At 35.2% G+C, this 144179-nt stretch overlaps 5 protein-coding genes and 1 long non-coding RNA gene across 6 annotated transcripts; 4 read left to right on the top strand and 2 right to left on the bottom strand.

Annotated features, from left to right (window-relative positions):
- The first annotated feature begins 32326 nt into the window (after positions 1-32326).
- Positions 32327-44304, top strand: LOC132306309 (mRNA-decapping enzyme-like protein). Its single transcript, XM_059803651.1, has 8 exons — positions 32327-32630; positions 32733-32773; positions 32984-33033; positions 35852-35996; positions 37121-37177; positions 39137-39263; positions 40358-40834; positions 43985-44304. The coding sequence occupies exons 1-8, from the start codon at positions 32472-32474 to the stop codon at positions 44039-44041; spliced, it is 1113 nt and encodes a 370-aa protein (XP_059659634.1). The 5' UTR covers positions 32327-32471; the 3' UTR covers positions 44042-44304.
- On the top strand, positions 39272-40231 carry LOC132306311 (uncharacterized). The gene is made up of 2 exons (XR_009481920.1): positions 39272-39853; positions 39967-40231. It is a non-coding gene; the product is annotated as an uncharacterized LOC132306311 (long non-coding RNA).
- A 1168-nt stretch (positions 44305-45472) lies between the features above and the next one.
- LOC132306310 (uncharacterized) lies at positions 45473-60451 on the bottom strand. The gene is made up of 3 exons (XM_059803652.1): positions 60153-60451; positions 59590-59773; positions 45473-45872 (listed from the first exon to the last, which is right to left on the bottom strand). Exons 2-3 carry the CDS (start codon positions 59749-59751, stop codon positions 45705-45707), a joined length of 330 nt encoding a protein of 109 aa, XP_059659635.1. The 5' UTR covers positions 59752-59773; positions 60153-60451; the 3' UTR covers positions 45473-45704.
- Positions 60452-69472: 9021 nt separating this feature from the next.
- LOC132309172 (uncharacterized) lies at positions 69473-70360 on the bottom strand. Its single transcript, XM_059807508.1, has 2 exons — positions 69883-70360; positions 69473-69834 (listed from the first exon to the last, which is right to left on the bottom strand). Exons 1-2 carry the CDS (start codon positions 70358-70360, stop codon positions 69473-69475), a joined length of 840 nt encoding a protein of 279 aa, XP_059663491.1.
- Positions 70361-94956: 24596 nt separating this feature from the next.
- On the top strand, positions 94957-96731 carry LOC132306308 (capsanthin/capsorubin synthase, chromoplastic-like). The gene has a single exon (XM_059803650.1). The coding sequence runs from the start codon at positions 95101-95103 to the stop codon at positions 96580-96582; it is 1482 nt and encodes a 493-aa protein (XP_059659633.1). The 5' UTR covers positions 94957-95100; the 3' UTR covers positions 96583-96731.
- Positions 96732-107553: 10822 nt separating this feature from the next.
- On the top strand, positions 107554-109032 carry LOC132310116 (casparian strip membrane protein 2-like). The gene is made up of 3 exons (XM_059808341.1): positions 107554-107852; positions 108558-108681; positions 108817-109032. The coding sequence occupies exons 1-3, from the start codon at positions 107554-107556 to the stop codon at positions 109030-109032; spliced, it is 639 nt and encodes a 212-aa protein (XP_059664324.1).
- The last annotated feature ends 35147 nt before the right edge of the window (positions 109033-144179 follow it).

The raw sequence follows: 144179 nt of genomic DNA, 5'->3' as shown, positions 1-144179 counted from the left end.
TGATGTAATAATTAAAGAAATACATCAAACATTCCAGAAATAACTATGATAATATGATATCAAGTTATCACATAATATGAATGACTTATTATTTATTTAAGCTTCCTATATCATATGTCCTACACAAATTGAATCTTATACATGATGATATTTTATTATATCGGCAAATAAGCATTCTCCATATCCAATTCATCCTACACATTTAATCTCAATTGCTAAAGCATTTTAAAAGATTAAATCCATTCGTTTGTTTAAACATTCAAATAGCAAGCATCGTTATGATTGAGTGTATTTAAATTTATTTAAACCCAAACCTAGTCCCTATTTAATGTTCAGGAATCCTAGGCATGTTTCTACGTTCCATCATTCCACAGATATGAAAAATACATAATTCAAACATGTAAAAATTCACACCAGAAATCAAATCAAAATCATGCATTTTTTAATTCGTAACACAAGAACATATATGAACCAATTTCATAAAAACCTATGCTTTAATCCAATTAAACATGCATAATTATTTAATTTTATGTTTTAATAAATCCTGGAATTTCCTAGGCATGTACAGAAACACGAATCAAAGGGAAAGAGATAGAAGAAGAACTTGCCTTAAACTTTCGGATCGAAAGTTAAACTTCTTCTTCCTTGATCTTTTCTCTACAGGGTTTTTTTTCTCCTTCTTTCATTTTCCTCCTTCCCTCTCTAACTCTCTCTCTCTCTAGAATATATCACGTGAATATTTCTAACTCCCTTTTACAACCTATAGTTATATATTTATAGGTTAAATAAAATAACCCTAACCATTTTCCCAATTCAAGTCATCTTAAAAAATATATATATTAAAATATTAAAAAGGTAAGTAAAATATGTTACGTATATAATTTATGTATATGTTTATTAAATAAATAAATTATACACATCCCATTATTTTTTAATGGATTATCCAATAATACTTAAGTTACCATAATATTATAAAGTAACTTAAAACATAACACGTATCAAATCTATGTATATTTTTATTATTTAAATATAAAACATATACATAAGATTAAATATTACTATCCAAATTACCATAAAAGTAATTAATAAATTACTTTCTCTTTTATATATATTAAAAAGGTAAGTAAAATATGTTACGTATATAATTTATGTATATGTTTGTTAAATAAATAAATTATACACATTCCATTATTTATTAATGGATTATCCAATAATACTTAAGTTACCATAATATTATAAAGTAACTTAAGACATAACACGTATCAAATCTATGTATATTTTTATTATTTAAATATAAAACATATAAATTAGATTAAATATTACTACCCAAGTTACCATAAAAGTAATTAATAAATTACTTTCCTTTTTATATATGTATATAATATATATCTATATATATACATACACAACTATCCATGGGTAATAATCCACACACATCCAACCTCCTATCCAAGTAGTCCATGGGACCCAATTGGTTAGCCCATTACTACTAACCATAACCATAAAAGAAAAATAAAATAAAATAATAAAATAAAAGAAAATATTTAATTTACAATTAATCAAAACACCATTTAAGCACATAATCTAATTAAACAATTAACACATAGACAAATACAAATAATACATAGACACGTAATCAAATAATCAAGAAATACCTAATTCAATTAAACACATAAGTAATTAGTTAAATAATCAATTAAATAATTAACAATACAATTAAAACAAATAAATAAATACCGAGACTATCCTTTTAAAATTAGGGGTATTACAGATACCAACTGTGATACCCCCGAATTTCCGAATGCGGGTTGGCCAGGCCCACGCACGAATACCCGAGGATATCAAAACAAATTGATAATAAACGAATACAGAGTACAAAAGAATAAAGAAGAATAAATAAAATGCTGACAAGAAACTAAAATGATAATCTAATAATAAACCTCATAATATATTTCCATTAATTAATAAACTCTTCTGATACAACTGATCCTCCAAAATACAACTCGGGAATCCAAACTGTGTGGACCCCTAGAAAATCCAAACTAAACAAATGACAATAATCTAAAAGAGGAAACTGAATCATAAAGGAACTCCTATGTAGCATTGGAAGAATGAAGTAGACTGATCCCCGCTCAGCACGAACAACCTCTACTCGTGACGAGCACTTGAAAAATAATGGTGGGTCAGGCCCACAAACAAGTTCTACTCTACTACAGTCCAAGCAGAGATCCAATACACGTATACATCCTAGTCAATCCAACAGTAACTAGTAGTCCGTATATATATATATACACACTAAAGGAACCTCACTAGACTATAGGGTTATCTCAACCTAAATAGTAGGCAACATGCAAAACACACATATAGTGGGCATGAGTACCTGGACCTACCAGGGTACACAACTACACTATATCTAGCTATACATCCCTAGCGATATACGCACCTGTAGAGGGAAAAATCTCTCTCCAGTGAGAACTGTACACGTCATCCCAATATAAATACCCATCAAAAATGTCAGAGGCCCATCCTGCTCAAAGCCCAGTCCAAGCTCGTTGACAGTCCAAAATCATAAGACACTAGCCCAAGGTCACAGCTAATTGATCTCTGTAGCATTGTTCAAGCCCGAAACAAGAGATCCAGCCCGTTAGCAATGTCACATGGATCAAGTTACTTATGGCCCAAATCCATTGAAAGGAAATTAGTCCTATTAGAAGAAGAATACAACAAAGAAAGAAATTACTACACAAGGAAAATTATATAAAGGAAGGGGCTCTATTTGTAAAGAATTTTTGTAGGGAAAGAATTGGAGGACAAGCAATGCGAGTCCTACCATAATTCAACCAATCTTTTGTGTATAAATAGAGGCCCAGACCTCCAATAAAAGGATCAAGCAATTCTACGCTTCTCTATACACTGTTCTTATTTATTCTTATTGTTTTTTGAGTGAGTTGTTTTATTTTTCTCAATCATTATTGGTTGAGCGAAATTTTACACTTACACTTTGGTGCCGTCTGTGGGAAACGTATAGAAATATATCCCCACCAAAGTTACAACACTTCAAATTAAAATCTCCAAATCCAGCAATATAACTTGAAATTAAAATCTTCAAGTCCAGGATTTGAACCCAAGTCCACTACAACAACAACTTTCATGGCCGAAGGTCTCCACGTAGCAAGCCGACCAAAGTCCAACATCCGAACCTCCCACAAGGTTCTTTCCATCAACATTCGGCTTTCGGACAATAATTCATAGCAAGACTGATGAATGGAAAACCCAAGAGGCATCACTCGTGTTTGCCCTGGTAATCCGAGGTCCATCTGAGCTCAAAAAGCCAAGCCATAAATTAATCGATAAGTGTTCTGATCTTGATTTCGTGTTAATATTTATATATATATATGTTCTTGATCAACAAATTCAACATACATAATTATTATATAAGCACTAGCTAGAAGTGATTAATTAGTCTTGCTTTGCTGATGGCGTATTATTATATGAGTATTACATCACATGAATAGAGAGTTTTGGGTGGACCAGTATATTAAGATCTCAGATATTGGGAAAGAATTACTGATGAAATCTACTGCAAAATCTAATTTATTTTTTATTCATGAATAATAATCAATAAGCATCCTTTTATTCACATGAATCACTGGTAAAATGAACTTACTGCAAGTCCAACCTATACAACCGTCAAAAGAAATAAGTCAGTATATATTCAATGCTACATTGAATTGTATTGATCAGTATAAGTGACTACTATCATTGATAATCCATCAATAACTATACACTTGGACAATCAACTGGTTCTAGTAACCTTGGGTGCTTCCCGACCAGTCGTAGCATCCCTTCACAGAATTTTAGACCGAAATTAAAGTTTTCTAATTCACTCTTCAAAGGCCTGCAAATCGGCACTCTGCAATCTGACTCTTCACAAAATTTTGAGTGGACCTTCAGTATCATCATGGTTAAATAGCATGGTTTGCGATGCTCAGCACCCCCAAAAAGACTGCATTAACTTGCATACATGAGGTATCTTTTGATTTTATGACACATTGTGCTCGGACTACGGACGTTGATTCGAATGTGAAGATTGAGTCGATCTGCGGTTAGTGATTGGAGATTAAAAGGGCTCTCTGATCGACTCTGACGATACGATCAAAAACATGATCACAGAGAATTCTCTCTCCGTTGAACAACATCTTCACTGTATATTCACAGCATTCAACCAATTCTTGATCTTCATCTCCAGCAAATTCCAATCCGTCTTGTGAACCTGCGACGAACTCAATTTTTCAACTCCAAGCCGATATATGCCTTCATCGATGATTGATTTTCGTATAATGTTTTATATCTTCACCCATCACCGGCTGCACATCAAGCCCACCGCGAGTTCAGTTGAAGTTCGCCGTCCTCATGACCGAAATAGAATCCATCCGAGCCAGTTACCATTAAGCCCAGCCACAGCCGCTGCACGTCGTCGTCCTTCTTACTGGCCGAGTTCAACCGAGTCGCCATCGCTGCACCACCATCAGGCCCGTGCTCGCCATCAATCTCATCTGATTTGCCATGAACTGCCCACATCTGAGCCGAGCGCAGTTTGATGCAACCACATTTGAACTTCTATATCACAAAGTATTAGTGTCTAACCAGTAGAGCAGATGACTGTCGCTGCCGGCCAAGTCCGTCGGTGTACCGTCGAAAGTTCACAGCCACTTCCTCATGACCGGACCGGAGCTCATCCCAGCCGTGCTACCCATCTGCACCGCCGCCTCCATCATCGCCGGTCGCAAATCCTCACCAAGCTCGCGGATCTGTCTCGCCGACGGTTTCCATCTCACTAACCGTCCATCTCTACCGCGAGCCTGGCCATCTTTATCTTCGTCCACCACATCCGAACTTCTCATTACTCACATCCTGTGTTGATGGATACTTATATATATATATGTATATGTATATATATATATATATATATATATAGCCTAATAGCCATTGTTTGGCTGTAAGAGTAAAGCTGTCCTTGTTTTGGATTAGTCCAGAACTAAACCTGCTTTGCAATCTCATTTAAAAACCAGTTCTATGGTAACCTAGTTCTATAAAAGAATAATTTTATTGCCAATTCGAATTGGGGACTTATTTTAGAGTATTCAAAACTTGAATATGCTTATTAGAACGCACGTGGAACAAACGAAAAATAATAACTTTGTCTTCCAAGAACCAGAAGGAGTCAGGCTCTTAGGTCGGCAAAGTTCTTCCCAACATTCATTTTTTCAAGGCTGACGGTGAAACAAAGGCTTTCAGAAAATTCTTAAAAATGGGTTACCGCTCAACGCCACAAAATTCAGCAGACTCATCAGCCGGGCATTTCAAACATCCCAGGCCTTATCAGACGCGAATCTCTTTAATCAGATAAGTTTCCCAACTTTAATTTTTACAGTTAAGGTTAAGCTTTTAAAAATCTTTATTAAAAATTAAATACATATTAAATATATCAGTATTATATATATATTTACACATGATGCAATCATATTTTGTTATTCATGTAGACGTTCATTATACATAAAGATTTATGACTTAGTTTGAACCCAATTGCTTATTCAGTATACTCTATTGAGTAAAAATATAAAAAAGAGGCCACCTGAACTTCTAACACTCAACAGATTCTTTAGTCTCTCTTTCTTCGATTATAATCCTCTACGGATTCATCCCTCTCTCCCTCATCGAGGATTTTCAAAATTGCAATTTTAGTTGACTTTGATCAGAATTTTAGATTATATCCATTAGTTGTTCACTGAAGGTTGATAATTGATCAGAGCCTTACGACCACAACACTTGATATTGTTGGTTCAGACTCTTTAAAGGGATGTACAACTTCATCACTACTCAACTAAAAGAAGAGTTTGACCCTCTACATTAACTTCTGAAATTTATACTTAAATAAAAAGATCTGAGGCCAAAGGCATTGTTGAATGCACGAGCTGTGTTATTTGGTTTATTATTTGAAGTCCTAAAATACTACATACATTGACAATATTACATACATTGAGTAATTTCAATGTAGTTAATAAACAAGAACGAGTAAATACTTGTTGCTAATTAGAATTTCTGATTACAAATTCCATTGTAAAACATTAGAAGTTCTTAAAAATCTTTCTTTCCTTCAATCAGTTGCTTGATGCTACGTGTAATCATTTTACATGCTTCTGATAACTTTGCTTACGAATAACTTTGCATTTGCTCCGTGTTCGTAGATTGATTAATGTTTGGGTTTGATTTATTCGCATTGCAATAAAGATCAATCCCCAAGTGAAGTGGCAAAAAATATTTAATATATGTTTAATAGACCGTGCCAGGTCTATATCATTCAAATGGTGTTGAAGAAGTGCAAATAAAGTTTAACACCAAAACCGCAAAGTCGCAAATTAGGGATTACCAAAGGAGTAGTTCCATACAATTTTGCAGCAAATAATCAAAGGACTTAAAAAGGTATTCCAATGGTTTAATCTTCGATCAAGGTACGATCGCCTCTTCAATTAATTCTTCCTGATTTCTATTATTGAATCAAAACCAGCGAGCCATGATTAGTTTTATGCAAAACCACTATCCTGTTGATCCACAAGGATATATATCAAAATCTTGGCTTACCTGGATTATTTTATTTGATTTTAATCATGATCTTTAAAGCAGTGGAGTACTCATCAAATTGTAGCTTGCTGAATTTATTGATTGTACCATTGCCGCTCCAAAATTTGAAAGTTACGAATTGAAAACTTCATTTTTTAAGCAATTATCTATATATATATATATATATATATATATATATATAATGAGATAGATATTTTCTTTCCTTAATAATACCTTCAGTAATGAGGGCAAGATGAGCAACCCTACCTAAAGAGATATTAAGAAAAGAAAACGAGACAGATATTTTCTTTCCTTAATGGAGGCAATACTTTTATCCTATTCGATGTGGGGTACAATTTTGCTTCATATATTTCTTTCTTTTCATAAAAAAGGGGGCTATACTTGTACCCTACGATTTTACAATTTTTATGCATTTTTATGCAAAGAAAAACAAAGGCATGTTTCAATAATTGCTTGTGTTCAGAATCTCTTCTTTCATAAGTAACTTATGTGCGGCAACATTTACCGTTACTATTGTCCTACATCGATTAGAAATAGAAAGAATATGCAATTAATATATGCATGATTTCATACATCAAAACACCACGAAGAGAGTCTCCGTGGAGGAAAGTCTTCCAAGCCAATGAATGGGAGACATCCCAGTCACGGTGACTCTTTTTTGTAGCCTCCTATCATTTTTGAGTCCTCGGCCTCGCCTACTGATACTCTTCTAGTGCATGGAATTCTTCCTAGTCCACGCTTAAGACCCTAAGTGTCCACCTTAATACACATCCTATCAAGCTCAGCGCCGAGGAATAAAATGCTCCGGACCCAAAGTGTCCGGCTCAACATACTTCCTCTCAGGCTCAGCGCTAAGGAAGAAAACGCTCCTGACCCAAATCCTCTCAGGCTCAGCGCCGAGGAAGAAAATGCTCCGGACCCAAAGTGTCCGGTTCAGCATACTTCCTCTCAGGCTCAGCGCCGAGGAAGAAAACGCTTCGGACCCTAAGTGTCCGGCTCAACATACTCCCTCTCAGGCTCAGCGCCGAGGAAGAAAATGCTTCGGACCCTAAGTGTCCGGCTCAGCATACTTCCTCTCAGGCTCAGCGCCGAGGAAGAAAATGCTTTGGACCCTAAGTGTCCTGCTCAGCATACTTCCCCTCAGGCTCAGCGCCGAGGAAGAAAACGCTTCTGACCCTAAGTGTCCAGCTCAGCATACTTCCTCTCAGGCTCAGCGCAGAGGAAAAAATGCTTCGGACCCTAAGTGTCCTGCTCAGCATACTTCCTCTCAGGCTCAGTGCCGAGGAAGAAGACGATTCAGACCTTAAGTGTCCGGCTCAGCATACTTCCTCTTAGGCTCATTACCGAGGAAGAAAATGCTTCGAACCCTAAGTGTCCGGATCAGCATATTTCCTCTCAAGCTTAGCGTCGAGGAATAAAACGCTTTGGACCCAAAGTGTCTGGCTCAGCATTCTTCCTCTTAGGCTCAGCGCCGAGGAATAAAACGCTTTAGACCCAAAGTGTCCTGCTCAGCAAAGTTTCCTCTCAGGCTCAGTGCCGAGAAACAATTCGCTTCGGACTCAAAGTGTCCAGCTGAGCAAAGTTTCCTCTCAGGCTCAACGCCAAGGAATGAAATCGCTTCGGACCCAAAGTGTTTGGTTCAGCAAAGCTTCCTCTCAGGTTCAGCACCGAGGAATAAGATGCTTCGGACCCTAAGTGTCCAGCTCAGCACATTCCCATACAGGCTCAATGCCGGGGAATAATTCGCTTCGGACCCCAGGTGTCCAGTTCAAAAAGCTTCGGACCCTAAGTATCCGGTTCAGAGTATCTCCTCTCTTATGATCAACGCTGAGGAAAATACTTCATGGGTATTTCCTTCACAAACCCTCACGCTAGTGTAAGGCCCGTTATACATCGGTCCTATAGCAAAAACACACAGGAAATAACAAGTATATACATATATACTCCATATAACTCCATGGCAAGAAAGGTTCACTTGACAATTAAAACACTAGAGGAAGAAGCAATCCTCAGATATCAGGTAAACTGTCAAAAAAGATCCCTTCCTCATATCCTGCCTACTTTTGCTTCAAATTAAATGAGGAGCTCTCAGACAAGATAATATACTTCAAACATTAACATCCTGCAAAGTGTGTGCAATATTAAGGGCATTCATGAACACTCAGTTAATGCAAAATTAATGCATCAAGGCCTGAAAAAAGTTACATTATCCCAAAAATATTGTTAATAAAAATAAATTACACGATTCTACTTCCTCTTCGGATCGAAGGGAGCAGAATTAAAAGCATCCACTACAGTAGAGCTTGAGGTTGGAGGAATTGAAGGACCAGGAGTTATAGGAGTTGATGAGCTTGGAGGATCTTCTAGGTGAGCCTTCACTATTTCAGCAAAAAGCACCTCAGCCTCCTGAGCCTTCGGACCCTCATCGTAAGGGATGGACACCCCTATGTTTGCATTAAAGGCATCAGGATCCATCGTTTTGGGGCCTGAGCCTTGATTGAAGTCGGACTGGTAAGCTTTTACACTAGACAAGCACACCAAAGTGGAGTAACGGCCTTGCATCTGTCTCCCAGCAATGACACAAGTTTAAATTGACTCGGTTAAGCGCTGGACTTCAGCCTCCAACATCTCCACCTTAGCTGCAGACTCAGCCAAACGCTTCTTGTAGGTATCCCTTGCTTTAGAAGCAATCTTCGCATTCAGGGATGCGTTCGAGGCTTTCTTCTCATCATTGCCAAGGTATTTCTCTAGCTTTTCTTGATTGAGAGATATTGCACCTCAGCAGTGGCACACAGGGCCATAGTATGATACAGACCCTACATCATCAAACAACAGAGATAACAATGTAAGTCTAGTGGAAGCAAGAACTAAAAGAACAGGGAAGGAAGAAGGAACAGACCTCTATGGCGCGAACGGGGGCAGATGGAAGTAACTGTTCCAGTCCCATTCTGCCGATAATCTTCTCGTCTTTAGGGAACCACATTCCCCAGGCAACCGCCAGTGCAGCTGATGGATCGGTGATCATAGAATCACCAGAGTACAGGACCGATTTATCAGCCTTAAGAAAAGGAAGGTGCCCAAGGAGTCCCAATTTTAGCCAGAACATATGCTCTGACTTCATCCTCTGGCTCAGTCTCTTCAGCCTTTTTCCCCTTACTCTTAGAGGGAGTCTTACTCCTGCCAGAAGAAGGTGGATTGGGCTTAGTCTTCTTCAGAGGAGGCTCATCGACCTCTGTCTTATGCTCATTCGACCTGATAACTACTAAGGGCGATCTTCAGCAGCTTTCTTCTTTAGGGCCTCAGCGCTCTGTTTTTCTTCCTCAGTCATTGGGAAGCTATCGAAGGTCGAAAGAGAGAAATCCATGAGGTCTGCAGCTTCAACTCTGGATGCGATTTCCTTAAGGTTTGCTGAGGTAAGCAAATCCTCAATAGAAGGGGGCTCGCACCAAACTTTCTTTTCAAGAAAGGAAAGTCTCTTCTTGGCAACAGAGGAAGGGAATGTCACTAAAACAAGACCAAGAAATTTATAAGTATACCGAAAGAGTAAAACTTGACATGGGAAACAACTAGAATAATTTTTATGTAAAGAGGGGGCATATTCTATACCTAATTTCCCAAATTTGTGTGGGATTGGGAGATTGCTCGATTGAGCCACAGCCCAGTTCCCTCTAACGATTATCATTCTCTCTTTCCACTTCTTTTCAGAGAAAGGGAGATTTGTGCATATCCTCAGGTGCAAGGGAAAGGTAAAGAAAAAGCGACCAGGTTCGGTCCCATGCTTAGAAATAGTATAAGTAATCAGCAAGCTAGCAAGAGTCAGATCAAGACTCTCCAGCCTTCGGCGAACTAAGAGTGCCGAGATTATTCGGAAGAAGTTGGGGTTCACTTGAAGGGGTGAAATACCTAACTTGTTGAAAACTAAGCGATAGAAAGGGTGAAGGGGGAACCGAAGAGCATTAAGATGCCCAATTGAAAGAAGCAACTCGTCATCTCCAACACCCTCACCAGCACAAAAATCGGCCCCTCGGGGTATTCTACAATCTCAACCCCCTCGGAAATCTCAAAATCTTCCATTGTAGCTTCAATGTAGAATTTAATCCGCCGAATAGACAAAATTACATCTCTATCTTCTTTAGTAAAGATATAATCAGACCCAGAAGTGGATGTTTCGGTTTGAGGTAGAGGGACGTTTGATTGATTGGTCAAATTCTTTGCAGAACCAGTAAGATTGGGAACCCTAGGAGGAGGAACCCTAATAAGTGTAGGGGACGACGAAGGTGTGGACTCAAAATCCATGATTTCTGTGTGTTCAGGAGTAGTCGAAGTACTCATGATGCAAAATCGAAGAGAAAAAGATGAAGAACTAACCTGATAAGACGACGGAATGAAGAACGCAAGAAACGCAGTGAGAGCAAAAGTAACCCTTATGGAATCTCTTAAGGCAGAATGGCAATGGGCAATCTTCGAATCGTCCTTTTACAAAATAGACAAACCGTGCAACTTCAATTCCCTTTTTAATAGGAGCCGCAATCCAATTAAAGAGGGAATTGGGGGCAAAGTGTAGAGGGAAAAATCTCCCTCCAGTGAGAACTGTACACGTCATCCCAATATAAATACCCATCATAAATGTCAGAGGCCCATCCTGCTCAAAGCCCAGTCTAAGCTCGTTGACAGCCCAAAATCATAAGACACTAGCCCAAGGTCACAGCTAATTGATCTCTGTAGTATTGTTCAAGCCCGAAACAAGAGATCCAGCCCGTTAGCAATGTCACATGGATCAAGTTACTTATGGCCCAAATCCATTGAAAGGAAATTAGTCCTATTAGAAGAATAATATAGCAAAGAAAGAAACTACTACACAAGGAAAATTATATAAAGGAAGGGGCTCTATTTGTAAAGAATTTCTGTAGGGAAAGAATTGGAGGACAAGCAATGCGAGTCCTACCATAATTCAACCAATCTTTTGTGTATAAATAGAGGCCCAGACCTCCAATAAAAGGATCAAGCAATTCTACGCTTCTCTATACACTGTTCTTATTTATTCTTATTGTTTTTTGAGTGAGTTGTTTTATTTTTCTTAATTATTATTGGTTGAGCGAAATTTTGCACCTACAGCGCCCTAACCATTGATTCTGAAACTCAAGCTCATATCATGGCACCATACTTATATATATAAAATCTAGTAACCATCCTATCCAGTATAAATTAATCCTCCATAAGTCATTCAACTTGTTCAGCTAACCTGACTTGAATATAAGTAGGACTTAACATTTTAGTTAATCCATTCCCTTATATAATAAATTAATCCTTCATAAGTCATTCAACTTGTTCAGCTGACCTGACTTAAATATAAGTAGGACTTAACATTTTAGTTAATCCATTCCCTTATATAAAATAGGTAGGACTTAACTGATAAGTTAATCTATCCCTAGAATGCCACCGTCCCATACCGGTGCATTAAACCACACAATCCAACAATTGATGTAACAATTAAGGAAATACATCAAACATTCCATAAATAACTATGATAAATATGATATCAAGTTATCACATAATAGGAATGACTTATTATTTCTTTAAACTTCCTATATCATATGTCCTACACAAACTGAATCTTATATATGATGATATTTTATTATACCGTTAAATAAGGATTCTCTATATCCAATTCATCCTACACATTTAATCTCAATTGCTAAAATATTTTAAAAGATTAAATCCATTCGTTTGTTTAAAACATTCAAATAGCAAGTATCAATATGATTGAATCTATTTAAATTTATTAAAACCCAAACCTAGTCCCTATTTAATGTTCAGGAATCCTAGGCATGTTTCTACGTTCCATCATTCCACAGATATGAAAAATACATAATTTAAACATGTAAAAATTCACATAAGAAATCAAATCAAAATCATGCATTTTATCAATTCATAACACAAGAACAGATATGAACCAATTTCATAAAACCTATGTTCTAACCCAATTAAACATGCATAATTATTTAACTTTATGTGTTTAATAAATCCTGAAATTTCCTAGGCATGTACAGAAACACGAATCAAAGGGAAAGAGATAGAAGAAGAACTTGCCTTAAACTTTCGGATTGAAAGTTAAACTTCTTCTTCCTTGATCTTCTCTCTACAGGGTTTTTCTCCTCATTCCTTCCTTTTCCTCCTTCTCTCTCTAACACTATCTCTCTAGTATATATCATGTGAATATTTCTAACCCCCTTTTACAACCTATAGCTATATATTTATAGGTTAAATAAAATAACCCTAACCCTTTTCCCAATCCAAGTCAACTAAAAAAAAAATGAAAATAAAAATATTAAAAAGGTAAGCAAAATATGTTACGTATATAATTTATGTATATGTTTATTAAATAAATAAATTATACACATTCCATTATTTATTAATGGATTATCTAATAATATTTAAGTTACCATAATATTATAAAGTAATTTAAAACATAACACGTATCAAATCTATGTATATTTTTATTATTTAAATAAACATATATATCAGATTAAATATTATTACCCAAATTACCATAAAAGTAATTAATAAATTACTTTATCTTTTATATATATATTAAAAAGGTAATTAAAATATGTTACGTATATAATTTATGTATATGTTTATTAAATATTTAAATTATACACATTTCATTATTTATTAATGGATTATCCAATAATACTTAAGTTACCATAATATTATAAAGTAACTTAAAACATAACACGTATCAAATCTATGTATATTTTTATTATTCAAATATAAAACATATACATCAGATTAAATATTACTACCCAAGTTACCATAAAAATAATTAATAAATTACTTTTATTTTTATATATGTATATAATAAATATCTATATATATACATACATTATCCATGGGTAATAATCCATATACATCCAACCTCCTATCCAAGTAGTCCATGGGACCCAATTGGTTGGCCCATTACTACTAACCATAACCATAAAAGAAAAATAAAATAAAATAAAATAATAAAAGAAAAGAAAACATTTAATTTATAATTAATCAAAATACCATTTAAGCACATAATCTAATTAAATAATTAATACATAGACAAATACAAATAATACATAGACACATAATCAAATAATCAAGTAATAACTAATTCAATTAAACACATAAGCAATTAGTCAAATAATTAATTAAATAATGAAAAAATACAATTAAAACAAATAAATAAATACCGAGACTATCCTTTTAAAAATAGGAGTATTACAAAATTACCCATAAAAGCTTGACACATCAGCATGAGAGTGGACCACCAAAATTATGAAGACTATTCAAATTTCAAACTTGGGCTTCAACATGGAGAGTGGGCCGGATTAATCATAAACTGGATTCATCATAAAAGACCCGAACAAATAAGATTTTAAGCCCAATTACGAATACATATTTTTAACCTATTTTTAGTAACAGTTTTATTAAAAGAATGATTATTATCCAAGGAAACCAAATGATGTAAATCCATATCGTAAGGAAAGTATAATGTAATTGAGATTCTTAAGGGACGAGCAGTGCGAGTCCTAAAAGGATTTAACCACTTTTGATTCATTATAAATAGAAGTCAAGACCCCGAATAAAGGATATACAAGCTTTGCTTTATCAAATTTAGCTTTGAGTTAATAGTTCTTTTTATTTGTTAATTTATTCTTTAGTGTTGTGTGATAATACGTTGACTTTTAAAAGTTGAACGAGTTTTTACACATACATCATTGAAAATAAAATTTTGGAGAGAGAATATGTTAGCTTTGTCTTTTCATCGAATGAAATTCTTTATACATGCTTTTGGTTGCAATATTGGAAGTGGCATGAGATAGAAGTGAAAACATGGAAAAACATCACATGCGCACACAAACACACATCACATCGGATAAAAAGTGATGGAGACACTTTCCTTTCTTAGGGTCCATTTGGTTAGATAGAAATTTATGATATAAAATGAAAGTGAAAGAAAAGAAAATCAAGTTTTTACCATGCATTTGGTTAGCATGAAAGTTTTTCAAGAAAGTCATGAGAAAATATGATTTTATTAATTTGAGTAGGATGAAAGTGAAAAGAAAGTGATTCTACTTACCAAAACTACCTTTATATCAGTTAAAATTTTAAAAATAAATATTGTGCAATAGATGATAAAAAAAAATTATAATAAAATAAGGCAACTAATTTTTAGAAGTTGGATTAGACATAATTAGAGGTACTCAACTAAATATTAATATTTTTTTCTTTTATTTTTGAACCTCCACATTAGATATTTTATTTTTTTCATTATTAATCACTATTTACGTCTATCCAGGGTTAAGGGTTGGTTGATTATATGGGAAAATAATCTTTTCACGTGTTTTTTGCGTGAAAATTTTGGGGACAGATGAAGTAAACTTCTCTTTCTTTTCTTTTTCCTTCTATCCAAACTTCAAAAAAGTTTAAAAAATTTATTTTTCCTTTCTTTCCTAGTTGATTCCACCTAACCAAACGAAGCCTTAGGGATGTCTTATTCACCATTCCCCTTCTTCATTTCATTCATTTTTCCATCATTCCAACCAAACGGATCTTTAATTACTATATATAGGTAATCATAAATGAGAATTTTAAAAACATTGAGAAGCTAACTTTTATTTTCTATACACAATCAGCATTAATAACTACAAATAATTACCATGGTGGAACTTTAATTTTCTTATATTAAATTATCATTAATAATTATAAATAATTACCACTCATAGAGTTCGGGAAAAAAAATGGGAGGCCCATGCCCTAACCCTCACGTAAGTCTATAGTACCTTGAGGGATACGGTACCCCAAGGGTCCATCACTCGTTCAATGATGCATGTGGTGGATTCCACTACCACATCCAACTAGGGCTACAAATGAGCTAAACTATTCATGAACAATTCGGGCTTGGCTCGGGCTCGTTCAATTAGTAAACGAGCTGAGCTCGAGCTCAATTTTTAGGCTCGTTTAGTAAACGAGCCGAGCTTGAGCAACATTAAGCTCGGCTCGTTAGGCTCGTGAACAAGCTCGTTAAGTTATTGTCCCATTTGTATTATCATTCTAAGTTTAAAAAAGTTTAGCCCATGTGTATAAACTTGGCCCAATTCACGTAATTTTATTAATAAAGGTCTAAACAGTTATAATTCATTGGCCCATTATGCAAATAAGATCTAATACATCTCAGCCATTGATTTATAAAGTTAGAGAGATAAAAGATCTATATGCAAATATGACCTAGAAGAAGTAAAAGTGTACGACGGGTGGTGCACATCTTCTTCTTCAGCTTCGCTCCCCATCTCACCGGCAGCCCTCCTCTTGCGACACAGATTGGTCTCTCTCTCGCTAACTGATCTTAAAGTAGCGCAGTTCAAAATATAGGTAGATTGAGTATGATAAAAGTTTTAATTTTTGATATAATCTTAAAAATATGTTCTATATTTTTTCTTTTTACTTTTCTGTTAGAGATAGAGATCAGAAGAATTTCTTTTCGGCCAAAGATAGAGGTGAAAATATAGAGAAGAAAATAGGTGATTTCTGCTTGTTGAAGGTGTAACGATCCCGAACCGAGCTGAGCCCGAGCTCGTTGAATCTCTACCAAGCCGAGCCCGAGCTCGTTGAATCAAGCTCGCTCGAGCCTGGCACTTCACTGGGTTGACGAGCCGAGCCTGAACAAGCCAAAGCTCGGCTTGGCTCGGTTTTTTTGCAGCCCTACATCCAATTACTGAGAACTCTAGGAATAAGGTGGTATGAGGTAGCCCACCCCTACTACCAATGAAAATCCACCATACTTCTATCATACCATAAAATGGGTTTCAACATTTAATTAAATAATAGTTAGATTTTTTTGGATGGACTTGGATAATTTTGTTACATGGTTTGGTTGAAAATTTAATAAAAACAATCAAATCCCAGCTCGGACTTAGTCGGGTTAATGGATCAATTCGAATTAATAAGAAATTGTTTAAATTGGGGTATTTTATCACTTTGAATAATTTTAGGGTCGTATTCTTCAAGTCTTCATTTAGATAAATGAAAATAAGGAGGGTAAAAAAATTAATACCAATTTTCTGAATGCTTTAGAAGTTTGGTTAAATTATTATTTTTATAAAGAAAAATGATTATTGTACTGATTTGTTTCACTGATTCACTGAATTACTAGACCTACTTATTTTAATTGGTCTATTTATACAACAAATAAGGGAGTGGACCCTCCACTTACTTGTATTGTGCATAAATAACCAATCAGAAACTCTCGATTAACAAATTGGTACAAGTATTGCTGTTCATTTATAAATATTGCTTTCCATAACCACTTAAGAAAATGAAAAATTTATGGCTAAAGAGCAAAAAAAAACCCCAAAACTATACCATTGTTGTAAAATGCCCCCCCCCCCCGAGCTATTTTAAGGAGCAAGTTGTCCCCGTCAACTATAGACACGTTGCATATTGCCCTATTGACAACACTTTCCGGCTACCGGAGGCTAATTTTCGACCAACAAAATATGAAATGCCAATAATGCCCTCATATTTTTATTTTATTTTTTTCTTCTTCAGTCTTCCGTGCCACTAAAAACTGTTATTTATATGGCTGCCATTGCCCACAGTGACATTGGTGATTTATGCCGGAACAGAGCTTTTTGTGATCAACGGTGGTGGTAATCGAATGTAAACCCAATGAATGGAACATGTATTGCCAATTACTGACGGCAGCCACCACTAGAAAAACAAACATTTATTACCTTTCTGTATTCTGTTTCAAATTGGCATAGCTCAGTTCTCTTCTTCAAAATCTGAGCCTCAGTCTCCTTAAGCTTTTGAGTTGTATTCTCAAATGACTTTGTACAAAGAGCCTCGATAATATAACTAACAGTTTAAAAGAAGTTATCTCCTGTAAAAAAATTAAAGTACAACTCACTTCTCTCCCTTTTATGCAAGCTTTTTTAACAAATCAAATTGCCCCAGAAATCTGAAGGAAAAAAATAATAAAACCCAGGCCTCAAAAGCATCCGAGTTTACAGCCCTGTGTCTGTGTGTTGCAAGAAGCAGGAGAGACTGGCCGTTCTTCAAATTCGATTCAATCGCCAGATCACCACCTTCAATTGTCCCTAATATATATATATATATATAACATTACATCAATGGGTATTGATTTGCTACAACACTCACCGACAATTGCAGAGCGAGTCGCCGAAAAATCCATCGCAATTCGTGTTATCTTCTCCGTCTCTGGCGACTCCATTCCGATTGCTCGAATTTCGATTGTATCAAAGGCGAAAAGTCGAATGAAAACAAGTTGTATCTTAAAGAAAGGAATCCGCAAGTGTCAACAATTTGCTTATTGTTTCCTTGTGCATGTCAAGTCTGAAAATCGTGGTGGTCGGCGGAAAAGGAACCCTTGTCTGAGCCGGGGTTAAAATTTCCAGTTGCATTTGTTTAAATGAGTGCATTTGCTATTGTATGTGTTGATGCCAAAAATCTACAAGCTCCGGAGTCTGTAACAATTCCTGCAAGACAAGAGAAGTGATGACCGGCGTGGTGCCGGCCGGGTGCACTCCGACGGTCAAGTTAGTACTCGACAAATAAATATCCGATAAGGATTCAATATGAAATTTATGGCGTACCTTTTTAGGTTGGACTGATCATTTCTTTTATAGAAGTATTAATAGTAATAGTTGTTGAAGCGAGATTCTCCCTGATCCAAGATGATATCGTTCCCTTCTTACAGGAATGGTAACTTTGGTTACATATGGTAACCAGATATTTTTTATGATTCCATAGAAATTTTGGGTAAGATAAATCCCTTACCTTTATCTTATTTCTCTTTTGACTTTGAGTTGCCTATTATTTTTATCCTTATCAGTTGCCCCCCATTCTCGTGCTTGCTTGTCAAGTATCGAGAATGTCAAAAGTGTTTTTTTGAGTGACGTCTCTTTGGCATAAATCAATCTCTTTTTTAGGTTAACCCTTGTTGGGCGACCTTTTTTGGTTGATCTCTTAAGATTTGTTCGAACTTCATGAGTTGAAGGAATAGACTTTCTTTAAGCTGAATGAGCTTACCTGTTAAAAAAAAGAAGTATATTTACGAGCTTTACTCAGCTCGTCCTTTAAAAAGGAAAATATATGTTACGAGCTTCACTCAGCTCGCCCTTTAAAAAGGGAAGTATATTTTACAAGTTGATTTCAACCCCTTTTAATACGGAGGACAACAATTACGAGCTTTATTCAGCTCATGCCCTTATAGTACGGGGCACTTTTATATCAATCCCTTATAATATTACGAGTTTCATTCAACTCGCCCTTTAAAAAGGAAAATATATTTTACGAGCTTCACTCAGCTCGCCCTTTAAAAAGGGAAGTAAATTTTACAAGTTGATTTCGACCCCTTTTAATACGGAGGACAACAATTATGAGCTTCATTCAGTTCGAGCCCTTATAGTACGGGGCGCTTTTATATGAATCCCTTATAATATGGGGAATGGCAATTACGAGCTTCATGAACTTATCCTTTTAATATGGGAGGTTCATCCTCGTGAGTAACTGATTTTTCAGAGTTTCGTGAGCTCGTATCTTTAATAAGAGAGGTTAACTTTCTGTCCCCATTCCCAAGCTTGCCTCTCGCGTACAAGGAACACTAATGTTCTCTTTCTATTTGCAAAGTTAGCAAAGCAAAAATAAAAGAACAGATGTCCAGTTTGAACGGATAATATATATATATATATATTTATATATATCAGAATAGGTACAATTAAGACAAAAACTTATCATTGAGCATCATAGGACCAAAATTATCAATGGAGCTAACGATTATTCTCTAGAATAAGAAACTTTTTTTTTTCTTTTTTTTTTTAAATCCTGTGAACAGTACCCGCGGGTACTATTCCCGCAGGTACTATTCATGTGAATAGTACTCACAAAATATTTTTTTTTTCTACACCCTGTGAACAGTACCCACAATTTTTTTTTTTTTTTTTTGAACAATACCCTCAAAGCGTAGGATTTTATCGGAGGGTCCCCAGGTGAACTACATCATTATGTAGGTGAACAATATTTTGCAGACAATTGGAAGCACATAAAAAATTGTTTCTCTTTAAATCATGTGAGGAAGTGTACACACATATTTTGATATACGCGTAATGCATGAAACTTACCTGGTTAACAGCGATGAAGAAACAACTGCTAGCGGTCGGGCGGGACGTTCTAGCAATTTTACCGGATTGAGCAACTGTACCCTTACTCTTGGCCATGCAATCCATGAACTGTTCTCTTTTTTTTAGAGAAAGCCAGATTGTAAAGGGACTGAATTGCTTTTAAGTTTTGTCGTAGATTTCCCTTGTACGAACCATAATTTGTTGGGACTAATATACGTTCCCACAGACGGCGCCAACTGTTGATGCCAAAAATCTACAAGCTCCGGAGTCTGTGACAATTCCTGCAAGACAAGAGAAGTGATGACCGGTGTGGTGCCGGCCGGGTGCACTCCGACGGTTAAGTTAGTACTCGACAAATAAATATCCGATAAGGATTCAATATGAAATTTATGGCGTACCTTTTTAGGTTGGACTGATCCTTTCTTTTATAGAAGTATTAATAGTAGTAGTTGTTGAAGCGAGATTCTTCTTGATCCAAGATGATATCGTTCCCTTCTTACAGGAATGGTAACTTTGGTTACATATGGTAACCAGATATTTTTTATGATTCCATAGAGATTTTGGGTAAGATAAATCCCTTACCCTTATCTTATTTCTCTTTTGACTTTGAGCTGCCTATTATTTTTATCCTTATCAGTATGTAAAGATTATTTCTGGTCATAAGCCTTGAGAACTGATATATATATATATATATATGTTATGTTTACCATCGCTCGCAAAACACTGTCCACCGCTGTTCCTCATTGCCTGCGCCGCTACATAACATATATATATATATGAGGGCATTATTGGTATTTCACATCCATGAATTTTATAATTTTTATAATAAATTAATAAGTAAGGGGTAAATTAGTAATTGTGTCACTTTGTTGGTCAAAAATTAGCCTCCAGTAGCGGAAAGTGTTGTCAAGGGGGCAATATGCAACATGTCTATAATTGAGGGGGACAACTTGCTCCTAAAAATAGTTCAGGGGGCATTTTGCAACAATAATATAGTTTAGGGGGATTTTTTGCTTTTTTGCCAAAATTTATAAACACTTTAGAAAGAGTCCCGCTGTTTACCCGACAAATAAAAACCTCCTGCTACTACACCGAGTGGTCTATTATAGCCTACTTATGTGTCAAAAATAATGGGCCCTTTTAAAAATATAAGGTAATTAATTATTTGGAAAGTTGTAATCCTTTTTTAGGTTTCATCTTAATCTACTATCTTTGTTAACGATTAAAGTTTCAATAACTATATATATCAAATTATATAGATTCACATTGCATTTATGTAACAACTCTTGAGATATTTCAAATTGTATGTCCTATATATAATTAGATTGTGTATCCTTCTCTATATATGAAAGATTGTGTATCCATCGTTATATATAAAAGATTGTGTCTTTGATTATTAATAACCATATATTACTTTGATAGGCATTTGTTAGTTGTTATAATGATCAAAACATCCATATAACTCCCATAAACAAAATCAATAAGAGGAGTTTAAAAAATAAAATAAAATTTTCAAAGCACTGAAAAATAATAAAAACATTGTAGTTTTTGTTTTAGATTTTGTACAAATCAAATTCTAAGTATATTTGAGTATCATGAAACTTGTGAAAACAAAAAATAAAAAATAAAAAAATTTGATACAGCTACACATGGGGTATGAAAAACTGAAAAGATAAAGAAGGGAAAAATGACCTATTTTATGGAAACAAATAAGAGTAGTAAATGATACTTATTTAAGTTTCAATTTTAGAAGAGAAGTGATAGATCTTCCGACTTCAATTGCCGATTACTTCTCCGAATATAACATGGTTGGGAATGAGTCGAAGAGAAAGAAATATTTACGGAAAATTGTTTAAGAGTTCCAATGGGATCCAACCACACTCGACAATTAACGTCGGAAGATCTATCATTTTTCATTTTAGAATAACGACGTCATATTTTTATCTTTGTCGATTTTAAGTCGGGTATTAAAGTCATCAATAATATCAATTTATGGTCCAGCGGTTTACTTGCTGGACTTTTGAATTTAGCAAGTCCAAGGTCTGGAGTTCGAATCTCGCCAGGTGTTATTTGTGGCTAGCCTATGCTGCCACTGCAGTGACTTATCTAATCGGGTGGGGAGGCGCCCTTCTGGGTCCTCGGGATTAGTCGGGTTGTTAAAGGACCCTAAGGGCCTATTCGGAGGCCCATATCTGTTATTGTTTTGGTGTTTTGATTTTGGTTTTGGGCCAATATCATGTTTGGAGCGGGCTGATATGGTATTTAACAGTGCCAAAACATTATCATTTTTGGGCCAAAACCCATATCAACATTTTGGTGATATTAGACTGATATGGCACTGTAGCGGTGAATTGATCTCAAACCAAAACCAAACCAACCCTCGTTTTTACTGTAGCGGTGATATCACGTATATAAGGTCGCATATCAGATTTTAGGGCATTTTCCAGCATCGTTTCTCTCTCTTCGCGTAGCTCCCTGGAAGGCGACTTCAGTGGCGATCCAACCTTTTCCACCACCAATCTGGCAGAGCTCCTCCACTAGGTACCTCATTTTGTGTCTCTGTTTGTATCTATAGATCACATATATCTTCGCTTTTGAGATTTACATTTGGGAGGTCCTCGTGTTCACTTTCTCTCTCTAACATTGTGACAATCAGAATCTATATTGCGTTTCCAAGTTCTGATCTTTATTCCAATCATGTTGTGAGTGTTGTAATTTAGGGCATTTGTGTCCAGATCTCAAGTTTCATGAGGCTGTGACGGAGATCTAGGGTTTGATTTTAGCCCTGTTTCTAGGTTGTTTATTCTATCAACCATGGTTCTGATATTAGGGTTTATATGTCATTCATCAATTGTGTGCGTTGCAATGTGGAAGCAATTAGAATGTTGACTGAGTTAATTATAGCTATCGATTTTAGCGATATTTTCAAGATCTGTTCTTGGTCCAAATTACAATTTTGCAAAGGATCTGTATTATGTATAAATCAACCTAACAGGCTCTTATATCATATTAGGCTTGATCCTGCATTAAAAAGCAAAATTAAGATTGATATTTGTAAATTATTAAATTGTTTGAATGATCAATTTGTTGTATTATATTATTTAAGGACAAATGGGAGGACAAAAGATTCGACAAAAGGATAAAATTTAAACATTCATCAACTTTTAAATTCTCAAACTTAGGATGATGAAATCTACGGCCAATATTTTTTTTTTTTTGAATTTGTGCATTATATTAGCTAGGCCCCGCCAATATTTTAATGTATGCTTCACAGTTCTGTAAACATTCAAACCAGTATAATTTAGACGACTTGAAAAAGAAGAATAAATACAAGTAAATCCTCGAATAAAATTTAAACTAGGGAATTCAAATATCAACAGAAAATGGAGTTTCACTATTATCTTTCCACAAGACCATAACCAACAAAAACAGACCCTAAATGTAAAAAACAGAACAAGACTTGAGAATATAAGAATTGGAGTACTAATCTTGATAACAGAACAACTTCCAGTTACAGCACCAAGAAATCCAAACGACAGCCCTGATATTATGAAGAATACACCTAAAAAAGAACACAACAGACCTGGTCAGAGCTAACAGGCCTGCTGCAGAGTAAGAGATGGCACAACATAAGCAAAAGCATTAAATCCTCAAAACAGATTCAGGCAAATCCAAATCCTGCACAATCCTTCTGTTAGAATGATTATCTTCAAGTCTGGCAGAAGAGAATAGCTTCAGTCTAACAGTCTATATCAATTCCTTTTATACTCATTGCAAAAATTCTGGAATTCCTTTCCCTCCAAAGAACATAGATTGAAGCAGCAAGAACCATTTTATTCAAAACTGTTACCAAAGACTTTCCTCCAAGAGTCAAAACAGCCCAGTTCAAAAGAGTACACCAATTACCATTAGGCCAGGGTAGTAAGCTTCTAGCAAGTAGCAACAGCATAATTCCATAGTCTCTTAGTAAAGAAGCATTGGAAGAGCAAGTGATCTATGTCCTAAATGCTTTGCCTGCAGAAAACACAACTAATTCTGGAAATCACCCCCTATCTCAGTAATCTGTTCTGAGTTAGCAATTTATTTAAACAGGCAAGCGAACAGATAAAAGAATGCTTGTGAATAGCTCATTTAAACCAGACAGTCTCATTCCAAGCAACAACATTTTTCTTAGGTCTAATATTTTCCCAAGCAGTTTTAATGGTAAACTGCCCCTTACTAGGTAACAAAATAACTTGATCATTATTTAGAAAGGCTGGAAATCTGAAGGTATGGCATTCCTTAGCTCAATAAGCTCAAGGGTGTTGGTTTGAGGCCACTGCCACTGGTTATTAACTATAATATCAGCCACAGTTGCTTGTTCATTGTAAACCTGAGTCAAAGATGACTCTATTACCTATTCTCATCACAATAGGGCTCATAGGGAGCCAATAGTTATTCCATAACCAAGTGTGTGTCCTATTACCCACTTTATGCATAATAAACATTCTAAAGTCAGTTCTAATTTGTAAGATTTTCTTCCAGCTCCAAGAACTACTTTGAGGAATTTTAATAGACCAAAAGTCTCTATTTCTAATGAGATGAACTTTAACCCATTCAGTCCATAGAGATTGAGGCTTCACTTGAACAACTTCCCATAAGTTCTTAGCCATAGCGGCCCTGTTCCAAGCATTCAACTCCAAAGACTCAAACCACCTTCCTTTTTAGGGTAACAAACATCCTCCCAAGCTACTTTAGAACCAGCATTCATTAAAGAACTACCCTTCCACAAGAAATGCATTAAAACTGAATTTATATCTTTAAGAACAGCCTTATTATTTTATTTTTTTTATAAGTAATAATATTAAAAAAGGCGTTCAATAGGGGAACTCGTCCCGTAGACACAAAAGAAACCGGGGTCTAAGGTCCCAAAGAATCCAAAAAAGAAATTAAATTAACAGAAGAGGAACACGAACTTTTGTTCACATAACTAAATAGAGAACGAATCGCTTGTTGAATGTTTTAATATTCATTGGTAATATAAGAAAAAGAATAAACATTTACATCTCTTTGAAAAAAATGCACTAATAATTTGTCAAGTCTTGTCAATTCACATTTGCATATTTGTTGATATTATACAAAAATTCATAGGGTTGCAATTAAGTTTCTAAAGAATGGCCTAAAGAATACTATTATACATTTATTTACTGGAACACTCACTATGCACTAAATGATTAGAATATTTTCTCAGTATATTATGCACACATTTGAAACATAAATATGATTGTTGCCATCCAGAGGTATTACTTCTCTGAAATGTGCTTGCAATAATATTTCCCTGAAATTTCGTAAAGAGATAAAGAACAATCCAGTGTGTTATACTGTTATATACCACTTTCCTTCACCTTGCTCTTCGTGAGTGCTTTTTCAGTTCAGATGAGTCTCATCCAGTGTGTTATACTGTTATGTACCACTTTCCTTCACCTTGCTCTTAGATATGCTAAACTAGTCGTTAGTGTACAAACTGGAACAAAGAGCTAGCCTCAAATATTAAATTTCGATTACGCTAAACTAGTAGTTAGTGTACAAACTGCAGCAAAGAGCTAGCCTCAAATACTAAATTTTGACTACAATTTTTGTTTTATTTCTGCAAAAAACAATTTTAAAATGTTGAAAATTGTTTTATATCTTAATCTTTGCAGTGCTTCATGTATACATGTATTATGTGTGGATATAAATATATACATGAAACATTGTAAAATTGTATGAATATATACATTCCAAAATCACAGCTTTGATGTTGTCAGTTGTGAGAGAGAAGTTGAGATCACTGCTCTTCTCAACCTTTAGGAGAACATCAACTAAAGAAATGGAAACTTATCCAATTTGAATCACCTAGCTTATATAGAAATTGCCTTTGAAATTGAGGAAGGAGACTGATTTTTAAGAAAATCATGTGGTTGATTTAATTGATTTTGACAAATAGAATTTGAACTGAAGAAAATGAAGAAAATGGTAAGAATTTGAACTGAAGAAAATGAAGAAAATGAAAGGAGACTAATTTTTATCACATTTTAACTTCATTTTTTCTTCTTTTTTGCCCCTTATTGAAGTGTTTTATAGACAGTACCTTTTTTACTTATCATTGACGTGTTGAATTATGAGTCAAAACACAATTCAATGTACTAAACTGTTCAATTACTTAATAATAATCAGATGGACATGAACAATGACAATGTTGAGCAATACCTATCAAGAGACATTCATTCTCTTGATGGTGACAATTGTGAGGATGTTGTTGTTGTTGAACAGGCCGATGCCGCTGTTTGGTGTGATGCCCATCAAGAGAAATTCATGCTCTTGATGGAGGAAGAGGTTGGAAAAGGAAATCGTACAGGCACGACTTTTAATCTAAATGGGTGGACACATATTGTGGACGCAATGTTATTGGAAACTGGAAAGAAGTACACGAAGGACCAATGTAGACAAAAATTCAATAATATAAGAGCATTGTACAAAGATTGCAAACAAATATTATATGAGACTGGTGTAGGGTATAACAGTGAAACTGGAATGATTGAGTTGGAAGCTGAAAGATGGGTTCGATTGTGCAAGGTTAGTATTTCAATACGTGTCTATTTACCATACATACAGTAAGTAATTAGTGAATTAGTATTAAAAGGGTTTGATGAACAATAATTGTAAGCTGATAACGTGTAGGTTCTCAAGCATGGAAATAAAAAATAAAAAAACAGGGGTGTAAGAATTATGAGCAGATGGTAAGGATTTTTGGGAATACACATGCTACTGGCAAGCATGTTCATCATTCTACAAAGCCACCCAGACCTCACCAAGTGCTAACAATGCCTCAAATGGCAACACATGAAGCTCAAATTCATAACACTGAGGGTAATGTGGGCATGACTGATGTAGAACGACCTAATGTAGAAGGACCTATTAACCTCAGTCCTACTCCCAAACCTGTAGCTAAGAAACATTAGAAAGAAACTTTTTCAGAAACAATGTCTTTAGTGATGGAATGTTTGACTAATATTTGGAACGCAAAAGCTGATAAAATTGCAAAAGCCATAGCAAAATCATCTTCTAGTTGTTAACCATCTCGATTTACCGAATGCCTGAAGTGACATCTCCCAGTAAAAAAGAAAAAGAAATGGATCCCCAGCTTGAAGAGTGCGTTAAGATCGTCAACACATTAATGGGGATTGATAATACCCATTATGCTAAGATCATAAGGATGTTTGGTGAGGACCAGGTGTGGAGGGACATATTTCTTCGCATTCCTGATGAAAGGAAGGTTGGGTGGGTGATGAATCAGCCTCTATGATTTCTTCGGTATCTTACTTTTATGTGCTTTTGGATGACTGTTTTATAACTGCTTTTGCATTACTGTTGGATGACTGTAATGAATTTTTCTTTTCTACTGCTTTTACATTATTGTTGGAAGACTGTATTTAATTCCTCTATCTACTGCTTTTAAATTAATGCTGGAAAACTATTTATGTTCTACATCTATTGCTTTTACATTGTTGCTGGATAATTGTATGATTTGGTATGTCTTTTCCATTTTGCTTAATTTTTGTTACAATAACTGCTTCTATTTATTCTTAAATAGGATAGTAGCTATGGATATAAGGACAATATTAACCATTTATGATGATGATGATGAGGAGGAAATTCTTGTATTGATCGCAGCCGTATATGAGTACTATTATAAACATTTTGATAAATAACGTTGTAGGGATTCCATGTTACAAGGGGAATATTACATATTCGAGGTCTTAAATGGACATGAAGATAGTTGTTATGAAAATTTTCGGATGTACCCCAACACCTTTAGGGCATTGTGTCGTGAGTTGAAATTGTTAGGATTGAAAGATTCAACATTTCTAATGGTAGAAGAACAAGTTGCAATTTTCCTACTTACCGTGTCTCACAATGAAAGGAATCGTGTCGTTGCTGAAAGATTCCAACACTCTACATCCACAATTTCATATCACTTTCATATTGTATTAAAGTTAATTTGTGAGTTAGGGACTAAGATTATTATTCCCCCGGATTTGAATGAAATTCCTAAAGAGATAAAGAACAATCCAAAGTTTTACCCATACTTAAGAATTGTGTAGGAGTCATAGATGGTACTCATATCCATGCTGCAGTGCCAGTTGACCAACAAATACCCTTTCGTGGTAGAAAGGGTGATACGACCCAAAATGTCATAGCCGTGTGTTCATTTGATATGAAATTCACATACATTCTAGTAAGGTGAGAAGGGTCTGCTAATGATTCGAAGATTTTAAATGAGTGCATTCAGAATGAGGATTTCAATTTTCCATCACCACCCGAAGGTAAAAATATTAAGTTTCCATATTTGTGCATTTAACATTACAAATACGTTAATTTTAATACTTAACATACTTAATATGACAGGTAAGTTTTATTTAGTCAACTCTGGGTACGCCAATCAACCGGGGTTTTTGGCTCCTTACCGAGGTCAACGTTACCATATGCAGGAATATCGTAGACATACTAGAGGACCACGTGGTAGAGAAGAGGTGTACATAGGCACTCGTCATTGAGGAATATCATAGAGCGATGTTTTGGGTTGGTAAAGATGAGATTCGCTATATTGAAGCAAATGCCCCCTTATCACTTTGACACTCAAGTTCTTATTGTCATTGCCTGTTGTACATTGCATAATTTCATAAGATCTCAAGGTGAATCTGATGAAATTTTTTATTCTGAAACTCCTCAATCTTCACAAAATGAACCTGATGTGGATGACGATGTTCAGATGGTCAGTGCTACTAATACACAGATACGACAAATGGATATTTATCGTGATGGTATTGCCAACCTAATTTGGGAGCATTGTAATCACTAATTATTAAACTGTCTAATAGTGTGTAGAATTAAAATATGGATGACTATAATAACTAATTATATTACGTAAATTAAACTCAGATGCTCCTTATTTATGGATAACTGTAATAACTAATTATATTAGGATATCAAATATTAAATGCTTTAGTACTTGTAGGCGCACTTATGTATAGGCTTGAAGGTGAGCGACCACAATGTGCATGTGCTAGAGGTCCTATGCATCTGTATAGGGCTCGAACTCCAAAAAATGATGGTCGACAATTCTATAGGTGTCCAGCTCGGGAGGTATGGTCAATTACTTTTAGGTGTTATTTCTGTTACTGTTTCCTAATTGTATAATTTATATTTCTTGTAGTCACATATGAATGCATTTATGTGGGTGGATGAGTTGCACCAAGGTGCACAAGTTGAAGAACAGGTTCAATCTGACTTGGACAGAGTCATTGCAATGATTCAAAATGAACAATGTAGACAGAAGTACGTGCTCTTCCTAGGTTGTGGATGTCTTGCTATCACAATCATGTTTATTGTGATTGTCCTCTTATTGCTCATTATCATTGTTATTGAAAGATGAAGTTAGATAAACTTCTATCTTTTGTAATATATGACATGTAATACGTATTTAGTTAATTTCCTGTGTTTCATTTGGTATGTAATATATACTTAAATGGTATATTTTGAACTGCGTATTAGTTGCTGTTGTGTTATCTTCTCTGTCATTTTGGGAGTGAGCTTTAGGGTATTTGTAAAATTTGCTACTGAGGTCATTTACACTCTATTTGAAACATTAGAGAAAAAAAAAGGTTAGATATATCTTCTTTACTACTTCTAATTATTTCATTCCTACCGTGTGTTATTTTATTTTTCTCTAATGTCGTTCATGTCTTTTGTTTTGCATGAGGTCATTTACACTTTAAATTTACAACTAAGCTTGAAAAAAGGTTAGATATATCTTATTTACTACTTTTAATTATTTCATTCCTACCGTGTGTTATTTTGTTTTTCTCTGATATTGTTCATGTCTTTTGTTTTGCATGAGGTCATTTACACTTTAAATTTACAACTAAGCCTGAAAAAAGGTTAGATATATCTTGTTTACTACTTCTAATTATTTCATTCCTACCGTGTGTTATTTTGTTTTTCTCTAATGTTATTCATGTGTTTGGTTTTGCATGAGGTCATTTACACTTTAAATTTACAACTAAGCCTGAAAAAAAGGTTAGATATATCTTGTTTACTACTTCTAATTATTTCATTCCTACCGTGTGTTATTTTGTTTTTCTCTAATGTTATTCATGTGTTTGGTTTTGCATGAGGTCATTTACACTTTAAATTTACAACTAAGCCTGAAAAAAAGGTTAGATATATCTTGTTTACTACTTCTAATTATTTCATTCCTACCGTGTGTTATTTTGTTTTTATCTAATGTTGTTCATGTGTTTTGTTTTGCATGAGGTCATTTACACTCCAAATTTGCAGCTTAGCCTGAAAAAAGGTTAGATATATCTTGTTTACTACTTCTAATTATTTCATTCCTACCGTGTGTTATTTTGTTTTTCTCTAATGTTCTTCATGTGTTTTGTTTTGCATGAGGTCATTTACACTCCAAATTTGCAGCTTAGCCTGAAAGAAGGTTAGATATATCTTGCTTGAATTAAATTTATGGACGGTGTCCCTTATTAATTGAATTTTGTGGGCGGTGTCCCTTGTTGAAATAATTTTGTGGGCGGTGTCCCTTGTTAAATGAATTTTGTGGGCGGTGTCCCTTGTTGAAATAATTTTGTGGGCGGTGTCCCTTGTTAAATAAATTTTGTGGGCGGTGTCCTTTATTGAATTAATTTTGTGGGCGGTGTTCCTTGGGTTTATTGTGTTTTGAAATTTTGGAAATGTCCATTTTTAAGGGGAAGTCATATCGGATTTTTTTTAAAAAAAATAATAAAAATTAAATTTAACTCTGCTTTATATTTTGCTACTATAGGTAATGTCTTGTTTTACATTCAAATTCATTTTTTGATACTACATTGAAGGACATGGCAGTAAGTTGTAGGCAGTGACACCAGTGGGATTGATAGGAAACATTCTCCAGTTGCTGCAACTCCAGAAAGCTAGTAATCTCTAAGTTAATCAAATGGAGGCCTATGCAAGTATAAAAAAGTGGGTGTACATTTTATGGAATGAATATTAGTGATCTCCAGTTATGTGTACATTTTATGTAAGTGTAATGAAGTGTGTGTGTACACATATACTATTTTAAAGGAATGTCTAGCTCCTTATATGTGGAAGTATATATGTGAATAGTGCAACACTCAAGTTCTTAAGATTGTGATGTATAAAGCAAAACTATACGTGGAAGTATATATGTGAATGTTGTTCAGTCTTGTAAGAGGGATCTTCCTTGATTGCTTACTTTTAATCTTTATTCATATTTATCAATTCTGCTTATGGTTGGATATTGTATGAAATATTCACAAGTCCGTTATCAAAACAAATACTCAACAAAAGGGGAAATGGTCTTATGACTAAACAAAAAAAAATATGACCAATTTGAAGGACCTCCACTACAAAATTTCAAACTAATCTAAGTGAAGTAAAACTATTCATAAGCTTCAATGTTCACCAAATTTCAACTCTGACCAATTCAAGACGATTAACGTTTTGGCTTTATTTCTTGTTAGTTTCAACTACAAGGATCTCTCTCTCTCTCTCACATTCATCATGAATATATATATATATATATATATATATATATATATATATATATATATATGAAACAAAACAAAGTTAAATGGAATGCAAGCCAAAAGAAAAAGATAAATGGAGTACAAAGATCTACTCTTATTGAAAGATTATTACAAAGTTAGATTTGTAATTTGGTTGCCATTAATCATGTTTATGCAGATTTATTCATTATTACAAAGTAGTTTGGTTGCCATTATACATGTAAATTTAACAAAAAAAAAAATTCCCAACTCTAATGCAGATTTTTTTTTTTTTCACAAATTATCTCAAATCATAAAGAAAAATGGACTATTTTACATATAAACTTATAATTGTATTTATATATATAATTTTTCAAAACAAAACAAAACAGTCTTTACCAAACAGGTATTCTATTATTGATTCAGAATTTTTAATAACAAAACACTATTCCCAAACGTGTTTTGTTTTCGGATTCCTTAAAACGCATGACAATACCAAACGGGTTATCATGTTTCTGATATACAATTATTAAAAACAAAACAATCGTTACCAAACATGGATCCGATTTCTACTAAAAACATACCAATACCAAAACAGTTGTTTTCATATCATACCAAACCATAACATATAATGTTATCGCCATCCAAACGGACCCTAACGCTTCGTGCCATCTCAGACTCCCCAAGTTAATAAAAGAAAAACTTTTCTAAATTTTTTTTATTTTATTTTTATATGAACTTATAATAATGTTTTTAAAATAATAAATTACCTTTTAGGTTATTCAAATTATAAAAATAATAATTTTTTATACTAATCAAATTGAGGATGAAAAACCTTTTAGGCCGGAGTTGCATTCCCGTCTAGCAGTTAGAGCGTGGGTATTTTGGTCACTTAACAGTGTAGAGTTAGTTCGTCGGCCTATCTCCGGAACAGGTGTCCTCTCTCCTCTCCACTCTTGGAAGCAGTCCTCGTCTTGCTCTCCTGCGAGGGCTGTCAACCTAAAACTAGGGTTTTTATCCGTTTTCTCGAGAAACAAACACACACAAGTGTGTATACATATAAATATATATGTAGAAAATGTCTCAGAACGGCAAATTAATGCCGAATCTGGATCAAGAGAGCACCAAACTCCTAAACCTCACCGTTCTTCAGCGAATTGATCCCTTCGTCGAGGAGATTCTCATCACTGCCGCTCATGTCACCTTCTACGAATTCAACATCGAGCTTAGCCAATGGGTTTGTCATCTCACCATATATGCATATATGTGTATTTGTATAATATATTTATATATTCTCTCTCTTATTTCAATTTTTGCACTGTGAAATTTTCGTTTTCAGAGTCGCAAGGATGTCGAAGGGTCTTTGTTCGTTGTTAAGAGGTAATATTAATTTTTGAAAGGTTGGATTTTTGGATGGTATTTTTTAGGGTTTCGATGTAGTTTGTTGGATTTGGTGTCCGTCATGTTTTGGTGCTCAGAATTGATCTTTGTCGTCTTATGTGTGTGGTGATGGTGTCACTTAACTATCAAGAACTCCATTAGTATCAATTGTGCAAATTTGTGAACATTGGTTTTTTGTTGTTATCTTAGGAATGCTCAACCTCGATTCCAGTTCATTGTAATGAACCGACGAAATACTGGTTTGTACTCTATCTTCTGATCTATATTACTCTATATCGTATAGTATTACTTCATATGCTGATTTTTTTTGGTAAGGGTGAAAAGTTTGAATAAACTAAGGTAAAATAATTACACGAGTATGGGTGGCGAACCCGCTGAACACTAATTACAGAACACTAATTACAGAAATCATAACATTCTTTGGGTCCACACAAAAATGGCTCAAATTGAAACAAAAGTCATGCCAACAAGATTGTTAACAGGAATTGGAAATAAACTTTTTAACCCGAGGTCTACAAAACGGGAAGTAGAAGAAACATAAAAATGGCTGGATTCCCTTCTATAGAGCAGATGAAAGCCAATCTATCAAGGCCAAAATGAGAGAGAAAAAACAGAAAAGAGAGAAAAAAAAAAAAAAAAAAAAAAAAGGGAATCTGGAGGTGGGACTGTGACCTATTGTTGGTTCGAGAATTTGTCACTCTTTTAAGGGAACAAAGTCTGGAGGTCGCTGCATTTTCAACTTCTTTCTATATAGAATGCGCATCTCTATATATATTTAGAATATAAGGCATTTTGTTTCCTTCCACTTGATATTAACTATTGCTGCAAGCCTGGAGGAAACACAAGTAATTCTTTTAAATAACACCATAAAAGAGCAGTTTGACTCGAATATTCATTCTGCAATCTGCATTGAAATGAAAGCCAAGGTATGGAAGCATGCCAAGTAGTGTTGGTAGAGAACCAATTAACCAAACAATATGATTCCAAATAGCCAATTCTTGCATTCTTTGATGTCTAGGTAAATCCCACATAGACAAATCACTGAAGTTGCACTATGAAGTCAGAATTTTGTCATGCCCATTCACATAGGTTGTGAAGGAGGAATGTCTCTTTCCAATGGAGCTTGCAATAGGCCAATGTCAATTGCATTGCTAATTTCTGTCTCCCTTTCTGTCTCTCTCTCTCTCTCTTTATATATATATATATATATTGATAAGTAGAAAGTATATTGGATATTGTGTTTGCTATTTAGTTTTATTATAAAAAGAATTTTTGATCCCTAACTATTCAAACAATGTTATATTGGTAAAAGTTCACTTTCATTACATATGGGAGAGTAAACCAATTATTTTGTTAGTCAAAGGGGATTTGGAGTTTCTGAAAAGTAGGTTTACTTGCTAATTCCTAGAAATCTGAGGGGGCAATTGCAACTTACCCTAAAAGTAAAAATAAAAATTTCACTGATTGATCTGCAATAGAGAGGCATAAGATTTAATTTTAAATATTTGCTTGGAATTTAAAATGTTATTGCAAAATTAATTTCTCATACTGCCCTTATCGTTTCCTATTCAGGAACCCGAGAATAGCCTCATTATGCCTTGTGAATTGCACCTTCTCCATATTCTTATCATACCTTATTGATCTGTGGCTTCTCTATGTCCGCCTCCATTCTTTAGGATTCATTTTATAAGGAGTATTCTTGTTTTCTTAAACACAAATAAATGAAATACATGCCTCTCCGTGGAAAGCAGTTTGGTGCACCAAAGCCCCCATCAAAAGCCACGCCCCCATTAAAAAGTTGCTTTCTTTGGATTGACTGCCGCTCTAGGGAGGATTCTGACCATTAATAATTTGATGAAGAGGTGTAATATAATGGTGAATTGGTGTTGCACGCGCAAGAGGGATGAAAAGACAGTGGATCATCTTTTTCTTTTAGTGCATGGTGGATGGAAATGTGTGGGCCATGTTCCTCGCTCTTTTTTGGAGTTTTGTGGTTGTTTCCAAGTACCCCGTGGAGCGTGCTTGAGTCTTGGAGGGAATGTATAGTTGGTTTTTTGGCTTGAGATACTTAGCAGGCTACCCCACTTTGCATGTGGGGGGGTTTGTGTGGGGAGAGGAATAGAAGGTCCTTTTTTTTCTTTTTCTTTTTTGGATAAGTAAAATTGTATTAAGAAGTCCCCCAAATACTATACAAGGCCTAATAGGGCCTCTAAACTCTCTCCGAGTCCAAAAAATCAACAATCTCATCTATGGATTTACAATTTCTCCCTAGAACCCAACAAAAAAGAGTGCTAATAATAGAGAATTTCAGCGCACCAATAAGGGTCTCCTCCCCTTCAAAAGATCTATTTCTTCCAAGCCATAAACACCACCATACGCATAAAGGCATGACCCTCTAGAAGTCGCGAGCTTGGGGCCCCACTATACAACCTCTCCAAGCCTCAACCAATTCTCCGGAAGACTTGGGCATAACCCACGCAACCCAAACAAACTCAACATCAAAACCCAATAGAAGGTGAGTTATTTATTCTTTTGGGAAAAAGGGTGGAATTGTAAATCCTTAGTTGAAGTGGTTGACTTTGTTAATAGCTTGAATGTATAGGTTCTTGTGGCTAGTTGGGGTGTTTAATGGTTTCTGTATATCTTTGGGCGCGCTCCCCTTTTGAGTGCTCTTATTGAAATTTTACTTATCAAAAAATAAAAGTAAAATAAAATAAAATCATTCCCTTAACAAATAATTTGTTCTCGGTTTTGAATATTTCATGTTTATTATCAATGAATCAAAATATTATGACCCTGATCAGTGGAAAATGAAGAAGAAAGCATAATTTTCATTTTCTGTATGGTTGATATATCAATACGGTAATTTATACCTACTGTAAATATCAAGTACATGAGTTTGAGACCTCAGATAAATCATGTCATATAATCATGTGTCATTTAGTATTTTTCCTTGGAATTTTAGCATGTTGTTCCAAAAGTTGAAATGATGCCTTTCAAATTAGCATCCCTTTCCAATTTAGTTGTATTAAAATGTGTTAATCTGGATATGAGCAGATAATTTGGTGGAGAATCTCTTGGGAGATTTTGAATATGAAGTCCAGGTTCCATATCTATTATATCGAAATGCAGCCCAAGAAGTAAATGGTATATGGTTTTACAATGCACGCGAATGTGAAGAGGTTGCAACTCTCTTCAGCAGGTATTGTTATTATCCTATTACTGCAGCGTGTAGTTTGAGTTCTCACATTCTAACTCAATAGAACCAAACTATATTGATATGTTTTGATATCTTTGGTTGACAATGAATTTATAATGGACTGGACGAATCCAACTTCCGTCATGTTGGCTGATTGACTTAATCCGGTGGTTAGAGAAGTTATCTCTTCTAATCAAAGTAAACTTTTGCAATTATTGTCAACCATTATCTAATAATATGTCAAGAAATAGATTCAGTTATTTGGTTTTGTGTCATTAAGCTCAACTTTGGGAAGCTTGGTACAATTTATCGTATAATTCATTATTATGATATATAATCAGGTAAACGCAAGAATCATTAGCATGATTTTGTTGCAGCTCTCTTGTCCGTCTCCCTGCATCACTTAGTGGATGGGACAGGTATTGGAGTGAGAGCAGCAATTGCCCGTATAATCATTTGCAGTGTTCGTGTGTGTGATTACATTCTTCAGATCTTCTCCCCCTTCATGTTGTTTGTTTTCCCCTTTGAATATTTTTGTTTTCCCTAAGAAAACAAAAATATTCATGTTCCCATGTCCCAAATGCATTTGGACTATTGACATGACTATCATCCATCACCACATGTATGTAAGAGATCTATTTTAAAGTTGAATTTAAAGGTATAATTGACATATTCTTTAGGATCAGCTTTCCTCAAATTATTTGGATATTTTTGGATTTAAACTTATTATGCCTCAATTGGTCGGAAATCTAGTAGTCTGGTAACTCTGGTTTCATAGAATTTGGACTGATGGATGGTAGTTAACTGTTTTAATGACTACTTTTTCATCCAATATTCCGTAACTTTTAATCTTTTTGATTTCGTTTTGAACTTTAAGAAATAGTTGTTGCTTATCATTATTCTAAATGTGAACCGTGGTTGAGTTCTTTTTAGCTTTGTATTTTTATATATTTTCCACTTGCTAAGTCGGTTATGTCACCTATGTTTAGTTTATTAATGATTTCTCGAGCAATGGGGCATATTATTTTTATACATATAAGAGGGCTTCTAGAAATTACTGTTACACTTGGTTTCTTGTATTTCACCTTTTTGTGACATTAAAAAGTAATTCACCTGCATATCGCCAGGATACTGAATGCATACTCCAAGGTGCCTCCAAAGTCAAAGGTGTCTTCAACAAAAAGGTAATAATTTATTGTTATTACTAGTTCATGCAATTGATGACATATTTTTATTCTTTGAAGTCAAGAAAGAGCAACAGATAATATTATTGGGAAAAAAGAAGAAGAAGAACAATAGTACAAAAGAGAAAGCAGGGGCATACCCCTACTAATACATCAAATATTGGAAATAGAAAAACTAACATAAATAAACTAAGTTGTCACCCCATAATGGAAGTTGATTCCATAACAGCATCAGTAGCAAGCTGAGAAGCAGATCTGATTGCACCACCATGCACTCTGCAATTTCTCTCTTTCCACAGATTCCACAAGATAGTAACAAAAGAGCATCTAACAAACTTGATCTGTTTTAATATTGATATTCTTGACCTGTTTTTTTGTTCTATGTAGCAATGGTTGCATGATTTTAAACAATTTAATGACATGTAATATCTACATGCTGTGCAACCAACATTGCATTTCATTACGAAGAACAAATAGATATACATAATAAATTGAGTCAAAACATAATAAAACTCATGTGCAACAAACATTGCACTATGAAGAACAAATAGATGTGCACAATAAGTTGAGTCAAAACATTATAAAACTCTTGGTTCATTTGTGGTGAAACATTGAGTTATGGTGATAAGCCTTGAAGTAATTCGATTCAATTTCGAATTATTAAGTTGAGTACTATGAATCAATAGATATTGGATATTTATACTCAATGAAGAAAAAAGAAATATTAATACTATTGTGGTATTTTGCTCTTATAGTTACATGGAATGTTTGTAGAAATAAAAAGTAAAAACCTCATTCTTAAGATCTATATCATATTCAGTTGTTGTATTTTGCATGTTAAAGGTTGATTTGCCCACCCCATTCAACAAGGTCATTGATTTTCTCACAAATTTTCATAGTTGTAGTTATAATATATGTTACTATTTGAAGTTTAAGTTGAAGACGTTTGTATGCTGGTTTAGGATTTTTTTTTCCCCTCGTATGACGCATGCATATGTGATCATGTGCAATTCACAAATGAATATCTGCAAGACTGCATCATATGGTGCGTGAAGGTTATCAACAGCTTGTAGGTTTAAGCTTTAAAAAAATAAGAAAAAAGGTATTACGCTTTCCAGAAGGAAATAAAGTAAGTTTTATTATATTCAAAAATTGTGAGTAATATATTATTCAAATAATATATAATTTATATATTATAAAACTAATATATAAATAACTTATAGGTAAACTTTTCAAGAACGAATGTCTGGGATTGAGTGGTTTGTACTCCACCCCTCAAAGGGGTGCTTGTGAATTCAAACCCAAGAGAAGCATTAAGATTTAAAAGTTCTATATAAAAAGAAAAACAAAATTGAAATAAGTGTGCAATGCCAGGCCCATCGGGCTTCGTGGCCCGAATGGTGACACTTCGATTCATGGTTGCCTACATGAGGTCATGCTGATAATGGCATTTTCTTTGATGCTTCTTGCTTTAGGCTTTTCCTGATACAGCTATTTGCCTAGCTGTGATTGTTTCCTTGTAATTTTTTCTTCTTATTTAGTGCAATGTGATTATGTATTCTGTCTTAAGCTTCTGCTCTTCTTTTCTGAACATATGCTGGGTTGTTCGTTTTGTTTTCCTGCTCCTGCTATAAGTATAAAGTTGACGCTAGACATTTACCAGTCCAATATTGTGATTACTTTCTTGTTGATACTTTGAGTGTCTGTTAGGTCTTTGTATAGTTCTTGGGATGCGCTCCCCTTTTGAGCTCTGTCTATAATACTTTACTTATAAATATATATATATTGTAATTACTTCCTTGTAACCTGTCTTCCAACCTGTGCTGTTATCCATGTTTCATGTTATCCCTTCTGGAATGTGCTTTGGCTTCTACCATTGCAACTAATATTCATCCATGATGCTTCTGCTTGTTGCACAATTTTAATGCTGGTTTACAACAATTTTTGGAAAAATTACAGTGAGTTTGAAGAACTGGAAGCAATCCCGACTATGGCGGTAATGGATGGTCCTCTGGAGCCATCATCATCAACTGCCTCCAATGTCGCAGATGTTCCTGATGACCCTTCCTTTGTGAACTTCTTCAGTGTATGCACTCTTCTAACATTACTATTTAGATCCAATAACTTCAAATGATTTTTGATTTCAGACTCTTATGGTATGATGTATTATGTATCTTAATTTTTCCACAATTCCTTATTGTCTCGAGGGATATCATATTGCTGCTACACTTAGTTGTTATAAAGTCTTATTTTCAAAATTGTGCAACACCTAGTTCTAATTTACTTCTGGACTTTTTTCTGAAATTACAGTAGTGAAATATCTGTGTAAATTTAGTGTTGGGTATAAATAAAAAATTAAAAAAAAATCCCTCCTCTCTCTCTCTCTCTCTCTCTCAACAGGCGTAGCAATGCATGTAAAGATTTCCAGTAGTTTTAAATGTTGTGGCGCTTTTTTCCTATGATCAATACGAAATATTTCAATAATACTGTAAAAATTTGTGCATCATGAGACAAGATTAGCTATTTATGTTTGCCTAGTATCAGGCGTGTAATTTACGTTTGCCTAGTATCAGGTGTGTAATGGAAAAACAGTTGATTTTTTTATTGTGAGAAATTACACTTGCCTCCGTTGAGGCACAGTGTAACTCGGGCCTCCCCTTCCAGCTTTTCCCTGAGGTACATCATAACTTAAGTTCAACTGTTTTTCAACGTATCAAGGCTGAGGATATTTAAGAATTCCTTCATGGTGAATATTGATTTTTGTCTTGATGTTTATACTGATGTGTCAGATGTTGTTCCCTCCTCCTACTCCTCCTCTTTGAAAGAAGTTGATCCCTAAGGTTTCTGTTTACTGCCCTTAAGAGTCAATTGCAAGTGTGTGCTTCTCTCTTGTCGCCAAATGAAGATCCCTCTTGTATGATCTGAAGCAGGAATCTTTATCCAAAGATATGAAGTTTCATTGCTGTTATAATCTTTTTATGCTGTATGTTCCAGTTCATATTTGTAAAGTAACTATTTTCTTTTTCTCTTAAGGTGATGATTTGTTTGTGCAGATTTGTACAATTGCATAAATTAGTTTGTATATGATTGTATGAAGTCTTTTTTATTAGACATGTTAAGAGGAAACTTCTTTAACCTCCTACGTGACCATGACCGAATCTTCCTACCATATGTTTGCAGGCAGCTATGACTATTGGAAATGCTTCAAGTGCAGCAATGGCCGGACAACCATACCAGTCTTCTGGAATAATCCCTCCCCGCCCACCCAGTGTTGTTCCCCCCACAATACCAACCATCCAGCTACCCGTCAAGGTACCATCTCCTTCTCTGTTAACCTCTACTCCTTCGATACTTCCCGTTGATGCCCCTGAACCCAGCAGCATTAGCAATCGTGCTACTAATCTTGTAAAGCCATCTTCATTTTTTGGTCCTTCCTCTTCTGGGTTGGTTATGCCGTTTCCTAGACCATCTTTGCCTACTGCTCCTCCACTTCACCCTCCTACGAGTGTACAACGCCCATACGGTGCTCCTTTGCTTCAGCCTTTTCCTCCACCCACTCCCCCACCATCTCTTACTCCGACTTTTATTCCTACTCCAAACTGTGGGCCTGTTATTAACAGAGACAAAGTCCGGGATGCACTTCTAATACTTGTTCAGGCATGTCACTTTCTGTGCTCATAATTGTCTACCTGTGCATTTAGTTATCCTTTTTCATCTTGTTTTCTAACATGAGTTGCACACTGAACTGTCGGATTATTGTGGTAGTAGCTAATTAGAAATCAATTTCATGTGTACTGTAGCGGAAGTGTCTAAAGCTTTGAATGATAGCTATAAATAAATTTATTGTGTGCTTCTGCTGGGATTCTTAAATGCTGAATTCTCATAATTGCTGGTGATTGTGCAGAGCTTTTTGGATATAATCATTTGGATTTTTTTTTTTGACCAGTAAAAAATATATTAGAAAAGCGTTCAAAAGGTGAACGCGTCCCTAATACACAGAAACGAAAGACTTAAGGACCAACAGAGTCCAAAAGATCAAAAAAATCATCAATCGAGGAGCAAGCGCTACCTCTTACATAACAGAAAAGAGAACGAAGAACATGAGATTTTAAGTTTGCTAAAGATGATTCCTTTTCGTCAAAGTTTCTGTTATTTCTCTCTCCAAATACACCACCAAACAAAGTGGGGGACGATCCTCCAAAAATCACGAGCATGACCAGTAGGGCATCTTCTCCAAGCGTAATTTATTGAATAGAATGCTTAGGCATTACCCATTGAACGCCAAAAATACTAAAAATGAGATTCCAACAATCAGACACAACAGGACAATGCATAAGAATATGGTCCACGGACTCACCATTTGTTTTACAAAGACTACACCAGTTAACAATGGTATTACCTCTCTTGCGCATCCAATGTTAGAATATTTCCCTAAGTAGCAGTCCAAATAGAGAAAGCGACTCTAAGAGGAGCTTTAGAGCGCCTAATACACTTCCATGGGAAATCTTGTCCAGCAAAATTAGACAAGCACAAGAACATGGATCGTACTCCAAATCTACCATGAGTGGAGGGGATCCACAAAATGTCATCACAACCTCTGCCAACATCCTTCTGTCTATACAACAGGTCCAAAAAAACGCATACTTCTGCCATCTGCCAATCTTGAAAAGAACGCCTAAAACGCACGTCCCACGTAACTCCACTGCTATCAAGATGATAACAGTCAACAACGTAAGCATGCTTATTCTCGGCAATTCTGAAGAGACGAGGAAAGGAAAGAGACAATAACTGATCACCACACCATAAGCCATTCATTACGAACCTTAAATCGAATATGGGTGGAAAACACATTCCAACCTTTCCGAATGAATTTCCAAACGCCAACGCTTTCGGTAACAGAAATAAGACGAGAGGACCAACCCCCACTCTCCTCCCCAAAACGACACGAGATGACTCTTCTCCACTGTCGATGACGCTCTTTACCGAACCTCCATAACCACTTCCCCAATAAGGCTCTATTGAAAGGGACTAGCTTCTGAATGCCTAAGTCGCCAAATTTCAAAGGTTTGCAAACTTTCTCCCAATTAACAAGATGATACTTGAACTCCTCTCCTCTTCCACCCTAAAGAAAGTCTCTCTGAATTTTTTTGATCCGTTCAGCAACAGAGCGCGGGATTTGAAACAAAGATAAGAAATATGTGGGAAGGGACGAGAAGGTGCTCTTAATAAGAGTGACCTTTCCCCCCCTTCGAAAGATACTGTTTTTTCCATGCCGCCAATCTTTTTTCATACCTGTTAATCACCGGATTCCAGCTCCCCACTCTCCTGGAGGAAACTCCCAAACAGAAGGAAACAAAAAGTGGGTTTCAGTTGATTTGCACTCTCGCCCACTCTCTCTCACACACACACACACTATTTCTCTCTCTAAAACTCAGTTTGTCTCCAAATCATTTGGATATAATGATGGCAGCCAGTGTAAATTAAAAATTGAGTAGTCAATGTCCATTCTACATTTGGATCGAAATAATACTGACTAGTTATGTAAATCTCCCTTCAATTTTCCATTAGCCCATTAAGGAAAACATTTTGGCAAGCTGTAAATGGTTTGATTGGACAAAAATAGATTTCATATCCAAGGTATTTATTTAGGTGAAAGTTAGGCATGGTGGACAAGCACATCAAAAGGTGACATAGTTGTATAAATAGACAACCTTCAAATTTTGGTACCTTTCTTCAAGCATTGCCTGATGAAAGAAAGTAGTCACAAGAGCGTCACTCGGTATTTATTTAGGTGAAAGTTAGGCATGGTGGACAAGCACATCAAAAGATGATGTAGTTGTATAAAAAGACAAGCTTCAAATTTTGGTACCTTTCTTCAAGCATTGCCTAATGAAAGAAAGTAGTCACAAGAATGTCAGCGAGAAGAATATCTAAAAAAGATAGCTTAAAAATTCTAACTTCTCAATGCTAGAAAGAAGCCTAATGTGAAGTGCAACTGCTAAACAAAGGAATAACAGCATTGCACTATGGGGAATTATGCAATGCTCAGGATACCGCCACTGTTTTGAGGTTGTCTTTTATTCCGTCATCATTTCAGTGATAACTGCACCATTTTACGCGTTTGATTACATTTTAAGATCAGTGACCACTCATTTTCATTGATACAAAATGGAATGAAGTGATAATATATAATCACACAGTCAAATTTTACTATCTTGGTCCAAATAGAACTTGTATCCTTTTGATGGCTATTGTTAGTTAGGTCATCAAATTGGTAGCTAAGGGTAGATCAGAAGGCTCACACATTCAGTGATGGATAACCAACGAACTTCCCAAACAATCTGATCTACTTGGATAGGTGCGGCTTAGTTTGCTTTGATTTGTTCAAATCAAATCAAACTGGCATAAGGAGTGAGCCAGTTGACTGGCATAAGATTCACGATTGGATTTCAGGTACTGGCAGGGGTAGGCAAAACCATCTCTTTTTTAGACCACTACATTTTTGAAGCAGAATTTGGCAACTTTCCAAACCAATTCATTGACGCTATGCTAAAGGAAAGAGCTTTAACATCTTCGCTTGAGATGTGTCTAATCGTTCTGCTTTAGACTCGGTGTAGGACCTTCACCCTCCTCGTCAAGAAGCTTTTTGACTCCATGGGCTTTGTCTGTGGTTAATGAGGATAATCCCCCACTCCGGCTCTGTAACAATAGGTTATTAGGTTTTACCATTCATTGTGTCCTTCATGTTTCTATTTTAATGCTTTATTCTTTTGGATGCTTATTTTCTGATGTTTGTTTGCATGATAGGATGATCAGTTCATTGACATGGTTTATCGGGCATTGCTGAATGCACACCACTCCTGAACGATTTGAAGAATAGTTACGACGTGCGATTTTTGTTATTGTCATGCCAAAAGAAAGAACAAGAGAGGAATTTCAGTCTAGCGTGTAGATTCTCGTCAACTACAAGTTTGTGTTATTGTATAGCATTCCACTCGTTACTGGGTTAGACGATGGGATTACTCTCTTTTTATTTAACCCGATTACATTCTGTTTATTAATCGTGTCAATATATGCTTAACTGTATATTAAACTCATAATGGGAGATGGCCTTGTTTGTTGATTTACATTACGTGTTTGATTGACAGTGTCAACCCGATTTGAGTGACTCGTTCAAAACTAACAGAACATATTTATGAATATATGGTACTGTATCTCAGATTTATTTATTTATTTATTATTATTATTATTATTTTTTCATATCAAACAAGACGAGTATGTGGTTAGAGTACAAATTAATGCTCCTTTATTTAATGTCAGGTGTTTGCTTTAGTTACAAATTGATTTAGGTTGTACTTGAGTCGAGATGATATGGATATTGAGCAGATTATTTGACCTTTAGAATAGAGAAAACTAGAGAAAATAGGAAAGAAGAAAAACACAACTGAAAATAGTGCTATGCATATTCAGACAATGATATGACAAGTTTGGTCCAATTGATCAAGTGCAGAAATTGCTCTTGAATTTTTTAAAACGCGCCAATGTCTCCTCCAAAACTCGAACATACAGCTGACCTCCCTGAACTTGTACTATCGGAATCTTTCTTCCTCCGGATCAAAGTGAAGGTGAAAGTGAGCTAACTTAAATATGTGATTAAATTAGTACTTTTATAAATTATAGATACTAATAGAGTAATTTGTGTATGTTTAGCATACACCCATACGTATATGGAAAATGATTAGTCTTGGATTCGAACAACCACCTTTTTTTCTTTTCTGTTTTTTTTTAATTTTATTGTTATTATTATTTTTTATGTGAATGTAAGGTCATCATGACATCATCAAAGTCATTTCCTACTCGCGTAAATGTAGCCGGATGTATACTTTCAGACTCAGTATCACAATACATATATATCAAGTTTACCTGTACTCACCTGTATTACTTTTCAATAATTTTGCAACAACAATAGATCGTGCAATTTGATTCTTAGCTCCAAATTTGATTGTCTGTATGACGAATTTTATCTTAAGCACTTGCAACTTTCATTAATTCCATTAAGCAAAGTGTATTCAAAAGTGGCCAAAGTATGGCTAAGAACCAAATATCCCTAATTAAACACTCCAGATTTACTGACGCCGAGTCACGAATTGCAGGTGACTCAAATGTGTTCTTATGAATCATTTTTAATCAAATTATATATTGATCAGGCTATTCCAGTTCCATGCAGAGTTAATTACTTCTAACCAAGTGATAGTTTGATTCACATACGACGATGCTGATGGTGAAGAATTTGCATTCTTCGAAACGAAACCAATCAATCAACTACCACGAAGCCATTTTCCACCCTAGAACAAATGGACTTATTACATAGTCATCACTATTAACAGGTCACAGTGGGTTGGTCCCAACATTATGATTACAGTTAACAGTAAATTATGTGAATTTTACACGCAAAGGAGCTATGAGAAACAGTAAAACAGCGGAAGGACGGTCATTACTTCCACATACCATAATTCAGGGTCCCTGTCTAATCCTCCAGAATCTGCTGCCTTTCAAGCTCCATAACATTTTCAGCCAACGAGCTTACAGTGCCATTCATCGTCTCATTATTGCTCCTGCACCATAGCAGTTGTTCTCGAAGACTCTGCACGAGCTCATTAAGTCTCTGAATGTTCTTCTCTTGTAATAATATAATCTGCAACAAGTAATGGATGCCTGTTAAAAATAATTATGACTGAAGTTATGCATGAGAAAATGTAAACTACAACGAACAAACTTCATAGCTTAGAGTTGTGCTCCCAATCCAAGGGTGTAAGAAACATATATTACAAATACAAACTGCCAAGTTCAGTTAGAAATTGTCATACACCTTATTGTATTGGTAGGAAAAGGAAAAGCTTAAATTGTTATATCAGACTACAGCATGATTTAAATGGTCCAATTAGTGTGGAAAGTAGTCCTCGGATCTACGCAATAGTGGATCATATCCCAAACTTGCCCAATACATCATAATTTTATGTTCCTCAATATGTATCAATTCAACAAACTACGATTATGAGCCAAATAAGACCAGAAGAACATTACATCATATCCCAAACTTGCCCAATACATCATAATTTTATGTTCCTCAATATGTATCAATTCAACAAACTACGATTATGAGCCAAATAACACCAGAAAAACATTACATCATATCCCAAACTTGCCCAATACATCATAATTTTATGTTCCTCAATATGTATCAATTCAACAAACTATGATTATGAGCCAAATAAGACCAGAAGAACATTACATAGTATCGTAAATGCCATGTCCATTAGATTGTCCAGCTTTCTTGTTTATTTGCAACTCAAATATTGTAGGACAGTGATCGTAATATTTCAAATTTCTTCAACTAAAGAAACTTGCATTTAAATAACAAATTATTGAAATGTCAAAATAGAGGTAATCAACACTACAGCAGCTAAAAATATCAGAAAGTAAATATGAATTAATGACCCACTCCTCTAACCACAATTTTGCTATGGCCCCACAACTGAATAGAAAATAGCTTCCCCAGATAATTGAAAGTACCTCCTATATGATAAATCATACTTGTGGTCCTTCAAGCCGGACGGTACTGGTACAAAAAATTTCACTTGGTTGTTGGAAAAAGATTATAGCCATTAAGAGTTTCCATGTGAAAAAAAGAGAGAGGCTGCTGTCGACTCTATATAAATCAGCCTGTATGCTGAGAAACCCACCAAAATATGACCCCTGTATCACCTAATGGATAAACTTTCAGTAACGTGAATATTAATTCACCTAACAAATGAGTGATTTGTATTTTGGGCTGCGCTTTTAGGTTGCATTCAGAAACCTTGATTTGGATTTGAAATGCTTAGATTTCAAGTCTACATATTGAAACAAATTCTATTAGCCTGTTAGGATTAATTATATAAATAATAGCAAGTTCGTGTTGTGATTAGGTCTGTTCTCTCTGCTCGATTCTCTATTCTTCACAATCTTATCAGACAAAGATGGAATTGCCATTGGGCAATCGAGGAAGGATGTTGGGCTGTGATGATTTCCCACTTCTTCAGATAGCATTCAATCACCATATGGTGATTATGGCAGTGAGATTGTTAGAAGATTTAAATATTAAACTCTAACAGCTTAAGCTTTTAGAGTAGATGGTGGTTATCAGAGATCATGGCTGCAACTGTGGCATTGGGAAGTGTGTTGAAAACAACCATACACTTGATGGCGACAAATATGGATCGGCTGACAAATCTTATCATGTTGGCTCGTTGATAGGCGAGAAGCTTATGTATGTGTTTGTGGTTTGTTGAGGAAAGCAACAGTGATGAAGACCGTAGATGGCATGATGCTTCAGGGTAAAGTTGGGGTTTTTGAAGTCAACTGAAAAGGAGAGAGATAGAAAGAAGAAGAGAGGAGACAAGGGGCTGACACAAGCTATAGGCCATTGCCTCGGCCATTGAGGCAATGGCCTAAGGCCCCCACTTGAGAGAGGCCCCACTATCACTTAATATATACTTTCTTAATTTATTTTTTATTTTTTATTTTTTAACTTTTTATCCGTCATTTATATACTTTCTTAAATACATAGAACAATGTGAACAAATTTAAAGTATACATAAAAATATTTTTACAGCTATTAATATGCTTTTGTCATGTTTATTCTTATTCTTTTGAAATTCTTCTCAATTGTTAACATGAACAAGAAATTTCTCCAATTCAACTGACTTAAAACAACCTAAATTCTTGAATCTGCTTTGTTTCTGCAACAACAAAGTTAGCACTATGTTAATACAAATTGTAATTAAAAACCGAGAACAAAACTAAGCTGTAACTTTTCAACTAAATTTGAGGAACGAGAAGAGGATTCAATGGCAATAAAAAATAGTCTCATGGGTGGTAGTGAAAACCGACGTCTGACCAGAAGACTTCACTTCTGTCAAAATAGTCAAAGCAAAGGAGTGCGCATCACTTGGATCCAAAAATAAGGCCACATATCTCAAAAGCCTTATTCTTCAGCTACCTTTTGGCAAAATAACTTTTCATCATATTTGTCACTCGTAATATTAAAACTATGAATAAAAAAATACGCATTGAATTTTCTGTGTACTTGTTCTTTAGTATCAATTCAATTTGTTTGTTTTTATCGAAAGTTGTTCTTTACATACTATTATGTTCACAATATAGGGGATGAAGTATTGAACATTTGATGTGTAATTGGGCTATTCTATATGCATTGCATGTTGATAACTACTTTTTTTTATTATGAATTTTCATGCTACTATTTTGACGACTAAGAAGATGAGTAGAATTACATGAAAAATTACAATACAAGGGTCCAACTCATGTAGTCATGTCATTTTTAGAGGCCTCAAATCTCGCCTAAGGCCTCAAATTATATTGAGCCAGCCCTAAGGAGACATCTGAGATCATGATATAAGAGCGGGGAGATCAAGATGAAAGATTCATGTCATTAGGATGGATTAGGAAAATAACACTTAGATAAGTTTTCCTTTTGAGATATGTCACTTCTGGGTTTTAAAATCCATGTGCGTATTTTACCTAATTGAACATGGTTAATTACGCATCCAAACAAGGTAAAAAAGGATTTGGGCTCTAAATTTCAAATCCATCTGGCTGAGATCCATCCATCCAAACGTAGCATTACTTACTCATCTGGCAGAATCAATTTAAGAATAGCCTCTGAAGGGATGCAAGGGGGTAGAGTAAACTGTAAAGTACTTTAAGCAACCTCCCACATGAACCAAAAACCATTTCAGACTTACCGATGTAGTCTCGTGCTGGCAATTCTGTTATCCAAACATGACTGAAATTGGTCGAATCATTTCAGTTTGGTTTTGTTCACTTTGTATTTGTTTGTCAATCATGTTGATTTCCTTCTGATTTGCATGAGAGATGTAATTGAAGACACTTATAAAAACTACACAAGGATTGCACAAAGATTGCAATGTGAGATATGAAATCAAAGATCTTGATCAACTTGGAGACACAATAGAACAAAGAAGTTTGACGAAGTGGACCTTCAGACTAAAATGATAAATAATTTTACTAACCCTAATCAACTTGGATAAAGTTTGGATGTATCAAGAAGTATTTTCAAATATAAAATGCATCTTATTTGGACTCGAATACTAGAACATGTTTGAGGGGGCTAAGAGTCGATAACCACATTGGGATCGGTGTTAGAATTGAATTAATACACCTTTTTGGAACATAAATTTTTTTATACTTGAAATCTCTTAATAATATTTATTATTTGCTTGTTTGGCTCATAAACTAAACCCCAAAATTAGGCGTTCTGTGTCAGTAACCAGTTATTCAAAAGCTGTGTATCAATACTTGTAGTTGTCGACAGGAGAGTAACCTTAAAATTTGAATGTAGGTACTCAGGCCAAATGGAAGAAATAAAAAAGGAACAAAGTTCCCAAGTCCAGAATTGTTTCTAAATTGATTTTTAGTGATTCTAAGAATTGGAAAGGAATTTTAAACCTATACAGAGGATATTTGGAATTTTGAAACTTAAAGGAAGAAAGATATATGGAAGAGGTTAAGAGACTTGAATATTTTTCTCACTGGCACACATTATTGAGAGATCTTTGTTAGAGACTTTAATTCTTTAACGCAAAATGTTCGAGAGTTACTGATAAGACCTTGTAACTTTATGTGTGCATCCATGTTAGTCTTGGAGCATTGATTGATTACTTTGATACTATCTACTTTTGTTGGATTTATTCTTATTGTGGAGAAGCAGAGTTGGTGGGCTTGGACAACTGATCCAGGAAAAATAACCACTGAGGAAGACAAGGACGGATTGCAAGAAAATGGATTCGTAGAAAGACAAAAACAGAGATCAAAGGTTTTACTTTGTGTATAAATCAATTGGCTAGTGGTTCTAGAGTACCAAAATGGTAAGGTTATACTCTTTCGTCTTCTTAGTGGATTGTTTGGCTCTGAACTATATCTCATACTTTTACTTGTTAGGATTTGTCATTTAGATCTAGTGTCTTTCTTTTAGTACTTCATTGTGTTATCACTTGGTTTGTGTACCCTACACTAAAATACTGAACTATATCCGACACACATATCCACTGCACATATTCTATCTTCTGGTCAGACTAATGCTTTAGAGCTTTTGCTCCTCTACCTTTGGCGCAAAGTGGGCCAAACACTTTTGAAACAAGACAGTCGGGATGACCCTAGGGATCAATCAACTGCAACTGGGACTTCCCACTACAAGCCAGCCTAAGAAGGTCTGTTTGAGAGAGTGGCAACGTGTCATGTGGAATTGAACGTTCTATTCGGAGCTTAACCAGAATCAAATAAAGGAAGACCGACTATGCCCCGGATATCCCTCTACAATCCACTTTTACACTAACAATTTGCATGATTTTTTATTGAGTATTGAAGTTGGACAAACCAAAAATATGTTAACAATTGATCAATTAATTAATTGAAAATAACTAAAATTAAAATCAAGCAAAAGTTTATCAAGTTTGATCTGCGTCTATTCATGCCCACTTGGTCCTATTAGCTTTCATATGTGTAACTCTTACTTGGAATCAAAGTATGTTGTTTGGGACATTATTTATTTGACTTGGCATGAGAGCACTATCCTATAATGTTAGGTTGACCTTGAATTTTTCTTTTCAGGCATTATGAATTCAAACATTCAAGATTCTCTTATATTTACTTGCGTGTAGGTTATGTTGTTTTTAAAGATTTGGAACAACTTGTGGGTTCCTCCCTACTAAAGGAATACGTTTATTTCATAGCCTTTGCTGCTAGTCCAATAATATTAAATCTCATGAATCATCAAATCTGCCTAATGAATCTAGTGTAAAATGGATCTGATAATGAGTCTGGAAACTAAGAATATAATGATTTGCAGGTTGCATCGAAAAAGAGTGATATTCTCAAGATATATAAATTGAAAAACTTGAGGATATGGAACTTGAACATGATTCTTTTAAAATAGTAAAAAATTCCCAAGCCTTAGTTGACAATGAAAAGAAACTCCCTCTTAGATAAGGCAAAGTCTTTGGAAACCAAAAAAAGAAGCTCTCCTAGATAAAGTGAAGCTTATGGATAGTGATTTTAATCAAATTGTCAATTTTTTAAGTCTTCGAGATTCAAATTGAAGAACTTTTTCAAATATCAAAACTTTCACAAGTGACGCTAAAAATTACAAAAACTTTTAGGGATTAATAAATTTGTACTCCCTCCGTCCCAAAATAGATGTCCATTTTGTGAGTCACAATTCCCAAGATGGACATCTATTTTGGGACGGAGGGAGTACGAGATAAGAGTGGTTTGAGATTTAATTAAAATTCTACCCCACCTTCTATCCCTAAAACTAGGTTTGAAAAAGGAAAATAAATTTCATTATTTAGCCTCCTAAGTTTATTGAAACTTGCTATCATTATGGGAAGAAGGGTCATATTACGTCTCACTGTCGTGTCGTAACTAAGTGTCATGTATTAGAAAATTTCAAAATCAAAACCTTATCGAGTAGTATTTCCAAGTTTCACTAAGTTTTGTCCATGTTAAGTTCAAAGAATGAGCATTGAGATTGTTAGAGGTACGGACAATTCAATTAAAACATACTTGGGACAAGGTAAGGTAGGTGAGTGTTGTGAAGACACAATGTGTTTTGCAAATTTAATTTTGTTAAAAAAAGTTCTAAAACTCAGGACATTGGTTTTCAAGTTGAATTCTATAAATTGTTCAGAACAAAGAAACTTGTACTTAAACTGTTGGTGCACTGATGCATTGCATGTTTAAGACCCATAGAGGCTTGCAACGTTACAACTTTCCTCTTTGCACCAATAATACATGGCAAGGTCAATTCTGGACTTGCAATATTACAACTTCCATCAAACAGTAAAATGAAAGTTTTAAAGTCTTAAAACACATCCAGTTTGGTTTATATTTGTATGCAAAGTTTCCAATTGTTTTCTAAATCTTAAAGTTCATAAATTTTAAAACACATCCAAATTGGTTTTTATTTAAATTTCAAACTCCTATTTTTTTCGAACTCCTATTTAATTTATTTATTTTTGATAAGCAAGACAGATATCATAAATGGCGCTCAAAAGGGCAAACTCCTATTTAAATTTCAAACTCCTATTTCAAACTCTAAGACTTAACCTAGGATGCTAAACTCTATGTAAACAAACTTCTATTTTTTTCAAGTACCCCTCCTACTTACTCTCTTCTTCTATTCTAGCTTGCTTGTTAATTTTCTTATATAATACTCTACTTTTTGGCAAATACTTCCCACACGTACACTTAAGAGTTAGTATTTGTGTGTGAATCCTGTTAGTCATTTGAGACACCGTGTTCTACATTAATGATTGAAGAACAATCAAGCAGCAAACATTCATAACTTCTTCATTGGTGTTCATGAAGATTTGACTTACTGTGAAAGCGGATCAAGTGCTTCATCATATCAACAAATTGTAGCATTTAAACTCGAGAGAAACAGTTAGAGACAGCACACACACACACACACACACACACAGAAATAAAGGAAGGAATAGTAGGAGACAAGTAAAAACCAAGCGTGAAACTAAGGTGTCAGCAGTAACTACGCTTAGTCAGGTGTCGAGTGCAAGGCCATGTCAGAGTACTAGGTTTGTACTTCTTCCTTATTGTAATAGACTGGCTAGCCTAACACAGTATTTTCCTGTCTATGGTTTTCCACAAAATAGTCACGAATGTCTCTTCTTTGCTCTTGATTTATTTATTTATTTTATAATTAGTTCAAAAAAATTGAGGCTCAATCTTGAGACCTAAAGAGCTAAAACAAATCTGCTGTTATTTAAAATTCACTTTTTTCATCAATTATTCTCATAGTGTTTACAGCCACCACACTTCTTGACCACCTCTGCAAATTAGTTTTCTACTCCATTTAAATCCCAGAAACTAATCTCTAAAAAGAATTTATGATTTGTCAAAGTCAATAAAATACCAAATTGATGTCTTTCTTCCTTTACCAGCCTTTTTACCTTCAACCCATCACTTTCACTGTTGATCACCCTAAAATCTCGCAGTAATTCCAGCTTCTACCCATTGCTTCCATTCCATGGTTGATCACTGGGAAACATAGCCAGTTTATTTTCTATTTTGTTTAATAAGTTTATTTTTTTCGTTGATTCCAGAGGTTTTGTAGCATAAGCATGACAGAATAACTGATGCCTCAATAATTCGTTCGACTCTGAATTTAACTTGATTTTTTATACAAGGCATAGGAACCAAAGCTGAATGCAAAATCTTTACTTGCAACTTTCATTTTTCTTACTGTCCTAAAATTCACGATTTATTGGTGTGTAATCGCTATTAGTCTATGTATATGTTAGCACATAACAAAATACACTTTGGGACAAGTGTTATCAAATCCACATGACATGGCCAAGAATAGTCAATGGTATTCATCAATAAACCCAACATATCCTCAAGGTCAATGTATTTCTTAAGAAAACTTATCCATATACTTGTCCCAGGAAAAAAAAAAAAAACTATCCATAAGCACACAAAGCTAACTCTCAACTCCAAAAGATGCAATTTATTTATTTATTTATTTATTTTATTTATAAAATTAAAATGCATTAGAAAGCATTCAACAGTATAACGCATCCCGAAATCTACACATCGGCTGAAGCCACAAAGGACCTAAGAGCTCAAGGAACCCAAAAAATCAACAATCTCCCCTAAAGATTTACAATTTCTCTCTATAACCCAACAAAAAAGGAGAGCTAATAAGGCCCCAAAAGAAGACTCCTCTCCATCATAGGATCTTCTATTCCGTTCCTTCAAAATGCACCGCCAAACACAAAAGGGTGCCAACCTCCAAAAATCACGGGCGTGGGGTCCCACATGGCATCCTCTCCAAGCATGGATCCTCTCCAAAAGATGCATATTTTAATAACATTTTTATGAATTCACCAAGCACACGACTTATTAATGTGTCATAATTCCTAATTTCTATCTCTATTATGGTATAAAAAGCTTTTCATTAGAAGCCTGATTTAACACACATTCATTGCTTTAACAAATTGGCAATGTAAGGAAAGCTTATACGACAACAAGGTGACATTTAATGATCAAATGCAAAATATAAGGACAGCAAAAGTAGTTAAACATGATGCAAGGTCAAGCTGGAACATCTCATGAACAGCTGTCAGCTTGGATGACAGATTCAGTTAACCCTAAAGGATGTTTCAGGGTTCTTGTATGGGATTATAGGTGTTTTTCTTGCTTGTCAAAATAAAAGCTTTGTAACACATTTCAAAGAGGCCACAAGAAATATTGGGTATCAAGTGAGACACTTGAGGTGTGTCTTGGCCTGTTTTCAAGTGGTTTCGAGGTTGAAGATTAATATTGGGAAGAGTGTGATTGTTCCAGTAGGGGAGGTGGATCATATTCATGAGTTGGCAGCTATTTTGGGTTGTGGAGTGGAGGCTTTTCCTTTTTCTTATTTGGGGCTGCCATTGGGTGCTTCCTCGAGAAGAGTTGCTGTTTGGGATCCAGTGGTGGAACGTTTTCAAAGGAGGTTATCTGGGTGGAAGAAGCAGTACTTGTCAAAAGGGGGTAAACTTACATTGTTGAAGAGTACCCTATCTAATCTTCCTACATATTTCATGTCTTTGTTTCCAATCCCTAAAACAGTGATCTGTAGACTTAATAAGATTCAAGGGAATTTTTTTTTTTTTTTTTTGGGGGGGGGGGGGGGGGGGGGGGGTTACCACCTTATGAAATGGGAGAAAGTGTGCACTCCGATTCGAAGAGGAGGCTTGGGAATTCGCAGGTTGGAAATGTTTAACAAAGCTCTGCTAGGGAAATGGTTATGGAGATTTGGGTGTGAAAGGTCTGTGTTGTGGAGGCGTGTTATTGCTTGTAGGTTTGGGGAAGAGGAGGGAGGTTGGGTGTCCAGAGGTGTGAATGTTTCAGCAGGTATGGGGGCATGGAAAGGTATTAGGAGGGGGTGGGACGAATTTTCTAAGCGGATACAGTTTCGAGTTAAGGATGGTCGTTATGTGAGGTTTTGGACGGATGTTTGGTGTGGGGATGGGGCGTTGGATTGTAGGTTTCCTAGACTTTATAGGTTGGTTGAGGAGAAGCATGCGGTGGGGGAAAATTACTTTAGGTTAAAGAATGGGAGAGCTTGTTGGAATGTGAGATTTCGTAGAAATTTTACTGATTGGGAGGTGTTGGAGTTTACTGAGTTACTGGGATTAATGAATAGTCAAGTGGTGGAGGGGGGAGGAAGGGATGAGATGGAGTGCATGGGAGATTCTAGAGGGGTGTTTAAGGTGAGGCTGTTTTCTAAAAGTCTTACGAATTCGATAAGCAACGGGTTTCCTTGGAAGGCTGTATGGAGGACTTTAGCTCCACTAAAGGTGGCTTTTTGCACGTGGATAGTGGTACTTGGCAGCATTCTTTTTTTTGATAAGTATTGGCAGCATTCTTACTTTGGATAATCTCAGAAAAAGACGACAAATAACATTTAATTGGTGTTGCATGTGAAAGAAGGCGGGTGAGTCGGTTAATCATCTCTTGTTGCATTGTAGAGTGGCAACGGATGTTTGGAGTCTGGTCGGGAATATTTTTGGGGTGGAATGGGTAGTGTCAAGTAACACGATGGATATGTTAGATACTTGGAGAGGGAGACGAGTGGAAAGTCCGGTTAGGAAGGCATGGAGGGTTGCACCTCTTTGTATTTGGTGGGGCATAGTTATTAAAGGCCCAAGGCGCTAGAGGTCCTTTGGAGCCTAGGCGCGAAGCGCACGGCAAGGCGCGCGCCTGAGTGAAGTAAGGCGCACAATTGAAAATTTAAACTACCATAATAACATTCATATCTCATAAGTCATATCAATATTCTAAAAATTAATATCAAATATAAAAGAGTAAATCCATCAACTATACAAGCATCCAACAACCATAAAACAGAGCCACAAATTTGTTTTCTTGAAAGGCAAAGCAAAATGTGTTTTTTGAATGGCAAAACAAAACACAAAAAGAAATAAATATGTTAACAAAAAAAGAAAAAGAAAAAAGAGAAGAACCGATGTGGCTTCGTCGTTCATCTCTGCAACTAGGGCTTCGTCTTCGTCTCACAATCTCATTCTATCGTTGTTCAGTTAACACTTTGACTCTTAGACTTTCTTATTTTTTTATTCTTTTAAATAAAAGTTCCTTATATCGTATGATTAAGCTTTCTTTTTTTGTTTATTAAGTTGCCAAAAGAACCCTTTTTGGCTTAAGAAATAGAACAACCGTATTTTTTTAAACAAATATCAGTGAGGCGCGCCTCACAAACAAGACGAGGCATAACCGAGGCGCGCACCTAGTAAACATCAGTGAATCTGAGATGACAACAAGCGCTAAACCTGAGCCTCGAGCCTAGACGCGCCTTTAACAACACCGTGTGGGTTGTGGCATGTGAGGAATAGGAGATCTTTCGAAAGACAAGAGTCGCCGGTGTGGGTTATCAAGGTGAATATTTTGCATTCTCTTTATTCTTGGGTTAGTGGGAAAAATTGCCCATCTGTAGATAGTTTTTTGGATTTTTTTGACAACTTATCGTTGTATTGACGTTGTTTGCGGTTTTTGTTTGTTTTGTTAAGAGTTTGCTCCCCTCTGAGCGCGTTTGTTAATACAATTTTACTTGTCAGGAAAAAAAAAAAAAAAAAAATGGGCCACAAGAAATAACCAATTTGCAAGTATTCCTTGCATACATATAGCTCAGAAATTTTAGAAATCAAGATCATCAACCATCAGTCAGTGATTTAAATAAAATTATATTCTACAAATTTTGAGTGTTTTACAAATTAAGGTATCAGTTACTCAAATTTCTAAGATTAAGAAGATTTACAGTGCATTTGGATAACTAAGAGGGAAAGGAAATTGGAGAACAACAACGAAAGGAAATTGGAGAATAAGATTAGTAACCAAAGAAAAAGAAAGAAACAAGGTAACAGTATTAACTATTAACTTTTCCTCGTGTTTGGATGACTAAGGAGGGAAAAGAAAGACAAGAATAGGGAAAATGGGTAATCACTGATTCTCCTGCCATTACCTTCCGAATCCTTCCACTTTCGGTAAAAGAATTATCAAAATACTATTCAAAGGTTAGGCTCGCCCTCCTTCTCCATCCTAATACTTTCCTTTCCCTCATCATTTTTAAAACAAACACGTGATAAACTCTCTCTCATATTTTCCTCTCCTTCCCCTCCATCAATCCAAACACAATAGTAGTACAGGGTTCACAGTTCCATGTACTTGATGAACTATCTGATTATAGTCTATTCAGAAACTGCTATGTAAGAGGAGCTGAAAGAAGATTCTATAGTTTTGACTACACCCTGGTTTTTTAATGAAGAGTAGGAAATTGGTCTCAATATGCATTTGTTAGGTAAAGATTAGATGAACATTAACTGCTGTATTAGAAACAGTGCAAGTAGACCCAGTAATTATCAGATCAGATGCAAATTTTGACAAATTGAGTAACAAAAATAAATGACGGTCTTTTATGTAATATTATTAGTATTATTATTATTTTCTTTGTTTTTAGGATAAGTAAGACACCCATGTCTCAACCAAGACTTGAACCCTTCACCTTTTCCTTTGGAACTGATAAGAGATACCAATCACGCTAATAGCTAGTGTTCTTATGCACAATAATGACCTCATGCATACTTGGCAAATCAATGGACTCAGGACTCAATATGATGGGCTCTTATTTTTCCTTTAAAGCCTCTCTTAAGTTGAGTCAATTGCATTAAGAACAATCTTGGTAATTAGTCATCATTATGATATAAGAGTGCAGACTAAAAAGATGAAATTGAGTAAGTTTTAACTAAAAACATTGATTCTAAAGTGTTTCACTCCTCTCCCTTGCTCACACTAAGTGCTATTCAGATTAGCATGTTACAAGTGAAATAAACTTCTTTATGACATCTATGTCACCTGGAGGAACTAGGAACAACAATGTGGTAACTCTACCCCTTGGAAAGTTCATTAGCCATATCTAATTTTGTTCTAGTCTTATAGAAATTGCAAATTTTCATATCAGGGACCATCAGCTATTCAGCCATATCTCATAAGTATATATATCTCATTAATGGATTTAGAGCATCTGGAGACCTTGAGAAATCAATCCCAACAGCCAAACATTCTTACTAGTGAATGTGTTCCGTTTCATTCTCACAAATTTATCTAACATGGAATAAGTTAATGCCACCACAATATGTAGAATATCATAAACTTAATCCACGATTGTATCAACCAAAAGCAATGTCACACTCATAAGATCTAAAGTTTTCCCACAACCGTGATGGATATCTAAGGAGAAAGAGGATATTAATTAGTGAATTCTGGAGGTTTCCATCTCATGGTACGTTTGTAGATAATGTCAGACAGGTTAGAAATTCCTTTGGTTTGGGGTCAGCCTCAAGAAGCATTGCTTTCATGGGGCAATTTGCCATAAAAATTTCCTTTTCCACTGTTTGGTCACAGTGTAAACAAAGGAAGAGAATGTTTTTTTTTTTTTTTAAATGGCATATAAGCTTCCTTGGAGACATTGGTGCATCATTACCCGCAATCTGATTATCTGACAATAGTCCATCGTGATTTATTCTATCAAAATATTAGTTCTTTGTAATTTAATGTTAATTCCCTCATTTTAATCATATAATTGAATATGATTTCAGGTTTTAAGGTAGTAATTTGAACATACTCTACCAATAAGGTAGTAATTGAATATCCTTACACAAGTCAAAATGACTTCTTTTGATAGACGCAATTACTGTCCAATAACGGCATACTCTACCGATTCTCACTGCTGCATTTGGTTGCACTTATAAAGTATTCATCACCTTCACTAAGAAGAAAATGTAATTAGAAAAAAAAAAATAAAAAAAAAATGCTTAAAAAGCAAATTAGTACTTCTGGTAGTTCAACCATGCAGTAAAACTAGATAAACTATAAATGGCAGATCCACCACAATTCTTGCTTCTTTAAAGGACAATAATATACTAAACTCTCGTTGATAAACGAGATATACAAATTAAGTACTTAAAAAAATGATGATTCAAATTAAATTCCAGAACAATTAAAAGAATATGCTAATGGTTCAGTGATATGATGCCATATTTGCAATATTTCAACAAGTTAACAAAAAAGTAAATATTTTTCATACGAAAGGAAAATTAACATGCATATTCATGAAACATTAGCAGATAAGGTGATATATTAGCCCCTTCATAGTTGCAATTCAGCAACAATAAACAAAACCCAACAACCAAATAAATAAACTCGATGAATAAAGTTTATTAATTAACTGAAAATAAAAGGAAATAGAAGAGGGTTATTACCTTCTCCTTCACAGTTTCTTCCCTATTTGAAACTTGTAGCTGCTTCTGAGACACATTCGGACTCACATCGATATCGTTTACAAGTTGTTGCTTCCATTCAAATTGAGAGGTAATTATCAGTATAAGCATCAGAAACACAAGCACCATTGGTCTGGACATCATTACAGTCCCCCTCCCACAACACCTGCCCAAAACACCTACAAATTAAGTACAAAACAAATCCCAATTCACAACACCACATTTATCATAACAAAACATCTAATAAACACGAAACGGAAACAAAAAGGGATTCCACCGCAAAACCCTAACTCTGTTTCTTTGTTTGGTCAGGAAAAAGGGATTCAACTGTAAAACCCTAAATGGATTTGTTTGCTTGCTCAGAAAATGAAAGAAAAAGGTAAAAATGCAATATGAAAATACAAGTAATTGGCTGTGCTTAAGTGGGTTTTCGAATGTTCTACACCAAAAACGACACGATGATGTAGAATCGATCAATTTTCTTTCTTTCTTTTTTCTTTGATTTTCTGAGAACCAAAAAAGATGGTGAATTCAGTAGTACTAACCGATTGAGAGTGGAAACAATCACGCGATCAAGCCCATCGACATCGTAGCAGTGCGGGCTCTACTTTGCTTCGACTCTGGTACAGTGCAGTGTGCGTTGTTTAAATGAACTCGGAGAGTAATTGATGATTTGGAGCCGATTTCTACTGGGTTTGTTTAAGTGAACACAAAGTCATGCTAATGGCGGAAATTAATTAGATTCGAAAGAGAGACAATGGAGATGGTTTTTGCCTTCTCTCTCCCCACAGTTTTTTCTCTCTTTATTTATTTATATTGTGATTTTTCAAAGCTGTGTCTTTCATTGGAGAGTATATCTGTCCTTCACTGGAGTATTAGAGTATAGAAATGTGTTCCAACAGTGATAATAATAATAATAATAATAATAATAATAAATTAATTAATTAAATTAAATTTGATTCCATATATCTCAGGTGGGATTGACACCCAACCCATATCTCAATCACTCTCTCATCTGAATTGGATAAGGGACAAATTCCCAGTTCGGGCCACCCTGCCTACCCAGACGTTCTCGGCACTGGGCGTGATACCATATCAAAAATTGAGTCTGACTCTGATACCAACGATAACCAGGGGAGGAGCCAGGAGGCAGGTGCCCCTGGCCTGGCCTAACCCTACTCACTATAATATATAATAATCTTTATTTTAATTTGTACATTTATAATATATATATATATATATATATATATATATATATAATGCCCTCCTAAAATTTTTAATTTATTTAATTGTCTTCTAAATTTTTCTTTCCTTTTTCTTTTACTCTTAATATTCCTTTGATTTCCTTAAAAAAAAAAATTCCTTCTTTACTCAAGCTCTGAGCTATTAGGTGGAGCTAACACCTAACCCATATATACCCAATCACTCTCCCATCCGGATCTAATCTGGGACAAACCCCCCTTGTTACGCTAGGGATGGCAATGGGACGGCCACACCATTCCCATTCACATTCCCCGTTTAGCATAGTTACTCTCATTTTAGTTTTTTTAAAAAAAGTGTTCCATATATCTTAGGTGGGACTAACTAGGGCTGATCACGGATCGGATCGGTTCGGTTTGGAATAAAGTTCAATCCAATCTGGCCCCCACAGATTGGTGAAATTTAAAACCGAACCAATCCGTGGGGACCTTCGATCTAAATCAAACCGAATCGTGAAATAACAGATCGAATCAGTTCGATTTCCACGGATTTGGCTTTTCAAACAGCCCAATATGATTATATTTTATGGCTCATTAAAATATCAAATTAGTAATTAAAAACCAATAACTAACTTTTTAACAAATATCACCACAAACTTAAATTACCTAATAACAAAATAGATTTACAAAAGTGAAAAGCCTTAAATAATAAAAATATAGTGAATATATTGTATATATATAGTTATATATATAATTAATGTAACGGATCGGATCGGTTCGGTTCGGTTAACGGATCAGATCGGTTTTTCCAGAGCCCAATCCGTTAACCGAACCACGAATAGCAGATTACTATTTTTCTAAACCATTATCGAACTATAAAATCTGATTATGAAAACCGAATCGAATCACACGAATCGGATTGGTTCGGACCGGATTGTTTGATTATTTGTTTACCCCTAGGACTAATACCCAACCTATATATACACAATCACTCTCTCATCCAGATCAGATATGGGACAAGCCCTCCCGGCTCGGGCCACCCTGCCTACCCGGAATGCAGACCCAGACGCCCTTTGGGTTGGATGCTTGGCGTGACACTGGATTAAAGACTGGGTCTACCTCTGATACTAATTGTAACGGGTGAGTTCTTCGCAATCCGACCTAACAACCTAAGCTATTAGGCAAGACTAACACCTAACCCATATATACCCAATTACTCTCCCATTCAGATTCGATCTAAGACAAACCCCCCTTGTTACACTAGGGATGGCAATGGGACGGCCACGCCACTCCCATTCACATTCCCCGTATAGCATAGTTACTCTCATTTTAGTTTAAAATTATTCACTAAATGAGGCGGGTTAAGGTGGGACAATAAATTCTGTAGAATACTTTTATAATTGTACTATAACGTATTGAAACAAAATTTTAATCATGATAATAATTCTTTCATTTTTTTTTTCTTTTTTTTTTTTTTTCTCTTATACCGTTATACAGATAAAAAATAAAAAATAAATTAACTTCTCAAATTGGAACTCAGGACTTAATATTGTTGTAGAAATATCATAACTAGAATGGTATATACTAGTATTTGCTTGATATATATACCTAATATTATTGTATAATTTATCACCATAAACCAGGAGGGGGGACGGGATGGAGTGACGTTCCCCAATCTCCACCCCCATAACCATGCAAGTTTTTAACCATACAAGTTTTTAATTATACGAGAAATTTTTTTTTGCAAAAAATTGTGATATGACAAATAATTGTATTCAAACCTAAAAAGTACGGATACGGATACAGAACACTAATATGATACAACACATATATATATAAACTCTGATATGACAAATTTTTAAAAAAAAATTATGACACGGATATAACAAAAATAACAAAGTCTTATAATAATCATGAAGAAATCATGAATTTGGTTTGAGCTTTTAGAGTTCTATGTTTGTTATTTTTGTTTTTTAAATTTTATATTAATTTTTTTATTAGTTCATAATATATTTTAAATTGCATTGAATCTCAATATTCTAACAAACAATTATTGAAGCACCACATTAGTATCAAAAGGTTTAAACATAAGTAGGACTAAGCTAAATATATGGTGTAAAGAGCCGGCCATAGACAATATAATTATCATGCCAACTATTTAGTGATATTTTATGCAGTAAAAGAATAATAAATAACTTTTTTTTAAAAAAAAAACTATCAATCTATTTTCACTAAAATTCAAGACTTCAATAAGAATCCATTTTAAAATGTTTAATATAAAATTTAAAGACCTTACTAAGACGCCATTTAAAAATGTTTAATATAACATTCAATTCTAATCTTTCACTTCATTTGTTTTGACATAAAATATTTTTTTCAAAAAAGTATTTTATTTTTTCTGGTAAAATATTTTCTTTTACTTTTATTTTTTGATGATTGACAAATGTCTAGGTCAAGGTTGAGTCCAAGTCCATCAAGTAGGAAATGTAAAATAGTTTGTCAAAAATTAATGAATAAATTATTTTTATTAGGTTTGAATAATTTTTTTTCTTCGTAAATATTTTATGATAATCAAACACCATAAATTACTAAAAATATATTTCGAAAAATATTTTAGCCTTACACAAACGGCTTTGTTCAATAAAAAATTCTGCTAATTACTAAATCCCTACTATTAATCAATAAAAACTTAGTACTTTAGTTATATATTATTGTAAGGTGTGCACTTTTACAATAATACCGCAAGTATTACGGTGTGGGTCATATCATTTTTTGACATTATCCAATTTACCTAATATTAAAATAAGGCATTCCATTACATGCTTAGTAAAGCACATTTAGGGCATCGAAGAATGTATTTTACCAAAAAAAAAATCTATAAAAGTCATGTAGAAATAAGTAATGCAATGTATCCAAATTGACGAATTTAGTTGACAAAGGATGGAATACATAAGTCAACCTTTTAAGTCATATAAAGTGAGAGTAATAGTCAATTTGAGAGCTAGAACGGAAGCATGCTCAAATCATAAGAATGATACTCGTTTAGAAGGATTTTGTGACTTTGGTCAATATAGTAAGGGGTCTACTTTAAATGCTTATACACATCACAACAATCAAATTCTTAAGAGCAGCCATAGGAATTCGGACCATCTAACTAAATTTATGTAAGTATGGAACGACATCATTGTGACATCATCATATTTAATTACATCATAATGATGTCTTTTCTCACTCACATAAATTAGTCGGATACATCCAACTTTCGTGAGAAATTATTAAATGGTCTAGGTCCATAAACACTTGGTGGACCAATTTAATTTAGACTTTTCAATTGAGAAAATGGTCCCACAACAGTGTATTAATATGTTACAAAGAAATCTCATAAACGATTTGAATTTAATTAGTTCACCATGCATAAAATGGACTTAAACCATCTATTAATTTCTCGACTTTGGAACTATTTATCATTACTCAATTCCTAATACTAATAGTATTTTTTTATGCATTTAGGTAGATATCCTTAACACAAACACAACTCTCAACTCCATAAAAAAAAAAATTACTATTGACCCTTTTTATAGTCAACATCATACGTAGTATTCTTCCTTGCATTTTCATCCTATCAAAAAATTGGGTATTCATAATTTGTACAATTCTTCATCTTTTCGTTAAAGTATAGAGAATATTTTTTTTAACTAAGGAAGAAGGGTGATTTGAAATAAAGATTATTAGTATAAAAAAGGCTGATTAATATATATATTTTTACTTTATACGTTAAATTGTTATGCAGGCAATAAGCGTAAGTTTGAGATGAGAAGAGATGCATATCCCATTGTACTGAACTTTAAATATACAAATCTACGTGTCATTAGTAGTACTAATCGTAGTTAGTAAAACACCTTAGGATAAAAAATGAAACATGATACATACGCGTATAATTTGATTATTATTTTTCAAATAGTTTGTTTAAAAATTCAATATGAAAAAGCATAAATAATAAAAGTACACGTAAATGGGTATAATACGAATGCTAATAAAAATTTTGTGGTAAAAAATATGGTAGCAATTTTATGTAACAACTCACGTTTCTGTTTATTTATTTGTAAGTAAGTAAGGGTTACGTTAAGAGGAACTAAATACATCCTAGGCATACTGCCCTTTACAAAGCGTGTATAATTACATAATTTGTAATAAAATATGTGTGTGTATAACAAAACTTAAGGGAGAGAGAGAAAGAGACAGAGAGTGATAAAGGGACTGAAAACTGTTTATTCCAATACGCACAAATCAGTACACATGCATGGCTTTATATATAGGCTCAAAGCTTAGCTTCCTTAATAAGCCACTAAAACAATCTTCCTTTGTAAGCCTTAAACCTTATGTCATGAATAATGTAATTCATTGTGGAGCTCACACAATCATATATACATAACACTCCCCCTTGGGGTCCACAATACTACACTAAGAATATGCCTCGTTAAAACCTTGCTAAGGAAAACCCAGTGGGACAAAACCCTAGCGAAGGAAAAAGAGTACAGTATTCTTATGTATTTGAACATGGTATTGCATAGATTTAAAACTGCCTCATTAAAACCTTGCCAGGAAAACCCAGTGGGACAAAACCTGGACAAAGGAAAAAGAGTACAGCATGCCAATACCTCTTTAATGAATTGCTCCCCCTCATTAGATCAACCCTGAAGATCCTTTAGTTGACGCATTCCAATGTTGTACACCAGCTTCTTGAATGTTGTAGTTGGAAGCGTTTTAGTGAATAAATCTACTAGATTTTCACATGAACGTATCTTCTGAATATCAATATCACCCTTTTTCTGCAGTTCATGTACATAAAAGAATTTTGGTGAGATGTGCTTGGTCCTGTCACTTTTAATATACCCTTCTTTCATCTATGCAATGCATGCCGCATTATCTTCATATAATATTGTTGGACTTTCTTTTATTGATGAGAGAGCACATGTTGTTCGAATATGCTGGATCATTGATCTCAACCAAATGCATTCCCTGCTTGCCTCATGAATTACGAGTATCTCAGAATGATTTGAATAAGTGGCAATCATTGTCTGTTTCATCGATCGCCATGATATAGCTGTGCCGCCACAGGTAAACACATACCCTGTTTGTGAATAAGCTTTATGTGGGTCAGAAAGATAGCCGGCATCTGCATATCCAACTAATGGAGACTTTGGTGCCTTCGAATAAAACAAGCCCATATTAGTTGTGCCACGAAGATATCGCAATATGTGTTTGATTCCATTCCAGTGTCTGCGAGTTGGTGCAGAACTGTACCGTGCTAATAAATTGACTGGAAAAATTATATCAGGTCTTGTGCAATTTACAAGATACAAAAGAGCACCAATCGCACTGAGATAGGGCACTTCAGGGCCAAGGAGTTCTTCATCATCTTCATGAGGACGAAAATGATCTTTCTTGATGTCCAGTGATCGGACAACCATTTAGGAGCTCAATGGATATGCTTTATCCATATGAAAACGTTTCAGAATCTTTTCTGTATATGTTGATTGATGGATGAGAATACCATTCGGAAGATGTTCAACCTGCAGCCCAAGGCAGAATTTTGTCTTTCCAAGATCTTTCATTTCAAATTCTTTCTTTAAATATGTGGCTGTCTTTTCGATCTCGTCCATTGCTCCCACAAGGTTCAGATCATCAACATATACTGCAACAATAACAAAACCAGATTCTGATTTGTTAATAAATATGCATGGACAAATATGACCGTTCACATACCCTTCTTTGAGTAAGTAATCGCTAAGGCGATTATACCACATTCGTCCAGATTGCTTCAATCCATATAAGGATCGTTGTAATTTTATTGAGTGCATATTACGTGGTTTTGTTTCAGGCATTGTAAATCCTTCTGGGATTTTCATATAAATATCACTATCTAGTGATCCATATAAATATGTTGTAACCACGTCCATTAAATGCATATGCAATCTTTCTGTGACTGCTAAATGTATTATGAATTTAAAAGTAGTTGCATCAATCACAGGGGAATATGTTTCCTCATAATCAATACCAGGTCTTTGTGAGAAACCTTGAGCTACAAGTCAGGTTTTATATCTCACGATTTCATTTTTCTCATTACGCTTTCGTACAAACACCCATTTGTACCCAACAGGATTAACACCCTCAGGTGTCTGGACTACTGGTCCAAATACTTCACGTTTAGTTAATGAATTTAGCTCTGCTTGTATCGCTTCTTTCCATTTTGGCCAATCATTTCTTCGTCGACATTCTTCAACGTTTTGAGATTCCGGATCCTCATTTTTAATATCAAGAGCAACAAGATATGAGAATATGTTGTCGACAACAATTTCATTTCTATTCCATCTCGTTTCATAATTTAATGAGATCTCATTATTTTCAGGTACCTTTGCCTCATTAAGAGCATGTGCCTCATCAAGGGCCACATCATCATCTGTTGCTTTTGCCTCATCAATATTTATTATTTCATCATTTTTAGGTACCTGAGACTCATCAAGAGCATCTGCCTTATCAAAGGCTATTATCTCAGATTGATCAATAATATCTGTTGCTCTTTTTGTGGCCTCTTCAAGAGTGCCAACTTTTTTTTGTGATTTCCTCTTACGAGAAACAATATCTTTTGCACCAACTGGTCTACCACGCTTCAGGCGTGTTTTAGATGCATTTGCTGCATTACTGACAGAAGGTCCCTCAGGGACAGCAATTCGTGCTGGTACATTTGCAGCTGGTATATGTGATTTTATCACTTTCTTTGTATCAGTAAATGCATCAGGTAATTGATTTGCAACATTTTGCAAGTGAATGATCCTCTGAACTTCTCGTTCACATTGGTTTGTACGAGGATCAAAATGAGACAATTTCAGGGCATTCCAAGTAAGATCACGTTGCTGCTGTACCTTTTCTCCCCCTAATGGTGGGAAAACAGTCTCATCAAAATAACAGTCAGCAAATCGTGCTTTGAAGACATCACCTGTCAGGGGTTCAAGATATCTAATAATAGATGGAGAATCAAAACCAACATAAATTCCAAGTCTACGTTGAGGACCCATTTTAGTGCGTTGGGGTGGTGCAATTGGAACATATACAGCACAACCAAAAACTCGTATGTGGGTGATATTTGGTTGTTGACCAAAAACAAGTTGTAATGGTGAGTACTTATGATAAGCAGTTGGTCGTATACGAACTAATGATGCAGCATGCAATATGGCATGACCCCAGGCAGAAACAGGTAATTTTGTTCGCATAAGTAAAGGACGACCAATTAGCTGAAGTCTTTTAATAAAAGATTCAGCCATACCATTTTGAGTATGAGTGTGTGCAACAGGATGTTCAACATAAATTCCAGCTGACATGCAATAATCATCAAAAGCTTGAGAAGAAAATTCAGCGACATTATCAAGACGGATTGTCTTAATTGGGTAATCAGGAAAGTGTGCCCGTAATTTGATGATTTGAGCAAGAAGTTTAGCAAATACAATATTACGAGTAGAAAGTAGACAAACATGTGACCATCGTGTTGATGCATCAATTAAGACCATAAAATAACGAAATGGTCCAGATGGTGGATGGATTGGCCCATATATATCCCCATGAATTCGTTGTAAAAATGGAGGAGACTCAACAATGACTTTTGAAGGGGATGGTCTGATAATCAACTTACCTTGTGAGCAGGCGGTGCATAGATGATTATTTGGTAAGATGATTTTTTGATCCTTTAGTGGGTGACCATGTGAATTTTCAATAATTCGACGCATCATTGTACTCCCTGGGTGACCAAGTTGATCATGCCAAAGTATAAAAAGTTTTGGGTCACAAGATTTTTTATGGATCACAACATTTGACTCAATTGTTCTAATGGTTGTATAGTATAACCCAGAAGAGAAAACAGGGAGTTTTTCTAATATCAGTTTCTTGCCTGAGGTAATGGAAGTAATGTAGAGATATTCGACATTTCTTTCATTTGCAGTCACAATATGATACCTATTACGACGCAAGTCTTTAAAACTCAGCAGATTTCTCCGAGATCTTGTAGAATATAAGGCATCATTGATTTGTAATCTAGTTCCATGTGGTAAAATGACGTTGGCTCGTCCGGAGCCTTCAATCAAGTCGGTGGGACCTGATATGGTACTGACACTAGCGTCTGTCAGAGTTAAGTGGGAAAAATATTTTTGATCTCGAAGGATTGTATGCGTTGTTCCGCTATCTGCAAGACATATGTCTTCAACATTTATTTTGGAACTAGTCAGATCCATTCCTATTCATGCAAATTTCTTTATCAGAAAAAAAAAACTTTTATAACAAAAACCTTTAATACAAACTAGAAAATAAAAACTTTAATACAAGGACAACAAAAAGCATAGTAGACAGTCCATAAAAGAAACATAAGATTAACTGGTGTGGACATTTCCATCACCAATCAGGAAGTCTATCCTTCCATCACGATCATCAAAAAAATCTGATACATCCAGATTGGTGATGTTAACTGGCTCATCATGATTAATGGAATTCATTTCCAGATTTGTGGTGTCAATTGGCTCATCATGATCAAGGAAATTCATTTCCTTTTGTTTTCCCTTTTCTTTTATTGAGGCTTGATACAGATCAGCCAGATGCTTCGGTGTACGACAAATACTTTGTCAATGCCCTGTCATGCCACACCGATAGCAAGTATTATCATGAGCCTTGGAAGGTTGAGCCACATCCTTTCCTTTTACTTGTCTCATTTCATTATGATCTTTCCTTTGAGGATATGGTGTGTATCTCTGATTGCGAAAATGTGAGGATTGATATCCTTCATGATAATAAGAATGATTTCTACCACGACCATATTCATTATTGTGGTAGTTATTTTTGCCACGACCATATTCATTTTTACCACCACGACCACGTCCACGTCCGCGTCCACGACCACGGGATGAGGCAACATATGTTTCTGGGATCGGTGTCGATCCAGTTGGACGAGACTGGTGGTTTCTCAATAAAAGTTCATTATTTTGTTCTGCCACAAGCAAACATGATATCAGCTCTGAATATTTTTTAAATCTACGCTCTCGATATTGTTGTTGCAAGAGTACATTCGAGGCGTGAAATGTGGTGAATGTTTTTTCTAGCAGAAGTTCATCAGTAACAGTATCACCACATAATTTCAATGTAGAGCTGATTTTGAATAGGGCAGAGTTATATTCAGCCACAGTTTTGAAATCTTGCAACCTCAGTTGCAGCCAATCAGCCCTGGCCTTTGGGAGGATAACTGTTTTTTGATGATCATATCTGTCTTTCAAATTGTTCCACAAACAAAGTGGATCTCTTTCAGTGAGGTATTCATTTTTCAGTTCCTCACTAATATGGCGCCGGAGAAAAATCATGGCATTTGCTTTATCTTGCAATGATGCATCATTCTTTTCTTTAATTGTGTCTACAAGGCCCATGGCATCCAAATGGATCTGAGCATCCAGAATCCATGATAAATAATTTTTGCCAGAAATATCCAGGGCCACGAATTCCAGCTTTGTCAAATTTGACATTTTCAGAATAACTAGATGTGACAACAATATAAAAATATAATTTAACATAGTATATAAAATAAAATGACATTAAATGAGATAATAACATAATATAAATTATTTAAATAATAAAGGTAGTAAATCCAGCCATAGTAAATAAATTAGTAAACAATAAAAGCGGTAAAACCGGCCCATAAATCATTAAATAATAAAGGTGGTAGAACCGAACATAGTGTAAGCACATATATCATTTAAGTGAACAAATTTATTTTATGAATAATAATCCATAATTAACATTTCCTTACCCTTTGGAGTCAGAAATATTATTTTATCCGATAAAGCAAACCAACCCAACAATCTATCAAAACTAATATCACAAAATAGATATATAGTTGGGATAGAATGAGGGAGAGAAAGCATATTCTTCAAATCTCAGATGGATAGAGCTCGTGCTGATAACGTGTAATAAAATATGTGTGTGTATAACAAAACTTAAGGGAGAAAGAGAAAGAGACAGAGAGTGATAAAGGGACTGAAAACTGTTTATTCCAATACGCACAAATCAGTACACATGCATGGCCTTATATATAGGCTCAAAGCTTAGCTTCCTTAATAAGCCACTAAAGCAATCTTCCTTTGTAAGCCTTAAACCTTATGTCATGAATGATGTAATTCATTCTGGAGCTCACACAATCATATATACATAACATAATTGAATTAATTAGGACCTAAATATGTAAGATTATATGTTACTAGTTAACACTCACAAGATATAAAACTATTAACTTTTTTATTGATTATAAAAATAAAATTGATAGTTTAATTGCCAGCTATTTTACAATATATAATTATACATTATTTGAAAACTTGCTTTTCTTTTAATAAAATGATTAAAGGCCGGGTAAACATTTTTTTTTTTTTTTCCTTAAAAATTCAAGTAAACTTATATGCACTCCTAATATTATTTTTTAATATAACTCAAACACCTACGGTCTTTTTTTAGAAAAAAGGCAAAAAAAAAAAAAAATCACACCACCACTAATGTATTTTATTCATAACATGAACCAACAAAAAAATAGTTGTAGTTAATTAGAGGAATCTGGTTGGAGTAAATTTAGCTATCAAAATAAAATAAAAAAAATAATCCCGTAGATGGCATCAAGGCATGTCCGGGGTCCCACATTTCTTGCGCACAAAATGAAAGAAGGACAATGCGTGGGTCTAATTCAAGTTCGATGAAGTTCATCCAACCTGATTACGTGACATAATAAAATTTCAACACGCGGCTAGTAATAATATAAAATTAATTTGGGCATTACCCATCAATTTCGCTTATAACCCATCTTTTTTCTTTTCTTTCTCATCTCTCCTAAAATTTTCAGCAGCAGCGTCTTCTTTTCTTTGCATCACCAAGGGCGTTTTATCGGTTCGGGAGACCAAATGAGTCTCGGACGTACCACTACTGCTCACCCACCAAACACAACCATCACCAATTACAAACCCAAACACAGCAGCCATCACCAATTAGTCCCATACATACCCAAATAGTAGTCCCTTCATCTACCACCTATCGCCACCATCTCCGTCGGACTGAACTTCGAGCACAGACCACCATCGCCTGACTGAGCACTCGTTGTCACGCGCTCATGCGAGTAGATCTAACTCATTTTTCATGCGCACACGCGCCCCTTCTTCTTCGGCGATTGCAATACAGGCTCAGATCCAAACCCTTCACAAATTGCTTCTATCCAATCCACTGGCTGCAAATCATCCATTCTCTCTGACGCCGTCGGCCATAGTTCATCGGTGACGGGGAGGAGGAAGAAAGCAGTGGCGGCAGATTAGAAGAGATGAGAAGAGTGGTGGCCGCCGCCGTTGGATCACCTCGCCCACCATCACGGCTGTCGCGATCGCCACATCTTCCTCCGCGTCACTCGATTCGGAACTGTCACTAGAGAGAAATTTCCCGGTGAATGGTGGTCAAGGATGGTGGGGTTAATTGATTCTTTCTGTTTGTTGTTTATATGAGAAAAGACCATTACAAAGGTTGCCTCTTTTTGGTCCATTGCGTGAGAGACTGATTATGCAGCAAAAGTTCCACAGGAACAGAACCAGGGCGAGCCTGAAGTGCCTTGAAAGCTTGACCCCAGTGGATATGCATAGCTTTCCAAGTCAGAAAGTTTCTCGTAGTCGGAGAGAAGATGAGGTTGTTGAAGATGAATTGTAGAGAAAGAATATACCTGAAAATAGATGGGTTATAGCCGAAAATAGATGGACAACACCCAAATTAATTCTATATTATTATTAGACACGTGTCGAAATTCTATTCGGCCACATAGCCAGGTTGGATGACCTTCATCCAACCTGGTGCTTCCGTTTACACAACTCTTATTGATTCAGAATGTGGACTTCACCCGGATGGTATTAAGCTAGACAATCTTTTTCGATTTGCAGTCTCGTTCTTATTTTTATTCTCTGACTTAATTTTGTCTCTTTTACACTTTCACGCTCTAATTCGCTCTCGTTTTTGCTTTCACTTGCATTTAATGTGACTTAGAAACGGTATTTATTTACTCACAAAAATCAAAATCTAATTAGATTTGAATGGTTTTGAGTTACCTAATCTTTCTCGATTGGTACTATTCTCATGTTTCGAGCACACTCTATGTGCAATCTCACTCTCATTTCTATTTTTTGTGACTTAATTTTGTCTCTTTCATACTTCTGCCTCCTAATTCACTCTCGCTTTCGCTCATACATTGCGACTTAGAAAACAAAAATTAAAACCTGACTAGATTTGTATTTTTATAATAATGAGACGGGTATTATCCATTAATATAGTTAATAGAGACAACTTATAATTTTTTCGAATAGGGGTGTCGATATTTAAATTTCCTTTGACTAATTTATCAAAATAAATAAGTAAATAAAAAAATAAATTGTAAGGCCCACATATTAACTTATTGGAATTCATAATGTTCTTTGTCAAAATTTTATTATAGGGATTATTCCAAAAAAATGAAGTTTTGAACGTCAAGGGTCAAAATAATAGAGTCAAAATCAAAATTTTCAAATTAATGGAGTTTTATCAAAGTTTGACTTGGACATGGAAATATATTGTACTTTATCTTTTGATTCCCAAATTGCCTAATAAGTCACACAATTTTTTCCGATCTGCAATCTCACTCTTATTTTTATTCTTTGTGACTTAATTTTGTCTCTTCTACACTTTCACCCTCTAATTTGCTATTGCTTTCGCTTACATTTTTTGTCACTTAGAAACGGTATTTATCTACTCACAAAAATCAAAATCTGATTAGATTTGAATGGTACTGAGTCACACAATCTTTTTCGATCGGTATTGTTCTCACGCTTCGAGCACACTCTGTGTGCAGTCTCACTCTCATTTCTACTTTTTGTGACTTAATTTTGTCCCATTCACAATTCCGCCCTTTAATTTGCTCTTGCTTTCGCTCATAATTTGTGACTTAAAAACGGTATTTACCTATTCACAAAAATCAATATTTGACTAGATTTGTATTTTTATAATAATGAGACGGGTTAAGTCAAATAAAGCAGGAGCGGAAGCGAAAGCGAATTCGAGAGTGAGCGCATTAGAGTGGCAAAATTATGTCATAAATAGTGAGAATTTGAGCGAGAGCAGGAGCACGCTCGGAATGTATTAGCGACACCTGTTGAGAATGATTGTGTGACTTCGGAAACGTGTATTATCCAGTAGTATAGTTAATGGAGACAACTTATAGTTTTTTCGAATAGGGGTGTCTGATATTTAAATTTCCTTTTGACTATTTTATCCAAATAAATAAGTAAATAAAAAAAATAAATTGTGAGGCCCACATATTAAATTATTGGAATTCATAATGTTCCTTGTCAGAATTTTATTATAGGGATTGTTCCAAAAAAATGAAGTTTTGAATGTCAAGGGTCAAAATAATGGAGTCAAAATCAAAATTTCTATATTAATGAAGTTTTATCAAAGACTAACTTGGACATGAAAATTTATTGTACATTATCTTTTGATTCCCAAATTGCCTATTAAGTCACAAGATCTTTTCCGATCTGCAATCTCACTCTTATTTTTATTCTTTGTGACTTAATTCTATCTCTTTCACAATTTCCCCCTTTAATTCGCTCTCACTTTTACTTACATTTTATGTGACTTAGAATCGGTATTCATCTACTCACAAAAATCAAAATCTGATTAGATTTGAATGGTGCTGAGTCACATAAATTTTCTTGATCGGTACTGTTCTCACACTTCGAGCACACTATCTATGCAGTCTCACTTTCATTTCTACTTTTTGTGACTTAATTTTGTCCCTTTCACACTTCCACCCTCTAATTCGCTCCCGCTCATACTTTGTGGCTTATAAATGACATTCACCTATTCATAAAAATCAAAATCTGACTAGATTTGTATTTTTATAATAATGAGACGGGTATTATCGTTTTTTCGAATAGGGGTGTCGATATTATTATTTTTTTTCCCTAGTTGGTACTCACACACACTGCTTCCACAAAGGATCGAACCCCTAACCTTCCTTTGGAAAGTAACGGCCTTGTACCGCTAAGCCACAGTCCTGTTGGTAGGGGTGTCGATATTTAAATTTCCTTTGACTAATTTATCAAAATAAATAAGTAAATAAAAAAATAAATTGTGAGGCCCACAGATTAAATTATTGGAATTCATAATGTTCTTTGTCAGAATTTTATTATAGGGATTATTAATGACGTTTTGAATGTCAAGGGTCAAAATCATGGAGTCAAAATCAAAATTTCCAAATTCATGGAGTTTTATCAAAGTCTGACTTGGTCATGAAAATTTATTGTACATTATTTTTTGATTCCCAAATTGCCTATTAAGTCACACAATCTTTTCCGATCTGCAGTATCGCTCTTATTTTTATTCTTTGTGACTTAATTTTGTCTCTTTCATACTTTCGTTCCCTAATTCGTTCTCGTTTTTGCTTACATTTTATGTGACTTAGAAACGACATTCATCTACTCACAAAAATCAAAATCTGATTAGATTTGAATGATGCTGAGTCACACAATCTTTCTCGATTGGTACTGTTCTCACGCTTCGAGCACACTATGTGTGCAATCTCACTCTCATTCATGCTTTTTGTGACTTAATTTTGCCCCTTTCACACTTCCGCCCTCTAATTCGCTCTCGCTTTCGCTCATAATTTTAGACTTAGAAATGGTATTTACCTATTCACAAAAATCAAAATTTGACTAGTTTTGTATTTTTATAATAATGAGACGGCCAGATGGGTATTATCCAGTAATATAGTTAATAGAGATAACTTATAGTTTTTTCGAATAGGGGTGTTGATATTTAAATTTCCTTTGACTAATTTATCAAAATAAATAAGTGAATAAAAAAATAAATTGTGAGGCCCACAGATTAAATTATTGGAATTCATAATGCTCTTTGTCAAAATTTTATTATATGAATTATCCCAAAAAAATGAAGTTTTGAACGTCAAGGGTCAGAAATGGAGTTTTATCAAAATCTGACTTGGACATGGAAATTTACTGTAAATTATCTTTTGATTCCCAAATTGCCTATTAAGTCACAATATCTTTTCCGATTCGCAGTCTCACTCTTATTTTCATTCTTTGTGACTTAATTTTGTCGCTTTCACACTTTCTCCCTCTAATTCGTTCTCGCTTTCACTTACATTTTATGTGACTTAGAAACGTCATTCATTTACTCACAAAAATCAAAATCTGATTAGATTTGAATGGTGCTGAGTCACACAATCTTTCTCGATCAGTACTTGAGGAGGGCCGAAGTGACATGGGCCGGATATGACCCGCAAACGCGACATCCGGTCCGTGCAGATGGGTCAAGCCCATAGAGAAACACTGTCATATGGGCCGAACGCGAATAGCTCATCAAAGATGACCAAAACTCACAGAGGAACGGGCCTAGATCTAGCAGTCCATTAATATTTGTAAGTATCTATAAATAGGAGAAGTAATGGATAGAGCAGGGGAGATATTTTTTTGGTTGAAATGTAAGAGTTTTAGAGAGAGAAAGAAAAAACGAATTTCTTGCATCTTCAATTGGCGCCGTCTGTGGGAAACGTTGAAGATTGATTGATCATTGATCAATATCGCGTGGATTCAGACCAGTTCGTGGGAACGAAACTCGATCTTTGGGAGTTGGATCCAGATCTGAGCGATTGTGACCTACTCTGGAGGAATTTTAGTTCCTGTTGCTTTGGCGGAAGTGGCTTCAGATCTACGCAACAACAAGTTGTTCGATTGTGGCAGGATCTGACGGATTTAGAATTCGGACAATTCAGATCTCGTCAACCGTAAGCATAATTCGGAGAATTCGAAACCAGATCTGAAAAATTCGCACTCACGAAGCTCAAATCTACTCACGAACTTGAGATTAATGCCTTTACTCCGTTCAGGAATAATGATAGGTGAAAGCTCCAATCCGATGGAGGCTGTCCAGCAAACGAAGCTTGAGGAGTTGATGAACTTGATCGAAGCTCTCAAAAAAGAGAATGCATAATTGAAAGCTGGAATGCAACATCAGCAAATACCCGCGGTTTCGCGTCCACTTCCGGCCGGTGAAGGAGGTGTTCAATCTAATATCGCGCATCAAGGCGAGCAGGACGAGAACAATCAGTCAGCTCTCCACCGTGATGAAAGGAGGATGGACGATTTGCCGCCAAATGTTCGTCGAGTTGAGGATCACGAAGGATCGACTCATGTTGATCCGCGACATGAGTAGATCAGACAGAACGAAGCCATGACCTTCGATCCGCATCGGGAAAGGTTCAACCGAGAGGAAGTGATAGAGGTTGATCGCCGCCGAGTTGTGTCGCCTTGGCAAAGAGAGCTCATAGAGGAACGGTCGTTCGATCCGTCTTACCGGCCCTCCATGGCTACAATCACTCATCGCGGTTCGGAGAGCAGAACCGTAGCTCACAGAGCTACCGCTGGGCTCCAGAGAGAGAATGAAGCACTCCGATCCGCGGCTCGGACGGTTGATTCACCATTCACTGACGAGATCCTGAATGCCCCGCATCCAAGGAAGTTTGCTATGCCAGTCTTTATTCTGTTTGACTGAACAACCGATCCGATCGATCATGTGTACCATATCTAGTTGAAGATGGCCCTGAATACGGAAAACGACTCTTTAATGTGCAAATGTTTCCCTACAAGCCTAGCTGGACCGGCGCTCAGCTGGTTCAAGAACTTGCCTAGGATCTCCATTGGTAGCTTCCGAAACCTGTGCGATCGGTTCATAAGCCAGTACTATGGGAACAAGCGTCTGCCGAAGGACATCTCGAGCCTATTCACAATGAGACAGCACAAAGATGAACGTCTCCAGGCTTTTCTCACCAGGTTTAATCTCACTAAGAGTATGGTGATCGAATGCCACCCTTCTACAGCGGTTCAAGCCTTCAAGTTAGCCATGACACGTGGCACTCCGTTCCATACCAGTCTGGTAGTGAACACGCCGACGACTATGGATGAACTCAATGAAAGAGCCGATGGCTTTGTGCGCCTAGAAGAAGAGGAGGCAGCCAATGCTCGGACAGCGTCGGTCGTGTCGACCGAGGAAAAGTACAAGGCAAAGATCAGGCAGAAGCAGGCTCAGCCGCAACGTCAGACCTCCTGGAAGGCAGAAAAGAGGTCCAGGGAGGAAGAGCTGATCACTCTGCTGAAGGTCACTCTGGCGAGGCTATATCAAGAGAACAAAGATAAGTTTCATCCACCACTGCCAATTAGGCAACCCCTCAAACAGAGGGATCAGACTAAACATTGTGATTTCCATTCCGATTTCGGTCATCAGACTAACGAATGCAGGAATTTGAGAAGGCAAGTGGAGATGTTGATAGCTAGAGGGGAGTTCGCGAGTTATGTTCAAGGCTCGGCGATAGAGCAGAATCGACCGATGGAGCAAGTAAAAAGGAGTCACAAACAAAGCTTCCACAATTCACAACCAGTTCGTATAATCAATGCTATCCACGGTCAACCCGAGCCCAGCGAAGATTCAGATGAGCTACTCCGAGCACGCCTACGGCAGGCGCAGATGAAGAAAAGGGTCAGCAGTGTGAATACTCTGCACTAACAGATCACATCGATACAGATAAAGTTTGACAGGACAGACCTGCAGCGTGTTCAAGTCCCCCATGAAGACTCGTTGGTAGTCAGCTTGACAGTGGCAGACTGCCTGGTGCGCAGAGTTCTGATCGATCCCGGAAGCAGTGCGAATGTCATGCCGAGGGACATACTTGATCGGCTCGAGATTAAACCAGAGAGGCTCAAGCCCACTGGAAATCCCCTATTAGGATTCGATGGCAAGAGGGTGGAGCCCGTCGGAATGGTGGAAGTAGAAGTTCAAGCTGCAGAACGAGCTCTTATGGAAACTTTTGTGGTTGTGGAGATTCATCCCTCGTACAATCTCCTGATGGGAAGAGGATGGACTCACAGAATCCAAGGTGTACCCTCAACTCTGCATCAGGTCATGAGGTGCCTTGGACCCGATGGAAGTAAGGTGATAGACATTCGTGGGGATCAGGTTGCAGCCAAAGAGTGTTATTCCGTCACACTAAAGTATGCTGGGAAAGGGAAGGCGCCCGTCCGATCGGCAAGCCCCAAATAGCAATTACAGGAACCTCCGCCCAAGCAGAATAAGGTGGAGGAGTCAGTTGACTTGACCGAAGAGCCCCTTCTGGATGTGCAGATCGATCAGTCCAGGCCAGAGCGAACTACCAGAGTAGGAGTAAGACTGACCAGGGAAGAGCAGCAAGAGCTAATTGACTTCTTGTCTCACAATGCCGATGTATTTGCATGGAGTCACCTAGACATGCCTGGAATTAATCCCTCCGTATCCTGTCATTCCTTGAATGTCAATCCCAATTTCAAACCAGTAAAACAGAAGCAACGAAGATTTGCTCCAGAACGTAACCAAATCATAGCCGAGGAAGTTGATAGGCTGCTTGATGCGGGATTCATCAGAGAAGTGCACTACCCTGATTGGTTATCCAACGTCGTTGTCGTGCAGAAGAAGAATGGGAAATGGCGAGTATGCATTGATTTCACCAAATTGAACAAAGCCTGTCCGAAGGATAGCTTCCCGCTGCCAAAGATTGATTTAATGGTGGATGCCACCACCGGGTATGAGCGTTTAACCTTTCTGGACGCTTATTCAGGTTATAATCAGATCCCTATGGACCCGGCAGATGAAGAAAAAACTTCTTTTGTAACCGAGCGAGGGACATACTGCTACAAAGTTATGCCTTTCGGACTAAAGAACGCGGGAGCAACTTATCAAAGACTTGTTAGCAAAATTTTCAAGGATCAAATAGGAAAGATTGCGGAAGCCTATATTGATGATATGGTGGTAAAGAGTAGGAAGAAGGATGATCATCTGAAACATCTGCAAGATGTATTTGATGTGCTGAGGCGATATGGGATGAGGCTCAATCCAACCAAGTGCTCGTTCGGTGTGAGTTCCGGTCAGTTTTTGGGACACGTGGTCAACCGCAGAGGCATCGAAGTTAGCCCCGCTCAAGCAGAGGCTTTGATTAAGAATGCCGAGCCAAAGACGATCAGAGAGGTGCAAGCCCTCACAGGACGAATAGCTGCATTAAGTCGATTCATTTCTAAGTTGTCAGATCGCTGCAAGCCGTTCTTTGACATGATTCGGAGTCATGGAAGACAGGTCTGGGGAGATGAGCAACGACAAGCATTGACCCATTTGAAGGAATATATGCAGAATCCACCAGTCTTGTCAGCCCCGGATCCAGAAGAAAAGTTATTTCTATATCTTGGAGTATCTAGTGTTGCGACAAGTGCCGTTCTGATTCGTTGCAAGGAAGGGGTGCAACACCCGGTATTTTATGTCAGTAAAACAATGACCGAGGCAGAACGAAGATACTCGAAGGCCGAACGGGTGATACTTTCACTTGTAAACGCAAAAAGAAAGTTGAGGCATTATTTCGAATCCCACCCTATAGCTGTTCTAACAACTTTTCCAATCAGAGTGCTTATGCACAAGCCAGAACTCTCGGGCAGAATGACAAAGTGGGCCATAGAGTTAAGTTCATTTGACATAACGTATGAGCCGAGAACAGCTGTCAAAGGACAAGCGGTAGCCGATTTCCTGCTAGAATGTGACTCTGAGGATACGGAAGAAGACCTTAGATGCGGCTCTTGGAAACTTTATGTGGATGGCTCCTCTAACCAGATGGGGGCAGGAATTGGGGTTAAACTGCAAACCCCAGAGGGTACTTCTTTGAGTCAAGCACTCAGACTTGAGTTCCGAGCCACCAATAATGAAGCGGAATACGAGGCGTTGCTGAATGGGTTAAAGTTGGCCAGAGAGCTACAGGTCAGAAGTTTGACTGTTTATAGTGACTCACAGTTGATTGTTCGGCAGGTAAATGGTGAGTACGCGACTAAGGATGACACGATGGAGGCATATCGTTCTGCCGTTCTGCAAAAAGCCAAGGACTTTGCAAAGATTGAATTCATACAGTTACCGAGGGAACAGAACGCAGATGCGGACCGGTTAGCATGTAGTGCTTTGAGTTTTGGCGAGACATTGGCGAGGGTGATTCCAATAGGAATATTGACCCAGCCATCTATTTTCGAAGAACCTTTGGACTCTGACCCTTGGCAAGTCAATGTCATACCGTATGAACCGAGTTGGATTGACCCCATCATCACTTATATTCGAGATGGCGTTTTGCCTATGCAAAGGGATGAAGCTAGGAAAATCAAAAAGAACACTGCAAAATACGCCATCGTGCATAACCAGCTATACAGAAGGTCCTACTCTGGCCCATATTTGAAATGTGTCACCCCCGCAGAGTCGCAGCAGGTGTTGCGAGCTATTCATGAAGGTGTATGTGGCAATCATTCTGGGGGAAGATCGTTAGCGCATAAAGCAATGACACAAGGGTATTTCTGGCCGAACATGTCAAGAGATGCGGAGGAGCTCTCTCGAAGGTGCGATAAATGCCAACGATATGGACCATTGATCCACCAACCACCTGAGGAATTGCACGTAATGGCCTCGCCATGGCCTTTCGCGCAATGGGGGATGGATGTGGTCGGTCCTCTGCCAACGGCAAGAGCTCAGAACAAGTATGTGCTACTGGCCACGGATTACTTCACTAAGTGGGTGGAAGCAGAACCATATCCAAGCGTGACTCAGACTCATGTGAGACGATTTATTTGGAGCAATATTATCTGCCGTTTCGGCGTTCCAAGGTCAATAGTCATGGATAATGGCACGAACCTCGACAGCAAGCAAGTAAGAGAGCTGCTGGAGGAGTATGGAATTAATCAGAAGTTGGCTGCAGTAAGTCATCCCCAGGCCAATGGACAAGCAGAAATTACAAACAGAACAATTTTCGCCTGCATTAAGAAGAAGCTGGAGGACCATAAAGGGAAGTGGTTGGATGAGCTCCCGAACGTCCTATGGGCTTACAGAACCACCCCAAGGCGGCCGACTGGGGAGAGCCCGTTTGCGATGGCGTATGGTACCGAGGTGGTTATACCGGTTGAGCACTTGGTCCCAACTATCAGAAGCTTAGCATGGAGTCGAAATCAGAACGACAGAATGTTAAGATTGAACCTCAATATGATAGACGAAAAGAGGGACGCTGCAGCAATAAGGTTAGCATCATACCAGCAAGTATTGGCGAATAGTCACAACAAAAGAGTGAAACACAGAGATTTTGCCCCTGGCGATCTGGTTCTGAAAAGAAAGGTGGGGATAGTCAAAAAAATGATGCCACCCTGCGAAGGCCCATACAGAATTGCAGAAGTCATAGGGAAGGGAGCATATACATTAGAGACCATGGCGGGAAGGTTGGTCAGCAAGCCCTGGAATGCTACGTCTCTGAAGAGGTACTACCAATAAAAGCTAAGTTTCAGCTTTATTGGGTGTTGTTTGTTTTCAATTAAGTACGTATGAATGTGCAAATTCTTGAAATTTATAAAAATAGCTTTCCTTTTTAAAGGGTTTTAAAAAAAAATGATGAAAAGCCAAGTGGCAAGTGGCATTCTAGCCGAGCGCCAGGCACTTAAGCAAGATAAGTGGCAGCTGGCACCATAAGCCGAACGCCAGGCACTTGCTAAAAAATGAAAAGCCAAGTGGCAAGTGGCATTCTAGCCGAGCGCCAGGCACTTAAGCAAGATAAGTGGCAGCTGGCACCATAAGCCGAACGCCAGACACTTGCTAAAAAATGAAAAGCCAAGTGGCAAGTGGCATTCTAGCCGAGCGCCAGGCACTTAAGCAAGATAAGTGACAGCTGACACCATAAGCCGAACGCCAGACACTTGCCAAAAAACACGCACACGACAAAGTTAATATGAAAAAATATTGGAAATGGGCCTGAACAGAGCGTAGCACAAAGAAAAAAGAGAAAAAAGAGTTTTATCATCTCATTCATAATAAGCATTGGAGTTACAAAAAGTGAAGTATTCAAGTCACATAGTTACAAAAGAGTATGGAATCGAAGAGTCAGGAGGAGTCCTAGCTAGCTGCCTCAGTACCGACAGCCTCCTGGTTGTGCTAATCCGCCTCCTCGTTCCCGTCAGCCATCTCACCCTCACGAGGTGGGGAATCAAGATGAATAACAGAGTCATTCTGCTAGGGGCCAACGTCAGCAGTGGCAATGGGAGATACCACAATTGACGAATGGAGAGCGGTTAGAGGCTGAACGATAGGAGGAGCTGTAGTGATCCTGGAGGAAGCAATCTCCTGACATTCATCAAATATGTGCTCGGCTTCGATGGGTTCTGGGTCAACATAGACCCCCAGAGGAACAATCCCTAAATCCTTATCAATCTCATCCAGAGTTGAGCTGGTCTGTCCCTCAGCCGGAACTCGGTTGGAGAAACCATCTCGGAATCCCTGAGCATATCTAAGAGCTCCAACTCTTGATAACCGAGCATGAAGAGCCAGCATTCCACCATTCACTCTGCTGATGGTATCAATCAGAGCGTTGCGCTCGTCCAGAGCTCTTTTCTCAAAAGCCATCCGAGCAGACTGTTCATCAGCCAGAAGGCGCTGGAGCTCTGCCTTTTCATCTCTGATTGAATCACGTTCAGTCTGCCAGACACTCTTCTCAAGCTGGAGGGCATCCTTCTCATCCTGAAGAGAGTCGTTCTCTTTCTTCAGAACATCTCTTTCTTTTTCGGTTTCTTCAAGCCGTGCCAATATCTCGGTGTTCTTGCTGGCAAGAAGGTCGTTTTCCTTATTAGCCACATCCAGGCTATTAGAGAACTTACGGGCCCTGGCGTTCCCCATTTTCACCTGTTTCTGCATAGCCATCATACCGAACAAAGTCTGCATAGATATACATGAATACTGGTTAGACCGATCGCCTGGTCGGACGAAGGCAAGAGCAAATAGTATGAGAGGATTCATGAGTTAGAAAATAAAAGTCACCTCCATGGCAGATTGGGGAAAGCGGCTGAACACATCCTTTTGGGACAGACCCTTCGCCGCCTCAAGGTCTTTCGGAGTCCACATGCTCCTGCAATACGCCATGGCGGTCTGGCCATCCTTCAACATGGTCTCGTTCGGTTTCACGAACGTCCCATCCGTTCGGGTGTACCGAGGAGCCCATGGTGGTAAAACAGGAATAGAAGGAGAAGTAGAAGCAGAGGCACCAGCTGCAATAGGCCCGGAGGGGGCAGGAGCTCTGACTGGGCGATGCAAGAGAGCGCTCGGCCCAGAGACTCGGGTCCTTCTTACAAGAGGTTCCTCCTTAAGGTTGACTCCACCGTCAGGATGAGGCCTTTTGCCTCGTTCTTTGTCCCAAGCACCCCCAGCGGCAGCAGGGGTAGTAGTGATTTGTGGAGATGTGCTCGGGTTGGTAGCAGGGGTGCTGACAACAGGATCAACAGCCACCGTACTCGGGATGGTGTCAGAGATGGTAGCTGAAGAAGAGGCTGATGCAGGAGAGGAGGTTGCTCCAGCAGCAGAAGTGGCTGGGGAAGTATTTTTCCTCCTACCGAAGGAAGGAATCTGAAGCCTGCTCATGGTATAGCCGAGGGATGAGAGGGCTAGAAGGTTGTCTGAAGTGAGGAGGTCTGAGCAAGAAGGAATATCGTTCAGAACGTATTTCTTCAAGTAATTACTCCTATCCCTGCAAACACTGTAGCTCAAGTCATCATAAGGTATGCCTAAGGAGCGACATAAGAAAGTACAAAAGCGAGGAACACATGTTTCACAGGGACAATCGTTTTTATGAGATTTGAATTTCTTATATGAGGAGACAGAACAGACGCCAAAGGCGCTCGGGATTGGGTAATCCTCTGCAGCCGGCGAAGACCAGGCCCCACTAACACCCACAATGTTATCCCTCCAACCCTTTTCAGATTTGATTGTATCCGTACATATGGACATCTTGTCGATCGGGTAGAGGTGGTAGAATGGCTCGTTAGTTCAGATCTTACTGACCTTATAGCAAAGAAGAAGATCTATGAGGTCAAGGTCCAGACTTCTGTCACGAATCAACAGTAACATAATGGACATGATTCTAAAGAAATTGGGGTTTACCTGCAGGGGGGATATCCCCAGTCTATTGAAGACATAATTAAACAAGGGATGCAGAGGGAACCTAACGACATTCAGTTGAAGGTTTGTAAATAAAACCTCGCCGGGAAGAAGGCCGGCACTGGTCATAATATTAACATCCTTAGGGCAAACCCTAACTTGGATGTTGTCAGGAAGTCTAAGTCTCATACGAAGAACATCTAGATCTACAACCATGGTGGAAGCGATTGAAGGATCTAAAAGGGTAAAAAGAAGTCTGCCGAAAGTAAAAAGGAACAAAACTAACCTCTGAGGTAGAAAGCAACAAAGAGCACTGCAAGATCGCTGGAAGAATGACTCTTGAAGAATTTCACCGGAAGAAATTTAGCACTGTTCTAAAAAGATGAGCGAGAGATTTGACTGATGATGGAGACGGTAAAAAGGCATGAAGTGGCATTCTAGAGCCTTATAAAGGCGAGGTGGACCCGAGGGCCGAAGCGTCAGGAAGGCGAGAAATAAATCGAGCCCCGGAACATTGATTCCGGATCTGACCGTCCGTTCCCCCATATGGGTTTCTCGAGCCGTCAACATCATGATGAGACGCCTTCAATAATTACCCCCTTATTAAACAAGGGGTAATTATGGGGGCAGTTGAGGAGGCCCGAAGTGACATGGGCCGGATATGACCCGCAAACGCGACATCCGGTCCGTGCAGATGGGTCAAGCCTATAGAGAAACACTGCCATATGGGCCGAACGCGAATAGCCCATCAAAGATGACCAAAACTCACAGAGGAACGGGCCTAGATCTAGCAGTCCATTAATATTTGTAAGTATCTATAAATAGGAGAAGTAATGGATAGAGCAGGGGAGATATTTTTTTGGTTGAAATGTAAGAGTTCTAGAGAGAGAAAGAAAAAACGAATTTCTTGCATCTTCAGTACTATTCTCACGCTTCGAGCACACTCTGTGTGCAGTCTCACTCTCATTTCTACTTTTTGTGACACCCTTTCACACTTCTACCCTCTAAATCGCTTTCGCTTTCGCTTATACTTTGTGACTTAGAAACGGTATTCACCTATTCACAAAAATAAAAATCTGACTAGATTTGTATTTTTATAATAATGAGACGGGTATTATCCAGTAATATAGTTAATAGAGACAACTTATAGTTTTTCGAATAGGGGTGGCGATATTTAAATTTCCTTGGACTAATTTATCAAAATAAATAAGTAAATAAAAAAATAAATTGTGAGGCCCACAGATTAAATTATTGGAATCCATAATGTTTTTTGTCGGAATTTTATTATAGGGATTATTCCCAAAAAAATGAAGTTTTGAACGTTAAGGGTCAAAATAATGGTGTCAAAATCAAAATTTCCAAATTAATTGAGTTTTATCAAAATCTGACTGGGATATGAAAATTTACTGTACAATATCTTTTGATTCCCAAATTGCCTATTAAGTAACACAATTTTTTTGTGATCCGTAGTCGCACTCTTATTTTATTCTTAGTGACTTAATTTTGTTTCTTTCACACTTTCGTCCTCTAATTCGCTCTCGCTTTCGCTTACATTTTATGTGACTTGGAAACAATATTCATCTACTAACAAAAATCAAAATCTGATTAGATTTGAATGGTGCTGAGTCACACAATCTTTCTCGATTAGTACTGTTCTCACACTTCGAGCACATTCTCTGTGCAGTCTCACTCTCATTTCTACTTTTTGTGACTTAATTTTGTCTTTTTCACACTTCCGCCCTTTAATTCGCTCTCACTTTCGTTCATACTTTGTGACTTTGAAACAGCATTCCCTTATTCACAAAAATCAAAATCTAACTAGATTTGTATTTTTATAATAATTAGACGGGTATTATTCAGTAATATAGTTAATAGAGACAACTTATAGTTTTTTCGAATAGGGTTGTCGATATTTAAATTTCATTTGACTAATTTATCAAAATAAATAAGTAAATAAAAAAATAAATTGTGAGGCTCACATATTAAATTATTGGAATTCATAATGTTGTTTGTCAAAATTTTATTATAGGGATTATTCCAAAAAAAATCAAGTTTTGAACGTTAAGGGTCAAAATAATGGAGTCAAAATCAAAATTTTCAAATTAGTGGAGTTTTATCAAAGTCTGACTTGGACATGGAAATTTACTGTATATTATCTTTTGATTCCCAAATTGCCTGTTAAGTCGTACAATCTTTTCCAATCCGCAGTCTCACTCTTATTTTTATTCTTTGTGACTTAATTTTGTTTCTTTCACACTTTCGCTCTTTAATCCGTTCTCGCTTTTGCTTACATTTTATGTAACTTAGAAACGGTATTCATCTACTTACAAAAATCAAAATCTGATTAGATTTGAATGGTGCTAAGTCACACAATCTTTCTCGATCGGCATTGTTCTCACGCTTCGAGCACATTCTATGTGCAGTCTCACTCGCATTTCTACTTTTTGTGACTTAATTTTGCCCATTTCACACTTTCACCCTCTAATTTGCTCTCGTTTTCGCTTACACTTTATGTGACTTAGAAATGGTATTCACCTATTTACAAAAATCAAAATCTAATTAGATTTGTATTTTTATAATAATGAGACGAATATTACCCAGTAATACAGTTAATAGAGATAACTTATAATTTTTTCGAATAAAGGTGTCATATCTAAATTTCCTTTGACTAATTTATCAAAATAAATAAGTAAATAAAATAAATAAATTGTGAGGCCCATATATTAAAATTGTTGGAGATTCATAATGTTCTTTGTCAGAATTTTATTATATCCTACGATCTGTTGTGATTAAATTATTGGAGATTCTTAATGTTTTTTATTTGTCACAATTTTAGTTTATCCCATTTTTAGCCCTGTTTTTTCTGTTAGACTATTTTGGATTTGAAAAACTACAATTAAATTATACCTACAAAAGACAAATAAGTCCTATATATTATTATTTTCCTAAAGATTTTGATTTTTTTTTCATTTAAGTTCTAAATCAATCAAATTTCCATTTATACCCTTAATAGTTGACTAATTAAATATGTCTAAAATTTTTCTATCAGCATTTTTTTGTTTTCATTTCATATATTTATTTTCAAAAGGATAAAATTATATTCAAACTGTTTCAATAAGAAAAATTATAATATTTTATTTATTTTTAATAGAATTTTTAATTTTTGCGTGTTAAAAATGACTGTCATAAAATATACAAAAGAATTTTGAAATTGAATTTTAATTAAATTAATTACAATTAAAATTTATAATATGATATTCATTAATTAACTAAAATGTCAACACGTGGAAACGAAAAAATGAAACAAAGCTTTAATTGCACACTGTAGTCCTATTTGATAATGGTATTAGTAAAAAATAGAGTTATAGGAAAAAAGAAAAAAAAAGTGAAAAATTGAGTAGTTTAGAAAAGAAATTGAAAAGCATTTTGAAAAGGGCTTATGGATTGCTGTTAGAATGTTAAAAACACTTTTAATTTAATAGTAAAACTGTTATAAAAGTGCTGTCAGTAAAACACAGCTAAGCGTTTGGTGAAATATTGTATAAAACACTTTTTATACTTGAAGCACTTTTAAATTTGTTTGGTAATAATATTGCTTAAAATACTTTTATTACTAATTTTACTATATTACTCTGACACTAAACATACACTAATTCCCTAATATTAAATATTATAAAATTTAATTAAGTTCAATAATTTATAAAGATCAACTTGTATTTTTTTTATTTTTAAATATCACATATTTTGTTTATGATATCGAATTTGTATTGAGTACTAAAATATAAATGAGTTAAACATATTTTAATGATGATTAAATTTGTATTTATTTTGGGATCTTCCAGTAATAAAATAAGCAAATTTATTTATATGCTATCTAATAATGAAATTTAATAATATAATATTTTGCAATATAGACAACATTTCATAAGATAAAACTAAACACTTTAACCAAAATTAATAATCTTATTACTTTTTATTTAACATAATAGTATAAATGTATTATAGTTATTTTAAAAATAAATTACAAATCATAATTTATTAAAAATTAAACATCTAACAATTTTATAATTGAGAGTCCGTAAATAAACTGAGATTGGAAGGCTGCAGAGTCCCAAAATAAATTAGAATTTTAGTTTGTTTCAGAGCCCATAGAGTTTGTTATTTATTTGTAGAAGGGATACAATTGTATTTATAAAAAAATATAAAGGGATTAAATTGTCTAAAAGAAAATTAGTTACCTAAAAACAAGGACCTCTATCCTAATGCAATTTTAAAAGTTACTATTCCCAACTTCACTTAAATGCGCTTTTTAGACCTAACTTCTATCATCTATAAGAGCTTTTTTTCCATCAAACACATTGCACTGCCAGTTTTTAAAAATAAAAGTGCTTTTCTGTAGTAGAGATTCTAGAGAAGCAACCCAAACACCCACTTATTAAAAATTTATATGATTTTTTATTTATTTTCTTTTTAAAAAAGGTAGGACTTAATTGTACTTTTCTTTTCTATTATTTGGGCATCTTTTCCTAGTTACTACTCTGATTCCTCTGTCTCTCTCTCTCACACAACTCCTCCCACCCAACTCCAGTTAGGCCCTTCCAAAATTAGGCCAGGCCATTCCAAAATTAGGCCATTCCAAAATTTCTCTGCCTTTTCTCTCTCTAACTTTCTCCATCCCCACTCCAGTTAGGCCATTCCAAAATTTCAGCTTCTCTTTTCAATGGAAGCTCTTACTAGGCTACCTTCATCTCTTATGCTGCCCAATTCTCAAAGGTCCAATTCATCATTCACTCCATTTTTCCCTCCAAAAACCCAATACAACCCAAGAAAAAATCATCAGTTATAGTTTTTTCGAAGAGGGGTGTCGATATTTAAATTTCCTTTGACTAATTTATCAAAATAAATAAGTAAATAAAAAAATAATTTGTGAGGCTCACATATTAAATTAATGGAATTCATAATGTTCTTTGTCAAAATTTTATTATAGGAATTATTCCAAAAAAATCAAGTTTTGAACGTTAAGGGTCAAAATAATGGAGTCAAAACCAAAATTTTCAAATTAATGGAGTTTTATCAAAATCTGACTTGGACATGAAAATTTAATGTACATTATATTTTGATTCCCAAATTGCCTGTTAAGTCGCACAATCTTTTCGGATCCGCAGTCTCACTCTTATTTTTATTCTTTGTGACTTAATTTTGTCTCTTTCACACTTTCGCTCTCTAATTCGTTCTCGCTTTCGCTTACATTTTATGTGACTTAGAAATGGTATTCATCTACTTACAAAATCAAAATCTGATTAGATTTGAATGGTGCTGAGTAGGACAATCTTTCTCGATCAGTACTGTTCTCACGCTTCGAGCATATTCTGTGTGCAGTCTCACTCACATTTTTACTTTTTGTGTCTTGATTTTGCCTATTTCACACTTTCACCCTCTAATTCGATATCGCTTTTGCTTTCGCTCACACTTTGTGACTTAGAAAAGGTATTTAGCTATTCACAAAATCAAAATCTGATTAGATTTGTAATTTTATAATAATGAGACAAATATTACCCAATAATATAGTTAATAGAGACAACTTATAATTTTTCGAATAGAGGTGTCAGATATCTAAATTTCCTTTGACTAATTTATCAAAATAAATAAGTAAATAAAAAATAAATTGTGAGGCCCACAGATTAAAATTATTGGAGATTCATAATGTTCTTTGTCAGAATTTTATTATATCCTACTATCTGTTGTGATTAAATTATTGGAGATTCATAAATTTTTTTTTTTTTTTTTTTTTTTTTTTTTTTTTTTTTTTTTTTTTTCTGTTAGACTGTTTTGGATTTGAAAAACTACAATTAAATTATACCTATAAAAGACAAATAAGTCCTATATATTCTTATTTTCATAAATATTTTGATTTTTTTTTTTTTTTCATTTAAGTTCTAAGGCAACCAAATTTCCATTTATACCCTTAATAGTTGACTAATTAAATATGTCTAAAATTTTTCTATCAGCATTTTTTTTTTTCATTTCATATATTTATTTTCAAAAGGATAAAATTATATTCAAACTGTTTCAATAAGAAAAATTATAATATTTTATTAATTTTTAATAGAATTTTTAATTTTTGTGTGTTAAAAATGATTTTCGTAAAATATACAAAAGAATTTTGAAATTGAATTTTAATTAAATTAATTACAATTAAAATTTATAATATGATATTCATTAATTAACTAATACGTAAACACGTACAAACGAAAAAACGAAACAAAGCTTTAATTGCATAATGCAGTCCTATTTGATAATGGTATTAGTACAAAATTGAGTTATAGGAAAAAAGAAAATAAGTGAAAAATTGAGGGTCCGTTTAGCAACCGCTTTTGCTTCATGCTTTTGTTTTGACCTGAATCATAAGCAATGTTTTTTCTTTAGAGTGCGTTCAACACTATTTCGAAACTTGTTTAGTAACACAAATTTGTTACAAGATTTTTGAAAACAAAAACATGAAAGCATCGGGTCTGTTTAGTTAATGCTTTTGCTTTGTGTTTTTTGCTTTTGCTAGCGTATTGTAGCGAAACAAAAGCACGAAACATGTTTAGTAATATTTGCTATGCTTTTGAATAGTACAGAAGTGCTTCCAAAATTAAGACCAAAATTGAAAGTATCAAAATGATACTTTTGTTTGCTTCTGCACTGCAGCAAAGCACTGTTCATATATATATTTCAAAAAAAAATTATTTTTAAAAAATTCTTTCTAAAATAACATTTTAAACTAACCATTTAAAATTTCAAACTTGCAGCACTTTTTACTAAACATGCTTTCATATTTTTTTGTTTCTAAAAATCTTGTAACAAATTTACCTTACCAAACAAGTTTCTAAATAGTGTTAAACACACTTTAAAAGTAATAATTGGTTTTACTTCGGATCAAAACAAAAGCACAAAGCACCTATGGTTGCCAAACGGGCCCCGAGTAGTTTAGAAAAGAAATTGAAAAGCACTTTAAAAAGGGTTTATGGATTTCTATTAGAATGTTAAAAGCGCTTTTAATTTAATAGTAGAGCTGTTATAAAAGTGTTGTCAGTAAAATACAGTTAAGCGTTTGGTGACATATTATATAAAGCACTTTTTATACTTGAAGCACTTGTAAATTTGTTTGGAAATAATGTTGCTTAAAGCACTTTTATTACTAATTTTACTATATTATTCTTACACTAAACATATATTAATTCCCTAATATTAAATATTATAAAATTTCATTAAGTTCAATAATTAATAAAGATCAACTTTTTTTTTTTTTTTTAATTTTTAAATATCACTTATTTTGTTTATGATATCGAATTTATATTGAGTACTAAAATATAAATGAGTTAAACATATTTTAATGATGATTAATTTGTATCTATTTTGGGATCTTTCGGTAATAAAATAAACAAATTTGTTCATATGCTATCTAATAATGAAATTTAATAATATAATATTTTATAATATAGACAATATTTCATAAAATAAAACTAAACATTTTAACCACAATTCATAATCTTATTACTTTTTATTTAACATAATAGAATAAATGTATTATAGTTATTTTAAAAATAAATTACAAATCATAATTTATTAAAAATTAAACATCTAACAATTTTATAATTGAGTGTCCGAAAATAAACTGAGATTGGAAGGCTAGAGATTCCCAAAATAAATTAGGATTTTAGTTTGTTACAGAGTCCATGTAGTTTGTTATTTGTTTGTAGAAGGGATACAATTGTATTTATAAAAAATATAAAGGGGATTAAATTGTCTAAAAGAAAATTAGTTACCAAAAAACAAGGACTCCTACCTTAACAAAATTTTTAAAATAAAAGTGTTTTTCAGTAACAGAGAAGCAACCCCAACCACCCACTTATTAAAAATTTATATGATTTTTTATTTATTTTCTTTTTAAAAAGGTAGGACTTAATTGTATTTTTCTTTTTTATTATTTGGGCATCTTTTCCTAGTTACTACTCTGATACCTGTGTCTCTCTCTCTCTCTCACCCAACTCGTTACGGTTCCACCCAACTCCAGTTAGGCCATTCCAAAATTTCTCTGCTTTCTCTCTCTCTAACTTTCTCCATCCCAACTCCAGTTAGGCCGTTCCAAAATTTCAGCTTCTCTTTTCAATGGAAGCTTACTAGGCCACCTTCATCTCTTATGCTGCCCAATTCTCAAAGGTCCAATTCATCATTCACTCCATTTGTCCCTCCCAAAAACCCAAAACCACCCAAGAAAAAATCATCACTTGCAGTTTTTCGAATAAGGGTGTCGATATTTAAATTTCCTTTGACTAATTTATCAAAATGAATAAGTAAATAAAAAAATAAATTGTGAGGCTCACATATTAAATTATTAGAATTCATAATGTTCCTTGTCAAAATTTTATTATAGGGATTATTAAAAAAGAGGCTCACATATTAAATTATTAGAATTCTTAATGTTCCTTGTCAAAATTTTATTATAGGGATTATTAAAAAAAAAATCAAGTTTTGAACGTTAAGGGTCAAAATAATGGAGTTAAAATCAAAATTTTCAAATTAATGGAGTTTTATCAAAATTTGACTTGGACATGAAAATTTACTGTACATTATCTTTTGATTCCAAAATTGCCTGTTACGTCACACAATCTTTTCTGATCCGCAATCTCGCTCTTATTTTTATTCTTTATGACTTAATTTTGTCTCTTTCACACTCTCGCTATCTAATTCGTTCTCGCTTTCGCTTACATTTTATGTGACTTAGAAACGGTATTCATCTACTTACAAAAATCAAAATCTGATTAGATTTGAATGGTGTTGAGTCACACAATCTTTCTCAATCGGCACTGTTCTCACGCTTCGAGCACATTCTCTGTGTAGTCTCAACATTTTTACTTTTTGTGTCTTAATTTTGCTCATTTCACACTTTCACCCTTTAATTCGATATCACTTTCCTCACACTTTATGTGACTTAGAAATGGTATTCACCTATTCACAAAAATCAAAATATGATTAGATTTGCATTTTTATAATAACGAGACCAATATTACCCAGTAATATAGTTAATAGAGGCAATATAGTTAATAGAGGCAACTTATAATTTTTCAAATAGAGGTGTCAGATATATAAATTTTCTTGGACTAATTTATCAAAATAAATAAGTAAATAAAAAAATAAATTGTGATCCCAAGTATTAAAATTATTGGTGATTCATAATTCTTTGTCAGAATTTTATTATATCCTACTATCTATTGTGATTAAATTATTGGAGATTCATAATGTTTTTTTTTGTCACAATTTTAGTATATCCCATTTTTAGCCCTGTTTTTTCTGTTAGACTGCTTTGGATTTGAAAAACAACAATTAAATTATACCTATAAAAGAGAAATAAGTCCTATATATTATTATTTTCATAAAGATTTTGATATATATATATATATATTTTCATTTAAGTTCTAAAGCAACCAAATTTCCATTTATAACCTTAATAGTTGACTAATTAAACATGTCAAAAAATTTTCTATCAGCAAATTTTTTTTTTTTTTCATTTCATATATTTATTTTCAAAAGGATAAAATTATATTCAAACTGTTTCAATAAAAAAATTATAATATTTTATTAATTTTTAATAGAATTTTTAATTTTTATGTATTAAAAATGATTGTCATAAAATATACAAAAGAATTTTGAAATTGAATTTTAATTAAATTAATTACAATTAAAATTTATAATATGATATTCATTAATTAACTAATACGTAAACACGTAGAAACGAAAAAACGAAACAAAGCTTTAATTGCACAATGTAGTCCTATTTGATAATGGTATTAGTAAAACATAGAGTTACAGGAAAAAAGAAAATAAGTGAAAAATTGGGTAGTTTAGAAAAGAAATTGAAAAGCACTTCAAAAAGGGCTTATGGATCTTAATCTTATTAAAAATTTATATGATTTTTTATTTATTTTCTTTTGAAAAAAGGTAGGACATAATTGTACTTTTCTTTTCTATTATCTGGGCATCTTTTCCTAGTCATAGTACTCTGATTCCTCTCTGTCTCTGTCTCTCTCTCTCACCCAACTCCTTCGACCATTTTTATTTGGGCATCTCTGCCTTTTCTCTCTCCAATTTTCTCCATCCCAACTCCGGTTAGGCCATTCCAAAATTTCAGTTGCTCTATTCAATGGAAGCTCTTACTAGGCCACCTTCATCTCTTATGCTGCGCAATCCTCAAAGGTCCAATTCATCATTCACTCCATCTTTCCCTCCAAAAACCCAAAACCACCCAAGAAAAATTCATCACAGAATCCAAATTACCAACTCTGCTAGCTTCCTAGACTTGGAACCCAAATCAAAACCAGAGTCCTTGAGCTTTGACCTCCCAAGGCTCGATCCATCGGACCGGTCCCGGTTTGATGTGATCATCATTGGTGCCGGTCCAGCCGGCCTTGGCCTGGCGGGGCAGGTGTCAAGTTATGGAATCAAGGTCTGCTGCGTTGACCCATCACCACTTTCTGCGTGGCCAAACAACTACGGTGTCTGGGTTGACGAATTTGAGAGCTTGGGGCTTGAAGATTGGTTGGACAAGACATGGTCCATGGCTTGTGTCTATGTCAGCGACGACAAGGCCAAGTACTTGGACCGAGCCTACGGAAGGGTGAGCAGGAATGGACTGAAAACGAAGTTGTTAGAGGGTTGTGTGTCGAATGGTGTCAAGTTCTTGAAGGCCAAGGCTTGGAGCGTTGAGCACCAGGAGTTTGAGTCTTTGATTGTGTGCGATGATGGGAGTGAGCTAAAGGGTAGCTTAGTCATTGATGCTAGTGGGTTTGCAAGCACTTTTGTGGAGTATGACAAGCCAAGAAACCATGGTTATCAGATTGCTCATGGTATTCTGGCAGAAGTTGAGAGTCACCCTTTTGATTTGGACAAGATGCTTCTAATGGATTGGAGAGATACCCATCTGGGAAATGAGCCGAATTTACGGGTTAGCAATTCAAGATTCCCAACGTTTTTGTATGCAATGCCATTCGATTCGAATCTGGTATTCCTGGAAGAGACTTCCCTGGTGAGCCGGCCTGTGTTGTCGTATATGGAGGTGAAGAAGAGGATGGTAGCTAGGCTGAGGCAATTGGGGATTAGAGTGAAGAGTGTGATTGAAGAGGAGAAGTGTTTGATCCCTATGGGAGGTCCTCTCCCCAAAATGCCTCAAAGTGTGATGGGCATGGGCGGGACAGCTGGGCTAGCCCATCCTTCGACAGGGTACATGGTGGCTCGGACCCTGGCTCTAGTCCCGGTCCTCGCCAGTGCCATTGCAGAGTGCTTGGGCTCGACTCGGATGATTAGAGGAAAGCCACTTTATAGTAGGGTTTGGAATGGGTTGTGGAATTTGGAGAGGAGGTCTATGAGGGAATACTACTGTTTCGGAATGGAGACACTATTGAAGCTTGATTTGGATGGGAGTAGGAGGTTTTTCGATGCTTTTTTCGACTTGGATCCTCATTACTGGCAAGGATTTCTGTCCTCCAGGTTGTCTCTGGCAGAGCTTGCTATGCTCAGCTTGTCTTTGTTTGGACATGCCTCAAATCCTTCAAGGTTTGATATTGTCACTAAGTGTCCTGTTCCCTTGCTTAGAATGATGGGTAATCTAGCACTTGAAACAATTTAATTAGTAAGATTGAATGTGAAACTAAACTTTTGATATACAAATAAAAGTAAGTCTTTGTTTCATGAATTTTAAAGACCGTATTTTAAAATGTTATTGGTATGTATACTGAAAATTTGCTGAATATGATTGATGCATGTTGATGTTGGTTAGAGGATTTTTCTACTCAAGTATGGTGTTTTTCTTGTAGATCATAGCCCCTTGCCCTTCATTTCAATTGTCATGTTTGATATCCTAATTGTTTCTATAGTTTATAATGGATTGTTCATATGGAAAAGTTTGAAGTGAGCCATAACACATAGATTGTTGTTCTGCAAGTGCATCCTTCATGCCAAGAAAATTTGTTACTGGATTTGAAGAGTGAGTTAGAAAATGAGGGTATATATAACATAATTTCCCTCCATCCTAATTGATGTAAAATAGGTCCAACAAAAAGGAAGAAAAAAAAAGAAGAGGAGGAAGGAATATGTATAGAAATAGGATGAATATAAAATAGTATAGAATATGATGTTGGTGGTTGATTACGAAGACATTTACTTCAATCTTACCACAATATCTATTAATAATGTAATTGGGATTTGCATATGTGCAAATGTTACTGGTGATTGTGCTTGCAAACATCATCCATGCTCTAATTTTCCTATTTAAATACTGAGTTAGTGACAAAAGAGAAGAGGCAGTATAAAAATATGGGAAAGTTGTTAATTTTTTTTTTTTCCTAGGAAAGTTGTAAATTAGGTCAGTGGAGTTGGGTTATGTGTTGGGGACTCATGTTCACCACCTCCGTTTGCTCTTCTTGAACAACAATATGAAGCTTACTGGTTCTCTTTTCTCTGCAATTTCCAAACCATAAATAATCATCACCATCATCTCTCCATCTGCAATTTCCAGTAAGAGTTTTGGAGATCATTCCTAATAGATGGGGTACGGTTGATAAGAAAATTTGCAGTTGTTGTTGTTGTTGTTGTTGTTGTGTTTTATTTATTTATTATTATTTTATTTTTAAAGATTTGAATCAACTAAAATTTGGATTTGAACAAAACTTAGTTTTCACCCACATAAACTTAAGGACAATATGACATGATCCACAACTCAAGTTGAACAAAAACAAAGCCAATAAGCAATTCTCGACTCAAACAGACATTTATTAGCTTGCCAATAACCAAGCATAAAACCTTACTGGAATATAACATCAAGACTCAAGAAGTCTCAACTCTCAAGATCAAGTGAATATACTACAAAGTTGAAGACATTATTATGTATATTGTGTAAGGGTAGATTGTTGGTAAAAAATATATGCTTCATGTGACATTTAAGATATAACAAAATGTTTATACTAATATGTCATGTGATAATTAACAATATGCTAAGAAACTATTAATTAAATATGCAACTCTATATTTAATTAAATATGCAAAATAAAGCAAGAAAATAATAATAATATAAAAGGAATAAACCTGGACCGAGGCTAGTATTGGATACTATGTCCTTAAGACAGATTCGCCCCGCTATAGTGCTAACGGACTCAGTGACGTCTATCTCACAGGATACAACGGTCTACATCCACTAGTAGCAGCACTACAGACTCGTGGATACGGCGAACCTCCTTCGTGTAATACTCTCTCTGACTCAAAAATGCATTTATACTATATAAATAATGAATTGGGTGCAATCCGAACTAAATGGCTCGGACCAAATTTAATATGGCTCAATGAAATTGGTTTTGGGCCTAAGTGGCTCAGACCACTTGACCATGGCTTGAACTCACTTGGGTTAGGTTCAAGTCTAGAGAGAGGGAGAGAATAATAAATTCCTCTTTAAATGGCAACTAAGGGTGGGTATTTATAGAAAAATTGGTGCCCCTTGGTTAATGGATGTGTCCTTTTACTCACATCCCTTCTACAAAATTTAATTTAAACTACCTTTCACACACCTATTCACTTTGGGTGTGGCTATTCACTTTGAACAGACATAAGTTTGGGTTGCACCTCTTCCTCTCACAACCCTTTATAGCACCTTTTAAGTGCAATGCAACCCTTTGGCAATTTTAATTCAAAATACCAACAATCCCCCACATGAATGAAAATTGGTTGCTTAAATGGAAAAATGATTATGCAGACACTAGAGAGAGTATAGTCGGAAAGTTACTGCATCAGGATAGGTAGCTTTTGGCTTTGAACCTTCCCTAGTGTATTGCTATCGGATTTACTGGCTAACCAGTGAACGCGATATCTTGAACTATTCAGCTGTTTGTGTAAACCAAGACAATAACAAACACACAGTACCTTTCCTCACAAAGTTGGTTCTCATTGTTGTGTTCATTTTGGCCCTGAACAACTCTTGGTATTCAATGAGTGCTCTAGAAAACTTAGCCTTTATAGTTCTCATACAAGTGGCCACACTTCACACTCATATAGGTGACTTCTTATTAAGAGTATTCTACCATACCCCACTTGAATTTTCAAGATATAAGAGTCATTAAAAGCGTAGCTTATCCTAATATTCACTGTAGGTAGCACTGTCTCATCATAGAAATGGGTAGAAGATTTATATCTTCCCAGTGCTTCTGGTGAGTCACTCAAAATTTCTGTTGTTCCTTTGAACCTAGATCTTGGGATCTCCAGTCAACTAGGTTGGGTTTCTATTAAGGTGACTCGTTAGCTTTCTGCTTTTAATCCCATTCCCCTCAATGAACTGTACAATTGCTCTCTAGTACAACCCTTAATTTTATATGTGTTAAGGTGACTCGTTAGCTTTCGGCTTTTAATCCCATTCCCCTCAATGAACTGTACAATTGCTCTCTAGTACAACCCTTAATTTTATATGTGGCCACAAGGTTGTGTTTAGAAATATTACACTCTGCAGAGATTTCTCCAGGTGAGAGCAACTGCATACTTTGTGCCCTAAAATTGTTTATTGTTAGCAATATCATTTTCTTTAGTGGCACAGGTGTAGACTTATTTTGAAATGTCCTCTAGGTGAAGTCTATTGGCTTTCCTATTTAATTTATTCAAAGTTTCTAACTTTGAATTATATTAAGAACATACAACTACACCTTTAATATAAAAGACATATCCATTCTTAGATTTGAAGTCTTTAATATCCCATATCCAGATTGCAATACTGTTACACCTCCAATTTAGTTAGATACCTCGATCTATGCAATATTGGATTTAGGGTGTATCTCAACTACCCAATTTATTATTTTTCAGTGATCTGATCCTGGATTGAAAATGTGTAATTAAACACAGTTATTAAAATGCCTTGCAGTCTTAACCAATGATATACTTTGACTAGTATTTATATTTGAGATTTACATCTACAAAAGTTAGCCAGACTTTTGCTTTCATAACTAGTATTATCTCAATCTCACTCTATTGAGAATATACTTATGTTATCAGATGTTAAATCTTTCATATCAAATATACTAATTAGTATATCATTAATTTTTGTAAGGCATACAATGATTTATACATCACATTTATGTCATTGTCTTAGTACCAGCTTTAATCCACTCAAGGACTTATAAGTTTGCACACTTTACTATGCAACTAGAACAAATAACTCAGCTCTTCCACTGGAAAAAGAACTTTTCTAGTTGTTCCATAATATTTTTCTCATAGGAAACAACATGCACTATTGTTATAATACTATAAATGATTTTTGGTTCCATCCAAAATCTTTTAGGATTAAGAATCCTACATTTATAAATATTTCTTATTTGGTGAGGTAACTTATAACAAATTTCATCTATGGATAATATCCCCCACAACTTTGGGATAATCCTGAAATTTTATATATGATATATTTCTTATGATTTTTCAACTCTTGAAATACCATATATTAAATATTTTATCCCATCTACCTTTCCAAGGTTCTATATTCGCTTCTCAACAAGCATGTCTAACAGTCTCTAGTGCATATGTATTCACTTTATCTCTAGCTTGTTCTTATAATATGTCACTGACGTTACTGTGAATTAATGTTAGAGATATTAATTACAATGGGCTTTAATTAATATTTGTTTCTACATCTCTTGTATTTATGAATTGAGTTATTCATGTTTAGGTTCATGTTAAGTCAGTCATATTAACATGTCATAACCTTTCATGTGTCACACATCACATAACTCAATCATTTAAGCAAATAATTATCTTATTATTTAAGCTTTGGATACAATCACCACAGAGTGAGCACTCACTTCTCAAGTATTATTACATATTCTTCTCATATCTCACTACTAAGTTATGATGAGTACCCACTTCTCAGCTATTACCGCTAGCTTGGAGTTAAGTTTGTTTAGTTATCAATTCTAGTAGCTTATAGCTTTAGTGCACACTTATTTAAGTAGTCTATCTTGGTAGTAGAGTAATTTGTTTTGAAAAATATTCTTCAAAAACTACTACTTTACAAGTAGTATTATTATTCCCTCCTACATGAGCAGATATGATATATATCTCAAATAGCTTATGGCTAAAATGACTACTTATCACCCTCATGTTTTTTACTATTAAGTTAAGAGCTAGAATCAACTGATAATTTTTCATCTTCCTCTTATGTTCTGTGCACCTTATTAATTATTTTAGCTTATAACTAAGCTAACTAGTTTGCAACTCAATAGCATTTTAGCTTTTAGCTAAATTGTATATTAGAGCTAACTAGCTTGATTTAACTTGTCTCGGTGTATTTGCTTAGTGTATCCATAACATTTTCCATTAAATTCTTTCGAGTTTTTAGAAAATCTTCTCTTATTCAACCCATTTACAGCTATACGTGTCTTAAACACTAATATAGATCGTTTTCCTTTGACTATCAGAAAAATTGACATAGTTGGACTAGTCAATTTTTGCTTGTTGTATTACATACACAAACCAGTCATTAATTCATACAAAATTCAATAATATCACATATTAAATAAATTACATTGTAAATTTGAATTACAATGTACATTAAGTAATTCAACTACATAGTTCAATATTATAGTATCAAATAAAAATAAACATTTATAAAAATAATATTGAACTTGCATAACAATATAGTTTCATATTATATCACATGATTAATTATATCACATAAATAATATAAGAAATAATAATAATCAAGAGAAGAATTTGCTTCCTTAAAGTTTTGTATCTTATTCTCCAATAAACATGCTAGAAAATCAGAAATAAAAGATTTAGACGTTCTAGCCTTCTTACTACCTCTAAACTTATCTTTATTTTCATTGTATGATTTATGCATAAGAAAATGATATGCAATATTGTTATGAGCATAACCTATCAAAGATTTTATGTAACGGCCTACTCCACCATATAGTATGATATTGTCCACTTTGGGCCCGAGCTCGCACGGTTTTGTTCTTGGGATTTTATCCCAGAAGGTCTCATACCAATTGGAGATAACACTACCACATAAAAGCATTTCACATTTTCCTTCCCCTAAGTGATGTAGGACTGTGCACCTATAGCTCGCCTGGTGTGGTAGCCTATCGGTACCTCTTGCACCCGTCCACGACACACCCACCTACAAGGTCGTCACATTTTAGGTCCACTTTAACTTTCTTAGGAGTAGGAACTGCAACCTTAGCTAGACACCCCCACATATTTAAAAATTTATAGGAAGGTTTTCGACCTTTCTATAATTCACATGGTATCACATTAGTTTTCTTTTGAGGTATTTTATTGAAAATATAATTTGCGGAAAACAAAACTTACCTCCCACAAATTCTGATTTAAATCAGAACTTATTAATATAGCATTCATCATTTCTTCATGAATGACACCATGTTCTAAACAATTATAAGATTATGGTGTTTTGTATTCACCACCTCTATCATTTCTTAACACCTTGATCTTTTTGCCAAGTTGATTCTCAGCCTTATTTTTTGTGATGTTTAAATATTTCTAAGGTTTCATCTTTGCTTCGTAGCAAATATACATAACAGTATCTTATGCAACCATTGATAAAAGTAACGAAGTACCTTTTTTCACTTCTAGTTGGCACATGTTTAAGATAATGTCATATACTTCATAATATCATATTACAAAATTAAAATAATTCAACCAATATTGAATTATATAAATAATTCAATAGTCTACTTATATAACATGCTTCAATTTCATATAATATTGAACACATCAATATTTAGCATATTATCATATAATAATGTATAAAATATTATTTTATTATATCTCAACTATTAGTATAATATCTACTTATTTATATCTTAAATAGAAGCATATAATAAAATCTACGCAAGGAATGTATCTGTCTTAAGATTGTTGGTAAAAAATATATGCTTCATGTGACATTTAAGATATAACAAAATGTTTATACTAATATGTCATGTGATAATTAACAATATACTAAGAAATTATTAATTAAATATGCAACTCTATATTTAATTAAATATGCAAAATAAAGCAAGAAAATAATAATAATATAAAAGGAATAAACTTGGACCGAGGCTAGTATTGGATACTATGTCCTTAAGACAGATTCGCCCCGCTATGGTGCTAACAGACTCATTGGCGTCTATCTCCCAGGATACAACGGTTTACATCCACTAGTAGCAGCACTACAAACTCGTGGATATAGCGAACCTCCTTCGTGTAATACTCTCTCTGACTCAAAAATGCATGTATACTATATAAATAATGAATTGGGTGCAATCCGAACCAAATGGCTCAGACCAAATTTAATATGGCTCAATGAAATTGGTTTTGGGCCTAAGTGGCTCAGACCACTTGACCATGGCAACCAAGGGTGGGTATTTATAGAAAAATTGGTACCCCTTGGTTAATGGACGTGTCCTTTTACTCGCATCCCTTCTACAAAATTTAATTTAAACTACCCTTCACACACCTATTCACTTTGGGTGTGGGTATTCACTTTGAACAGACATAAGTTTGGGTTGCACCTCTTCCTCTCACAACCCTTTATCGCACCTTTTAAGTGCAATGCAACCCTTTGGCAATTTTAATTCAAAATACCAACATAGATAATGGTTGAAGAACATATTTGAAATTTTCAAAGCGCAATCGGTTCCATTTGCAGCAACCGGTTACGCAGAGGCAGAATGCAATTTATGAAAACACATACTGAATTTTTTTTAAATGCATGTACCCTCAAACTCACAAGTACACATACAAGCCTTATTATTATTAGTGTGTTGTTCTCGTTGAAACAAAGTGTTTTAAAGTGTAGACACGATTCATATTTTCAATCAAAATCAAACCAAAAATTATAATTAAATCGAACTTGTTTTGACACTGGAATTTGCCAATATACAATATTATATCTCACATATAATGTCACGCTAAACTTTAAGTGTAGAGAGGTTGCACCATGCAAGTGACTGAATTGATAACGACTCTGCATGGTATGAAGAGAATAAAGTTTAAGAATCTTTTGTATTAATGTAAAGAATGCTCGAGTATTGTAGAGAGTTAGAAATTGAAGGCGCTTGTAGACATTTGTAGAGTTAGAGATTATCCTAGAAGAGTGGGAAATATTGTAGAATACATTGTAGATATTTGTATAGGAAAGATAGGGAGGGTAAATGTGATAATGTCATTTGTAACAATAAGCTCCGAAGAAAGGTTTAAGAGTGAGAGTGGATATGATTCTTTATTTGAATATTAGATGGATCTATTTAGGGAGTTGGTGTTATCTTTCTGGAACACCAATTGGCTATTGTGATTGCATAGGTTTAAATGTTACTAGTAGTTTTTTATGTGGGCAATCATGGCCCCTGATTCTTTGCGATCTCCATCCATGACAGGCGTTATTGGAGTGCTTGAGTGAACTTGGGCTGGGCTCTGTTTCCTTTGTTTGGGCCGGCTTGAAGTTTGATGCTTTCTTTGATGGGCTCTTGACTGCCAACATTGGGTTTCTGGGCTGGTCATTCAAATGTTGGGTCTTTCTTGTTTTTGTCAAACACATGGTGTGCTGTGATTGGTGAAAACATTTATTCCTCCAGGGGTAGTAATTCAGTAGTTTTGGGTTATGTATTGGGTACTCCGTACTCATTTTCACCACCTACTTTTCCTCTGTTTTCTCTTACTTGAACATCAATTTGAAGCCAACTAGTTCCCTTTTCATTCCAATTACCAAACCATAAATAATAATCACCATGATCTTTCTATCTACAATTTCAAGTAAGAGTTTTAGAGTTCATTCCTACCAGATGTGGTTGATGAGAAAATTTGAGTTTATTTTTTTTAATAATAAAAAAAAATTGAATCTAGTAAAATTTGGAGTTTAACAAAACTCGGTTTCCCCTCAATAAATTTATTGACAATATGACATGATCCAGGACTCAGAGTTGAGCAAAAGTAAAGCCAACAAAATTCAAAAGGACAATTACTAATTTGTGAATAGCCAGGAACAACAAATTTCTGAGAGAACACAACACAAATATATATCTATATATATATATATATATATACCTTTTCCTTCTTTTAGGTAATCAAACACATGCAGCAAAACTTTGCTTGGACTTTTCTAAATTTATTTTATGGAAATTTGTGATTTTGATAATTTTTAATTTTTGAGATATTTGATTGTTCATTAATATCAACAAAATTAGAGCAACATTCAACGAGCTAGTAGTATGATCTGTAGAAGTTTAAGTTGGGATTGTGGATTCATCAAGTACACTATGAAGACGAACAAACAGATCATGGGGTTCAATGGCATTGAGTGAAGCGAAGGGCTAGCTAGCTAAAAAGTTGTTTAATTTGGAGGTGATTTTACTGGGTAGAGGTTGTAGTTAGAGTTGGAATTTGATGTAGCTAGGTAAGTTTGTACTCTTTGAGTTGCATAGTGAAATGTGGTGGTGTACTCAGAAAATCATATTCTGAAAACTACCACTCTATAAAATTCAACCCTTTCTGTCTGTGATTCACCGCGAGACTCACCCTACATTAAGAATAGGAGGATAGTATGATTAAATAAAGTAAACAAATAAATGAATAAATTAACACGAATAAATGATTGAATTAATAATTAAATATTTGATATTTAGTCAGCAAACATGCAGATAGTATCATACCATGTGGTGGAGTGTGTATAAATGGTAATAGTGTAAATTGGAGAAGACACACCTGGTAGCGATCACATTTGTGATATCTACATTGAGAATTTTTTCTTATTTATTTATTTATTTTATAAATTATACTATCAATTACTCCTCTCAAGTGATACTACTCTGTTGGATCTATAGTCTGATTACTCTAAAAGTAATAAGTTTGAAAGAAAAAAACTCATGGAATTTCTTCTTGTGGGTGCTCCACTTTAGGCCGCGTTTAATAATCGGAAACGTTTTCAGCTTTATGTTATTAGCCCCTAAGTTAAAAAGACAAAACAAAAAACATGTTTAATAATATGTTTTTATTTTTCTGCAACAGAAAATGTTTTTCATTTTTGTGAAGAAAGGAGAAAACATAAAAAAGATGTTTCGACACCGTTGAACAAAAACATTTTCACTATTATTATTATATTATTATTACATATATACTGTTCATTTCAAATAAAAATAAAATGTATGTTATTCATATTATATACTAATGCTACATATTAAATATTAATAAAAATATATTTTTAATATATAATTATATTTATATTATATATTAGTGTAAATTATTTTTTATTTAACAAACATATATTTTTAAAATATAATATATTATATAATAGTGTAAATTATTTTTTGGGACAAACAAAAATTATGATTTATTATTTACTTTATATAATATTATTAAATTATTATGCAACAGATATAATATATTATTATATACCATATCTATATTATAGTTATATTACGGAGTATTTATTATTTATTATAATATAATATATTTTATCATATATTACATATTTTTAATAAATTTATAGATGATGCATTGGGTATTATTAGGATTTGTGATTTTAAATTGAATATTATATTTTATTATCCTGTATTGGATATTTTTAATATTTGTGAAATAATTGAATTACAAATGAAAAAAATTAAAATTAAAATAAAATAATAAAAAATGTTATGTAAATCTGTAACAAATATATATTATTAAACACTGTTATTATTTTATGCTTTCAAAATTGTGATAACAACAAGTGTTAATAAACATCATTTTGGTTTTTTATTGTCACTAAAGAAAACAAAATTAGGTTTCAACTTTATTGAGATTGCAAAAGCAGAAAACGAAAACGTTACTAAATGCATCCCTTAGTGAAAGTGTCCAATGAACTAAATGTGGTGATCGAAGACTGTTTTTCTTACTTGAGTAGGTAGTTTATAACTTGCTGATATTCTAGGGAAGTTTAATTAAAATGGTAAAATTTACTAGAACCATAACGCTTTGAATCTCTCAATTTTCCCTTTTCCCCACTTCTTTTATTTATTTATTTGTGAGTAGTTGGGTTCATTTAATTAAGATTTAAGAGATGAGGTCAGGAAGTCTGACAAAAAAAAAAAAAAAAAAAGGTATTAATGTAAATATTATGATCTAAGTCACATAAAGCGAGAGTCGAAACGAGAGTGAATTCGAGAGCGGGAACATGAGAGCGACATAATTAAGTCATAAGTAGGTAGTGAGAATTTGAACGAACGATACCTGCTGAGAAAGATTTTGTGACTTAGGTTTCGACAATTTTTAGTTGCCAACTACAAAATTATCAAAAAATATATATATATATTTCCAAATCAAGTTGCAAAAATTTCAGTCTTTTTTTTTATTTATTTTTAAGTGGAGCAAGTTGGCAACAACTCCTCTATGTTGTGATATACAAGCACCTAACTTCCCATCATCCAATGTACAATTAGAACTACTCCATCAGCTAGGCAGCCTCTTATATAGCTCTCACCTCATCAGGGTTATCCATATAGCAAGGTCTCAGTCTTTTTCAAGAACAGTCCTCCCATTCACATCATCTGTCTCTCTCTCTCTCTCTCTCTCTCTGCTACAGTCAATCCCATATATGGAGTCATCAAAGAGCAGCCGCGAAACTGCTATAAACATTACGGAGTCAAAATCCACCAAAGGAAAAGCCGCTGGTACTGCTCCTGCGACAACAATCGTGGCCACCACGAAAGCTGCCCTACACCCTCGAGGAGGATGGAAGAAAGGCGTCGCCATTTTCGACTTCATTTTGAGGCTTGCTGCCATTGCTGCTGCTTTAGGTGCCACTGCTTCTATGGGGACTACTGAGCAAACTCTTCCCTTCTTCACACAGTTCTTCCAGTTCCACGCTAGCTATGATGACCTCCCACCCTTCCTGTATGCCATCATTTTACTTTATGTTCTACTTTTTAGTTTTTTATTTTTATTTTTTTCGATAACGGGGTGTCAGAAATTTTGCCCTGATTAATTCACGGATCCATTCCTCAATGCGGATCGGGTAAGATTCAAACCATGTCCGCGATCGTGGCTCAAAAAAATTACTCGCATTTAAAAGAGGAATCGAACTTAAGACATGAAACTTTATGAGGCTAATTTCAGGCCCAAGTCTTTTCCACTAGACCAACCCCTTTGCTTATAGGTTATACCATTATTCATGTTAGTTCCAGGTGATGTCCGTCTTATTAATATATATCCGTTATATTCTTTTGGTGTTTTTAACATGGGTAACACATCTCACAAATTGTCTATTACAAAGCTAGAACTGCTCACCTCTTAGTTGAAGGAGGGAAAGTTATACTATTGAAAACTCTCCTCACCTCTTAGTTGAAGGAGTGAAAGTTATACTATTGGAAACTTGAAAAGTACCTCATAGTTGATGGAGGGAAAGTTATACTATTGGACCAACTGATTGATTTCTTATTAGTTAGTTAGTTACCATTTTTTTTTAGTTAATCTCATCATTTTGTAATGAAATTATCATCTTAATTTTTGTTTTCTTTCTTATATATATACACATATAAGTGTGTGTATATATATATATTGACAACAAACTAATACACCCACGTGGCCCTATCTATGCAGGTTTTTTGTGTTTGCGAATGCGCTAGCAAGTGGGTACCTTGTCCTCTCATTGCCGTTCTCTATAGTGTGCATAGTTCGTCCACACGCAGTACGACCAAGGCTGCTTCTCCTCATCTTTGACACTGTAAGCACTTTGAAACTAAACTAAGACCAACATAATTAATTCCATTCTCATGGATATGTGCGTGTGTGTGTGTGTGTGTGTATATATATATATATATATATATATATATATATATATATTGTTTGAACATTGCAGGTCGCGTTAGCTCTCACCACAGCTGGAGCTTCAGCTGCAGCAGCCATTGTGTACTTGGCTCATAACGGGAACCCAAACACGAACTGGAATGCCATTTGTCAGCAGTTTACGGACTTCTGCCAGGCTGCCAGTGGCGCCGTGGTGGCTTCCTTCGTTGCAGCAACCATGATCATGTTTATAATTGTGCTTTCTGCTTTCGCTCTCCGGAAACCTTAAGAAGAGACTTAACTTGTGCATGGTTGGCAAAATATGTGGATGTTTTAATTATACGATATTGTTGTTTAATTTTCAATGAATGTGGTGCTGAATGAATGCATTAGTGCAATTTTCTTGATGCATATCTGGTTGTATAATGAAAAAAAACTGTTGAATTGTTTGCATTTTTGTTTTCTTTTCAATTGGCTGAAGGTTCTTATAGTTATTGTCTCTCTCTCAGTGAAGCATGGAGCCATAATAAGCTGTTCTCACTCAATCTTCTTTTTATTTTAGTTTAATAAAATAAGATAGTTTCTCAAAATTATAAAGTTGTGTCCTCACAATATTCAAATAAGAGCCGTAATAGAGAAACCAAATTTTTTCTTTTTTTTTTTTGAAAGTTGAATTTGATGAGTACAAGGCTAGCAATGGCTAACCAGAGGGTGAATGGGCTAGGAAAGTTGAATTTGATGAGTACAAGGCTAGCAATGGCTAACCAGACGGTGAATGGGCTAGCCCCCCACCCCCCCAAAACATACATTTATAGCTAATCATTATATAAATCAGCTCACGGTATAAGTGTTGGGAAATGTGCAAGTTTTAAAAACTTTTCGAGGGATTTTAATACATAGATTTTGATTCATCACACATAGACAAGTTTTATGCAAAAATAAAATATGATGTATCATTTAATTAACGGATTGAATACTTACATCAAAAGTTTGAGTAAATCTTTAAATCTTTTCTCTAAAGTGAATGTTCTCACTTATTGTAGATCCCTTAACAACATGTCTTCTCCTTGGATCTTCATCTTCTTGGTAATTGTTTTGCCTTTAGGAATCACTCATATGCCTCCATGAATGACCTTGGAAAACTAGGCTTATGGGAGCCTCCATTAGATGATAACATAAACCCTAATTTTCTAGAGAGAGAAAATAGATTCATTTTTCCTTCTTCCAAAAATCACCCCTGAAATATACATAGACCATGTATATTTATAAGCAACATAAAGATAAAGAAAAGGAAATAACAAATCCTTCTCAATCTCTAATTCACATGTCTCAAATCTAATATGATTCCAATATCAAGTTGGGCTATGAATGAGAATCTATTGGGTCTATTATTTTATTGGCTACAATAAATTAATAATTGGCCCGATTCATGGACCCAATTCAATTAATTCATAAATTAATTTCTACTCCATTAAAAGAAATTAATTGAACTCCAATTAAATAATAAATAACCTCTAAGTCAATATTACACTTTGATCCCTCTATACATAATTAGTTATCGGATAAATAAAGCCATCAATCCGACTACTTAATTAATATATTTATTTTGATACCATTGATTATTTTTGACTCGATCACAATAAAACATTTGTTTGACAAAAATAATAATTTAAATAAATAAATATATAATAAATCGTTTTGTCTAAAAACATACGAAGGTTTTCGAATTTACTTTGTGATCAACCATAATCAATACAAAATAAATACAAGTAGTAATGATGCAAATATTGAAAATATAACTCTCTAACTATTAATTATATAACTACCCAAAGTGTCGGTCTAAGGATCCCGAATTATCAGCCGAACAAATCAAAGTAATTATTAATTAATAAAAGAATTTATATTTTTCTCATACTTAAGAGTCAAATGCCATGACAGTGATAGGGAGCAATTGCATACGGTGGTTCTCGCAATATATCTCAACCTAACGCGGATCCAATTCAAGTCTTAATTAATTATGAGTCCATCCATAATTACCGACTATGAACAATTTATGATTACTATTTATATTCATATATTGATCGCCATCACATACATATATAAATATATCTTGTAATCAAGTGGACACTATCAATTCTATAATGAATCGAAATATAATACATTGAATTCATCAATTATATAAAGCATAAATATTTCAGAAACATCAGGAACATATGTCACTATTATCCAGATAGAAATTTGCTATGCCAGGGCATATAAATCCCAACAATAAGCCCAGAGTGGACTTGAGTCCAAAGTTTCAAATGGTAGACCGTTATTGATTAACCCAAATTCCGGTGAGAAGGAGTATAACTCCATCAAAGTTGCCTTCACAATGCCTGATCCGGTGGTTCTGGTGTTAGAGGAGGTGAGCGAATTATAGTAATAGGAATATCCCATTCTTCTGCAATTCTCGAAGCATTGGAAGTATCCAAAACTTTCTACCAAAAATACACCAAACTCAAACTCATTACGCGTGAAATAATTTTTTATTATCTTTTCTACTTTCTCTCCACACTTCCCCTTTCTCTCTCTATCTCTTTGTTTCCTCTTCTCGATCTGGACTATTCGATGTTCGTCTGTTTCATCAATTCTTCTCACCTTTCCTCTCTTCAAATTTGGTGGTCATGATTTTTTCACTTATAGAATAAAAATATACTTGAAAAGAAAACCAATTTGTTTATTTAAAAAAAAAAAAAAAAAAAAACCTAACCAAAAGAACAGAGAAACAATGAATCTTCTAATAATTTTCTTTAATTTGCATGAATACAAAATTCAAAGAAACAACATTTCACGCGTGACACGTTTTTAAAAAATAACTTGACGTGAACAAGTCACATTAGATTCGGCCTCTATTATGGCGTTTGGTTCGATTCTCATATCATTTTACTTTAAATAATTTATCAGACTGAGAAATAATATATACTTACATCACACCGTTATACTCTCATTTTAATATTTTTTATATAAAGAAAAAGACATAATTATTTTGAAGCACACTCATTCCAAATATTCATTAAAACAAAAAACACAAGAGTAAAGATAAGTAAAAACATGCTCTTACAAAAATTGACTACAATTTTTTATTATTGTTTTTAAAGTTAGTATAATGGTAAACTTTGTAAACTTAATTTACCCCCATATTACTTTTTATCAAATTTATTAAATATTAACTCTAGTGATACTTTTTCCCCTAATAAAGTAAAAGGTAGAGAGAGTTAAAATTGTTACATAATAAATAGGTATTTCTTAAAAAAAAAATTAAAATATAAATAGAAAAAATCTCATTTTTCAATTTGAGTTCAACCAATTAAGACGGAGGTTCTTTGACCATTGTCATGTGACACTATCTTTTCTCCTGATGCGTTTAAAGTCGGCCTCAAATTTTCGCCAAACATATTTTTTTTTACTATGATGTAAAAAGTGTAAAATTGAAATATAATTTCAAAGATGACATTGGTGCATTACATGTCACACTTAAAATATATATGTTACATATAACCATTGATGTTTTGTGAAAATAAAACAGTTTTATTCATGTACGTTTGTAAACCGTTTTCTAATTTTTTTTTTTTTTTAACGAATTAGTTGCGGGGGACCTAACGATCATTTTGGTTGACGGATATAACAATTGGTTAGGTAAACATAACAGTAATTGGTTCCGGTAGTATTGCAAACTGAATTTGTGTTTCACACTCGCTTTTTAAATTTAAATAGAGGTACATATCACTCTTCTTCGACGATACCTTTTACATTTTAAATAAAACATTATAATATAATTTTATTTATTTATTTAAGTAAAATAATAAATAAACATTTATGATGCGAGACCTGAACAACTTGTTAGCAACTCCAAAAACGTTCATCCTTTTTACCATAAATTATTGTCGAGAAGCAACTTCACTGCTTTGCGGAAGTGAGCAGCTTACTTCCCCTAGCCCAAGGGTGGATTTAGAATTTCTCAATGGGGTGAGCCAAACCAAAATCAACTGTTGTTTAATTCAATTTTAATTAATTAATAATGTTTTTTTTTGACAATTGAATGAATAAGGCATGAAAAATCCTATTTGAGTAATTAATAAAAAAAAAATTAGAACAATTCACCACTCAGTACCTTATCTCTTCTTTTGACCAATTTACTAATTCTACTTGAGAATCTGCTAGTGGAAGCAGGGTGTGAGGTAGTTCATGGCAAGCCGCTTCCAACACTATGGAATTCATTGAATTACTTTATTCTTTTTAAATTAAAAAAAAAAAGGGAATTAAATCTATTGAATATATATAACTACAAAAAGTTGCATACAATTTTTGCATGTAGTTATCGGTCACCCAGAAGTATTTAGCCTTGCAAGGCGGTCCTTGCTCATTCACGGGTCATCCCTCCAATGAGTTAAATCACCATTTTCAAAAAATTCATCAATCAAGAAAAAGCATCCAACGAATAGGACAGGCCCGTCTTGGCCCGTTTTAAAACTAATGTGATCCATCAACCAGTTTCCTCTTAAAAGCTATTGTCTTTTTTTATTTGATTCTATTAGTAGAAATATACTTCTATTAATTTAAGTTATTAAAGACACTATTCAAATGCTTATTGAGTTGTTGATCTTTTCAGGTATGTTGGTGCTGCAATGATTCATTCTCTTCTTCTTTTTTCTTTATATATTTTTTTTTATAGAAATCCGTTATCACTACAAAAAAATATATATATCTATATTAATAAATAAATAAATAAATAAAAAATTGTCATGCTCAACTTTATCAACAAAAAAATGTACCAAGACTCCACACGAGAAGATTAATATCTGTTTGTGAATTTATATATATACATATATATATAGAGAGAGTTGAATTTATATATAACATAAAAAGTAAATTAAAAAGTAAAAACACTCATGAAACAAACATTTTCTCATTAAACAAACAGAACAGAAGAGTGTAGTACCCTTCGACAACAAAAACTTCTTCAAGATCGACCAACGGCATCAGAGCCGCCCACGATTGCAAGGACGTTTTACTCTCCGGAACGAGCAACGGCATCTGAGCTGACGACGACTGCGCTCTCTTCGCCGGAGAGAGCAAGGGTGTCAGGGCTGATGACGGAATCAAAGCCTGCGACGACTGCAAGAAGGTTCTCTACCGATGACGACTGCGCTCTCTTCCCCAAAGAGAGCAAGGGCGTCAAGGTCGACGACGGAATCAGAGCCTACGACTACTGCACAAGAAGGTTCTCTTGGCCAGAAGTAACATAAATATACTTCTCTTCGAGTAAACTCGGTCCAGCTCCTTTCCAATCGTCGCCGCCGGACCGCGACGATGGGCTCTCAAGTGTGCCAAGCAAATAGACCCATCATCATCAAGGGCGAATCTAGGATTTCTCAATGGGGTGGGATAAATCAAAATATATGTAAGTCTAAGTATAAAGTTACAAACACACATATATATGTATATATATATGTAAGATATTCGTAATATCATATTAGATTAGTAAAGTTATAAATTTGTAATATTAATTATTAATTGTCCCTGTTTGTAACTTTGAGTGTAATATCATATTAGATTAGTAAAGTTATAAATTTGTAATATTAATTATTAATTGTCCCTGTTTGTAACTTTGAGTGCATCAGAGCTTTCTATTTCATTGTTGTACACTTCCTAGATCCAATTCATGAAACAAGCCAAAAGCTCACAACCCTATTGTTGGTTCACAGTTGTCGTACACTTTTGTACCCCCAACCATATATCTTTCTTTTTACAAGTCCATATCTATAGAAGTCTCCTATGCCAATATTAGTCAAGAGGCTCAGAGAGTTTATTTTGTCCTAAGTTGAGTAATTCTTATTGGTGGACTCTCTCTTCTTTGCTGTTTCAGTTTCAACATTTCAGAAGCTCTGTCAATACTCAAACTGATAAAGTTAACAGAATTTCAGGAACTGAAAAATTGTGTGTGAAGTGACCCAAGATTCTTCTAACTAAATTCGTGTGTGAAGTGACCAAAGATTCTTGTAATTTTTTTCTTCCAAATATTTGCACCTCCACAAACAAACATATTTTACGAATAATATAACATATTTCAAACCTAAATTATATGTAACATCTTAACTTACTTGTAACTTGTATCATATATTATTTTTATGTGACTTGTATCAATAAAAACTTAAATTAAATTCAACATCAAACAAATATGTTTTAGAATGACATAACAACGTAAAAAATGTAAAGTTTATGAATTAATTTCTTTCTTCCAAATTTTTACACCTACACAAATAAACATATTTTACAAATAATAGCAGGAATTAAATGTAATATGTTCCAAACCTAAATTATATGTAACATCTTAAGTTACTTGTAACATGTATCATATATTATTTTTATGTGATTTGTATCAGTAAAAACATGAATTAAATTCAACATTAAACAAATATGTTTTAGAATGACATAACAACGTAAAATATGTTAAGTTTAAAGATTAATTTCTTTCTTCCAAATCGTTGCATCTACGCAAATAAACATATTTTACGAATAACGTCATTAATTTAACGTAATATGTTTTAAACTTAAAATATATGTAACATCTTAACTTACTTGTAACATGTATCATATATTATTTTTATGTGACTTGTATCAATAAAAATATAAATTAAATTCAATATCAAACAATTATGTTTTAGAATGACATAAAAACGTAAAATATTTTAAATTTATGTGTTATATGTCATTCTAAAACATATTTGTTTAATGTTGAATTTAATTCATGATTTTACTGATACAAGTCACATAAAAATAATATATGATACATGTTACGAGTAAGTTAAGATGTTACAAATAATTTAGGTTTTAAACATATTACGTTTAATTCCTGATGTTATTTGTAAAATATGTTTATTTGTATGGGTGCAAATATTTAGAAGAAAGAAATTAATCCACACACTCATGAAGAACACTTGAATTCTATTATTCAGCCCAGAGAGAAAATATTACTCTGTATATTGAAACTATTTAAAAATTTATTTATAATTTGCTTTCAATTTATACGATATATATATTGAAATATTTATACAGAAACATCTCTTTCTCTCAATTATATTGAAATATTTCAAAATATTATTTTTTTTCATTTATATTATGCCTATTTATATATCAATTATTATATTAATGTAATTGTAATTGCTAAATATATTATTTTGTGACTAATAATAAATAAAATGATATAACTTCAACTTTGTAGGGGATTAAGCTCCCGTAAGGCCACCTGGCATATTTAACGTCACCAAAGCCCACTCGAGTCAAATACCTCGGCAAACTAAAGGACGAGATATTCATGCATCTCACGTGGGAGGATGTCAATCACATTAATGAGCCTCAGTTACCGCCGCTTTCGAAAGGATGGGTATTTAATGTAATGGTACCTATCCCTAGGTTAAAGGACTGAAATACCCTTATTGTACTCATAGAGCTATCAGGGTTACCCTAGGAAGAACCTCGAGGGACCTTCCCACTCGTGTAAGGACCTGGGCATATAAATAAAGGCCGAGGTGTACAAGCCCAAGGACCGGATTTTCCCTGAATAATCACTCCATTGTATTTTGTACTTTGATATCATCCCCATTATTTGATACATATTGATTTACTTAAAAGAACCACTATAATTTGGCAACTTCGCTTCCTGACCATTTCCCTCCGTCGGCCCAGCGGCCCGTTGTGGCACAATTCATGCGTGAGCACCTGATCTGCCTGTGGCAGCTCAAGTTTTTCAACTCGGTGCGCCAGTGATGAACTGAAAGATGACCCGATAACAGATCTGAAATGCGGAAGCAAAAGACAAACAACGGTCTCTAGAGATACAACATGACTCTAAGACGCCAATGTGACCCTCAACGATGTCACGGAACCCAAATGAATCAAATGCGGAAGCAACGTTTCAAAAACGAACAAGAATGAAACTAGGGGCAAAAACATCATTTCCAGCTTAAAAGTGGATGCCACCGAGCACACCATTGGAAAAACAACGAAAAATTAATAAACTTAGACTCAAAAATCACTTGATTCGGAATCTGGATGAAGAAGATATGGCTAACGGAAGAAACAGGGGCAAAACGGTCAAAAAGTGCCAACCCAAGAACATCTAACAGGTAAGATGACCTATCTAACCGGTTAGAAGGCCAAAAAACTCAACCAAAACACTGCCCATACTCATCTAACCGGTTATGAAACCCTATCTAACCGTTTAGATGTAAAGAAGGCAGAATGGGCAGCAAGAAACCTTAGCAGCAGGGGTTTTTCCGAAAAAAATAGAAATTTGAGACCCTAGATGACATTTTCTGGAAAAACACAAAGAAGAAACCCCATTCAAAATTGAGTTTTCTACATGACTTGCAAGAGAAATCGAAAAATACATACTGTGAAATGCCCAAAATGCCCTCCCAAAAAATCTGGTACAGAGGGTCGAAAAAGCTGCTAAATGGAAAAACAGAAGCTGAACTTCGGAAATGGTTTCCGATGCCAAGACGACATTTTCAGGAAAAACACGAAGAAGAAAACCCCCCCTAAAATTACATTTTCTAAGTGACCATGTAAAGAACGAAATTTATTTATGCAACAAAAGTGTAAAATGAGTCCGTAGGAGGCTCATTTCACCAAAGAAGAAACTTTGCCCGGAAACGACCATGCACGCAAACGTAACTTACCTAATAAGATGTGCTACAATAGTCCATGGCTTAAAAATACCGCTGATACAAAATATGACCCCCCAACGGCCAAAATGCCAAAAACGAAGTTTGGAACGAAAACTTGGAATTTAAAATCATGAGATGGTTTCAAAATGCCGCTTGGTCCTTGGCCATACTTACAGGCCTTAAGGATTCTATAATAGCCCTCTCAAAATCAGCTTGCTTAGTTCCGGTCTCCACAAGATTTGCCTGTTTATACACATCTGTTTGTCTTTGGTCAAGGCCAGTTTTAGTCCCTGCATCAAGTACTTCCTCAACCGACTGCCTTGGTGCACCAGACATTCCCATTGTTTCCTCGAGCTCGACATCTTGCATGCGTTCCCTCGTCAACAGTTCTATTTCATCCCCTGCTGTTGCACTCCCTGGATTATACATTTCTAAATCTAGCAACCCATCTTCCTCATCCGCCACCTCGAAGAGTGCCTCAATTGTTTCATCACTTGCCCTAGAGTATTCAAGCACAGGAACATTACAACAGTATACCTCGACAGGCCGCATAGGCCTATCTCGAGCATACGCATAAGATTACAACACTTGAGCAAAATCAAAACCAGGAAAATTAAACTACTCACCAACCACCACGGAACCAATGCCCATATCTACCCCTGGCTCCCCTCTTGATTGTTTTCGTCGTTGCCTCATTTCTCGACGGCCTGTGACAATCAGTGTTTTCATCGAGCCATACTGACCCACCCCTTGACTTCTCAAACTCAGCCTTTCTGCAATTTCATTCCCCCCACCAGGCTTTCTTGTAGCTGCTTCTACGGCTGTTGATTCCACAGTTAGACTCTTGCTAACTTTGCTCGACTACGAGTACGGGTATCAGGCCCATGCCTTTTTCTCAAGGAGCTCATACCAGTAATTTCCTCTTCGTTCACTACATTCTCCACTGTTCTTGAAGGTAGCCTGGCAACACTGGCACCGTCTTCTTCTTCCTCATCCTCGCGGTCCCCCACATCCTGCTACATAGCATCTTGGATGTACATAGGTGCAAATTTGGAACAGTATCCTCTATGCCCATCTCAAGGAACTCTCATTGAAAGATCTCCAACCCACACAACTTGAGCTGGGGCTCTTTCCGTTCCCGCATCACATGAATTTCTGAAGTGCTCTAAAGCAAATTTTCAATAGGTTCAATGGTTGGTTGTTGACCTTCCTTGACGCCTTCTCAATGGAATAAACCAACGCCCAACACCTTCTATTAACATATTTTAATGAGTCTCTAAGAAACGGAAAAAGCTTCTGTGATAATCTCCACTTTCCCAAATCACAACCTGTGGTCAAGGAACACCTTGATCATAGCCAAACTGCCTTACAAGTCTTGTCGGATTGTACACTTCCACTAACATCGAATTTTCTAACAAGGCAGGTAATGGCCCTTGAGTCACGAATGCCAAAAATATTAGATGATCGTCGCTAATCTCATCTGGCCCAGTTTCTACATAGCCATCTTCCTCATTATATAGAAGTAATAGCTCATCTCGTGGAACTTCCTCGACATACGGACGAAATGTATACTGATGACTTAAGTCCACCACACTTATCAGTCCCACTCGAGGCGCCCCACCACGCCATCTGAATACTCACATCCCCACGCCTTGGGGTACTTCTCTCTCTCGAGGGGTGTAAGCAGCAAACCTTTCATACAGAAACAGCTGCAAAAACATAGTCGAGGCATATGAGTGAATAATATAACGCCCAATCGAACGCACTGAGTTTGTGACCACCATATCTAACCGACGATAAAGAGAGCCCAGAAACAAGGGCGCTAACGGCAGAAGAACACCTCAGGACAACTTTACTGCCATCCCCACAAGTTGCAAATGTACTGTGTCCTCGGGCGAACTCTCCAAAATAAATCTCAACAACTAACACAGCAGATAGGCAGCTAGCCCAACATCTCGCCCATACCATTTCCCCAAAACTCGACGCCTCTGTTCGTCAAGGACTCCCCTCTTGACTCTCTGCACATCTTTGAAATGCATTCTAGTCCAAGATCCAAAAGTACATTTTTCCCCCCTTTTCCTCGCTCGGGCAATTCTACACCACCCTTGCCAAACTTCGACCCATAGGTTTTCCCTTCCTCGACCGCTAGACGCAACTCTATGGCTAACCGATGCTCCTCTTCATCTAAAACAAGGGTGGCAGGGTTCTCTAACCCTTCAAATGATAGCCCATATACTTGGCACACGTCTTCAAGAGTGGGCCCCATCTCACCCCATGCTGTCACAAATGTGTGTGTCTCGGTACTCCATCTCGACATCAACATCTTGATGGCATCATGATCTCGAGGAATGGTCAATGCCCTGAATAAGCGGATTGACTCTAAAACCCTTGCATCACGTAACCGCTGCAACAACTCCGGCGACGCTACGATCCCATCCATCCATTCATCCCAGGCGTTACTCGGACTATAATGAGTCATCAAATCAAAGAAAGAAAAGGGAATGTAACCCCTCTCAATATTGAAATGAAGCACTGAACTAGCCGGAACAGGAAGCTCCGCCCCAATCTCAGCCCCTGACTCCAATAACGCCGCAGCCAACGACGTTCCTCCCTCTTCCACGTATCGCTCAAGGCGATACCAGAAGTAGTCCCTCTCCCCAAAAAAAGGAGCTCTATACCACTCCGACTCCGGTGGCACAGATAGTTGAGGTTCATTTTTCTTGTTTAATGGTGGTTGCCGTCGTCCTACCATCCGTTTGAGAGTGTGCATTAAGGTGAGGGCTAAGTTTTACATTTATAAAGCCATTACTACCTTTACTAAAAATATGCTAGGGCGAGTAGGGATCGTCCCAAGGGATTATAGGGATGGAGCAATGTCGGAGTTGATTGTGGAATCGCTATTAGGGCTAGTAAGTCGAGTGATTAAACAATTGGTTGGTTGGTTGATTAAAGATCAAACAATTGGTTGGTTGGTTGATCAAACAATTGGTTGGTTGGTTGATTAAAGAGCAACTAAATTAAATTAAGTAATAGCAAAAGAGTACAATTAAGAGTAAGTAAGAGAGATAAGAGTCTTGGGGTTTAGAGATCACCACCAAGCAATGCATTTTTATATCATTGATAAGTGATTATTGAGGGCAAATAGTGGGTTGCAATAGTGGTGTGTATGTATTTGGTTGATTCAATAAGCAAGGATGACTAGTTAAGCATGTATTGTCTAAACATCATGTGAAAGGTACAATATATCTAAACTATGAAGCATATATTGTCTAAACAACATGTGAAAGGCACAATAAATCAAAACAAGTTATTAATCCTTTCATTAAGCTCACAATCCAAATACAACACAAGGATAGAGACTTATGTTAATTGCATTCACAAGCTTGGATCATCAAACAACAAGCATAGATTGTCCTCCCATTTAACACTACACTACATCTACACTACTAGTATGAAAATAAACTAGGGGAGAGGCACAATCCATTAAGAGGTAAGCATGAACCATCAAGAGAATCACAAACGCATTCTTTTAAGCATAATGTTTTGACAATCTCTAAATCTATTGCATCAATACACGTAGACATGCATCAATAACACAAAATCTAGAGATAAGCACATGAACATCTATTCTAGCATACATAGACATATGGATAGAATGAAATGACCAATTGAAAGCATTAAACCACATAAATCATTGAATAAACAAGATCTATATATATCAAAGTGTCAAAACATCAATTACAACACTAATCCCTCAATAATACACAAGATTAAGATATAGAAAGCATGCTTGGGGCTAACTCTAGCCCCAAGAGGATGTCTAGCCACTCATGGTGAGGATGCTCCAACCTTCAAGGGCTAACTCCATGGAAGAGGTTTGCTCCTTGTTGATGAAGATCTCCAATGGTGTCTCTAGCCTCCTCCTCCTCCTCTAAACTTCCTCTCCAAGAGATGATATCAAAAATAATGTTTTTTCTCCTTGAAAAAGCAATCCTTATCCTTATATAGGTAGGTCAAAATGACACCCAAAATAAGTTGGGGTCGTGCACACAATATTCCCTAATGATTGGATAAAGGACAACTTTCAATGGGATGGAATTTTAACTTTTTCGCACTGGAAGAAGTTCGATCGATCAAAAGGAAGTGAGATCGATCGAAAGTAAGTGAGATCGATCGAACTTAGGCTGGATCGATCCAACTGGCTGAGCTTTTTGGAAAAAGACAAATCCGAGATATTTGTGGGAGATATTTATGGGAAAAGGACAAAAGTGGTTGGTGGGTGGTACAACTGTGGATAGGATCAATCATTTGGATAAGGACAAAAGTGTTCGATCGATCGAAGAATGATGTTGGATCGATCGAACTTTTGGACTTAAGTGCTTTGGGTCAAGGCTTGGATCTATCTTGAAGTGCTGAGATCGATCAATGTTCGATCGATCGAACCTTGGACTTGGATCGATCAAACTTGCTTCTTTGTTTCATTTTGCTTCTTTCTTTCTCCACTTTGTTCATTTCTTTGTTCAATCCCAGAATTGCTTCAATTAAGCTCTTATTTAGCTGAGTTAGCTTATTTTCGGGATAAGTGCCTGAAAATGAAAATAATACGAAATCAATCTAAAACGGTAAAGTAAGATAGATAAAGGTACTAGAATGCCTAAGTTTAAGGGGTTTAAATACGCACTTTTCAGTGCTCATCACACCCCCAAACTTAAATATTACTAGTCCCTATAAATGAAATAGAAAATAAAGGAATGAAATGAACAACTATACAACTGCAACTAGAAAACAATAAATGGATAACGCCACTTTCGTAGGGAACACGATTGCACTTAGCACATGCAACAAACCTTTTAAACCCCTAGGTTACCCCGTAGTGGATGAGTGAAGTCTCGTGAGGGTTTCCAGAAATGGTGCCCACAAACATTAAGCTCATTTTTGTCAAAAGAGGTACCAATAATGCAAACAAGCATTGGAAGAAAACTACCTCAAGTATGCAATTTTTCAACCATTTCTAAGCAATCTCTCAAAATTTCAATATCAAGCAAACAAGTATGGTCTTCCACATATCAAGAAAGTGATCATGCAAATCAAAACAACTCTATAATTCTTTTGAGTGGACCGGCCATCAATGTGTTGCTATCTAAGCCAACTAAAGAATTAATCACATCCTTACCCTCAAACTAGCATACAAATCTAGTACCGATCATCAAGACAAAAAGTAAACCTTTTATTAAAGCTTTATTGTTCTAGGTGCGCTTATTCTTTTCACTCGATTTTTATTTTTATTTTTTAGGATCAAAGATGGAAGTATAGTGTAATGTGTTGATCTATTAAGCTTTCTAGCAATTCATGAGGTCGAGCGTTAGGTCAATGACTCCCAAACCAGACGGCTTTAGGGCACTAGGTGTTCAAACACCCCTACGGACTTACAAGCTCAAATCAACTAGGCTACAAATCAAGACTACAACCATCTAATTATTTCCTACTTCTCACCATTTGGGAGAAGTCCTCACTTTTTATTGTTTTTGCTTTTGCATTTTTTTTTTTTTTTTTTAATATAAGCTCAATTATTAACCTAGAGTTTGGGCCCTCCACCTTTCGGCGCGAGAAGTTCAGTGCTTGATGAGACTAGAGTCCCGGCTACTTAGTGAAAAAGGGTTGTTATCCACCTTTATCAAGAATGAAAGCTTTCAATGCACTACTAGCTCAATTGGGATATAACCAATTCAATAATCAACAAAGCATGTACCCCACAAATGAATGCTAGTGTGCGCCGGTGCTAGTGTAGAAGACTAAAGTGAATCTCAAAACAATCACAAAATCAAGATAATGTGGACCACAAGTGTAAGCAAGATATCAATCTTTCAAAAAAAATTACTCTTAAATGGCATTCATAAGGCATACAAGGAGTATTGGATTCTCAAATCAAGTAATTTTTTAAATTTTAAGCAATATAGTCCTCAGAAGATCAAAATCATAGCTAGGTATGGACCAATCATAAAAATATCCCTCAAATACACGAGACATGCTAAAAATTTGAATTTAAAACTATCACTACAGAGCACCATTCCCCCCAAACTTAAATTGCACAATGTTCTCAATGTGCAAAGAGAACAAAGGAAAGAGTATACCAGTGCAACTAAGCAAGAATGATCAGGACTGAAGTATCCGAAGTGGGTGGCATGGCCCCCCCAAACTTGGGATGAACTGTGGTCCTGAAAATTGGCACTTGGATAAACTTATCAGATAACAAAATGGGATAATCAGTGCACAGTGAACATGTAAGTGTAAATGGGATAAACAGAAAATTAAATGAGAGAGGTATATGGGTGGTCCTGAAAATTAGGTAGCACTCTCTCACTGAAGTCACTGTGATGCACCTGATGAAGTCAAACATACAGATATGAGAATACAATCAGATGACATCCATAGCAAAAATAGTATATAAAATAGAGTAAGTGCAGGTACAACAAAAATATCAAAACCGACAGACCGGCTGTAAAAATAATACAGTGACAACAATAAAGTATCAAAAGGAGAGAGGGATCATAGGATTAGGAAAAGAGTGGGAGCTCAGGAAGATGAGGTAGGACGGGTAGGTCTAGCTCCGCGGATGTCTTTAGATAAATCTCTGAACATGGTCGCGACATCCGTGCGGAAGGTAGCGAAATCAGCTCGATGGGCAATAAGATCAGCTCTATGGGCAGTAAAATCAGCTCGGATAGCAGCAACAGCATCCTCAAGTGTCTGCAAACGCACTCCGAAATCGAGGGTCAAGTCTGGTATGTAGGAGTCAAAAGATAGCTCCTGGGTCTGCTCTTGCTCGTGGATAGGTGACCCGGCTGGAGAATGTTGAACTGCGTCATCCGCTGAGTGCTCCAAGTCAATGTCTATATCAATGTCATCATGCTCGGCAGCTGGATCGACTGGTGCATCGTCCGCTATGGGAGCTGCTGCTGCTGGCTCTGCTGGTGCCAGGGCTGCTTGTGCTGTTGCCTCCTCCTCTAACTCCAGCTCTGTAGCTGCCAGTACGGCATGGGTCTGCAGGCGAGTGATAATAGCTCTGTAGCTCTTGTCCCAGTCTTTCTTGAGGAAGTGACAGGAACCTCTCTCGGGGTCCTCCTGTGGGTGGATGGGATAGCGCTGGTCTATGAGAATCTGGGTGATGAGGTGGCTGAATGGAAGAGACTTAGCCCTTCCGGGAGCCTCCTTGCTGACGTACTCATCGTAGAACTTCCTCATCACGCTCCAGATAAGTGCAGGAATAGACACCCAGTGGCCGGTATAGAAGGCGTATAGGGTTTCTTGATAGTCGCCCCGCCTCTAAATCTTGTGTCCGGCCATGTATATGTTCCGGAAAAGCACGGAATCGATGAACCAAAGGTCGTCTGGAAGATATGTGCGGGTGGCGAAAGTCTCGCCACCGGCATGGTGACCTGTGAGAAAAATCGCTATATCGGCGTAAGAAGGCCTGTGGAGCCTGGGATATGTCTCCTGTAGCTCGGGCGGGCACCGATGTGGACAGCGAGTCGAACGGGCCAGAGTATCCACTGTAATAGTGATCTCATGGCCATCGATAACGGTGATGAGCTCAGCTGTAGTGCGCGGCGACGGTCGGAGGTTCTGGTAGAACAACCGTACCAGTCGCGGGTAGATCGGCTCTGTAACTGGGGCAAGAATAGCTGAGAGGCCCCGCTGAATGATGTCCTGGTAGACAGATCGAGTCAGCACCGATCTGGAGATGAATGCGGTGTCGAATGCTGACTCGTGGTCGATAGTCATGTATGCATATCGAGGCGCGAGTCTGTCGCGCTGTAAAGGAGCTGGCTGAACAGGTGGAGCCGACTGAGTTGGCTACTCAGCACCTCTATGCGATGGAGATGGTGATGGGGTGAATGCTGGACGAGCTGGCGACTAGGGTGGAGTAGGGTGTAATGGTTCCTCTGTGTGGGAGGGCTGCGCAGTCTCCTCTGTCCGCTGTCGGACTCTCCTCTGTATGTGGTCGAGGCTAGGATCCCAGATATGAGATGGACCGGCCCAGTCGTCAAGTCTGCGTCTGGTGTCGTGACGGTGTCTACGTGCTACAGTCTTGACGTGAGCCATAATCTGCAAATAGAATTTTAAGAGTTAGTGCTAGCATATATAGAATATAAGGCACAATATAGAAACATGTATGTCAGATAAGATAGACAAAACATGATATCGCATGATTCTATGCAAGTGGCAGAATATGAAACATGCCAAACAATGTGAGTATGAAATGCATCCAATGTGGAATATCACAGGCATTAGGCATATATATGGAAGCATGAACATAAGATAAGATGAATGGAGTGCGTATATGAGATCTGTGAAATTCGATCGATCATAAAAAGAAATGAGATCGATCACAAAAGTTGGATCGATCGAATGTTGAGTTGGATCGATCGCAAATATTCGATCGATCATAAATTTATTCGATCGATCGAAAAGTGCGACGATGTAACCTAACAGTCACAGATCTGTGACTTTTGAATAACAGGGCCCACACGAACGTGTTCGTGGGCCCTACAACATATCAAATCAACAACTCCCATCACCTAAACATGGCTCATACTCCCAAATCAAACAAAAATATCAAAAATATATATACAACGATATACATATATATATATATATATATATATATATACATATTTCAAGCATCAACAATGGAGGTTCAATCATATATAAAACATGAATCAAACATATAAACCATGTATGCACGAGATTGAAGCTTGAAATCGACTAGTGAGGTCTCGGATCTTACCCAAATTGAAGGGAGATGTGGATGCAAAGAGGGAGGGATGAAACGGAGATGAGAGAGAAAGAGAGAAGCTTGGTTCTCGCCGGAGATGGAAGAGATGAGCTAGGGGAGATGATTTGCAGTAGAAAGGAATGAGAGGCTAAGGTTTGATATGTTGAGATCGATCCAAATGATCGATCTCAAGACCCTTGGATCATTTTTAAAAAACATTTCCCGACTAGTTCGATCGATCAAAGATGAGTTGTGATCGATCGAGCTTTGATAAACTCCTTTCAAAGTATTTTTGGATTTTTGATTTTTTTGAAATTTGCAAAAATAAAATTAAAATACAAATGAAAAATATTTTTTTGGATTTTTGAAAAGTTGTTGAAAATTGAAACAAAATAAAATGAGAGTGAAAATAGAATAAAATACAAATGAAAATATTTTTTTGGATTTTTGAAAAGTTGAAAAGTCAAACTAAAGTTAAAACAATGAAATGAAGATTTGTGATCGATCGAAACAAGAGTTCGATCGATCATACAGAGAGTAAAAATATGCAGATTTTTGGTTCAAAAATTTGGCTAAGTGTTGGAATATGAGATCGATCGAACTGAGAAGTTGGATCGATCAAAGAACTTTCAGATCAATCTTGGAATGTTTCAAACAATCAGACAGAGAGCTGAAAATATGCAGGTGGATGCAGGCTCAAAACTTTTCTAAGTGTTGAGGCATGAGATCGATCGAACTTGGAAGTTGGATAGATTGAATGTCTCTTGATCGATCTGAAAATTAGTTCGAACGATGGGACAGAGAGGTGATTTGGATGCAGGTTCTGCAGGCTCAAAAATAATATAAGTATCAACACTCAAGATCGATCGAACAGGATAGTTGGATCGATCGAAGGTCCTATGATCGATCCAACTGAGAACTAAGATCGCAGATTTTTCTTGGATCGATGGGACAGAGAGCCTATTTGGATGCAGGCTTGAAAATTTTCTAAGTGTTGGATTCAGATGGAAGTTTGATCGATCGAACTCAGGTATGAGATTGATCGAACTGATGCAGAATGCTCAAAAATGACATGAAAGCTCATGCAATCCTCACCAAAGTTCCTTGAAATGCATATGAACCAAAAACAAGTATCTAGACTTCGCAAGAAATGAAATGAAAGATAAAAATGGGGGAGGAATAGGGTTTTGACACCCTACGAATGCTTTTGCTAGTCTTTAACGTCTCTAGCAAGACATTGGGCTCTTTTAGCCCGGATCAAAGATCTTATAATGCATCCCCTCCTTGTTGGGGTGATGGATGCTTTAAACTCTACCCAACAAATGGTCCTTTGAAGAACTTGTTGGATTAAGCTCAAAAGAGGCTTTTGATCCTTTGTCTATGCCATCAAAACTTTTGGGCTTCCATGCCCTTTCAAAGCAAGAATTTGAAACAACACTTTGAGAATGCAAGGTTGAAGATGATCCTTTGGAAGTTTTGGTTTTACACAAAAGTTCATTTCCTTGACATTGAAGATCATGACACTTTTCTACAACATTGACCTCTCATTCATATTTGTCAAATGAATTGGGTGTGGGATTAAAGATATTCAACTTCACCTTCATGTGGCCAAATGAAATCTTCATTATCCCCGTCCTACAATTGATGTTAGCATTTGCGGTTGCCAAGAAAGGACGGCCAAGGATAACGGGAATTTGGCTCTTAGGATTGGAAACCGGTTCCGTGTCTATGACAACGAAATCAACGGGAAAGAAGAATTTATCAATCTTAATCAAAACATCTTCAATGACACCTCTAGGCTTTCTAATGGATCGGTCGGCAAGTTGCAAAACTACCGACGTCGGTTTCAATTCATCTAAGCCTAGTTTGACATAAACCGAGTAAGAAAGAAGGTTAGCACTTGCTCCTAAGTCAAGAAGCGCCCGATTAATGATATGTTCACCAATGATGCATGATGTAGTGGGTGAACCGGGGTCCTTAAACTTTGGAAGAGTGTTATGTTGCAAAATTAAGCTTACTTGCTCGGTCAAAACCATATTTTTTGGTGCTTGGCTTTTGTTCTTTCGCTTTTGAGTGCAAAGATCTTTTAAAAACTTGGCATAAGTCGGTATTTGCTTGATTGCATCCAAAAGTGGGAGATTAACTTTTACTTACCTAAACATTTCCAAAATCTCATTGGTCTTGACTTTTTGCTTTTCTTTTGAAATGGACCCATTCAAGGCATCCGAAAATGGAGCTCTTGGCTCGAAAACATTTTGAGAATTTTCTTTTAAAGCCTCTTTAACACAAGAAGTTTTCAAATTACGTTTTAATTCACTTTTCAACAAGATTTCTTTCTGAACATCATTTTTCAAGACTTCTTTGTCAAACACATTTTTCAAAACTTTCTCATTTGCAAGATCATGTGTATGCAATGAAGGAGGAATGTGATGTGAAACGGGATGGGTGACAACTTGTGGTTGCACCGGTTCACTCTCTTCATTGGTCATTTTTACTTGATTATCTACAACTCTACCACTCCGCAAGGTGGTCACCGCATTAACATGTTCTATGGTACACCCCTCCGATAAGGATTGGGTTTCCACAACACATTATTGCTTAGGCGGGGCATTAATATGCATCTTTCCTTTCTCTCTAGCATTAAAAGTGCTAGCTATTTGCCCTACTTGGGTTTCTAGCTTTGCAATAAATTAAGAGTAAGAATGAAGCAATTGTGTGTTAGCCTCCAAAGTGCCTAAAGCATTTAAAACTTTCTCTTCAAAAGCGGGACTTCGAGAATTACCTTGGGAATATGATTGGTTGGGAAAATGAGAATTAGAGAATTGATTCCCTTGTGACTGGTATGGCTTATAACCTTGGGATCCTTGGTTTTGCATTGGAGGTGGAATATACTTCCCTTGAAAACCGCCTTGGGGAGGGTTTGAGCCTTCCCCTTGGTTTTTCCATGAGAAGTTCGGATGATTTCTCTAACTTGGATTGTAATGAGTACCATAAGGATTGTTCCCTTGGTTCACAAAAGTTGCATTGACTTGCTCATTAGGTTCACTTTGCATTTGTCCATGAGGACAATGAGAAATAGAATGAAGAACATAAGAACAAGTCATACATGTTTCATTTGATGCACGATGAGAATGGTTAGGGAAGGAAGTTACTTGGTTCGCCGAGTTTTGGTTAATCAAAAATTGATCAAACCTTTGAGATAAAGACTTCATGTCGGCAGCTATTTCATTTGAATGTTCGACTTGATGTAAGCCAACACTCATCCTACCTTGTGAATTTCTATCATTCTTGAATGATAGTGTTCTATGCAAAGAATTTTCACTCATGCTTTCATACAGACGCCATACGTCATCCTCATGCCTATCAATGTAAGAGCCACCCATGGAAGCATCAACCATGCCCTTATAATTATCCGATAAGCTCTCAAAAAAATATTGAACTAATTGCCATTTGGGCATGTCATGGTGTGGACACTTCCTTAGCAATTCATTGAAGCGTTCCCATGCCACATGGAATGTCTCCCCATCCCCATGTGTAAATTCTCGAATTGAGGTCCTCATGGCATTGGTCTTAGAAACCGGATAGTACTTCTTTAAAAACTCTTGTTACATTTCTGCCCAAGAAGTGATTGAAAAAGGCCTAAGATTGTTAAACCAATATTTTGCTTTGTCTTTAAGGGTGAATGGAAAAAGTTTAAGCCTTAAGACTTCTTCCGGCATGTCCGTGTATTTCACGGTAGAACAAACTTCAAGAAACTCATCCAAATGTTTGTAAGGTTCTTCACTAGGAAGTCCATGAAAGTTAGGAAGCATTTGAATGGTTTGTGCTTTAATTTCATAATGGTGTGCTTGAAATGGTGGCAATTGAATGCATGTGGGTGCATTATATTTATTTGGCACATAATGGTCTCTCAAAGCAAGTGGTGGGTTAGTAACTTGAGGTGCAACATGAACACCTTGATTTTGAATTCCTCGATTGACAATGGAAGGTTGTGGAGCATACATTGGCCTTGGCATTCCACATAGAACTTGGCCTTGTTGTTGTGGTGGTTGGATGAATGGCCTTAGTATACCTAATGGTACTTGAATGTTCTCATTGTGCACATTTGGATGAATGATGCCTTGTTGGTCTATGTGACCAATGTCCTCAATATGGTCATCATTATGGTCATCCATTCATTGGCGGGTTCTATTTGAACTTCCCCTTCCCCTAGGATTTCTAACGATAGATTCAAGATGCAAATCAAGAGGGGCAAGAGTTAGTCTTAATGAACGACGCCCATGCATACACAATACAAAACACAATAAACACAAAGAATGACAAACACTATGCCTTCACAACAATGTAATGAAACTCCATCCACAAACACTTAACCCATGTTTGAAAGAATAATAATGCAATGACAAGAAAAATGCCTCCACGCAGGCTCACGATTTAACTAAGGAGATTGAGTCAAGAAAGTCTCACAAAGGTCCTATAGCACTTCAACTCCAAATTTTAAAGCTTAGCTTAGTAATTTTTTTAAAGTTTTTAGCATTTTTCCTTTCTTTGCTTGCTTGAATTGAATGCTCAACGGCTTCTTTGCTTGCTTCCTCTCCAACAATGCACCTAGTTAAGTAAGAACAACACAATAAGTAACCAAAAAGAAAAATAAAAATAAAGTAAAAACACGATCAAAAGAGTACTAATCCTAATCAATTCCACAAATACGACGTTGCCTAATCTAATCAACTAATCCCCGGCAACGGCGCCAAAAACTGGTGGCCGTCGTCGTCCTACCATCCGTTTAAGAGTGTGCATTAAGGCGATGGCCAAGTTTTACATTTATAAAGCCACTACTATCTTTACTAAAAATATAGATAGGGCGAGTAGGGATCGTCCCAAGGGATTATGGGGATTGAGTAATGTCGGAGTTGATTGTGGAATCGCTATTAGGGCTAGTAGGTCGAGTGATCAAACAATTGGTTGTTTGGTTGATTAAAGAGCAACTAAATTAAACTAAGTAATAGCAAAAGAGTACAATTAAGAGTAAGTAAGAGAGAGAAGAGTTTTGGGGTTTAGAGATCACCACCAAGCAATGCATTTCTATATCATTGACAAGTGATTATTGAGGGCAAATAGTGGGTTGCAATAGTGGTGTGTATGTATTTGGTTGATTCAATAAGCAAGGATGACTAGTTAAGCATGTATTGTCTAAACATCATGTGAAAGGCACAATATATCTAAGTTATGAAGCATATATTGTCTAAACAACATGTAAAAGGCACAATAAATCAAAACAAGTTATTAATCCTTTCATTAAGCTCACAATCCAAATAAAACACAAGGATAGAGACATATGCTAATTGCATTCACAAGCTTGGATCATCAAATAACAAGCATAGATTGTTCTCCCATTTAACACTACACTACAACTACACTACTAGCATGAAAATAAACTAGGGGAGAGGCACAATCCATCAAGAGGTAAGCATGAACCATCAAGAGAATCACAAAAGCATTCTTTTAAGCATAATGTTTTGACAATCTCTAAATCTATTGCATCAATACACATAGACATGCATCAATAACACAAAATTTAGAGATAAGCACATGAATATCTATTCTAGCATAGAAACTCTTCCGTCCATATATAAGCCAAACTAGAAATTAATGTTTGATGGATCATTGAAATCATCTAGCATCACAAAAGTTAAAAAAATCTGAAATCATGGTCGAACTATTTATGAACTGCAGAAGAAAACACAAATAATTATATATATCTAATGAAAGAGAAAGGAAAAGTCTTAAATTAAAATTAGATAAGTGCATGACAATTTACTTGATTTTTTCAAATGTTTGTCATGTGCTTCATCCTTTAGGAGGAGTTTGCATATTACACATACCCTGTTTCTTTTCAACGAGCTTGTATAAAACCATCTTTTAATTTTAGAATAAGTTTTCTATTCACACATCTCAGGAGATAGAGAGATTCTTTGAATTGATTGGGTAGGCTAATACTATCACATATTGTGATAAGTATTGAGTATATATTAGTAGTAATAGTCGTAAATAATTCAAATGACACATTTGATATGTTTGGACTCAGTTCCTTCCTCTCCTTGAATGTGAGACAAATTGAGAGATCCCATCAAATTTTGATGATGACGTGGCTATAATAATGAGTTGCACCTTTTTCCATGCAAAGTTAATTATTAAGTGACCGGATCTATTTTTGTTCATGTGAAATCTTGAAAACCAACCAATATTGAATTATGTATTATTTTATAATCTCTCATTTTATATTGAATATGGCTGTAGAGGTTAGGTTTTTTTGGTCATGGACAAACGATTACCTTTCAGGATAAGAGCTCATTTCACATCACACAACATGAGAGGTTCATTGACTCGCATAAGTTAGAAAGGGACAATGCGCACATTAGATAATGTCTTATCTAACTTGAGCATTGTCTCTCTCAAATTTATGGCAGAGAGATATCAATGCCGATCAATTATCCGGCTCCAGAGCCTAATCCACCCATTCCCATCAACTCTGTTCTTTCACCTATATTATTAAGACAAAAGAGGAAGAGTTTTAAAAGCATTAATAAACTTGTAAAACATATATTCTGAAATTGAAAACTAACCAACAAGCTTGTAGCCTAGCGGTACAAGGTCCCTTCCCAAGTGGAGATCAAGGGTTCGAACCTCAGTGGAGGCCGCGTGTGTGAGTACTAACTAGAAAAAAATAAAATAAAATAAAATTGAAAACTAAACTTCCAAGTCTCCCATTAATAAATTGATGGAGCATCACATCATAACAATATTATACATATGTATGTAGAAACAAAAACAAAAAATCAGTACGTAAAACACAATAAATAAACTTAACCAATAGCTAAATATGCCAATTAAAATTTTAGAAAAAATAAGAATTTGTTACCTGATAACTGATGAGACATGTTTTTTGAACCTTGTTCTTGCTAAATGTTAAAGCTCGATGTTAACCCTAAAAATAAGAAAACACTCAAGTTGTGAGGAAAGGTTTCACAATCTCACTCATAACAATTTATAAAACAACCATCTAAGTGCTATCATGTATCAACACAACCCAATTATGCTTTCAGTCTAGACACCTATCCGTAGAAAGAGGTGTGATTACGGATAGGTGTGATAGCACATATTATACTAAGCTCTTATGTTAAATTAATCCAATAACAAAGTACAATGCATCAGTTTAAGAATAATCTTCAAAATTAACAAATCAATATCATGATATTATGCATTCTAATAACAAAAGAAAATCAAAAACCAAATTTGAAAATAAAAATATGGCAGAAATATTGAATATATCCTTAGTGAATTACACCAACAGCATTTCTATGTGAAAAAAAAACATCCAGAATTTCTCAATAGGGTGGCATAAATCAAAATACATCAACCAAAATCAAATGTTGTTTAATTCAATTTTAGTTAACTAACAATGTTTCTTTAGACAATTGACTGATTAAGGCATAGAAAATCCTTTTTGGGTAATTAATAAAAAAAACACCACTCAGAAAATCCTTTTTGTTGTCAATTATCTCTTCTTTTGACCAATTTACTGATCTATTTGAGAATCTACTAGCGGAAGCAAGCAAGCCCCTCCCAAGCATGCTTTTTGTATGATTTTATATATATATATATATATATATATATATATAGTTCTGAAAAGATTTCCATCTTCAAAAAGTTTGGCATGTTGTTAAAAACTGTTTCAGATTCAATCGCTGCATATTTCTAATTCTAATCCAATTGAGATTTTTTTTTTTTTTTTTTCTTTTTTCATGCCCATATTCAAATTTTATAATAATAAAAAAAATTATATAAAAAAGATCACAAAAAATTTCCCCAAATAGGATTTAGTTTGCAAAACAAGAATAACAAGCTTGATTAGTTGATATAGAAAAAAAATAAAAACAAAACCCATACATACAAGTTAAGCTTGAGATTTGAGAGACAAATGGATTGCGCCAGCGGATGAAGCTTGCGAACGGCGAACCCGATCTGGAACAGCGGGCGATGGAAACTGAAAGATATGGGTTTTGATTTTTTGGGCAATCTGAAATGATATGCCGATATGGGTTTTCAACTTTTGATTCTTGCAGACAGATCTGAAATATATGGGTTTTGAACTTCTGATTCTTGTAGATTTTGTGGTTTGCAGTTGCAGAGAGAGAGAGAGAGGTTGGGCAACTTCAGAGTTGAGAACGAGAATAGAGATGGAGGCGATTGGGGAGGCTGAAATTATTTGCCCTAAAAATATTTTATTTTTATTAAAATTGGGTGAGATAAGATAAGGTTGGCTATCTCATTTTGATTGGATCTTGAGATTGTTGGCTGCCACGTCATCAATATTTATGACCTGAGCACGCTGGGAATTACCCATTAGTTCTTTGAGGGTGTTGGTCTTTTAACCAAGGGTTCTAGTGCCGTCTCGAATCACGTCTTTGTTTAAAGGTGGTTGTTGGGAGAAATAATGACTCTTCCCCATCTCTGTCGAGATACATGACCCATTATTTCTTTTGGTACGGCTATGTTCAGAGCATCTGCACAGTTATTTCGATTTTTTTTTTTTTTTTTAAATAATTTCAAATTTTTCAAAAATTACGTTAATAACTAATTCTATGAAAACAGACGCCATATCAATCTCTTTGAATTTTTACTCTCGGAATGAAATTTTTTAATTAATTAAACAGGCACCCCATTAGTATTATTATTATATTTTTTATTTATTATTCTCTATTAAATATATTTTTATTATTCATGGAGTCCATTAAATAATTATCAAGTAATTAAATTAATTAATATATTATTTAAATAAATATATATATAATTCACACGAATTTTAACATTTCAATTCACGAGCTAGGGATTTGATTTTTTTAAATTCACCATCAATCTATGGGTGTACCAATTTGATCCGCACAAATCGAATCGGATCTAATCGTATTCACGGATTCACAAATTATTTACCCACTACTAACTAAAAACATGCCCTATACAAATGAATTGGTACATACTTTCGCACCTAAGTTATCAACGATAGTGATAGTGGAGTAAATCAAGTAACAAACAGCTAGCTTGCACCCCACGCACAATTCTTTAGTGGGCATTTCAAAGTGAATAAACTACTGCTACCTCTATTCCGGGAAAATAGTCACAAATATATGCAATTAATGTATTTTTTTAAATGATTAAATTATTTTTTAAAATTTGAATGAGTATGTTATCAAATTAATAAATTACTTAAAATGTATATTTGATTTATATATATAAAAAGTTGCATTTATTTTCTTTTGACTTCTTAAAGGGAATACTTATTTTGGAACGGTTACAAATTCAAAAGAGAATAATTAAATTGGAACAAAAGAGTATAATATATATTTTCATGCATATTCAAATCCCCTCTAATTGGGTTACTTTATAGATTCCAATATCTATACTCATGTCCTTATTTGCGCATAAGACAACCAAGGTTCACTATCAAAATGGGGTTCTCCTGTCAAAACGGCTGATTCGCCCAAACCACCCAACAATTAAGATATCAATTAAAATTTTCCTTTTTAAGTGCGATCAGCCACACAACCTTGCTTAATTTAAACAAATTATATTTATTATTTATAAGATTCTTCAATTTTATTATTACATAATGGGGCGGAGCCAAAAACCTTGAGGTTGGGGGTGGGAATTATAAGTAACATTACTTAGGTAGAACTTTTGGAAAAAAAAAAATTTTATTACGTAGGTAAAAATATTTTACTATTTATTATATTCATACAAAAGTATATCTATCTAAATTCAAGAAAGGTAAAAAAATAAATAGACATACACCCACACAAAAATACATATATACATACAAAATTTATATAGAGAGAAGAGCAAAAAAAAATTGAGATTAACCTGAATTGCAATGTGTATAAAAATTATTTACACCGATGAGAAATAAGTGATTCCTTAGGTCAAACCTTTTTTTTTTCCCCTTTCTGAAGTTACATTAAAATAACTCAATAAGGAATTGTAAGGATATAATTTTTATTTGTGTGTGAAACTTGTATCTCTATACTCTCCTAAAAAACACAAAAATAACTCTAAAAAAAAGTAACAATTGAAAATTTAACAAAACAATAATTATGATAAAAAAACACAAACAAATTAATAAAATAAGAATTTAGATTCTTTAATCATTAATTTTTGTTGATATTCAAAACTTCAAATGAAAATTTTATTCTAGATTTTGTAAAAAATAATTTCTTATAGAATTATTATAAGGATTCCAATAAAAATAATTAAAAAGAAGAAAAAAAAAAAAAAGTGATCAAAAAGAATAAGATTATGGAAAGAATAATGATTGAGTTAAAAGAATTTTAAGATAGTTACATTATGAAAAGAACTGTGTTTGAGTTGAAATTTTAAGATAGTCACATTAAATTTTTATATGAGTTAGTTTTTATCGGGATTCTATACAAATTAATCAACGATTTGGAACAACAACAGGATAGAGAAAATGAGGAAGACGGGACGGTGCAACAGCAGATTCGCTCAAGAAAAGCGAAACGTGTAGTGATTTTTACTAATAACCAACAAAATATCGATACTGAGACTGAAAATTCTAATCAAAAAGATGAAGTGGCTTTAATACGTTATTCACAACAATCGGATTTTCAAGCAAATGTGCATTCCCCCCCCCCCTTTTTTTTTTTTTTTTTTTTTTTTTTTTTTTATAGAATAGACAAATCCCTCCTTTTTTTTCTTTTGATATCTCCAGACTAATGTACAAATAAATTGGTACGTTCTTTTGCAGTGCAGTTAAGTCTTCAACGTTAGTGGCAGCAGAATCGATTCAGTATAAAACAAATGATATGTGATCTTTTGACAACTGGCTTGCAGCCTTGTACCCCATGCCCAATTCATTAGTGAGCATTTCAAAGTGAATATAAAGAAACTACTGCTACCTCTATTCCTGAAAATAGTCACAAGGTTATACAATTAAATGTATTATTTTTAAAAAAATAATTAAACCATTTTTTTTCAATGATTAAATTATTTTTAAAAATTTGAATGAATATATTATTAAATTAATAAATCCAACGGGGAGCCATCTATGCAATTAAGCTTCCCTAACGAGGATGGTAACGACCTTAATTTATCCTGTTTTTGTGGGCAAGATATAAACCGTCTAAATAATACTCTTTTTAAATATTAATTACCAAAAAATAAAAAATCTAATTAAATAAGGAATATTAGCAATAATATGTTATTGTGATGAGATAGGCTAGGAAACTAATGATTTACTTCTGAAAAGATGAAGAGTAAGACCCATATTAGCATTACCGGCCCACATGGATTAATTGTCTTCTTTGGACCAAATTAGTTTGGCTGGGCTCCCATATCTAGATAATTTTGTTTATTCATTATATTACGAAGAGTAGTGCTATTACGGGCACGCGGTCGCAATAGCACTTACAAGCACCCCACTTTCAGTCGCAGGATGAGTTCTTCCAGAGATTCGGGACGAGTAAAAAAAATAGAAGCCTCTTTTTCTCTCTCTTCTCACCACCTTTTGTCTCTTTAACCCAACACTCTCCTCTCTCTCTTGGTTAACTCTCATTAGTCATCAACACTCTCTCTCTCTCTGGGTTAACTCTCATTAGTCATCACTTTTCTCTCCTTTCTCAAATGGCTCCCAAGGTTGAGAAGAAGACAACTGCAGAGCAGAAGTTGCTAAAGGAGGTGACTTCCTAATGGAAGAAGAAGAAGAAAAAGTCAGAGAAGAATCTCTAGAAAGACTTATCGTGTGGCTGAAAGTGGGGTGCTCGCTCACGCGCTCGCAATAACACTACTTTATTACAAATAAGCCCATGAATTAGAAATTATTATATGGTTGGAGTCAGATCTCTAGTCAACATATATATATATATATATTTAGTGTTTTTTTAGGAGAATATACAGAGAGAGAGAGAGAGAGAGAGAGATTGGGGATTTGGATGCAAATTTCAAAAAGAGATATATTTATTAGGGGTGGTAAATTATAACACAACACGGCAACATAAAACGAAAACGACACTAGTTAAAAGGGTTTGGGTTGAGCATAAACGGGTTTGAGTTATAAAATGATTTACACGATTAACTCGTTTATTTAACCGTGTCCCATATCAGTGAGGGAGAAAACTCACCAACATGGGACAGAAGAGAGCAAACAACCGAAGCTTTAGAGAGAAAGGGGAAGAAGAATGGTAGAGAGAGGAAGGAAGAAGAACACCTCATTTAACGTCTTTTTTTTTTTTAAGTGATTTGTGTTGGGTTTAAATAATAAATAACATACAGAAATCAAAATTAATCATAAATTAAAGAAAGGTTTTTGATATCATACCTGATTAGAAGATTAAACTTTAAATACCTTTGAAAATTTCTTAGTGCTCTTTGAGAGATTTAAAAAATTAGAGTACTTTATTCCCTCTTGAAAGTTGTCGATACGATAGAATTGAATAAGGGTTTTAAAACCCTTATATATAACAATAACAGGGGGACGGCTTATCTACAAACAAGCATATCTAAGTCTCCCTTCCTATCATGAAAACTTAGATATCAATACTTAGAAATAAATCACACTAAATAAGTTAGAAAACTACAATCCAACGGTATAAAACCATACTCCCAATTAGACCACCAAATTAGAAAGTACAAACCAAATCCATTAAATATCAATAATCACATTCCAATCCTATTTTAAAAACGTAGTACATAGGACTATAAAATAATTTTTATTATATATATATATATATATATAATTCCAACAACTTATTGTTCTCCGTGTTCTCTAAATTCTAAATTTATTCCTATGAAAACTCCCAAAACAACTTTAAGTTGTTCTCAGAAAACCCATACTCTCCTAACTCTATTTTTCAAAAATTGGTCTAAGCAGCACAAAGATGAGTTTTTTGAGTTTTTGAAACTCTCAAAGCAGAACATTATTTTGGGAGAATCAATCCAAACAGGACCTTTAGTTACTCATGTCTTAAGACTTGAGGATATTGATTTGGAATAATAGTCGAATAGAAAACACAAAATAAAGATATATTTTCAAACGTTACTTTTTAATTTTAAATATAGAAAGTGTAATTTTTTTATAGATAAAAGTGAAAATTAAAAATAAAAAAATACGAAAACTGATTTTCACAAAATAGTTATAAAAGTAAGAATACCAATAGTTTTAAAAGTGATAAACTTATAATTAGAAATACTCTCACATCCAATTTCACAACTGAATTTTTATGCAGAGGAGTAGGTCATACATACAAGCGCAATAGTTTTACATGCACAAAAGTGATACTTATATATACAAAACGGGATAATAATAAATAATAATATTAATTTTGACAAATGAATAATATTTTATCAGGTAGACATCAACATATTAGTTAACTTTATTCTTTCAAAATATTGTGACTTAGAAAGTATACAATACTTTGGATATATATTATTTGGTACCCAACCAAAACATTACATGCTTATTTATTTATTTTTATTATCAATACAAATTGAGAATTTTTATGACTATCATTAATTGAGTAAAACCACATGGAGTCAAAGTTATGGAGAAGTATATGACAATGGGTTATATTATATATACATATCACACGGATAATAATATGTACTTCTATCTTACTTAACGTATGCCTCTTAACTTTGCAAACAAATCATAATATCACCTGATAAACCTATACCCATCTTGAAATATTTGCCCCAATCCTTTATACTAATAATTCTTAGAGATAATGCGCTATTTAATATCAATTCCCATCTCCTTTTAAGGCTTCAAATAAATTAAAGAATTACAATGTTATGATTCGGGTTAGCATTTTTCATGAATTTTAGTATCTATTAATTTAACTTCTAACATTTCTTGTCTAGAAAAAAAAAAAAAAAAAATCTCAAATCTCACTTTCTTATATTTTCCCTAAATTGATCACTCAATAGAATTCGATTAAAATTTTTTGTCCCACTTATGCACTTTAAAATCATTTTCTTATTTAATATCCAATATGGGTTGTAAAGCATTAATTGAGCGGATTTTTAACGAATGACCAAGAATGGGATATAATCCTCAACAGAGCCACTTCTATAGTAAGCTTGGCCTTCTTTTTTTTTTTTTTTTTTTTTTTGTTTAACTTATTGCAATAGATCGACTTTCAGGCTTTTTTCTTAAATTTCATTTTTTTTTCCCTTTTGGTAATGGAATTCAAAAAAGATTTACTTTAAATTGACTATTTGATCCATGCTTGCAAAATACAAGGTCAAACATTTTTTATATTAAATAAATAACAATTACTCAACTCAATCAATAATTAAAGAAAATTTCCAACTATTTAGTGCTCTATGTCAACTGTTGTCAAAGGTCTTAGTAAACTTTTAAATCTTTCCTCTAAAGTGAATGTTCCCATTTATTGTAAATCCCTTAGCAATATGCCTTCTCATTAGATCTCCATCTTCTTGGTAATTATTTTGCCTTTAGGAATCACTCATAAGCCTCCATGAATGACCTTGGAAAAATAGGCTCGTGGAAGCCTCCATTAGATGAGAACATAAACCCTAATTTTCTAGAGAGAGAAAATATATTCATTTTTCCTTCTCCTAAAAATCACCCCTAAAATATACATAGACCATGTATATTTATAAGCAACATAAATATAAAGAAAATGAAACAATAAATCATTCTCAATCTCTAATTCACATGTCTCAAATCTAACAAGATTCTAATATCAAGTTGGGCTATGAGTGAGAATCCTTTGGGCTTATTATTTTATTGGCTACAATGAATTAATAATTGGTACGGTCCATGGACCCAATTCATTTAATTCATAAATTAATTTTTACTCCACTAAAAGAAATTAATTGAACTCCAATTAAATAATAAATAATTTCTAAGTCAATGTTGCACTTTGACCCCAATTGGATAAATAAAGCCATCAATCTGACTACTTAATTAATATATTTATTTTGGTACCATTGATTATTTCTGCCTTGATCAAAATAAAATATTTATTTGACAAAAATAATAATTTAAATAAATAAATATATAATAAATCATTTCGTCTAAAAACATACGAAAACCTTCGAATTTACTTTGTGATCAACCATAATCAATACAAAATAAATACAAGTAGCAATGATGCAATAATTGAAAATATAACCCTCTAATTATTAATTACATAACTACCCAAAGTGTCGATCTAAGGATCCTGAAGTATCCGCCGAACAAATCAAAGTAATTATTAATTAATAAAAGAGTTTGTACTTTTCTCATGCTTAAGAGTCAAATGCCATGACAGTGATAAAGAATAATTGCATACGACGGCTCTCGCAATATATCTCAACCTAACGTGGATCCAGTTCAAGTCTTAATTAATTATGAGTCCATCCATAATTACCAACTATGAACAATTTATAATTACTATTTATATTCATGTATTGATCGCCATTACATACATATATAAAATATCTCTTGTAATCAAGTGGATATTATCAATTCTATAATGAATCGAAATATAATACATTGAATTCACCAATTGTATCAAGCATAAATATTTCAAAAACGTCAGGAACATATGTCACTATAATCCAAATAGGAATTTGTTATGCCAGGGCATATAAATCCCAACATCAACCCCATAAACTTTTGGAGTACAAATATTAACTACAAAACCCAAATCATTGAAAATTATTTCTCAAGCATAAGCATATGAACGTATTAGGGGTGGCCATGGATCGAATCTGATTGGATTAGTCATCAACGTAATTTGATCCTCCTAACGAATTGAAAAAATTCGAATCCATCACCGATCCGTTGAGTGGCGGATTCGATCGGTCTAGATCTATGGATCGAGATTTTTTCTAAATAGTTCAACATTATTTATTTTTTAACCATAACCCAATGGATAAAATTTAAATTTATTAGCATTATTTCATATATTTAAATGATCATTAACTAATAGTACATTCTTAAAGTCCATTAAATGAACATCAACTTATTAAATTAAAGTCCATTAGATCATCAAGAAATTAAATTAACTAATGGGCGGTACTATTCACGCAACACTCACCGACTGTCATGCGTGGCCGTGAACGTGGCAATTTTTTTTTCTTCTTTTTGTCGAACCGATGCCCCTTCTCTCTTCCTCCCTCTTTCTTTCTCTAACAATTTGCGATGAACCTAATATTCCACGACCACCGATGAACCCATTTTCTCCGTCAAAACCATCTTTATCTCTCCATAAACTCTCTCTCTCTCAAAACCAGTACCTGAAACAAAGACCCATTTTCATTGTCACAAAAAAAAAAAATAATAATAAAATAAAAATTACAAAGACCCATTTAGTTTCTCAAACAGTTGATGAAATTAGGGTGATCGATCTAGGAGAAAGAGTTGCTTGAACCTCACTTCCAACAACCAAAAAATCTGATTATTCTTCATCTAATGAGTAGTGAAAAACAACTACCTTTTCCTAGCAGCATTACAAAGTAAATCCACTCAGTACTCACCTCATAAGGTGGGTGGTATGCTCGCTGATGTCCTTGTCTTTCATATGTCATTTCTTGTGCTTTAATAGGCCTGTCTCCTTGTTTTCAAAGTTGGCACGATAACTATTAGAGAGGGGATTCGGAGTGGAGTCTGAATAGCAAAGAAGAACGGCAAGTCAAAGTCACATGGTTCTTATACGTGAAGATCAAAATTCATGGAACTTTAGTCATTTAGTGGATAATTGTCAAAATAAGGTGTTATTTGCAAATCTAGTCTCACTCACTCACGCGCATCTTTCTCACTGCCGCTTCATTCCCATGGAAGCCAATCCCCGTGTTTCCCAATGAACCCATCTGAACTTCCTATAACAAACCCACAAAAAAAATAACTCAAACCCATAAACCATATGCATATGTGTGTAGGGTATGCATATGTGTATGGTAGGCGGCTATTAGAGTGAGAGAGGGGAGAGAGAATAAAGAGGCGGCCCAGTTGGAAAAACAAAAAGATGGACCAGTCGCCGGCAGTGACCAATTCCGATGAACCCATCTGAGCAAGAGAGGAAAGTATTGTGTGCGAATAGCACCGTCGATTCCTCGGGCCGCCCCTACTCTTCCTCCAGACCATCCGTTGGCAGAGAGCTGAGAGGATTGAAAGTGAGATGAGAGAGTAAAGCTGAGATGAAGAAAGGGAAAACAACCTCGCCAATTGGACCAATCTAGTATTGACACATGCTGTCGATTTTTTCCCGGGTGAATATTAGTCGTCAAAATTAGCATTTTTCTTAATTAATACATTTTTTAAATATATATATATATATATATCTCACAGATCGGATTAGATGGGACTTATGGATCAGATCGAATTTTTAACAGTCTAATCCGTGATCTGATCCGTGAGTTACAAATTTGATTTTTTTGAGTTCGTTATCGATCCGTGGGTGTAACAATCTGATCCGATTGAACCGGATCGGATCGGATTCGCAGATTCATGAATTATTTGCTCACCTCTAGTACGTATGTATTTTAATTAATTAACAAGCCCACTTAAATTTTATTCTTCACAGGATTACTTGAGCACGTGCGTGGCCTTACAAGACCTTTCAATTAGACCTATCAATGAATCAGATACGGACTGGATCATGGTTGATCCGATCCTAATCCGATAAGTATGACATATTATCCGATCCAATAATACGACGGATTTTCAATTGACGAATCCATATCCGATACATATTTAATCGAATGTCTAATCAGATAATCCAATTTGATTAAATTACACACTTTTGCACAAATCGATCAATTAGGGCCAACAAATTCCTCATTCTACTCAAAAACCAAAACAAAATCTCAAGTTCACTAACAATATGTTTAAAAGAAATTATTTGAAGGTAGAACAAAGAGTATTAC

The sequence above is a fragment of the Cornus florida genome, unplaced genomic scaffold (genome assembly GCF_030987335.1).
Source record: "Cornus florida cultivar Cherokee Brave unplaced genomic scaffold, ASM3098733v1 CherokeeBrave_3.0.0_Hap2_Chr05, whole genome shotgun sequence".
Classification (NCBI taxonomy): domain Eukaryota; kingdom Viridiplantae; phylum Streptophyta; class Magnoliopsida; order Cornales; family Cornaceae; genus Cornus; species Cornus florida.
Note: the sequence above shows the minus strand (reverse complement) of the source record. Positions and strands in the feature narration are given on the sequence as shown.

Excerpts from the sequence above, each read along its gene's own strand:
- LOC132306309 (XM_059803651.1), top strand. The coding sequence starts at position 32,472 with ATGTCTCAGAACGGCAAATTAATGCCGAATCTGGATCAAGAGAGCACC. Across the intron at positions 32,631-32,732 it reads ACATCGAGCTTAGCCAATGG|AGTCGCAAGGATGTCGAAGG; the intron begins GTTTGTCATCTC and ends TTTCGTTTTCAG. Across the intron at positions 33,034-35,851 it reads AATGAACCGACGAAATACTG|ATAATTTGGTGGAGAATCTC; the intron begins GTTTGTACTCTA and ends GGATATGAGCAG.
- LOC132306310 (XM_059803652.1), bottom strand. The coding sequence starts at position 59,751 with ATGATGTCCAGACCAATGGTGCTTGTGTTTCTGATGCTTATACTGATA. Across the intron at positions 45,873-59,589 it reads AAGAAACTGTGAAGGAGAAG|ATTATATTATTACAAGAGAA; the intron begins GTAATAACCCTC and ends TACTTGTTGCAG.
- LOC132309172 (XM_059807508.1), bottom strand. The coding sequence starts at position 70,360 with ATGTCAAATTTGACAAAGCTGGAATTCGTGGCCCTGGATATTTCTGGC. Across the intron at positions 69,835-69,882 it reads GCAACAACAATATCGAGAGC|AACAAAATAATGAACTTTTA; the intron begins GTAGATTTAAAA and ends TGCTTGTGGCAG.
- LOC132306308 (XM_059803650.1), top strand. The coding sequence starts at position 95,101 with ATGGAAGCTCTTACTAGGCCACCTTCATCTCTTATGCTGCGCAATCCT.
- LOC132310116 (XM_059808341.1), top strand. The coding sequence starts at position 107,554 with ATGGAGTCATCAAAGAGCAGCCGCGAAACTGCTATAAACATTACGGAG. Across the intron at positions 107,853-108,557 it reads GATGACCTCCCACCCTTCCT|GTTTTTTGTGTTTGCGAATG; the intron begins GTATGCCATCAT and ends CTATCTATGCAG. Across the intron at positions 108,682-108,816 it reads TTCTCCTCATCTTTGACACT|GTCGCGTTAGCTCTCACCAC; the intron begins GTAAGCACTTTG and ends TGAACATTGCAG.